This window comes from Haemaphysalis longicornis, unplaced genomic scaffold (assembly GCF_048455015.1).
Source record: "Haemaphysalis longicornis isolate Haplotype H1 unplaced genomic scaffold, Haemaphysalis longicornis Haplotype H1 scaffold_14, whole genome shotgun sequence".
Classification (NCBI taxonomy): domain Eukaryota; kingdom Metazoa; phylum Arthropoda; class Arachnida; order Ixodida; family Ixodidae; genus Haemaphysalis; species Haemaphysalis longicornis.
The window spans coordinates 40,501,796-40,645,974 of record NW_027526245.1 but is presented as its reverse complement, the minus strand read 5'-3'; the positions used below and the strand labels follow the sequence as shown (position 1 = coordinate 40,645,974).

General features: G+C 48.7%; 3 protein-coding genes and 1 pseudogene across 3 annotated transcripts; 1 reads left to right on the top strand and 3 right to left on the bottom strand.

The window, feature by feature from the left end:
* Positions 1-37,501: 37,501 nt before the first annotated feature.
* Positions 37,502-48,580, bottom strand: LOC144165056 (neprilysin-1-like). Its single transcript, XM_077695208.1, has 2 exons — positions 48,121-48,580; positions 37,502-41,199 (listed from the first exon to the last, which is right to left on the bottom strand). The coding sequence occupies exons 1-2, from the start codon at positions 48,345-48,347 to the stop codon at positions 38,895-38,897; spliced, it is 2,532 nt and encodes an 843-aa protein (XP_077551334.1). The 5' UTR covers positions 48,348-48,580; the 3' UTR covers positions 37,502-38,894.
* A 6,806-nt stretch (positions 48,581-55,386) lies between these two features.
* Fs(2)ltopp43 (female sterile (2) ltoPP43) lies at positions 55,387-56,651 on the top strand. The gene has a single exon (XM_077695392.1). The coding sequence runs from the start codon at positions 55,550-55,552 to the stop codon at positions 56,393-56,395; it is 846 nt and encodes a 281-aa protein (XP_077551518.1). The 5' UTR covers positions 55,387-55,549; the 3' UTR covers positions 56,396-56,651.
* An 8,030-nt stretch (positions 56,652-64,681) lies between these two features.
* Positions 64,682-114,662, bottom strand: Osbp (oxysterol binding protein). Its single transcript, XM_077695390.1, has 9 exons — positions 114,022-114,662; positions 113,744-113,949; positions 100,024-100,292; positions 97,069-97,671; positions 93,951-94,196; positions 82,102-82,206; positions 74,871-75,256; positions 68,250-68,391; positions 64,682-65,297 (listed from the first exon to the last, which is right to left on the bottom strand). Exons 1-9 carry the CDS (start codon positions 114,150-114,152, stop codon positions 65,070-65,072), a joined length of 2,316 nt encoding a protein of 771 aa, XP_077551516.1. The 5' UTR covers positions 114,153-114,662; the 3' UTR covers positions 64,682-65,069.
* On the bottom strand, positions 89,096-93,934 carry LOC144165263 (uncharacterized; annotated as a pseudogene).
* Positions 114,663-144,179: the final 29,517 nt, after the last annotated feature.

Genomic DNA, 144,179 nt, shown 5'->3' with positions numbered 1-144,179 from the left:
CAATAATCGTCATACCGCGCTTCTGTCATGATGTCGGCTGTAAAATGCCTAAGATAAGCCTCCCAGGACGGCTTGGAATCGTAGCAATCACTATCCCAGGCGTTCGCAGTGGATTAACGCCCTCATCGTAACCGTTAACGATGAAATTCCAGGCGATTTTCCCCCATCTTTGGAGCTTGCCTGGCTCATGCCTGTATCTTAAAAGGCGTGTTCGCACCAGGGCAAGGGTCTGTTGATTCTGGCCTGTGCCCACTGCCCTAAAGCAGCCGGTGCTCATGGCAAAAGCACGCAACGAGAACTCGCTAGCGCGTCAGTGTCAGCGTGCGCTCGTTCTGTGAACTAGTTCGTTGATCAGTGAACGTTACGGCCCAAAAATAGTTAACTCAGTATAGAAAACAACGTCCGAAAACGAAAAAGTCAACTTACAAAACAAAAGAACGTACCCTCGGGGATTGGAACTTATGACTAGAGACCGGAAGTTTAGGCACTAAAAAAACGGGTTTTAGGCGCCTATTGAAGGCGCTCAAAATTGAAATTTAGGCATATATAGGCACTAAGTACTACCATATAGGCATATATAGGCTCGAATAATATTTACTCAGGCGGCGTATTTCAGTGCAATTTTTCGGTTTAGAGTAAACACAGGCTACAAACATCGGTATTTTGAAAATGCAATTTTATTTTCTTCATAAAACACTCAAGGGTGACGATTTCAAGATATCTAGGGTGACGCAACACTGTGCGAAAGGCTGTGGAAGCAGTGGCAAACAAGCACCATCTCCAGGTTTTCGGGCTTGAAGTTGTGCCTTCTGTCAGTCAATATCGTCTTGTACGCAGAGAAAGAACGCTCCACATCCACTGAGGTTAGCGGAGCGTACTTGTACTTTGGCACGTTGGATGTTTTGATTCCATCTGGAATCGCGGTATGTCCGCCGCTCAAAACCTCAGACAGTTCCGTCAGCGTCGAAAATCCGGGATTTCTGTCCAACACAGACTTAAGCTTCTCTATAGCTCTGTCAGCAACCGGTCCCCTGGGAGCACTAGCGAACCTTTCCTGTGCGTCCAAAATCAGCTGAATATTTTCAGTCAGCGTTGTGCCCGAACTTTCAAGTTTCTGTATTGTTGTTGCCAAGAACGTGAAATGGGCACACAAATAGGCCAAGTCACATGCAAGTGTAACATCATGTAGAACCTTCTGGGCCCTTCTCACGGCGACACTCTCATCTTCAGCAAAGCTGCTTACAACAGCCTTGACACCGTTTAAGTGTTGGTTGTAGTATTCCACTGCCGTCAGCCAAGTTCCCCAGCGGGTAACAACAGGCTCCGGTGGAAGAGGTACACCCGGCAGCTGCTCCCTGAAAGCACGAACGCGGGAAGGAGCCTTGAGGAACACCGCCTTCCCTACAGCTATCAGTTCGTTGACCGAACTGAACGACTTTCGTAGCTCTTCACACACCCGATGAATCCCGTGAGCAAGACAAGTGACGTGCAATAGTTCTGGGTAAAAAACCTTGAGAAGTGCACCAGCCTTAAGCATATAAGCTGCTGCATCTGTGTAGAGCAGCAGTACTCGGTCGTCGTGGGCTCCGGAGGGGTACAGAAGCTTCAATGACGAGTTCACGAAGCGGGCGATGGTCTCTCCGCTAGTTTTTTCTAGCTCTTTTGAGCAAACCAGGAAGGGTGTTGTTTTCTCTTCTGCGTCAAGCTTTCCGACTACAAAGTGACCGAGTACTCGTCCGGTGACATCTGTCGTCTCGTCCACAGAAATCCAAATGTGGAATTCACCGATTTCTCTTCTAATTTCTTGTAGCGTCTTCTCGTACAGTGGTCGCAGGTACTCCTTGCGAAGAGTCGACTCTGATGGTACCTTTTGTTTGCAGTACTTTTGCAAGAAATTCTTGAAAGTCTTGTTTTCGATTTTCGCCCAAGGGATGTTAGCAGCGACTAATGCTTCGCACAGGTCAGCGCTGAATTCACTTTTTTTTCCTTGAGCAATACTTTCAGCCAGGAACGATTGTCTTGATGTCGACGGCTGGTTGCGCAGAGCATTGGCTTGATGCAGTGCTGTTCTTTCATGCTGCTGCAAGTGGAACTTTTTTTCACAGGGTACCTGCGCGAAGAAAACAGTAACGAAAACTAAGATATTGCGTAAGGCACGTGAAACGTTGCTAGTGTACTTTTGCTTTTAGTCATGTAGAGTTGTAAACCTGACAATAGCTCAAGGAATGGCGAAGTTGGCCAGCTGCGCAATAGCAGGTAACCGTTTTTAAAATCATGATGCTTATACAACAATCCGACCAACACTGTGCCGGAAATTTTCAATAAGGAAGCCAGTTCCCGAATTAGGTTGCAAACATTGCACAACAATGAATAGCAGTTACCGTAAAAAGTTCTTAAAACGCACATTATTGGCAAGTTCTGAGCATTCACAATAAATTTAGCGTAAGCACTGTTGGAGGCGTCACGTTTACGGTTGGTCCAGCGTTCACGTCAAGTGCATGATATCGTTAATTAAGATCAAGTGGAAAGTATTGTATTCTCACCTGCTTTCCGCAGGGTTGGCAGAATACTGTTTCTCCGTCGATGGTGTAGCACTGCGATCCACTGGTCCATTGCCGGATAAGGACACTTTTCGGCGTCTTAATCTTCGGCATTCGTCGGCAGGCTTCGGACGGATTACGGAGAGAGCAGAAACGCCAACTACGCTGACGTGCTGGCTGTAGTGATAGGGTCAATAGGTTTTCTCTTAATCTTGCCACAAGCTAGCCTCGCGCTGCCTCTCTAGGGCACGCTCTAGCCTCGCCCGCGTGCAATCTGCGCTGCAATATTCTCGACACCAAACAAATCCGACCTTTTTTTTTTGGGGGGGGGGGGGGGATTCGCGAGCAATTTGTAATTGTTTTGCATTGTTTAGAAAGGCTTTTCGAAATCCCGTCCGAGGTAAATAAGTGGGAAAGGGTTCAGATTTATTTGCAATTTTTTAAGCAGAAGGAAAGGCGTGAAAGTCAATGTTGCGCATCTTGCCGAGAGAGTAGCTGTGCTTTCCCGCAGTACCGTCCTGGCCTTGAGAGGTAGGGCTTCCATTGGCCGGCTCCCTCGCAGGCTGGCGCTTGCGCGCTATCGTTGGGGGCGCTAGCAGACGACGCGCCGACGGAACCCGCAAGAATCTTTTTATGCCGCTAGCATTCAATAAAAACCCTTAAAAATGCTAAATACAACGTTTTCAATTGCTCTCTTGTTTTCTTCCAAACAAGCCAGTGCGAACCCATTTCCAACGCCAGCGCGCCTCGTCATTTTCATTACTTCATACCCCCATTCACAAACATACTGTTTTCTATACTCGCTGCACGCCGACTGGTTGGGGGACAACGCGTACTCTTTATTTTCACCTTGCATGCCTTGCAGACTAAATTCGACGAGACCATTCCTCAAAACACGTGTTCTCCTGTCTGTGACAAAACAATTTATGCCACTGTTAGCACTGTATTATTGCGCGAACAATATATAGGGCATTTCGGGTAATATTTCCGTCGCTACGCGTCACTCTGTCAAACAGCCAGCGACATAAACCCAAAAACGGTAAAGTGAGATAGCGCTTAGAGATCGCCGGCTGCGTGAGTGACGAGAGCGACGGTGCTAAGAATACTTTAACAGGAGTGCGACTGAGCGGCAGCTGCCTCTGCAGACGTGCCCGTCAGTCACGGGGAGTCTCGGCGGGTCTCTGTGACTCCTGCCACTGATTGCCCGCGTTGTATAATTATCGAGCACGCAGCCAGTTTAGGGTGGCAAACGAGGAAGAAATGAAAAATACTGCGGCTAATGGCGATACTGGCAGACTACAAAAGGAAAGACAGGCAGCCAAAGCCGCTGCTAGAGCGAGAAAACGAGACCGCTGAGATTATTAGAACGCTAAGCATGGTTGGCATAGTGTAGGAAGAAGATGATGATATTTTTGTGGTTATACGCTTTACTGAGTGGGGTGAAAGAAACTCTGCGTGGCGGATGTCTGAAGAGAAAGGAATGAGCATCGGGCGAGGCCTCAAGTTAGCAATGGAGAGAGACAAGATGCTCATGCATTCCCATCAGTCCAACAATAGATTTCCTTTTTTTCCATCGAGATATACGACTGATTGAGGCAAAGTCTGTACTCGACAGCACAAAAAAGGCATTTATAGGCGCTTAAAAGCTTGTATAGGCACGAACCTCAAAATAGGCACGTATAGGCACAATCAACTATTGCTTAAAATGTTCCCCTTCCTTTAGATCATGCTTATATGTTAAATAGGCTCGATACGGACTGGAATAAAAAATAGGCATTTTGCCTAAAGTTCCGGTCTCTACTTATGACTTGCAAAATTGCATACCTAGCGCTCCATACCACTCGGCCACAAACCTTTTTTTTTCTTTATTACATGGGAGGATACGCTCAGACGTTGCAGTGCGAGGACTACAAGCAAACAAAAGAATACGCTGAAGTTATTAGAAGCACATATACATCAAAATTCAGGCAAACGCACACAAGGTTCAAAAGCGGGAACCAGTCAGGTGGTTGGTCAAGCGAACTATACACACTATGTACAAATGCCACAGTTTCGCGGATATAGGACTTAGTTGATGTTGGTGGCTCAGCATGCCTATCACATAAGCGGCATATCCACAGACTATACAAACCAATCAACACAAACATGTCATAAGGCGGCTCACGAGGATAGTCGAATGGCCAAAATCGGATAGAGAAAGGCGTAATATCCACGTCTTTTCTGAGCGCTCGCTGTAAAATGTCCCAGAAAAAAACAGCATCTCTGCAGTATACAAAGCAGTGATCAATTGTCTCTGGTCGAGTACAGAGCCGACAGTCTGTCGACCAAGCTATAAACAGACCCCGGTCTTTCATCGAAGTTTTAACTTAAAGGGGCACTGACACAAAATTTTGAAGGCGCGATAACGTCGGAGATAGATTGCTGGGAACACATATACATCATCTGCAAAATATCAGCGGCGAATACAGCCTAGAACATATTTAAAATCAATTTTGAAGTGTGCGAAACGCAACCGAGCAGCCAGCAGAGGACCACGTGCAATTGTAAATAAACAACATCCAAACACGTCACGAGTTTGTGTTTGCCGCTTCCGCACTGCCGGCGTTTTTCGCCGGCTCACCCGGCTCGCCGCTCCAATCGGAGGACCGGAAGGCGGAGCTTCTGCTCTCGAGAACGAACGACCCGATCGTTGGCGGCGGAGGCGCCGTGATTTCGTAAGCTCATCGGGCAGCTGTCCGCGACCAAAGTTCTACAGCGATTCCAGGCACTCTGTTTCTATTACTGTTTATTACCATTGGATGCGAAAACGCGCCGGAGGCACGAAAAGCCCACTGAGCTAGCCGCACGTACGGTCGCTGTGCAGGCGGCGGCTACGGCCGCGAAGTGGCCCAGGCCGGCGCAGGTAGCTCGAGTGATAGCTTGTTACCGCTGCACGAAATTGTCCCCAAGTTCCGACCATAGTGGCTTAAATGAGAAAGGAGTTAATGATGCGATGGCGGGTTGCATTAAAAATTGTCATCTGCACCGCTTACGAGAGCGGCACTCGAATATCCGCCGCAGTGCTGAGCCGAACACATCTGTAGGCGGACCTGTAGGCAGACCGGCCGGCTGCTCCCAGCGCGCGTCTTGCCACCCACCGCCTCGAGCGTCGCGCGTCGTTCTTTAGCCGCGGTAGCATTTGCACTCGCAGCGCCTGCGTCACATCCACGGTCGCTTTTTAATTAAGCGCCTCACGAGATCAGTACGTGGGGGCATTCGCAGAAACTGCCGTCGATGCGGATTCGACAGTGCTACAGCGGCTCTGCTCTGTGATATCCCTCCGACGGTCACGTGGTCAGCTTTGTTCACACAAAATCCACAAAATCCATCGTTTCGCGGCACTCGCTGAAACCGAAACTGCGACTGGCCGCATTTAAAATCCCTTTAATTAAACAACCGTCGCACGCTGAAGCAAATGAGGTTTCTACAGGTTATAAGTAGGTCACTAGCTACTTATCGCAACGAAAAAAACAAGATGCTAAATTTTTGTGTCAGTGCCCCTTTAAAGAAAAATGTTTTAACACCTGCGGAACACACATTTTACACACTCTATTGAGGACATCCTGGTACGGACACTGTAGGTACAGAACACGATATAAAGGTGTGCGAAAAAGCCCAGAAACCAGGGCATCAGAAATAGACTCGCGCGAAGCAGTAAACATGTACACACTCGGTCACAAACCAGCGTTGCCGGAAGCGGAAATATAAGGTATATAATGTATAAAAAGTTCACTAATTTTAGCATTTCACGTAGCTTAGGTGACTATTCCTTGTATAGCGCTCATGTAGTATGCGTCCCCCAAATTTCTATAATATCTCACGTCTAGCAATTACATTTCTTAGACGGAAAAGCGTTCGCAGAGGTGTGGCCACGCTGCTGACCGCCGTGCTTGTTCACCCAGCGCAAAAAAGACCTTCTTGCTCCCTAGTTTTACGCTGTACGGTAAAAGTTTCAGTTGATTTTATTTCCTTAGTACCCATATTGACTTCGCTGACCATTCTCCCGCCTTCAAGTGGCCTTAGGTTTTCCTACTGGCGTACCAGTCAGCGAAACGCCGCATGTGCGCTTGTGCAGCGCTTGTGTGGAGCGACCTGGACTTGGAGCTTGATACAGTGTACAAACTCACAAAGTAAACAAAGGCACATTCTTCCATTCACAAACGGCTCGTGGCAATTAGTTTGAACTGAACGAACGAATTGTGACGACCCGTAGGAGGCGGGCGGTCTAAACGCTGGGCCTACTGACTGTCGGAAGGTCGGCGAGCCTTGCAGTAGCGCAGTCAAGCCAAGTCATTTCCTCCTGACGTCACACGAAAACGCCAAAGAAAATGGGAAAGGATGCAGAAAGGAGGACAGCAATTTCGAATTGATTTTTATACCAAATAAATCCGGGTAAACGCACTCAGAGTGGTCGAAACATGGTCTATGGACTCCGGACTGCAATTTGCGCCAGTAATCCCGCAATATTCACACATCACTGCAGTGTCCCTGTAAGGGGAAGCTATTCGACGTTGCGCGTAAACAGAATACTGAGTCCACCCATACCACACAGAGGGATTGGTTAAGAGCATGATTGCACGACTGAAGAAACCTCCGTGCAAGCAGTTCAGCTCCAAAGCAGACCTAAGTTTCAAAAAAAAAAATTCACAGCATATCCACGGGGTGAATGATGATGAGTGGGCGAAGCTCCTGAGGGGAAATCATCGGTAAAACCGTGACTCTTCAGTGAAAGTTCGCCCACTACATCTGTGTCCGAACGTAACGTCTAGAAAGTCTCGCTTAAACCGCGCGTCGGCACCTTGGGGCTGAGTTCGCCTGATGCGTTTTGCAGACGCCTCACGAGCTCTCACTGCATCGGGGTCTGCCTGCCGATACGCGCGCTTTCTCGCCGCTTCCCGTTCTCTGACGTTTTGGAGATCCTCTTCGCGCCGCAGCCGTGCCGCTTCGCGTACGGCAGGGTCCTCGCGCCGTTGCCGTGACGCTTGGGCCTCTCGTTCTCGAACGCTGGGATCTTGGCGGCGTCGTCGCGCAGCCAGACGACACGCTTCGGCCTCCCGCTCTCGTACGGCAGGATCTTGGCGGCGGCGTCGCGCAGCTTCACCGAGCGCTTCTGCCTCGCGGGCTCGCACATCTGCAGCCTTATCCATCGGGCGACTCCGAGCGCGAGCCAACAGCGAACGGATTTTATTACAACGCTCCCCGCCATCTAGTAAACAATCCAAGAACTAAACTAGAGGTAGCCACGCCATCTAGTAAACAATCCAAGCGCATCTTTTCATCATATACAAGTACCGCCATCTAGTAAACAATCCAAGAACTAAACTAGAGGTAGTCACGCCATCTAGTAAACAATCCAAGAACTAAACTAGAGGTGGCTACATACATACGTCGAGGATGGACAGACCCACGCCTTAAGGAGCTTCGCCCCTAAAAAAAAAGACCTGAGTTTCCATGACTGTGCCTGTCGGAATTCCTTGCAGGCGAGTTTTACTGCCGCTGAAGTTCGAATCGCCCGTTGAACAGCGATTGAGCAGCTTTCGTGTTTCTTCGCAGTGAGAAGAGAGAGACTTTATTCACGGCTGGGTCAGTGCCGGAGTGGGTGGCGGGGGCCCGGAAGAGGCCCGAGAAAATTTCCCTCTCTGCTGCCGCAATTTATTGAGTGCCGCGCAACTATTCACCAACATGGTATCACAGATCGTGTCGTTCGTTGTTGTTGCAATTGTTTTGCTCTAATGTGGACGGCACAGGCTGGGGTTCGTTTTTGTTTGCTTTCGCAACTCGTCGCTTGCAACGCGGAGGCGCCGGGCTAACCTTCCGATTTTCATGAGCAATCCCTCGACCATGAAATTTCTTAAAGGAGTACTGACACGAAATTTCAAAGCTGAGATAACTATGTAAAACGCTTCCTTTTTATCAGGAGATATCTCCCAGCAAGTTTCAACAGCAACCGTTCAGCGAAACATATTTAAAATCCATTTTAATCTTCGCCCGCACGAGAAAGCCCAGAGCGGGCCGACGTGACATCATCTGCTACGTGCCCCAAACTGCCGACGTCGGGGCTCCCGTGACGAAGCCGACGCGCTGGCTGTGGTTGGCGCACGCTGCTTGGGCGTGTGTACACGTCATGGTTTTGGGACTGACGTCATGCTGCTCGTGCCTGTGGGGACGGCGAAGACCTCGGCCGGTCTGGACGCGCGCGTGCGCTCGCTCGCGAGCGCTTCCAGAGCGGCAGCGATACGGCAAGAATGGTGACGTCACGGGATGCCCCCTGTCATGGCGGCCGCTCGGCGTTCGTTTTAGAGTGTACTAGAACTTCTAGTACACTCTAGTTTGTTTTGTCGAAACCGAAACTGACACGAATAAACGATGCGGTAAGTGAATGTTTATGCTGCGCTCGACAGTCTAATGTGTCATTCTATGATTAATTAGTGGGCTGGTAGGCACGCATAGCAGCGAAAAAACGTAACAGCAAAATTTCGTGTCAGTATATTCCATTTAACAAACTTCTTGCGGTATGCGCCATAATACTTTTGTCTATTAGTCGTAGTCTGCCTATTTCTATTCCTTCGGGCTTATTATTTCCATTTATTTTATGTTTTACCGTTTTATTATATTTCTGTTGTACATCGTTTTATGGCTCCTTAAAACTTCATTGTTCTTTTCAGCACTCCCCCTGGTGGGTGCACACCACCTCCCGTACATTCATTTTTACGGCAATTCTACTCACTTGCGTCTCTCTAAAAATACACTCTGATTAAACCACATAGCACCACAAAAAAGGGTCCTTTACTTAATTTACATGACCCGCACTTTTGTAACAACGTAAACATAGACGGGGCTCAAACTGCGCAGTAGAACAGGTTGCAAGTCGAGGAAAACGTGCTTGTTTTATGTTACAAAAATATTCCACCCACGCCCAAAAATTCCACCCAAGATCGACCGCAAAAGAAGCACTTTAAAGAACTGTACAAAGCCCATAACATCGCACGACATGAATGGCCATACCGGTAGTTACGGCCGCTAAAAGCGTGCCTGCGTTCGCATAACTAAGGCCCCTAGGGATACCAGGCATAACGCCGCAATGTGACGCTGCCGCTGACAGCTTGTCCGTGCTGCAGGCAAGCACGAGGCACGTTGCAAGAAGAAGAAGCGAGATTCGTTCGCCACCTCTTGTGTTCGCACATCGTCCATGGCAAGGCGGATTTTCCAAAGCGTCGGCGTATGTGCTGTTCTCGCCTTATGTCAGCCTCAGGGAGTGGCCGGACTGCGCTCGAAATCGGAGCACGACGTTCCAACGAAACAAGATCCTGCTGAGCACACCAGCCTGCTGTCCGCCTGGGCCAGCGCTGCCAGCCGCGCTGCCGACTTCCTGGGCCAGCCGTCGGGAAGGGATGACGACGACGTGGTCGACGCGTTTATCCTGGACCTTACGTCCCGTGACGGCGTCAGAGACGTGCTCGACCTCGTCTACCGACGTCACCCACGGCTCCGTGTCTTCCTCATCGGGCTGCTGCTGTCCAGCGTGGCCGAGCTGGGCCTGGCCGTCCCGTTAGCCCTGGCCGCCTGCTTTACCGGCGGCTACCTGCCGTTCCTCAGATCAGACACGGCACACCGCCACTGCCTGGCGTGCTTCGTTGTCCTCGGGCTGCTCGCCGTGTTGGCGTTCGGTGACCTGACCGCCATGGTGGCGTCGCACCTCGATGTTGCCGACTCTATGCGGCGCCTGCCGCCCATGTTTTTGCTGGCGGCGTCCGAGCTCCGGCGCTATGCAAAGCAAACCGTGAGTGAGCTGCTCGAAGAGTTCATGGACGATGACCCGGCCGTGGCACAAGGTGTACAAACGTTCATCTACGGCGTTGTTCCCAACGAGACACTTGCGCGAATCGCCACAATGAATTGCCTCGTAGCAGTTGCTAATGAGTCGCTCGCGTCTAAGCTCCGTCGCTGCAAGGATGCCTCAGCCGACATGCTCATGCCTGGCGCTATTGTTCCGAACGTAAGCGATATCATCCGCGGTAATTTGCATCTTCAGTTGAACCGCACTCTTGAAAGCCTAGATCAACTGGAGCTTAACGTCGACAATTTCGAGCGTCGAACAAGGCTGTGGTCCAACGCTACAGTCATCAACCTTGTCGCAGCTCCCATCGTCGTGGTTCTTCTCTGCATATCCGTCACATTCCTCACTTTCGGCGTCACCAGCGGTATTCGAAATTACATGAACTTGCCTCCCAGCCAGCTCAACACGTGCAGGTGTACTGGTGTGATCATGCTGACGAGCGCGGCCCTCTTCACGCTCTTTCTAGTGCTGGCCACACCACTGTTGATGACGATGGCCACAACCGGTGTCCTCGGAGAGTGCTACGTGTGCTCCCCTTACCGGCAGCTCAAGTATCCGCGACTGGACGGATTAGTTCAACTGGCTTGGCCTGACTCGGAGCGCGGACTATTGCTTACTCCTCTAACTCTTGGCGCTGTCTTCACAAAATGTCGGGGCGAAGGAGCGTCCATTATCGACCTGAAGTCGTTTAACAGAACCACATACCCATACTTGACGTTGACGACATCAACAGAGGCTACGAAACGATGGATGCTCAAACTCACGACCAATCCGGTACAGAGGAACGCAACTGCTGGAAACTGCAAGCCCGTTTACAACGTCTTGGAAAAAGCGATGAACCTTCTGTGCTACAAGTTCTTAGACAACCATCTTTCAATCACGCTGTCATTCCTGGTTGCTGTGATCCTCTCGATAGTAGTTCTTCCTTTGGCATTTGTGGCTTCACAGCATTTTTTCGCACCAAATGTTAACGTTGGTGCCAGTGACATCGAGAGGGCTTCTTCTGGTGATTACGACTGGCAAGATTCATCACGCCGCGATGTTAATTTTGGAATTGAAAACGTCCGGTTTTCACCTAGCAGACGTGTTGCTGTAGCTGATAACGCATCCAGTGCGCGGCGACCAGTCAGAAGTTGGCTGTCATTGCTGAGCAATCCCTGGAGGGAGCGGCTGGACGAAATTTACAGGCAGGAGGGTGTTGACATTTACGACGCCATCAATCGCACATCGCCAACAATCGAAGATACTTCTACGATGAGTTCAGATGATAGCGCGACGACAGCTTTCACTTCAACCGCTGGAATAACCACCACGACCAAAGACCCGAAACGCGTTCATAAGACATCACGGATTCGTGGCGAGTACAGCGCGCACAACCAACGCCCGGCCATCGGCGCGAGGAGAACCGTGGAAGCTGCGTTTGCCGACGAGGCTTTTCCAAGAAGTACAAATCTGAAGAGCAGGCTACCAGTCATCGGTCGCAAGAGTTCTCTAGCCACAATAACGGAGCAACCGGAGGCATCCTGGCGGAGCGGGGACTCTATGCTTTCGCCGCCATCTCTGTCTAGCAGGGAATGGTGCCTGACTAGGATCTTTTCCAGGCGCGATTCCCGAAACGACACGACGAGCCTTTCTAGTGAACGCCAGTCTTCACATCGCAGGCAGCCGACGAGAGTGACCTTCTGTGACGAGGTGGAAGAATACGACATGACACAGCCGCCGCGTCGAAGGCGCTACACTTATCCAATGACTGCGCCCGCCTACAGACACGATGATGAAGCGCGCCTGTGCGGCGGTGAAGAAGTTGTTTACCACTAGATCGACGTACCAAAAAAGCGTTTATCACTAGACCTACGCACAAAGAAATTAATATAAAATGTAATTTCACTGCATTGCTTGTGTTTTCCTGATCTTCCAACCTCGTGGCCACAACTGCAGTTGTGGCCCGATCCACGATATTTGAGGTAGCGCATCGAAGTTTAGAATTATCGTTTAAGACGTAGTTTTGTGTTCACACTCAGAGAACTTCTTTGAAACGTCTTTCAGATGCTGGCCTCGTTTTGTCTGATAAAAGCTTTCGTGGCAAAACATGATACTCTTGGTAACTAGACGCGTGCCATTGTGCCTATGCTATCATATTTGAGCCAGGTTGCGCAAGTTTTGCGAGAGACCAAGATTTGTTTCATTTTTTCAAGGTGGGGAATAAATTGCACTTTATTGGATTTTTTCTTCCAACAGCATTTTAGCTTACTCCGCTCGCACGCCTATGGAACTTAGGTAGAGCGAAAACCTTTATTAGAAAAGGACGACCACTCGCCCCGATGGACGAAAGGAATGGGGAGGGAGGGTAAAAGAAAGTAAACAAATGGTGGTCGTTATCATTACAGTGAATAACTGGGCCAGTTCTCGGAACCCGCCGTTAATGGGCCAGTTCATGGTAATCGCAATACCGCCAGGAGTTGTACAATTCCGCCAGTTCTTTCGGGGGAGGACCCACTCAGACAACCCGTGCTCAGACAACCGACCCGCGCAACGACAGAACCGTGACAACCGCACCGCGCAACAGAACCGCGGACCCACTTAGGCAACAGAACCGCGGCAATATAGAAACATACTTCGTAAATGTATGTAATTGGACGCTGTATACAATGTTTTATTTTATTTCGTTTCTTCCCGCAATATATGCCTTCCTTGTTTTTTGAGAGACTGGCCTTAATCCTTTGCCCCGTGTTTTTTTTTTTTTGCGTTTATTTTGCCACAGGGCATAGATAGGGGGTATGAGTTGATGATGAGGAAAGTTTGTTAGATGAACATGAGAATGTTCGCTTCGCGCATAAAGTCTAGGAGGGAACGATGATGGAGCCCATATATCCATGTGTTCTATGCGGATGCGCTGTCTACGCGGAGGCCCATCGCCGCAAGATACCGCAGTCTCGTAGTACGCAAAGCGAGGCAATACTGCAGCAAGTGGTGTATGTCGGCTACTGCATCGCTGCGGTAGCAAACTGGGCAACCGGGGTCTGGAAAACAATCTTTGAAGTTAGGCCATTGGCGAGTCACAGCGGGAGTTAAGGCCACCCCCACCCGGATCCTCCTAAGCGTAACCTCCTCGGCACGGGTAAGACCCGGGGGGAGGGTGGCAGCACACGGTGGAATTAGAGCACGTGTGCGGCGCCGGAGGTGTTCCTTTCTAGTCAGCAGGAGAGTCGCATCATCCAGCGCTAACGGGAAAGTCGGAGATGGAATTGAGACTGCTAGCCGGACTGCTGCGTCTGCCTTGCAGTGGGCCGTCAGTAGGTCACGCGGAACCCATTCAATCAATATCTTGAGAGCAATTCGTGCCGCAAGGTGGTGAAAACTCTGGGCCAGCATAGGGCTACGGCTCACTAACCGTAGTTAGCGGACTGCTTGAAGGGCATCGGTGCGAATTGCGATGCCAGCCCCGGGCCGCAAAGTGAGCCCGGTTAGAGCCAGGAGACCTCTCTAATGGCAACAAGTTCCGCTCAGAACAATGCTCTTACGGAGGGCTGGGTGGCTAGTGCAATGAATGGCAGTGCCAATCACAGTGTGTTCAATACTGGCATCTGTATTTAATATGGTGGAGCCGAGTGGAAGGTGGCTATCCATGTCGCTGATGGGTTGTTGAAGAGCAGTTGCCGAATTATTCGACTGTGGGCGACGAAGGTCAGTTGGCTTGTTGCCGCTCAATTGCACGAACTGCCACGGGGAAAGCACTCGCTGTGGTAGCGCTGGCAGCGTATGCGAGATTGCGTAAGCTATTAATGCTCGCACAGAATCACGCAATGAAGCCTTCAGTTCTCGAGCTTTGCGACGTTGATGAACAAATTCATACAACGTGTTCAATTGGGCATGTTCCTGAAGAGAAACTATCGGGGTTCCTGGAGAGAAACTATACAAAGCAGAAATGGTCTGCTCGTGCGTCGCTTTCGGCTGCGCTAATCGCGCGACGAAGGCGTCGGGGATCACCTTTCATCTTTAAGTACTAAGGGTCTCTGTTTGTTTTGGGTCTCGATGGAATTACTAATATTATAACGTTTTAAGTGCACACTTGCCCGCCGTTTTTGCGTGGTGTAAAGGGAAAATTCGCCGTAGCACCTGCCGTCCGGTTACTGAGCATACCGTGCGCGCTTGTTTACGCAGATATGCGAATGTTTTTGCTCGTAGTTGTGGTGGTCAGTCGCTTGACTGCGCGAAATCACCTTTGTAAATATGTGGGGCGCAAATTGTTTTTCCGCACTAATTTAAATGCAGAGTATTGCTCAGACAGTTACCATCAAAAATCAAGGCACTCTAGTTTAATAAAACTCCCACCTCCCCTCGTGGGAACCCCTGTGTAGATGCGACGCATAGGCGACGCGGCGAAGGGACCGCGTTTTATAGCGCGCATAACGTTGAGGGGACTGCGTAAGACGGTCCCAGTCGATGACGACGTTGGCGTACTTGTAAAGCGGCGTGGACTCTAGGTGTTTGAGCCAAGCGTGGATGTTGCTTCGCCGGAGAACGACACACTGGTTATATGCGGAGCGCGCCCGAAGGAGAGGAAAGCGCGGAAGAGAGAGTACTGCACATGCGCCAGCCCCAGCGCGTCTGCCGCGGCTATGACGCAACACAATCCACTTTAATCCAATCCAAATCCAATCCAAGCCAAGCCAAGCCAAGCCAATCCACGCCAATGCCCCTCGCGAGAGAGTGTTCGCTATCGGAGAGGAGAGAGGGTGAGCGGCGGAGAGCGCAGCTGGCGCGGCGAGGAGAATGGAGGAGGGGCGGACAACGCCGACGACGACAACGACGCCGGAGGGACAAGGCGAGTGAATCAGATGCTCTGCATCTAATATTTCATCTGCATCCGGCCCTACGGGAATACTCTGACGTTTCTCGTTAGCGCTGTTTCGTAGACGTCTTTGATGCACCGCAATGCTCTCCCGCGTTCTTCGTCCGCGTGATTTTCTTATTAATAGCACGTGCTCGCGTACGAACGTGCACGGTCAACGAAGTTGTGAATGTGATTGAGCCACCTCCTGCGCGTTGTTTTCTTATCAATAGCACGCTACTATCGTGCGAACGTGCGCGGTTAATGTAGCCGTGCATCCAATTAAGTAACCTTCTGGATTTGAAAAATAAAGAAAATTAATGCGAGTGAGACATGTACGTGTGATGATCATGCTTTCTACAAAGTTAACGGGGGAAAAAAACCTGCTTTTTAATAAGCTTCAGTGTGTGCCTAATCTATTTTGCAAAATACGATTGAAAAGCTGGAAATACACCCGCCGCGGCGGCTTAGTGGCTAAGGCATTGTGCTGCTCATCACTAGAATGCGAGTTCGATTACCGGCCGCAGCGGCCGCTTTTCTGATGAAGGCAAAAAGCGAAAACGCCCGTGTAGAAAAAGATCCCCAGGTGGTCAAAATTAATCCGGAGGCCTCCACTACGGCGTGCCTCATCGCCTGCGTTGCGTCGGCGCGTTAAACCCCACAATAAATAAATAAATAAATAAATAAATAAATAAATAAATAAATAAATAAATAAATAAATAAATAAATAAATAAATAAATAAATCAAAAGCTCGTGCTTAATTTGGTCTTCTTTCGCAAGGGCAAAACTGGGATGTTGTTTAAACCAGAAAACGTGCATGTTTATTACACACAAAGATTGCAATATCCTGATGCATATGATTCCTTGCAGTACTGCCTAAAAATTATTCGAACCGCTAAACTATGTCTACTGATTGCTTGGGTGTGAGAGCTGCTTTATTATGCATTAATCATTAATGAATAAGCGTTCATTAATCCACGCAATGCCGTTAAAAAAAACAAGCGTCAAATAACAGCGCTGTCGCGTGTCCTGCACTTTCAGCGTGATATCACGGCCAATAGTAACCTTATAACGTGGTATCTCTTGCTGTGGCGTGCCACATGAGGTAATTTTAATGTTAAAGGCGCCGGCCTATAGCCCTAGATATACAGAATAAACGTTTATTGAAATAAAAGCAGGGGTGGTGTCTTTAGCCAAGCGCTACGCGTTTTCCCGCGGCGACAGCTCTGTACACCACCATAAGATATACACACGCGAACTCGCTGCTTGAACCATACCTTACGTCAATACCTTCCGTGTAAGGCAAAATTCAGGCTGCCCTCAAATATAGTAATCGATAAACCAGCTTCCCATCCTTTTGTCCCTTGTAAAGCCAGAAAAACACGACGACACTTCAGCGTCCCTGCCGGCTCAGCGCTTTTTCTGCCCACCGCAATATGGCCGCCGACCGGTTCGCCCGGCTCATGGTTTTCTTTCCTCCATGGCCCGGCTTCACCTCCCCGCGTTGCGCGCTATGGGCGGCCTCCACTCCAGAAGTTTTATACAACCTCCTTGCAATAGCCAGACTAAATTAATGCGTCAGGGAGAGCCACCTGCTGGCCGCTGGCTGCTGGTCTTGTGTCTTGTGTGTTGTTGTCTTAGTTCGGTGACTAAATGCAGGTACTGGCTTCAGTTCCGGTGGAAAACACGGCGCGGTGTCTCCGTGGGTAAGGCGTTGCGCTGCCGAGTCCAAGGACGCGGTTCCATTCGCGGTAGCGGGGCAATTTTCCTGATGAACGCAGGGAAACAGAACACCCGCATTGCGATTTCAGCGCACGTTAAAGATACCCGTATGGTCGCCATTTATCCGGACTGGCTTCTGTGTGCGCATGTGCCAGAAATGACATATATTCTTCTGCATTGTTTCAATAAAGTTAGTTGTGAGTCTGCGCTTGTCCTGTCTACTTGTCACGGTCCTGTCCTTTACGCGCAGTTTTTCTACTTTCATGATCCCTACACTGCTTCGCGCCTCATAGCACAGGTGTGGCTTCTCACGTGAAAGACCAAAAATTGAAATCTTTCTTGATCTTCCGGTGGAGAGGCGCTTTGATGTGATGGCGCCAGTTGCGTCGGCCGTTTCTGCCGAAAATGCTACCACCGAAAGTGCGGAGAACGAACTTCACTAAGCAGGCGTGGCGCCCGCTGGAAATGCGTGTAGTTTCTTTCGCCACCGCCGGAATGCCATTGTCCTCCTTTCCACCCGATTCTAGCGATGTGGGAGGGGCGAACCCTCGTAATTTGCGGTGTCTCTCGTAACTTCCGGGTGGCAGCGATGACGTATTTCCGCGGACGCTTGATGGCCACGGCTGAGAACGGGCGGCTTGCAGCCTCGGGGAAATCGAAAAAATTTGCCTAATAGCGCTATCGCGTTAAAAAGTTCTAAGTTTGCATAGTCGACACATACGCACAGCAGAAACCCGTCTCCTCGCGCCAAGTGGCGCCTATACGTCGCATGTCACCATAAATGGCGCCGCGTAGCCTCCGGCGTTCGTCATACTCGCTAATTGCTCCCGCAACGTAATTCTTGAATGGCCTTTTAAGAGCGAAGCTGGTTAAGCTTGAGTTCCGTCCGTGCATGGCGTCGCTCAAAACTCGAAGCAGAAAAGTGGGGAGGAGGAAACTGCCTGGCCAAGAAGCGTGAGGGAAAGTGGCAAGGAGGCAAGAAGTTGACGAGCAGGTGTCGGGAGTTCGCGTGTCAACAAAAATTCTTCCCGCAGTGGGAACCGAGCCAGGGTACCTCGCCTGATGAAACCCGCGTCTACCCGATCGCGCTACCATCGCATTTGGGGCGCTGAGCCTTTCATTTGGGCTCGTAGCGCGGGCGTTGGCTTTGGTCTTTGGCTGAGTTGAAGTGTACTGCGGCTTCGGACTTTGGCACTTTGGATTTTGTACTTTAGGAGGGTTAATTGTGGACTTTCATTTCACACAGTTAGCATCGAGTTAGCACAGTTTGCATTTCACATTGCATTAGCACAGTTAGCATTTCACAGTTAGCACAGTTAGCATCGAGTCCTCCCAGGAAGCGATGCGGAGCGCAGGTGTGCCGGTAGGTCTGGCGGATGGCACTCCCAGTAAAGGTGTCGTACTGATGGGTAGAAAGGGAAGTTGGGTGTTGGGCAAGTGGGACGCATGAGGATGCCATGCATGCCGTGAATACGGAGTGGAGTGACAAGAGAGGAGGTTTGTGCTTTCCGGACCACAGATGCGGGGTCACGGGAGAACGTCAGGTGGGGGACCGGGAAACACTGCCCTTGCGCGTAGCGCGCCGAGATGCTGTCGGCGTGCCTGATGTTCTCAAACCTTTTGACTCCCAGGGTGGTACACATTTGGCCACATCAACGGACCCGGGAAGAGTTTTCGGGTAAGCGCGTGTGCTCGAGCATTGCCGTCTAAGTTGGCGTGGCAGGGGACCCAGTTTAGCGTTATCTTGTGGGGAGGCCAGGCAAGAAGGGCGCAGTTTATTGTGTCAGAGGCAGAGGCAGAGGTATTAGGGTGTGTGGTGTGTCGAGACCTATTTCGTAGCGCCTCCTGTAAGTCACTAAACACAAAAATAAAGTGGCGGGGGGTCGAGAGATGTGTCCGAGGGGAAACTTGTTGAGTATTTATATTGTCACGAAACCAAAGATGATGCAGTTGTCTTGAAGGGGAAAAAAAGTTTATTGGAGCGAATTTGCGCTCCCCTAACAACTAACAAAATACACAGGCGGTGAAGCAGCAGTCAACAAAGGGGCGTGCGCAGACCAGTGTCGGCGAATCGAATGCCGCGGCGTCACCTCTGCCGATATTTATCTTTTGGCGCAAGTGTTTCTCCAACTGCCCAATTACATCGAGAACACTGTAGATCAAAGAAAATATGGCGACACACTGTTTCTATGAAATGAGATAACCCTTGCGGCATAAAAAATAAAGAATGGAAAAAGCGCTTCACTTGGCCCAAAGTTAACAAAGCCCTCGGCGCGGCCAGGCGGCAAAAACAAAACGTAAACAAACAAACCCAATACATGTTCGTGCCAATATGGACCACTCCATCATGAGTCGTTAAACTAATTCTTTCGAGCGATGAATAGCAGCCATAAATCCCAATATACATGAGACATCAGTGACTGAAAAGGCTAAAAAGTAAGCTCGGCTACTCTGGGGTGCTCTGAAAGCACAAATTATTGAAAAAGATACGACGTACACTGACCTACAGCGCTGAAAATAATACGGATAAAACTGCGCCCTGTTTCAGGAATCAAAACTACCCGGAAGTAAACGCTAGAGAGGAAATAAACTGAGTGTATTACTTTTTTATGCGTGTGTGCACGTACCAGTGGACATAAATCTACGGGTGTCCCAAACCGGCCGATCGACGGATTTGTATGGGGGGCACAAAATTTTAGAATTTTGGCCGTAAATACTATTAGCTGTTGAATTTCTTGCTGATCCTCTGGTTTGTTTCTGGTGAAGGTGGGTTCGTGTTTTAACGAGCGCGACCTATGGGAACGGTCTCTACTCTCGCTCATTGGGTCACCAAAGAATATCTGCGCCGGGCTCACCCCAGCCCTGACTTGCACAGTTAAGCAATGGCACTCTGCATATGTTATGTCGCCTTGGGGTGTAGGCGCGCAGAAATGAGAACTATAACGCTATGCAATGCGCGCGAAGCACGGATGAATTTTACTAGAGCTGAAAACGACGAGTTCCGTATACTTACTGGATATAGCATACTACCAATTCAGGAAAAGAATTCCCATTTAGGTGCGAGCCCAAACTCGCGCGAGTTTTTTTTTTTTTTCTTAATACACGGGCGCGTTTTGAGAAAGCAAAATGGCCTAATTCATATGAAGAAGATCTAGACGGCCCGTAAAAGGGCTAAATAGAAGAAATAAAAGCAATACAAGGACACAAGACCGGCACTGACTAGACATCGCCTCACGTACTCGCGATTCCTCTGTGTGTATTCGAGTTCACCGTCACTCATACGCGGCCATCACTCGCCGTCGCATACCTCTGATCCACATGACAAGTAAACCCAGGTTAATGCTACATCACGCTGCACTTTTAAACTGCTGCGGACGATGGAAAACGAGCGAAATCACATAGTGCGCAGTCTTTGCGGCCAGCGCATGCAGTGTCCTGAGATCGGCCCTGCAGTTAGTCCTCAACGCACGAATTGTGCTCAGTGAACTCGCTTTTGTTTCTATTAACAGTAGGTAATTGAAAGGTGTACTTCATAATTTTTGTTAGATTATGGGCAAAGCGGTCCGCTTAAACTGTACTTTTATCATGCGACTATCGGAGCACTTGCCAGTGGGAGGTCTCTGTCACTCACCTGCCGTTTCCTCGAAATTTCAAACCAATTTTGGCGCCCCAGATCATTTTTATTTTGTGGCAAGTTGAGTGCCGGAGAGTAGATTTTCCTCTGCCGCTGGGCTGGAGCCCGTGCCGCAAGAATATCTCAAATGCCGCACTCACGAGCGTTAGTGAGCGATACAAGCGTATTGCTCGCGGAGGCATGTACTACCCGAGGCCTCCTTCCCTGTAACGTCGCCTGGGCAGCGCATGAGCCCTATAAAACATTGGTCCAAATATTTTACGCTTCACGACGCTGTGTCGGTGCCATGCGACCTCAAAAGCGATTGCTGCTGCGGAAAGGGCGCAGCCGCTCGCGTAAACGAGGAAGTAGTCGGTCGTTGGCATGTCGAAGTGTATGACCTCGTTCTTCGTGTGTCCCGAAGATTCTCTGGATGCGTTCAGCCAGAGGATCCCTGACTCCATCATGGCCAGCAGCAGCCGCTGGTGCTGGTACCTGCGCAAAGCGAGCGCGCGAAAATAGCGAGGTAAAAAGTGGTCGCTATGGGCAGACAATCTACGTAATTATATATTACAGCGAAGCTGTATAAGGCTAGCTTAGCATAGATGTCTCTGCGGCCCAAAACTCTCGAGCGCCCTCTATGAGGCGCAAAGCAAACCAGCACGGCTTCTACTGACACCTGAAGTAGCAAGAGGAAACCTATGGAACCTTTCAGACTACATACGTTCCGCGCTCGGTGTGATCAAATTTGGCTGCCGCGCCCAAGCGGCTTTGGAACGATACCAACGTTAACGCTAGGGCGCGTGGCAGTCGCTGGCGGTGATTAGCAGCGAAGATGTTGCCTGGGAGGCTTCCAAGTTCCACAAGCGGCGAGTTCGGCACAGACACGCAAGCACCAGGCCAGTAAATTGAATGGGCACAAGGAGGCGTATGCGAAATTTAAGGAATACTTTCTGGGTATACATTTCCGATCTAGTTGTGCAGTGTGCGAGAGTATGTGGTTCGAGAATAGATTGATGGAGATTGGGTAACGTTCCAGCTGTGGCTAAGCGTGAACACACAGTTCACGTGTTGCTCTGCACATTTAAAGGAACGGTTGACATATGCCAACGTTCAAAGTGTGTTCGATGTGCAAGCATTCCCTACTGCGCACAGTTGTGCCGTCGCTCTGTACCGTAAACGAATACGTGCACCTCCCCCTCCTCAGGCTGTGCATAGATCCACTCGTCATCCACACTAGCAGCGTCACCCGTACAGTCAGCACTCATTGCCTATTGTGTAATAAAACGTTTGCAATGATCACTGTTCACGTTCGCAGCTCCGTTAACTAATCTTTTGGCTATGGGTAGGTGACACCGTAGTTCATCTACCATTTCATTTATGTTTCGGCTTATATAGCATACCCCTTCTGCACCCCACGCCCTCATCTGGTACCCCAGACCATCTCACAGGGAAAGCGGGGATCAGCATTTTATATCACGTTTGGTTTCCTCGTGTACGAGGACCTAAATATATAACACAGGAGTGAACCCTACTTTTCTGAATTTGGGTTCACATTGGGTTGGCGCATACTCTATAGGCATGTGACTCGTAATGCCAAGTAACTCATATTGCCCTCGTCCTGCATAGCCTACCTACAAATATGTCGTTACAGCTGCTTTGCGGTGCTCTAGAAGCTTTGCAAATACTAGAAAACAGCTCTTGCAGAAAAATAATAGATAAAAGAACCTTCAAAACCGTATCCTTTGTGGGCCTTGCCGGTCGCAAATAAACACTAGAACGCTTCTCTAAAAATCGAGCCCAATAGAAATGAATTAATATATCGGGGCCATCTTTAGACATCTTGAAGGTCAGAAATACTATGGTGTGTTCCTGTTTATTCTGTGATACGTGTTTGCGCTTCTTGTGCTGCTGATGTCTGCGAACAGGGAGGAAACAAAGTTGCAGAGAAGTTCTTCCGTGAACTGCCGCATAGGCCAGGCATCAAGCCGTAGATACAACAACGGTCCGCGTGTCTGCCGGCCAGCGTTTTCTCGTCGAAGTAGCCCAACATGAACGGTCGCCTTAAAGAAGAAGTACAGTGGCTCACGTGCTGGACCGAGCGCTGCCAGCTCTGGAAAGGGGAAGCGCGGACGGGGCGGAGACAACAGGGCTGGCTGCGTGACGTCCTCCCATCTCGTCAGTTATTAGATGCGACGCATCTCTTGCTCTGAGGCATGTCCCTCCTGCGTCGGCGTCGGCGTCGGCGGCGTCCGCACGTCACCTGCGCATGCGCGACTCTCCTCCGCTCTTCTCTCCGACAGCTGTGCGCAACACTCTCACTCCGTCTCATTATCATAAACAACAGCTGCGTGCGCGCGCTTCGCTCCGCTCCCGTCGTGCAAGTGCGCGCATGCGCGACTCTCTTCCCCTGTCTCCTCTCCTTCAGGCGCTGTGAATATAAAGCGGGTAGCGCGCTGCGGCGGTTCAGTCAGCGCTCGCTCTCGTTCGACTTCGCGTCACAACACGTTTCACCCGATTTAGAGAATCAACCCAACGGAAACACCAATTGAACCCCCCGATGCGTCGCATCACACCAGGGTTCCCTCGCGGGAAGATGGGCGTAATTTTCCTCCCTCCTTGTCTTAGAAGCGTTTTGTAGAGCCGTGTTTCACCCCTCTGCGTGTATACCGCTGGATGGAAGAGCTCACCCTGTACTAGACAACTATCTTCTCCTCTCATTAATTTTAACCAGTAGAAGGATCGAAAAGAAATGAAGACGTTGTGAGCGTACGCTGTTGCAAAACACGCCATTAGCTTGACGATTTTTAGTCTCTCCAGTACTATTGCTGCTACCTTTAGACCATCGTTGCTGCTAGGCTTACAATTAGGGCGAACATTACGCAATTTTAACACTGAAACGAACGACGTACAAGGCAACGTCAGACTCATTGTAAATTGCGTCAAGCTGTGGCTTCCTGGTGAGGACGTTCGACCTCAGACCTTAGGCCTGAACTATCACCGTCGCGTACCGGCCTTATCCTTAACTCTGCTACCCCAAAAGTGCTGCCGGCGATGTTCCGCCCTTTTCATTTACTTGAAGCCTTAAGTGTCCCGTACTGCGGCAAACAATGGTTCTTGTTATTGTTGATGATGTTACCAGATCAAGAACGTGGAACAGCCGCAAAGAAAAAAAAAACAACGCGTGTGGGATGCGATGGGATTTCAGTACGGGTTCCCACAATGAAAGCACGATGCTATACCAACTGTGTTCTCTTGTTTTTGTTTTTCTTTTCGCCGTGTGGAAAACTTGTAATTATTACGCAATAAAAATGAGCAGTAATCTAAGAATAAGTATGGTCACTGCAGTTAAAATTAGGCATGCCTCAATACTCTGGCAAGTAGATACACGCGTCCAACAGATGCAGCCACTCTAACGGGTCACTTTCTCCGCAGAAATGCTTCCCACCAACGCAGCCTACTCTCCCGAAAAATGGACTTCGTTGGCCGAGGGTGTTCCCAACACCGGTCAGCCATGCGGCAATTCAGCAAGCTATTGGCGGTGAGCGCGGCCACGGGCGGCGCTGCGAAGCGCGCCTCCGTGATTTCGGCATATGGATTCTCGCATTTGTCGCCTGCTTCACTCGGTCTCGCTCTCCCTGCTGTTTCTTTGCGCTCGGTTGACGTCTGATGCTTGTCCGCACCAGATTTGGCATGTGCGTAACTTTTTATCATAATAATAGACATAAAAACGCATACACCAGCTCAAGGCGTGAGTTAAGGTGCAGTTTTGGATACCCCCACAGAAGAAGCATTGCCCGTGCCGCCCCATTCCTTGCGAAGCCGGTCCTGTGTGGAGCGCGAAGACTCAGAGCTGGGGGTCAGCTTCTGTATTAAGCAATCTTTCGAACAAAGGGAACAGGCAGCTGTTAATACCTGATAACAGCGAAATTGCAAGACCAAAACAAATACCAGGCCTTCAGGGCTGTCGGCCTTGGTAGACGGCATTACGATTCCCGGTATATCCTATGTAAGGTAACAGTTTTTGCAACCTTGCCGAACGCTCGAAAGTATTGTATCACTTCACTTTACGTTGTCATGGCATGAAAGTATGCCGACATGCATTATGGGGCTGCAAGAACTGTAGGTTGAGTTCCGAATAATCCACTGTGAGTATATACGCGTGCTGGTTTTATACCACACTTCTAACCAGTATGGAGGTTTATTGAGTAAAACGAGTCACGTCTACGGTAAAGGTACAGTAACAGTATGTTTGTTCAGACCTGGAGAAACATTTGAGTACATTCCCCACAGCCATGTCTTTCTAGTATTCAGATTTGCGCTATAGGAAAACTGCACTCAAGAGAAGGAGGCGGCGAGGATGAGAAGGAGAAAAAGAAAACTCTATTTAGTAGTAAGATCGAGCTGATAAGTGGTCTGGGTCCTTAGTCCAGGACAAATGATTAAGAATAATTTTTTTCCAGTTCATAGATCGCCATCCAGGTTTGTGCTTTACGCCTGGAAGAGTTGAAAGGAGTTGAAGAGAGCTCATCGGAAATTTTCATCGGTTTTGATTCCTTGTAATATATGCACGTATACTATTTATTGTGTTCGTTAGCGAGTACATCAAGCCTTAAACACGTAATTATGTCATAATTGTTCATGTTGATAGCCATTTCGTTATGAAAAACAATGGTTACGATAGAAATTCGGAGCATAAAAGCCGCCTTCGAGTACTCTGGACAACGTTGCCTGGGGCGCGATCGCAATGGCGTAGGAAAAACGTCATGTGAATAAACAACGCACGCTGCGGATATGCACCTTCTTGCACGCAGCCATAACGAAAGCCAGAAAGAAGGGACGGTATGCCATGCATACAGCCTGAGAAAAGTATCCTCGCGATCTTTGTGAGCCTCCCTAACACCCCCAAACCTACTAGTCAGACGTTTGTGATGGTTATTAATTAATAATTATTAAAGTTAATGTTTTGGGCGCAGAAAAAAAAGATTAATCTGATACAAGTCAACAACAACGGAAAAAATAGAAGACACCCGCTTTATTTCCTGCTGTGCGATGCGCGTGCACGTAGCACTAGATTGTTGAGTCGTCATAATAGAATCTCAAAATACTGTAGGGAAGCCAACGCATTTTGAATACTTATCTGTGCGATGAACCTCGCAAATAAGCTAGAAAGGACGGGTTGAACACCAGCTTCTGACCGATGCTCTGAAGAAAGTTCTTCGTTGTCTCGTCGTGTGTTGCAAACTTGTGGGGGATACAGCTTGAAATTATTGAGATGTTTCAGAAGCTGGCAAATATAACTGAATTACTAAAAATACGCTTCTAAAGGTGATCTGAAGCTGCTGATGTGCTAACCAGCCTATATTACGAGGACGGCAATTACAGGAAAATAATCGCCTCACTACAAAATTTATTTGAAGAAAATGCCACACCTACGGTACCTGTATTTTTCACTTGGGTGTTACATTACGGTTCCGTTTTACACGCGATTGAAAAGTACTATTATCAGAAAAGAAATACTCCAGTTAGTTTAGTGCATGAGCATTAAACGACGCAAGACTGTTCCCTTTTTCAGAGAAGGAGAACGTCCCGATTGGATTGAGAGCAGATTTGTAGAGCAATGCATCGCCTCCTAGTCAAAAGACACAAATACATAATCAAAAGACTCACAACCTATTCTTACCTCAGGGGGAACTTCCCGTGTGTTTCCGACGCTGCATGGAACATCAGCACACTGTCTTCTCCGGGCACCAGGCCGTGCTTTTTCCATCTGGCCACCAACCAGTCCATGCACGTTGTAACACTGGCGTGGGTGCCCCTCTTGCATCTCTTGAAACAATCCTTGGCAGGGGCTTCAGTTATGCAATTGCTCTTGCAAGCTTTAATGGACCGGCGCAACGGCTCCAAATGTGTCAAAGTTGAAGCTGTTTGCAAGATATAGTTGGCCATAAAACCGGTTACGCAAGGCAAGATCTTGCCATTATCAAGCCGAGCTTGCAATTGTTCAGTAGTTTTTATTGTTGGCGTATGGGCGGGAACACTGCGAGATGCAGTGATTTCAGTTTGAACAAAGTTCAGAACAAAAAGGATGCCTACCGTCCAAGAGTAGAGCGCGATCTTGCTGGACGCACTGCTCAGTGCCAACCCAGGTGGTAGCGGATGCCCGAAGCATGCACTCAGCAGGGAGAAGGCGGCTGTGCCAACCCGGAAATTTTCATTTCTGTGGACAGAACTGATCGAACGAAGAATTAATAAAATTATGGATGCAAAGGGCAGCAACTCCAGAAATACCGCGAAAAATGACATCCAAGTGTTAGCAAAAGACGGCTTCACGAAAGCACTGCGACGAACGAAAAAGCATACGTTCATAGGGGGGAAAGTTGCATAAGCGTAGTAGAAGCACGGAAAGGGGCAATTCACGTGATGGTGGGTGATGATGAGGTCCACTTTGCGGTCCAAAAGTAACGAATCACTGCCACCTTTATCGTTGCACCGCATGACCACTGAATTATTCAGTGTTTTATACCCCTCGATCCAAGTACGTTCAGCGTTGAGCAGGTCATCATCGCAAGAACGGACTGGTCCGTCAACCATAGCGTAATAAATGTGATTGTTCTTAGGATACGTTCCTCGGGGTGGCAGCTGCTCCTCCATAGCGCTGTCAACAGTTCTAAGCAAGCGGCGGTTGTCGCAAGATTTCTATGGGTTATCTGGAACATTAATTTCTCGCTCGTTTACAGTAAAGACCTGACAAGAGTGGCTTCCCAAGTTTTCCAGTACGGTTTCGTGTCTTTTCACTGAGAATATCCATCGAATGTTCGCGTGGTACCTTTGAAAACGTACAACCTCCGAAAAAAATGCAGTTGGAGGAACGATGTTGAAAGGGAGGAACACAATGCGCGGTCTGCCAAATGGCTGATCTTGAGTCACAAATTGAGCGAAGGAACGGTAACATTCCATACGGCCTAGGCAAGACCACGAAGTAACTGGAACGGGGATATCTTTCAAGAAATGTCCGAGGCGCTGCACTTCACCGGGGAAGAAGAGTAGCGCCACGTGGGATTCAGGCCTGCCCATAAACTTTAACACTTCCAGAGGCAGATTATCAAGGTTCCCCGAGGCTGCAGTAGCATACACAATAAGTAAAAAGCAAGCCCGCTCAGCGACAGGCGTTCCGCTTCGCCTTGCCATTACTCTGGTTCCCTGCACGCCGAACGTCCCGAAAACCGAGAGCAATTGATGTCCTCCCGACCAGGAATGAAGAAGCATTAGCAAAGTTTAAACGAATTCACACCTTTAAGCACTTTGCAACAGTGTCTTTTTAAAGGACATCAAGTTTTGTTTGCTGAAGGATATCATGCTATTGCCGGAATGTTTACCAAGCACGCAGCAGGCGAACAGTTATTGCTTTTAGAGTAGTGCGATTTTTCCTTTTTTGCTGCCTTTCCTGCGGTCTCAGTAGAGTGCATCGCGTAGTAGTGTATTTCGAAAATAAACAGCTGCCGCTGCCAGCTGGTGAGATGCGTGTAAACTTGCCATTAGAGCGAGAAAAACTTCATTTCGCCCTGCGGTGACATGCGAAGGGCAATTTGTTTCTAGGTTACCGGATATATCGTTGGGTATGGCAAATTCGTAAATACATTACCATGTTGGGGATTGTACTTGTGCGTCAAAACTAATTGGTCATTGTTAAATTGTTCATGATGAGACAAAAAACCATTTAAAGCTCGTTCATGGTAATATTGTATAGCGGGCAGGTCCTTCCGACGTATCCTGCGCTTGGGCTTTTGGGCTGCCTGTATCGATTGGGTGGCATTTATGTTGGACTCGTCTCGATTCATTATGCCCCCGTTTTCACCTATAGGTGAAAACGGGGGCGTAACAGGCCGCTTGTCGCTATAGCGACAAGAGGCCTGTTCGCGGCTCGCGCAGGTTTTATACTACACCGACATCCGGAAGAACAGCCGCACCCAAAATGGTGGGGCCCGAAGTGAACTAAAGACGCATTCTTCATCATTCTTATGCGCTGCCCTCCACCTTAGTGTGCTATAGGACTCCTGCGCTGCCCACGGGGCGCTGCGCAACGGACTTCCGGATAGCACAAAGCTGTGGGGTCTCATAGGATCCCGTGTTGACAGCAGCAAAATGAGCTTCGATGCTCCCGATTCTTTCGCGACATGGTCTTCAGCCCATCCGCGACGCGTCTCATCTTTTCCAGCGATCAACTCGGCATTAGTGAAAAAAAGATTTGCAGCGCAAATACGTTCACAGCGCAGTCACCCTCCCAGCACGTAAAGTGCTAGGACAGTGACGCCGCTCTGCCACTCGCAGGTTCACCGATTGATGGTCGTATGAAGTGGAATGTGAAGTGATAGCTTCTTCTTTAAACTAATACACTTGGTGACAGGTACTTTTCAACCGTTTTCAACTTAGTAAGTATACTAGAGAGGAAACTGCACCTGCGAATTCATGTCGTCGTGGGGGGTTATGGGAAGACCCCTGCTTCTGGCTTGCTCTTGGAATCACAATTTGATTCTTCAGCGGTTTTTTTTTTTGGATTTGCTTTCTTCACTATGCATTAGCGCGTGTACGAGCTACGATGTAGCCGAAACCCTTTCTGTTCTGTGGTAGCCGTGGGCCCTAACAACTTCGTGTTCGCTGAAGGAGCGGGCAAGGTGTGATCGTACCAAATGTTGGTCATGCCGGTGTCGAAGGAATGTTGGTCATGCCGGAGTCGAAATACCCGCCCTCGAGACTTCATGGCAGAGGTAAAAAAAAACACACGATCGGGCGGGAGAATAAAAATTTTAACCTAAATTGATTAATTTCACAGTCAATACGGCATCGTTTTCTTCCGGACAAGCGTTAGGGGCACTGGAAAACACAAAATCTCGAATAAAACAAACTTATATTTTGTCTGCATGGCCCCTTCAAGGGCTGCGCTCTAACGCAGGGCTCTACGTAGCCGCCGCTGGGCCGCCCTGTGATCCCCGCATTTCGACGACATTTGACGGGGCGCACATCGTCTCCAAATAATGCATAATCGGCGCAGTCTTCTGGAAGGCAATATCTAGCCTCCTGGCCAGTGGGCAGCGCCCCGGTGCCTCTGATGCCTCCTCCCTCAGTGCATCCCGGCAAGAATCTTCTGGCAATGGGCAGACTCCCTGCAGGCTGCCTATTGTCCCGTCCTACTAAGCAGACGACCTGTCCATTCACAATCATTTTTTGGTACCGCGAGTGTCGCCATGGTGCAGCATTTTGCGTCTCCGCACCCCCTCCCCCTGGGCGTCTCGGGACGGGCCGCCCCGCATCCCCAAATCACGCATCCTCGCCGGAATCTTCTTCCTTGAAAGCAGGCGGGCAGGCAGGCGCGCAGGAAGTTTACTGGCAACTGGGCAGTCTCTTTGGCGGGCAGGAGAGCCTGCACGCCCAGTAACTTATTTAAATCCATTAAATGTCTACACGCACGCGCGCACGAACCCCTATTTTCGCACAATGAGGCAAAACAAAATTTGCATTCTAAATAGATTGGTTGGACTGCTACGCTTTTCACGTACGCCTAGCTTCAACGGGGCTTTAATTTTAACACGAAAGCATTAGCCGTGCTAGAAGTCGAAAACAGTCCGGCGTCGGCGTCTGCCTCCGACTGTCAAGCGTGGCAGGTGGCGTTTAGAACGATTTCCTGCCGGTCATATTCTATCTGCTAAAAGAGCGGTTAGAAAGAAAGAATGGCTATACACAAGAATTTCCACTGTGCACTGGGAGCCGCCATTTTTAACGACCGATGCGCCGTCTGGCGGGCATTTCTTGGGGACTGCGTCGCGAGCAGACGACGCCGCAGTCACGCTGTTGTTCCGTGCCGTGCGTGGATATCAGACGTCCCAGCGGCATCAAAAATCGGTAAGTGCCAATTCTGCGGTATGTCAGCAGCGCAAAGTTTAACAGTGCTTCAAGGAGAACGTTCAAAGCGTCCGAGAGGTGTCAGGTTTGCCCATAAATTCCGTTCTCAACCCATCAAAGGCGGCGTTCCACCCTACGCACGCTTTGTCCTCACGGGGGTTTCCTCTAAGGCTACGTTTCGCCGCACCAGCAGGACGCCCGACTTTTTGTCAACAATTGATGTTTGCTTTCCTAATTCTGGGCAGGTTGCCGTCATTGCCTTTACTTTCGATGTAAAGAATCTACTCGCCCGGGCGTCACTACGCCGCTGTTGGCTGCAACAACAAGCAGCGTAAGCGCAAAGTGCTCATACAAGAAACGTGCGAAGTGCACCACGACAAAAGAAGTGTCTGGATGTGCGGTGTCTATTCGCTGCACATATTTATGCCGCCGCGAATGAGTCGTCACGCTGAATTGGAAAGATTTCGAACCTAGCAAATTTGCGAGGGCAAGTACGGTCGTACGCTGATTTTGGAAGCGCTGTTTATTCACCCTCATGTTCAATCCTTATCGCACATTTCTGTGCTCTGGAGGCATTCTCTGTTTATTTCATTGACGGGAAGCCAACAAAAATCAACCCGACACATGTATGACCGCGCGATCAGAGGCATTCGCTGAATGTACCAAACCACTGACTTGTGAGCGTGCGTAGCAGGCATTCGCAGAGACATATTTGCCGCTGCATAACACTATTTCCTGCTACAACACAGGAGCAACGTATTGGGTACACCAAGATTTCACGGCCGTTTGCTTGCTCAAAAGAAATTTTGCGTTGCAGCGGCGGGTGGGAACCGCCAACAGCAATTTAATTACCGACACGACCGGGCGTGCTCCGCCACCGCGACGCTACTATTTCGCTTTCGCCTCGCCTTTTTCGCGTGCCCGTGCTGCAGAATATCTGTGTCGGGTTGATTTTTGTTGGCTTCCCGTCAATAAAATGAACAGAGAATGCCTCCAGAGCACAGAAATGTGCGATAAGGATTGAGCATGAGGGTGAATAAACAGCGCTTCCAAAATCAGCGTACGACCGTACTTGCCCTCGCAAATTTGCTAGGTTCGAAATCTTTCCGAATCAGCGTGACGACTCATTGGCGGCGTCATTCGCGAATAGATACCGCACATGCAGACATTTCTTTTGTCGTGGTGCATTTCGCACGTTTCTTGTATGAGCACTTTGCGCTTACGCTGATTGTTGTTGCAGCCAACAGCGGCGTAGTGACGCCCGGGCGAGTAGATTCTTTACATCGAAAGTAAAGGCAATGACGGCAACCTGTACAGAATTAAGAAAACAAACATCAATTGTTGACAAAAAGTCGGGTGTCCAGCTGGTGCGGCGAAACGTAGCCTCACAGGAAACCCCCGTGAGGACAAAGCGTGCGTAGGGTGGCACGCCGCATTAGTGGGTTTAGAACGGAATTTATGGGCAAACCTGACAGCTCTCGGACGCTTTGAACGTTCTCCTTGAAGCACCGTTAAACTTTGCGCTGCTGGCATACCGAATAAATGGCACTTACCGATTTTTGATGCCTCTGGGACGTCTGATATCAACGTACGGCGCACGGAACAACAGCGTGTGACTGCGGCGGCGTCTGCTCGCGACGCAGTCCCCAAGAAATGCCCGCCAGATGGCGCGCCAGTTGGCGCAAAATGGCAGACTCGGCAAAATTCTGGTTTATAATGACTCATTGGACGGCATGTATAGGACGGCATTGGATAAGAACCACCGAAGATGGAACTTGCTAATGGCACTTTAGCGACAGGTGACAGTGACCGGGCTCTAGGAAAGATAGTGAAAGATAGCTTGGGCTTAGTGAAGTCGCAAGCAAGTGCAATGATCCCTCGTACAGAGAGAGAAAGTTAACTTTAATTAAATCGGAAAAAAGCTTCAGAGAGGCGTCTTCATTCAAGGGGGCCGAGGCAACAGCCGTTTCCGTCAAGAGCAGGTGATATTCCAGGCCGGAGCGGGCCAAGGCTCTCTCCCGAATCTCTATGGAAACGTGGAGGTTGTGTGGATTTAGGGTAGACTTGTCGCAGCCGCCCGCTATGTGCATGAGGTTCCCAGATTCTCCACAGAAGCGCCGAAATTGAGTAAATTGTGTCCGGTCAAAGAGGTAAGTCCGGTGAGGTGTGTGAAGGTGTTCACACGCAGGGCGCAAATTAACCTTTCCTGGTTAATCGGTAGCGATTTGTGCGGGGAGGAATACGTTCTTCGGGAGATCCTATAGTACTAAGTGATTTCCTGGTATGTGACTACAGGATGCCTGCGCTCGGGCTCGGCTTCATCAGCGCTAGGTAAGCGGGTCAAATCTCGAGTAACGAGGTTGGTGATCTTGTTTGCCGGGTATGCCAGTATGAGCTGGTGCCCGTAAAATCCTGGCGGGTCTTGTTGGTGGTCTCTGATTGATCGTTGGAAGTGTTGTACCATGCAACCGACCGTAGGAAAATTTGCGTCACGCCTGCTAAGAGTCTGTCATAAGAGTTTTGGCGCCGCTTTGGCTACGCGCACATGCTATCGCCGCTTCCTCAGATTGGAGGGGGCTGTGTTCGGGGGTTGAGATGGAAGGCCGCAGAACCGTAGCACAAAGAAAGAGAAGGTATTGAGGAATGCCACCGGGAGTCTTGCGCATCAAACCAGTTATTCGTTCCTCTTTTTTGCAGTTTAGTTGCTTCCTACAGTTTTACCATTATGTAAGAACACTAGAGGATATTTACAATGGGCTCACAGGTACCATCATCCTTTATAAGGAGAGCAGTAAAATACCTATAAGGAAGGGCGTCAGAGAAGAAGACACAATTCTCCACTGTTATTCACAGCATGTTTACAAGAAGTATTCAGAACATAAAATTGGAAAAAGGTGGGAGTAAGGGTTAATGAAGAATACCTCAGTAACCTAAAATTTGCTGACGACGTTGCTTTTCTAGGTAACTCTGGGAACGAATTGCAAAGCATGCTTTCCGCACTGGACAAACAGAGTAGAACCGTCGGCCTGAAAATTAATATGCATAAAACCAAAGTAGTGATCAATAACCTCGGGAGAGCACAGCGGTTTGAGATACGTGGCGAGGCAGTGGAAGTGGTAAGCGAAAATATATACTTAGGCCAAGTTGTGACCCCGGATCCCAACCATGAGGCAGAGATAATTATAAGGATAAGAATTGGGTGGAGTGCATTCGGCAAGCATTTTCGGATAATAAATGGCAGCCTACCATTGTCCCTGAAGAAGAAACTGTATGACAGTTACATCTTACTGGTACTCACCTACGGGGCAGAAACTTGGAGGCTCACTAAGAGAGTTCAACTTGAATTGAGGACGACTCAGTGAGCAACGGAACGGAAGATGATAGCTGTAACATTAAGGGACAAGAAGAGAGTGGAGCGGGTCAGGGAACAAACGCGTGTTAAGGACATATGAGTAGAAGTTAAGAAGAAAAAATGAACGTGGGCAGGGCATGTAATGCGAAGGCAAGATAACCGTTGTTCATTATGGGTAACAGCGTGAATCCCTAAAGAAGGCAAGCGTGGCAGGGGACGGCGGAAAGTTAGATGGACAGATGGGATCAAAAAGTTTGCGGGGATACATTGGTCGCAGTTAGCACAGGACCGGGATAAGGGGCCTTTGCGCTGCAGTGGGCGTAGATAGGCTGATGATGACAGGATTACCTCACATATATACACGTTTTGAAAACAAACCATTTGATGAATATAAAATATGCAATAGGTAATTAGTTGTTAACTTCAGTTCGAGATGTCAATCTTACGCTAGAAGCAACATAGCAGCGCAATACGTGCATAAAGAAGACCTTTCATAACATTCAGGTCGTCATCACATAACATTTGGGCCATTTTGTGCGTAATTATATTTCCTGATTGGTCGAGAAGGAGAACGCTGCAACATTTCCAAATGCCAAGGGCCCCAAAGACATCATGTCTAGTACGACACTCTAATACACCTTAACTGACCCGCTAATTCCTCTAATCCAAATAAATCAGCACACCAGTCCCAGTAATTCACATTAGCTCGTTCACTCATCTCATTATTCCACTCCAGCCGACTACCCACTAATCTGCATTAATTGACTTTATTCCATGCACCTCTTAATTTTAAGGTCGAACAGATTCAAGATAGCATGAAAATGCTATCGCATCTGCTTTAAAAGTGGGAATGGGAAGGCCCCAAATTTTTTTTCAATTCTCACGACCACAAAAATCGCATCCCCCTAGCTACACGACAAAACATTCGCGTTGCTCCAATCCCACGAAATATGCAACCCCCCCCCCCCCCCCCCAATAAAGCACGCCGAGCAGCAAGATCCCGCAACATTTATAGCCAATACCATCACCTCCCATGCACCCGACATACGGACGCATCGCCATACCCCCACAAACCTGCACAAGCCGCCAGCGTGGTCAATGCTAGAGGATCTGAGCTCAGGGCAGTGACTGTTTTCACCAACTCCATCGAAACAGCTGAAGAGGTTGCCATTCCCCTTGCTGCCACAACAGGCCAAGAACTTTTAACCATTCTTACTGACTACCAATCCGCTTGCAGGAACTACCTAAAAGGACGTATATCGCAACCCGCCTTGAACATTCTACAACAAGCGAAACCACTCCCAGAACTCCAAATAATTTGGACTCCAGGCCACAAATCCCTCGGGGTTAACGCAGCGGCACACGCCGCTGCCTGCGCTCATTCCCACCGGGCCGTTTCCCACGAGGGCCACGAACCCCCATCTGAAGCAACAGTTAAGCCCACCCCACTGCAAACATACGCCGAAATACTCGCCCACTACAGGAACGAGCGTCGCAAATACCCATTCTTCCACCCGAACCTCTCTCGCGATGAAGCTACTACCTTCCGGCGACTACAGACCAACTCCTACCCACATAGCACCCTGCTACATGCCATGTATCCCGCCCTATAGCCTGCCCCCAATCAGGCGCCCTGTACCACATTGTATGGGAGTGCCAGCAATCCTCTTCCCTCACCCCTAACCCCAACCCTACCTATGAGCAGTGGGTGGAGCTGCTGACCAGCTCTGACCCACACCAGCAGCGACGATTGGTGGGGAGGGCACGGATGGCCAGCATAGTCCAAGGCATACAGGACTTAGGAAGCCTCCCACCGGGCGGGCGCCCTAACATCAGCACCTTTATTTATTCATCATCATTCATCATCTCATGTTCTCCTAGAGCAGTAACCAAAGCACACAACGGCACTGTACATGAAAAAAATTCCCCGCATTTCCCCGAGGGGAAGAATGTGAAAGTGCGAATGCACGAGTTGAATTTGCGCGGTTCGGTAATGTTCGCGAAAGAGAGATCACACACACACACACACACACACAACTACAAAGAAAGAAAGATGCATTTATTCACAGACACCTATTTGTGTTGTCGTTGTACTTGATTGCTAGACCGGATCTCAGCTTTGAAATTTCGTGTCAGTACTCCTTTAAGCGGGTGCATTAGCCCTTCTCACGCCCGATTCCTGGCCAATCCCCCACGTGGGTATACGTGCCATGTCAGCGGCCAGGCAGCGCGCGCCCATCTCCCCCCGTTGCCAAGGAAGACGAGGAGATTCCTGGCCAATCCCCCACGTGGGTATGTGCCATGTCAGCGGCAAGGCAGCGCGCGCCCATCTCCCCCCGTTGCCAAGGAAGACGAGGAGCGCGCGCACCCGCAGCTGTTGCTATGCGGACGGCGGCGGACGCCTCAGGCTCGCTTAAGAAGTGCATTCGCACTTAAAAAGTGACGGTGACGTAGAGAACTGTGAGTGTTTGTGTCTCAGTGCTGTTTGTATATAACTCCCATTCAAACTAAAATAGGTGGAAGAAATGGATTTATAGTTGATAGTGTCCCTGAAGGTCTTCAAAAGCGGACAGAAATGCATTCGAATTACCAACACATTGAAACCTTTACACGACTTTAAACACCCTGCAGATGGAAACCATAAAGAATATTCCATGATATGCTGCCTATTAATATGCGTTCGAACTTATTCTAAATGTAAAAGATAATTGGGGGAGATGGACAGCACCTCACGCAAACTGATTCCATATCCGGACAACTTTACATTAAATTGAGGGTAATCATAAGAAGAGAACCTGGTAGGCCTTGGTAACTGCAGACTATGCAAAATATTTCGTGGTGCCGTCGGGCGAGTGACAAAAAATTACACCATCTTCCAGAAGCGGAATCGTGAGTGGTATGTGAAGCAGTCATGGGGTCGACTGAATTCCCCATTATTTTTCAGTTCGTCGTTTCCGTTGACGTTCAGCTTCGCGTGCCTTCGTTGTATCAGTAGCTTCTTGACGTAGTTTGAATGAATGAAGGACATAACGCGCGTTCGTAGCACATGCTCCGTCTCGGTTTGTAGCGCAGTGGGAAGAGCGCCACGTACCTCCCGTTGTCCCTCCGGCGTCGTCGTCGTCGGCAATGCCCGCCCCTCCCCCATTCTCCTCGCCGCGCCAGCTGCGCTCTCCGCCGCTCACCCCGTCTCCTCTCCGATAGCGAACACTCTCTCGCGAGGGGCATTGGATTGGATTCGATTGGATTGGCTTGGCTTGACTTGGATTGGCTTGGCTGGGATTAGATTGGCTTAAAGTGGATTGTGTTGCGTCATAGCCGCGGCGCGTAGCCTCATAGCCGCGGCAGACGCGCTGGGGCCGGCGCATGTGCAGTACTCTCTCTTCCGCGGTTTCCTCTCCTTCGGGCGCGCTGCGCATATAACCGGTGTGCCGTTCTCCGGCGAAGCAACATCCAGGCTTGGCTCAAACACCTAGAGTCCACACCGCTTTACAAGTACGCCAACGTCGTCATCGACTGGGACCGGCTTACGCAGTCCCCTCAACGTTACGCGCGCTATTAAACGCGGTCCCTTCGCCGCTCCGCCTATGCGTCGCATCTACACAGGGGTTTTCGCGAGGGGAGGTGGGAGTTTTTTGTTATCCTCGACGCCTAATATTTCTGCTTTAACAAAAATCACCTCTATCTCTCTCTCCCTCTCTTTCTCAGCAAGTGAGTGAGTGAGTGAGAAACATTTTATTGAGCCGGTGAAGTGGGAGTGGTTCCTTATTCCAGGAAGCCATGCGATGAGCCGGCAGCCTTCGCTCTAGAGGCCAAACGTGTCTGGACGTCCAGATCACTGCTGGTCACCAGGTTCTCCCACAGCTCAGAGGTGGGAAGGGGGGATGGAAGAGGGGGGAGGTTGGGGTTGTGCTTGCACTCTAATATGATGTGGGGAAGAGTACCGGGTTGTAAGCAGAACTTGCATGTGGCCGGGAATTGCGTGGGAAACATGCGATGGAGGCGTACTGGGTGAGGGAAGGTATTGCTCTGCAGTCGTTCTCAGCAAAAAATAGAAATGTTCAGACCGGCTTACACGTCCGAGAATAATCACTAGAAGCACTAGCACTGACGCTGCCACCTGCTCGTTCAAACTTACCGACACCCCGCAGCCGCACATCTTAAGCAACGGAAGAGCAGATGCCCTTTGTCTCTCCTGGCACACGGCGATTCAAAACCCCTGCTGGTAATCCCCCTCTACGCTGACCCTAAGTGCTCCATCGCCATCGAGAGCCATAAGCATGCTGATGCGAACCATCTTTTGTGAACCGAGGCCAATCTCCCTTAATTGACAGGCATCATCATGTCTCGTGCTTCACGAGCGCACGCATTGCTTTTCTCTTCACTTGCTTCCCACTCGACGTTCCATTAAACGCAGACCCCGATGGAGAGTGACATTGTAACATAAGAGGGGATGCCAAGGCCCGCGGCGTCCCGGTGATACGGTGGCATTCCATGCAAGGAGGACGAAGCAGCTCGAGCTAGAGCTGCTCAGGCAAATACAATCACCGATGAGTGTGATACCTTTGGTGGAGCGATGGCGATGATCCACCACGCTTCAACATAGAGGATAGCCCTATGAGCGCTTTTATTGTTTCTAAGCTTACGACGTCCAAAACTACGTGAAAACAGCGAAACAATTTCCGCTCGAAATAAAAATTCCAAGGCTGCAAAGGCTAGTGACAAAAACGTGCTCATTCAAGATTCGTATTACTTGTATACGCACAACTGCGTTAGCCACTATTCCCTCTGTCTTTGTTAAAAAGGGCAAGCCTTCCGATAGGTCACAAAAAGTTTCAGCGTATATTCGGTGTATTTTTGTAAAAATCATAAAACACTTCTCGGCGCCTCGTTTCTTCACGAACAAAAAGATAACCGAAGGTACGGCTCCTCGTGAATGCGTAGCAAACGCGCACACCTTTGTGCTCTAAAGCGTTCTGATCTCTAATTAGCTGGTATTCAATCTCTAATCTAATCTCTAAAGCGTTCAATTATTTCGGACCGAGCACAATGTCGCCTGTGCTCAGGCCGTCCAGTAGGAGCACCTCCTGGGCGGCGCCATCCGACTGCGAATCTTGCACGTGAACGTTTCCTGGAAGCCCGGGTCGTTCGCCAGGGCGCTGTTGACGCGGATCCGTGCTGGAATGGCGTGCCTGAACCTTATCTGCACGCCCTCAGTGCGCGGATGCTCACACTGGCCCATGGCGTACACGTAGTAGAACACCTGGTCCGCATTCAAGCGATCGCCGTATGGTGCAAACCCTTGCGGAAAGCGCTGGGAAGCACGCTGCCTGTAAAGGTCCAACAGGGGCCTGATCGCCGCGCTTTCCGCAATGAAGAGGTTGAGAAACGCGCTGAAGTTGGCGCGTGCTGAAACGCGCCGGATCTCGCTGTCCAGCTGGTTGCGGAAGCACGCCGACCGGTTCTGGTACTTCAGCCGGTCGACCAGCTGCCACCAGTTTCTGTAGTCGCCGTCGTCCGTCGCCACATCTGAGCCCCGGATGTCGACGGCCGCCATGACAGCCTTCAACATCTTCGCTCCCAGGATTGGAACGAAGATCGGGTGCAGTGTCTCCGAGAACAACGCGGGCATCGTCACCAGGGCGTGGGGAACGTAGAGGGTGTTCGTGTCCGCGTTGTATTCTACCGACGTGGAAAAAATGGACGCCCTGAAGAGAGAGTCGTAGTTTATCGTCTTGTTAAAGTCTCTCCGCACTACGTCCCAAACCAGGTCGCCGAAGTGGTCCAAGCTTGTAAACTCTGGCGTGGACGTAGCGTACGACGTCGGGTGGACCACACTGGCTCCCAGGTAGGCGAGCTTCATGGAGCGCAGCTTTCGCACCGCAATGTCCACCGAACTGCTGCTGAACCAGGAACGGGCGTAGCGCTGAAGAGTTCGCCGAACGTCGGTGAAGAGCGCCTCGACCTCTTGCCGCAGAGGTATTCGCCAGGCCCTAATGTCGCCGCCGAGTGCCTCAGTGCCCATTATGCGCATGCCGTGCTTGTAGAAGTTCTCCACCAGGTGGAGACAGCCCTGCACCCGCAAGGGAACGGCGCTCACGTGGGTGTCGTAGCTGAGCGGAATCAGCGGCGTGATGTTTAGAAAGGACGAGTACTCCACCAGCGCCCGGAACTGGAAATAGTCTGCCAGGTCGGCAGGAGTGCACACCTGCTTCAAAATGTCGACGATGCGGGAAACGTAGTCCTGGTCCACGATTCTAAGGTTCGATCGACGCCCGTACGAGCTGGGGAACAGGTGCGACAACCACTTCATCGTGGCGTTCCCCAAGCTTCGCATTCCCTCCGCCGTGACTAACCGCGCATTAGCAGCTCCAGAAATGATATTCATAAGCCGCTTCTCTATGTAAACAATCTTCCCGGCGACCTCCGACAGGTTGAGAACGCCCTTCAAAGACTTCTCAATGAGGCTCTTGTAGTCCCTTTCGGATTGTTCTGGGTACAGTAGGAAGAATCGCTTGAGGAGCAGTTCGGGGCAGCGTACGTGCGGAACGTACCGTCTGGCTGCACCTTTGCCGTTCCCTCCCGACGGAGCGAGGTAGACCCTCGCCAGGGGGTGCACGTTCACGTGTTCGAGGTACTCGCTCTGCAGCTGCGGCATCATCTCCTGCAGCCCGAGGTGGAAAATGACCACGGGGGCTTCCGTTTGAGGTGGCGTAGTAGAAGAATTCCTGCGGTGCAGCCTCGCGAAGAGCTTGTCTCTCACCGCCCTGGAGCCATTAGACTTGAGGCAGGACTGGTAGAGGAACACAGCGTTGCGGACCCAGCGCAAAGGGCTGCGCTTCTGGACACGCACGTTCAGGTCGAGGCAGCTCATGAGCTTCTCGATGCTTTCTGCTTCGAACGTGGGCTTGGCGTTGGGCTTGAACCAGCGGGGTCCGCACACGTGGCCGTAGAAGTCGTCGCAAGGATCCACACTCCTGTCCAGCTTGGTGTTCATGTGGTGCCGGTACCAGAGGCACTCCGGCTGCGAACATCGCGCGCTGCTCTCTTCCAAGCGGATGCGTCGGACATCCTGGAAAGACTGCAGAGATTTGCGTCTCGAGATTTGTTTCCTCGGGCTCCTTAACGGCAAATTCGATGTGACTTTTGGAAGCTGCTCGGAAGAAGTGCTTCTCGTTCCACGTTCATCTTTTCTGTCGTGTCTTTCTCCTTCCTCCGCTGTGCCCAACTGTCCTGCAGTGCTCCGCTGGAGCCCTCCTTCGAATGCCTCGACCAGCTCGTTGTCCGGGTCCAAGTGTCCCGAATCGCTGTCCGCAAACTGGTCCGGTTCATGTGGTGTCGTTACGCCAGGGCTGCCCCAATTCCACCTGCGTTATCAATAGCGAAAGCGTCAGAGAAAACTTCTGCAGTGCAGAAATTTGATACTTGGGAACCTAAAATTCGGCTAGGTACCCTGCGCAAGAGACAGCGCAGAAAACCGGGAACCGATGCACAGCTTCATACTTGTCCGTTTACTTAGCATTCATCTTGTCCTAATTTCCGCATTGTTTTGTAATCACAGTGCTGGAAATTGCATGACTTTCTTTAGGTTCAAAAAAAAAGGTGAAAATTGACGCGAACACAAATGTAGTATGAGAGAGTGCAGCCATAAAATAAGACTATCTCACTATTATTTCAAAAACAGCTGATTAAGGCAAGGCAATTTTGAACAAAAAAGCGCTACTAAAAGACAACCAGCTTCAAAATCTGAAATTTTCATCCGAAGATACTTCCTGTGCATATTTCGAATAAAAATAAGGTTTACACGCAGTGAGGGTAGAACTGCGGTGTTGTGGAGGCGTAAATGTTCATCACCTCATAATGATGTCACTGCTGATTCGATCGTATGACTGCGGCGGTACTTCACAAAAACGGGCTACACGCTGTAAAGTAGTATCAGTACAAATATCAATGCCTTGTTTTGCGTTGATGTTGCTGCAAGTGAAAGCAAGCCTTCTCCATTCGTCCGAACGGTAGAAACGGTCCGTTGTCAGACATGCCCTGAAAGTCGTGTTAAGACTCTTTTAATTTGTTGCCATGATCACTGCAGAGGGACGTTTTGCAGTGCAATACAAGCAACCAGCTAACCCACTTTGCATTGAAAGCCATCTCCCCCCCCCCCCCCCCTTGGTCCGCAAACTAGGCTGTGTACTCTACACAGAGAAGCTGACATTGATGTTTTATGGAAAGAAAAAGGCTGCAAAAGGCACTCCAATTTCAATGCAATGCATTCCAGAAGCCCCATGTTAAAAACATGAAAGGCTACAACTATAGCGACTTTTAGTGAACGAAATGTGTTTTTTAACTTCGGAATCCGTTTTCTCAAGACAGTTTTTTTTTGCCACCTACGTCTCTTGTTTTCATGATTTCTTCGTGAAACATAGGTCTATTTTTTATTCCGTTTTTTGCGTTACATTCCTTGATGAACAGTTCTGGCTGTGACATTCTTGGTTTTTTCAGTTTTACTTTTTGTGAATGTGTTATTGAAATGGTAATTCATTGTCTAAATGCCTGTTGTACATTCACCTCTAAAAAACTGAAAACTAAAGAAACTGTGTTCTAATAAAAAATCTAAGACTGTCACGACCTCGTCCATTCATTTGGAAATGCAAAGTACTTTGAACAAGTATTCTATCGTGTTTTATAGGCCGCTCAAGCTTGGTACAAGGTGGAAAGAAAGAAAATTTTAGATATAAGAAGTTTTGAAAATATTACTGAAATTTTTATGGTGTTATCACAAAAGCAGTTCCAGTTGCTGTGCTAAATTACATAAAAATTCACAAAGAAATCAAAGGGTTGATTTCGAAAGCCACATCCCCCCCTTAATTATTCGATATTCGATTCGATATTCGAAGCGAGATATTCGTATTCCATTCGTATTTGAAAAATTTGATATTCGCGCACCCCTAGTTAAGAATTACAGTTTGAAGATGCCTAAGCTCTTCTTCTGGGCTGGGAATGCGAAATCATGGACATCCAGTTGAAAGCCTGAGGCGCCCACAGATTACGCCTCGCATTGTCCAAGGGCCTTGCTATCTTGCATGCCGTGGTGGGACATTGTGTTTTGCGATCCGCCTTGACGCTTCCGAATTGCTTCGATCTGCTTCCTAAGTTGCGAAGCTTCTTGCTCCTGCAGCCGTGTAACTCGCTAATGCCAATGTCAGCGAAAGTGCAGTACTCGCAGTTATGCATCCCTACTTGATCTGCTTACGTGCATACATGCGGTATGGAACGCCACGTGGTATGGAACGCTTCAGTAGGAGACTTTTTTTGTTACGAACGCCGGACTGCGGATTTTTTGCTGAATGGCGCGTTTAAGGCTTTGGCCTTAAAAGGCTTTGGCCTTAAAGGGACCCTGCAACACTGTTTTTAACTTATTCAAAATCCTAAATGCTTGCAGAACGTAGCCAACTGACACATCTACTTAGAATGACTTGTCGCAAAGTACCTCAGCTAAAGCCTCTAGCTGACGTACTTGCGATAAGCACATAGTCGCAATGATTACGATTCTCTGCCCATCAGATAACTTAGAAACTTGCTCAAAATATTTTTCTCCCTTTCCCGGTCTTGAAGCTTTTCGACAGCCGGAATTACGTCATTGCAGCACTGTAGCGGCTATTGGCCGGCTTTCCTTCAATTGCTGCAATGAATGCATTCTGTTGCCACTTAAAAAAAAAAAAAGTCCCGACTACAAAGCAGAAACGGAATGTGCATCTGCTGCGACGAGCAAATCATGCACTGTTTTTCCGTGCTGGCGATAACTACAGCTTCCGCGGGGCTTCCACACGCGAAGCAAAGAGTGGAAGCGTTTATCGGAAGCGTTGCAGAGCTGCTACATTCTTGCACGTCAGTAGACGATTGCGCAACACTGTGCATCGCAGTGTTTCTGTTTCCCGTGCCCTTCCATAGAGGGACAAAGCCTCGGCACTGCTTGCAGATATATCGGCGGCCGCAGGGACCCTTGCGTGAGCACTGCGTCAACCTGCACTACCCTCAGCGTCTTGTGTTTGCTCTAAGGGCTGGCTGCATCGGTGCTCCGCGTGACTTGTGAATGGCTTTGGGCACGGAAATGTGCGGTTTCGAGATTCCGCTGGGTTAATTTCCAGCTTTGATGTACGACTCGTCTCCTCAGCGCCCTGTCAGTGGTGAGACCGCTCTACACCCTACGTTTGGTGGGTTCATTCACCCGCTGCGTTTTTGCCTGCTAACAAGGCAGGTGTACACATATCTAGTCCCGTTTCATGGCATTTGCAACCGTTTTTAAATGCAGAGCATTTCAGTAACTCACGATGTCACCCGCGTTGACGTCCGTAGTCGTAGTCCGCACCCCTCCCCCTACACTATATAAAAAAAAATACTATCCGGCGCCTGGTTTCGATCCCTCGACCCTGCGGGCGGAACGCAATGTACATGGTGCTCTACCCACTGCGCCACAAAGCCGACACAGAATGGGAGGCTACGAACGCGCCTTATATCCTTGGCTCATTCAAATTACTGCTGACGAGCGCTCTCTCGTCAGCAGTTTCCACAAGTGCAACAACATTAACGTAACGCAAACTACTTAACGTCGTGCGCCCCCGGAAATGCTCTGCATTTGATCGTGCCCCTCGCGAGGGGGATGTTTTTTTAAAGAAAGAAAGAAAGAATTTATGTGTCCAGAGTCTTTACAGGGACGGGAGCAGAGGCTATAGGCTTTTTTTGTATATGTTTACACCCTCTTGAAGCAGGACAAAAGCGATGTTTTCCTACCCCGCAAAGCTCCCGTGTCGAGAAATTAGGACCACACGACCCCCAATGCAGCATGCAATTGCAAAATTCCTATAAAACGTACGATTACAACGGATGTGGTTGACCGCCAGAATTCAGTAATAGTTGAGGCCTATTCCATTAGCGATGGTTTATGTTGTCTCTCGTCTAGTTCTACGAGGACTAAAACAAACCTGGAAGTTCTTCAACATGTCGCCCTATCGTCAAAACTCCCGCACATGAAGGCGCGGGTACGTGTTAATTTCAGAATATTGGACGTTTGGGTTAGTTGATAAAGGCTTAATATCTTCAGAGGTTGCGTATAGTCGAATACAGGAGAAAAGAAAGACAGCACTCCACTGAACTCAACTAATTTTATTGAAAACGTAAAATTATTTTATTCTGTGGGCACGTGGGTTTCGTCTCAGTATTTGTGAATGTATTACGCTTTCAATAAAATTAGTTGTGGTTTTAGCGTCGTCCAGCCTACTTCCTTTTCTCGTGTATTCGAATACTACGCCGCCCTTCAAGACACAACTGTTAACGTCGTTGGATCTCAAAGCGTAATGTTATGTCTAACGTCCCTCGACTTGCGAAGCGGCGTCACACTTATTACACGCTCAGTAGCGGGCACCCGTACTGTCGTCAGACCGCAGACCGTAACGTTTTACCTGCCGCGGTGGCTCTGTGGCTAAGGCGTTGTGCTGCTGAACCCGGAGATGTGAGTTTCATTCCTGGCACCAGCGGCCGCTTTTCAGGTGGAGACGAAAAGCGAAAACGCTCCTTTGTCGAGATGTCGGCGCATGTGAAGTCAAAATTTACCTGGAGTTAAATTACGAAGCAGACGCCGACCACGGGAGAAAATAAAACAATGACGTTTCGGCACCCCGATCGGGAGCGGTGCCGAAACGTCATTGTTTTATTTTCTCCTGTGGTCGGCGTCGTCTTTATTATGTATTTTAATGTCATTCCCGACCAGACGGGCGTCCGTCGAAGCCTCGATTTCATTGATCTGGAGTCCTCTTATAACCAGCTTCGGAGAGTGAAACCACATAATTTCATAAACCGTAACATTGTGCCTAACATCACAGCGTTGGCCAGAAAACCACAGCGCGTATCCGATGCTCTGTGGGAAAGTAAACCTGAAGGAGTGTTATCTCGCGCATGCGTGGTCGTCAGGAAAAATACCGGAAAACGAGGAGCTGAAATCAACGTTTTAAACCTTTATAGTGAAGGTGCAGATTGCGTTTATTGTTAGGTACTCGCCTTAGGTATTCCGACTGTGCGATAAGAAATATGCATTCATAATAATGGGATTCATTAAATTATATTGACAATGGTGGCATACTTAAAATATTTCCGTGTATGTAAGAGGAGTGGTGTATTCGCTGAAAGGGTTGTGAAATTCTAAAAATTCTACAAAATTCTACAAAAATCCCATCCCCTCCTCCTAACGACAACGATGGTTGACACGCAAATCTTACTTGCATGCGAAAATCAAATGGCGAAGTGCCAGAATCGAAGCCGTTGCAATCATAGTCAAAGTTTCAACGATCCAAGTTCAAACTGCCTGCTAGTCAAAGTCCAAACTCAGACGACCGCGAGCGAATCGCCCAGGAGAGCTAAACTCCCTCCCCCCTCCACCCACCCATCCTCGACCTTGTCGGAATGTCGCATTCGGACAGACGTCGGCTTTTGCAGGTTCGGTTCCAACCACGAAAAGCGCCTTCATCTTGTGACATCACCATCACCATGCGAACTTCCAATCTGTAAAGGTGGCTTTCCTGCGGCGCCTTTTGGTTACGACACCGTCATAAGTTAAACAAAGAAAGCTTCACTTTACAAAAATATTTGTAAGAACTGCCTTGCAGTGTGAATTAGACGACCAAAAACAAAAAAACAAGGTGAACAGATCGTCGGGACGCTTCAGTCTCCAGTCTCACACCCATCACTCCGCAATGTCCACGTCTATGCACAATACTTTATTGCCTAGTAAATAATTTTGGATGTGTCTACTGTGCCGTCCGAAGGTACTGTGCGTGCATGATGAAACGAAGCGAGGAAAAAAAACAACCGCAAATCAAGAGGAACAAACACAACAGAACGGACAAAAAAACGACAAATCGGGAGGAACAAATGGAGCAGGACAGCGCCCTGTCATGTTGTATTTTGTTCCTCCCAGTTTGTCGTTTTTTTTTTTGCGCTTCCTTTCACCATGCACCCTTACCAACTCGCCCAGCTTTCTTTATTGGTGCGGTATTATACGTACTCCACTAAAGCGACGTCCACCAGCGTTTCGCAAAAACAAATAACGGGTCTGTTAAGACGTGTCTGTTGAAACTCAACATAACCTAACGAACAGAAAGCAACTGTTTAAAACACTAAAAACACCCAAAGCGATGAAAAGTATAATTGAATATTTTTAACTGAAGGAGGCGAGAGCTGGGCTCTAACCACCGCCAAAGGCGTCAGGAAGGTTCAGCCCTCCGCCAGCCTAGTTTCAAGAATGCCAATGTCGTCGGGCGGCACTGTATCTATGGCTGCAGCGCTGGGATGGAGCTCCGTCGGACTGCACTCGAGGCACTGCGCGTTTTTGCTTTTTAAATGCAGAGCATTTCAGTAACTCACGATATCACCCGCGTTGACGTCCGTAGTCGTAGTTTGCACCCCTCCCCCTACACTATATAAAAAAATACTATCCGGCGCCTGGTTTTGATCCCTCGACCCTGCGGGCGGAACGCAATGTACATGGTGCTCTACCCACTGCGCCACAAAGCCGACACAGAATGAGAGGCTACGAACGCGCCTTATATCCTTGACTCATTCAAATTACTGCTGACGAGCAAAAAGGAGGGGAACAGCGCAAATTTTGACAGACACAAGAAGAAGGAGACGACACGCACAGCGCTGAGGCTTGGGCATGTTGGTTCATGACTAAAAGGAGGGGAAGCGCTGTGCGTGTCGTCTCCTTCTTGTGTCTGTCAAAATTTGCGTTGTTCCCCTCATTTTAGTCATGAACCAACACAGCGCTGTGCGTGTCGTCTCCTTCTTGTGTCTGTCAAAATTTGCGCTGTTCCCCTCCTTTTATAGTCATGAACCAATATGCCCAAGCCTCAGTCCTTGCATGCTGACGAGCGCTCTCTCGTCATCAGTTGCCACAAGTGCAACAACATTAACGTAACGCAAACTACTTAACGCCGTGCGCCCCCGGAAATGCTCTGCATTTGATCGTGCCCCTCGCGAGGGGGATGTTTGACGCTACCTCTTGCAAGACCGAGTGCAACCGCCGAGAACAAGGTCCCACGAGCGGCGCGCGCGCCGTGGACTGGTGGCGCCATCTGTCAGCTGCGACGCGAACTACCATAGTCAGAAAACCGAACGCGCGAAATACATTTTTTTTTTTTTTTTTTTTTGCGCAGCGTAGCTCCTCGGCCATAAGTGTGCTCCATTTCGACGTGCACTTCTGCCTGTAGGAGAGCAGCATTTGCAACGGGGCTCCGTACCTGAAGAGGCGCAGGGCTGCCTCGGCCCCAGTGGCGGAACCGGCGAAGTAGGAGGTGAGCAGGGCTCCGTTGATCATGGCCAGCGCCACGACGGCCGCTCCCAGCGCGGCCTGGGTGGCACGCCGGCACAGGCGGGCGGCCTCGGACTCCGAGCGTCGGCCTCTCACCACGGCGGTGGGCTGCGGGTCTCGAAGGCGGGCCTCGGAGGCTGCCGTCCTGCTGGCCATGGTGACCGGTGGTGGCGGTGGTCCCACACGAATTGCTCTTACGAAAACAAAATGGCCGTCGGCCACGAACGTGCGGCTATTGCTCGCGAGCGCCACTTCTTCATCTTCAATGAGGAAAGGTAGCGCAGACGGACAACAGGAAGACTGCCGTGTTTTCTGCGCTCGTGTGAGTCGAGTCTTCCTTTTGTCCCTGTTCAAGCTGCGCTGGCTTTCCTTTCTGATAACGTCTGACAAACACGCCCAGACAGCCACTTTAGTGCCACTTATTTCGTTCTCATCTCTCTGGGAGAAAAGACGAAGAAGAAGTAGGCCTTCGGAATAAGGGCTAGCCCTCTGGCGGGCTTGTTCGTCTCTGCGGTACAGGGCATAATTTTGCTGGAAGAAAAAAAAAAGGATACCTGTCGCAATGCTGCATTTTTATTCCCAGCAAACTTCAATGTTCCGCGGGAGACTTCTGCGTGTGCCGTTACTTAATGTGTACGCAGTTAAAAACCCTCAGCCCGTGTGGTTGCCTAGACCAGCGACCATTGCTAGCGGTGAAGACAACGCCATCGCCCATCGCGTTACTGCCATGGAAGGTCTATTCCGGTATAACTTGCAAATTACTGGCTTTTTTGCCAACACCCGGGACAGCTAGCAGTTTACTCAGAATGTAAATTGGCCTTTTCATCGCTCACTTTGCAGCGGATAGGGCTTGTCACCGTGTACGTATATTCCTCGGCCGCTGCCAATGTTAACACACGGTCCGATAGAAAAGTTTAACGGAAGGACGAGCTGCGTCGCGCCACACGTGCCCCCGGCCATCCCACCGTGTGGAAAGGACCTCCCCGGTAGACTTGCTCGCAGGGAAGAGGTTTTGCTGCGCAGACTTCACGTCGGAGTGGCGCTCTCACATGCTGTGACCCGGGCGTGGCATCCACGCTACCATGCCCCGTTCGATGACACCTGCCCCTTCTGCACAGCTCCTGCCGAACAAGCTGATGCGGACTATCTAATATGGGCGTGCCCCTCACTGGACTCAGCCAGAAAGCGACACTTGAAAGGCACAGGCCTTTATCCCATGGAAGACCCCCCGACCTCCAGCGGTGTCTCTGGGGGCCCCACCACCGCTCCCTTCTTGACTTCCTTCGAGAGATGGGTGCCCATCTATACTTGTAAACATGTTATTTTTATGCCAACAGGCATTATATCGCAAATAAAAAAAGTATCCCACGGTGATCCGCAGCAAGGCAACGCGCCATCACATAGTTGATTCGAGGAACTCGCGACATACTGGGACTCCAAGCCCATGCTGTCAATATTGTTGCTCAAATGGTCATTCAACAACAGGACGACGAGTGTCTGTGGCAAATCCCTGACGAGGCCAATCGCCGAACTGGGTATGTGTCGGGCCGGACGAGAAGACAGCAAAAAGTCATATGGGGATTAATTAAGACGATTGAAATACTCTAAAAATAGTGATTAAAGATAAATTTAAGCATACCGTTATTGAAAAACAAGGGTGAACTCTTGTTTCTAATAACGATGGAGTTGTTTAGAGCCACAGGACCACAGTGACACCCTTGGTAGTCTGACGAGACAAGGAAACTGAAAATTTCGAGCACACTCCAGCACTCATTCCGATGCAGCCGACGATCCAGAGCACTATAGTTCCGTTCACAATACCGGCATATTAATCAGGCAATTGAACGCTCGTTCTTCAGCTTTCACTGCGTGGTAAAGAGTGCCCAGGTGACGTCGTAATTTCTTAAGCTCAAGTTCACTCTAATAACGTAACGTTTAATAAAATTTAATAATATGTGTAATGATGTTTCAGTTCACTTTCAGTTTCACTTTATCAGCCAAATAGAATAAATAACATTACATTAGCATACGGACAGGCGCTTGTAGCCCGAATGTCCAACGAGACGAAAGATCCACCGACACGGAAGGTCCAATCGGTGAATTGATCAGCGAGACAAAAGATCCACCGAGACGTCCAATCGAGCCTGAATGTGTATACCCAGATGAAAGATCAACCGAGGCGGAGGGTCCAGTCGAGCCTGAACGTCCACCGAGACGAAAGATCCACCGCGACGGAAGGTCCAATCGAGCCTGAATGTCCATCGAGATGAAAGATCTATCGAGACGAAAGGTCCAACAATAAGACAGGTTTAGGGTGCTCGTTCGGATAAAGCGGACAGCAATGGATTTGAAGCAGTTGTGTAAAATTTTTCCCCATAAAACTTCACTGACCGTTCTGACAATTTTGTTAGGCTTATGCATGCAGGAACCTATTTTTGCGTCTGTGTATGGTGTATCTGTGTATGGCCGTCGAGGTGGCGGTTCGTAATGCTGGGGAGGCCGACGGCAAAAGCGGGAAATGTGGCCGCGGATACCACAGTTGAAGCAGGTGCGCTGTTCACGGAATGCGACCGGTTGACCTATAAGGAACGGCGTGGTCGGGAGTAGCCGACAGGTGCGTAACGGATTGGCTCCTCGAAGTAATTTCCAAACTCCCGAGGTGGAGGACTGAAATCTGTACGCCTGGTATGGTCTTCATTGTAAGCGGTACGCTCATTCCTATTCCCTGCTCGAACCCAAGGCACCTGAGAGTGACTCTGGACGGCTTGCACTGTGCATTGGCGAAATACTGGGTCAGGAAGAGCGCACTGGTGAAGCTTTTGTCACGACACAAACCTTGCTGTGCGAGTTCTTCTCTAATGATGCGACGCACCACCGAAGCTATGTCCTCGGAAGGGGACGAGCCGACGTCCACGCTGGCAACAGTAGTCACGTTTGCCAGGCGTCCAAACTTGGGGGTGATACGTCGCATTTTCAGGGTTTCGAACGCGCGGCAATGGCGAATTACATCCAGAGCTGACGCCAGGTTTTCCTTAGTTATGAGGTAGTTATAAACATCCTCAGCGAATTTAAGCAGGTGACCTACTTTGTCCTCGTCTGGCATCGAAGGATTAACGAGGCTGCACAGTTTGAGGACTTCTTCAATATATGTGGTACAAGTTTCGCCCGGAACTTGAGCTCTCTGCGCAAGAGTCTGCTCTGCCTTCTTCTTTCTGGCAGCCGTGTCGCCGAAGCTCGCCCGGAATTCATTGACGAAACTGTCCCATGTATCAAATCTGTGCTCATGATTGTCATACCACATTAATGCAGTCAGGTCCAAGGAGAAGACCACGTTCTCGAGCTGTTCGCGAGCGTACCACCTGTTATACTTGCTGACTCGCTGGTAGTGCTTGAGCCAGTCCTCGGCGTCTTCCTCGATAGTTCCGTTAAACTTGCGTGGTTCTCTCTGATGAGGCCAGACACCGACCCTTCCAGAGGAGGTGGCACCCGTCGGCCCCGTTGGCATTGTCGCTTCTTCCGGAGGTAGCCCGGCAGCACGCCTGCTGCGTAGAAAATAGGGTGGTTCCGCCTCTTCCAGGACGACGAATTACCCAGCACCTCCACCAGATGCTACGGACGTAACAAATGGATGAAGGGTTTATTTACAAGTCGTGCGGAGCCACAGGCAAGACGTGCTACCACAGATGGTGGTGGTGGTGGTGCCAAAAGAGATGGCTCATACCCACTCAGGGGGATTGGCCAGGAAAGGGGCGCTCACAGAGACAGATGCCGGTCAGCAGCGAGCCGGGGAAAAACTCTTCTTCGCCCTCCTTTTCTACGTGTCAGCATACCCCCTGGATCCCGCTCCACTGGAACATACCCTACACAGGCAATTGACTGCCGACTAACGTAACAGGCAACCTAGTGATTGTCCTGTACCTAACACTGTAACAATATTTTCAGCCTTGTCACTTGTGTACCGAGAACATCCGCAGGGGCCGGAATCTCCACCTTCTTTGGGTAAATGGTCCTCCCAGGGGTCCAGGTAGCCTATGAAAAATAAAGCATCATGAGAAACCGCGATGTCAAGTGATTTTGTGAACGTTTCACAACTGCCAATCAAACCATTTCCATCTATTTAGGTGCTTACCAGAGTTCTCGATTCCACTTTTTGGTCCTTCCACCCGCAGTCTTCTAGGTTGCAAGCCTCGTGTACCACTTTCTGCAACGTAGACGTTCCCTCACAGATACTAAAAAAAACAGAAGAAAAAGCGATTTATTATAGATTGGTTCACCTCGTAACATAATATCACATGTGACTGCCTGCTGCACTTCAATTGTTGACGGCGCCGCACCGCTCATGCATTAATTACGCCGTGTTTATTAAAATACACGCCGACGTCTGAAACGCACTAAGACCTTCGACAGCTACTCTCTCACTGTACACAGGCCACCGGAATATACCCAGTCGAACTTTAGCGAGGCCCAATGCAGTGTTTTTACGAGAGCGCCACACACGGTGCTAGGTCGCTGTAATGATCAAGACTGCGTTAGGGCTATAAGCGCGTGCACGCATTTTGATTCCGCTTTCCACGCTTAAGAAATCTACAAGCTCATAGATTTGAGCAAATCAATACGAATGTGCACTTACCTATATTTGGTAGTATCAGTGTAGAGCGGTACGCAGTCCATTGTTGCACCACATCGTTTTCTGGGCATATCACTTTGTTATCGACAAGCGACGCGAATAACGCGAGAGCGATCCTGACAACGTCTTCCACGAACAGCACAAGCTCGCACAAAACCGCTGTAGAGAAAAGAATTGAATACACTGTCAAAAGTTTAGCCCAAAAGAGGACGTAAAACACGCGGCAGCCACGTGCGGACCTCTGCACGTACGCCAACATGGAGCGGTCGAACACGTTTTAGGTGTGTGAAATGGCGCCGGGCACAGGCGCGTGAAAATGTAGTCCGTGCACAATTAAAACAATTTTGAAGAGATTGTTGCTTTTTAGTTTGGAATCGCTTATTGTTGAAGTGTTTTACTTACGTATTAAACCGATTAGCAGAGTTTTTTTATGTTGTTATGCATTGTAAAAGCTAAAAGTGCAACAACGTTCATTTCCAGGAGCCATAGAGTTTCTTAGTAGGTATACTGTAAGAAACTCTATGCCAGGAGCACCTCCGGCTGGGGCTGGAAATATCTTTTCCAGCCAGAATTAGGAATTCCGCCTCCAGCTGAAAACCTTTCCGGCCGGGTCACAAATTTCCCGAGAGAAAAAAATTGTGTTCTGGCTGGAAATCAATATTTCTCGCTGGGAAGGTTACGTTTCCAGCGGGAAGTTGATATTCACAGCTGGCACTGGAAAATTATGCTAGAAATGTGGCTGGAAATCCTCATTTCCAGCAAGAATATGCAGTCCATTTTCATCTGGGAACTTTATTTAAGGCGGCCCATGTCCGGGCTGGGCTGCCGGAAATGGGGTTCTGGTGGGCCTAGAATGCGTTCAGGCGGAAATTCCGCAGGTGTCAGGGCCCCGCACGTGGGCAATGTGCCGGGCGGAGCGAGGCGAGGCCAAAGGATGGGGCGAAGATCAGGTGGAGGAGCGGCCCAGCTTTCCCACAAGTATGGAATGTGGGATGGTAAACTGTGTAGATGAAGAAAGTGAGGTGATCGTCTGGCACGAGGACAAGTCCAGCAAGTGTGTTTAACGTCTGGATAGGCACCACACAGATGAAACGTTCTATAGCGTGAGGCGTCGGGAAACGAATGTGCCAGTGTTATAGTACCGTGACTGCAGGAGACAACGACAGCTTGAGCCTAAAAGGTGTTTCTCCCCCAAAACAGAAGAGGCCATAGCTCACACACATGAGGGAAACCAGAAACACCCACATGGAAAGACATAGTCGTTTAATTTTACTGACTGCCATTTTAAAAAAAATTCAGTTCAAGTTGTTGCTGCGTACTTTTCGAACTTGTTTGTGCGCAGACTAGGTAAAGCTTGACCAAAGCGACCGAGGAAAATCACAGTCCGGTTTGATGAAGAAGCCGCAAAATGAAAGTTCTGTATCATTAAAGCCCCAATTGCCCAAAAATTAGTATGTAGCCTTCAGCAACGCAAGCGACCTGACGCAGAAAGAAAAGCTTGAATATATATACCTTTTACACCATTTGCGGAGCGCGCAGGACTCACTCTTGTTTTTGATCTTGTGTTTGCTTGTGTGCCTCTTGTTACGTGTTTTCGTGCTGCCTTTCCGTCCGTGTTCTTTCCCCTTCCCTCACCTTCCACCTTTCTAGCCAATCGGAATGCCTCACTTGCTCAAACTGTTTGAAACACCCCTCACCCGCGACCTCTCCTGCAGGGATGAGGGAAGTAACCCTCCCTCACCGAAGTTTTTGTATAAAGACGCAATGTGAGAAATTAAAATACAGCCCTGAAGAAGGAGTTTCTAACTCCGAAACTGTTGGCAACAAAAACGGGAAACGTGTCAGTCGACTTCTTTCACTATATATATATATATATATATATATATATATATATATATATATATATATATATAGACTGAAAAGATAAAAACTCACACAGAGCGCGAAAAAAATAAGGTTAGTAGAGACAGAGACAAACGAGAAAGACTTAGAAAATAAAAATAAGTTTACTGACGTTTCAGGGAGAGGGAGTCCTCTCCCTGAAACGTCAGTAAACTTATTTTTATTTTCTAAGTCTTTCTCGTTTGTCTCTGTCTCTACTAACCTTATATATATATATATATATATATATATATATATATATATATATATATATATATATATATATATATATATATATATATATATATATATATATATATATATTTATATATTTATATTTATATTTATATTTATATAAAGGCAGAATAAGGTCCTTTAAAAGCAGTTGTCTAGCGGGGACGGGAAGCGTTGACGTTGGTTCTTGCGGGCGCCAACACTGCCTACACCTCTTGCCCAACGTTTATAGCGCTTGCCTACATACTTTCATCACTGTGGCTGGCCGCGCCTTCATTGTATTTACGAAGATGTTTAAGCGTCAAATTTGAACCCTTACGCCAGTTCAAAATAAAAAGCAATAACAGTTATAAGTTTATATTAATAAGAATACAGTGATGGTATACATATTACATAAATTTTATGTTCATCATCATCGTAATCAAATTGTGAACCAAAGTCGTAACTAGTCAAGCCATAGCCACCATAGCCAAGTCAGTCAGTCATTACGAAACGCACGAAGGCTGCCAAACGCGCCGGACCCAGCGTTACAGCAAGATCCTCGCCGTTCTGTGGCTAAACGACCGGAGCTGTGCGTACGTCACACTCCCTCGTACCTCTGCCAAGACCTTCGGCAATGACAACTGCTGTGCGGATAAAGCGCAAGGCCGACCAGAGTCCGGCCGACTCCATCGTACTCGCGCCCAAGATTCCCAGATGCGGCGACGACGATGAAGGAACGAACTACACATTTCACTACGCCGGCACGTTCAAAGAGCCCGACTCGAAAGAGGCCAACGAGACCATTCAGCGCGTGAAACGGTCCAAGTGGCTGTTAAGAGAGGACCCCAAGCAGTACAGCACAGACCTCCGGTCCAAGGCGCGGAACCTGCAGCGCTCCGCCAGCCGACAGAACAGGCTCGAACTCGTGCTGCAGCACAGGGCCGTGCTCCAGCAGATCGCCTCCGAAGACATCACCGACGAAAGCTTGGACGCGCCGCGCCAGTCAACGCACAACTTGTTCCGGCTCTACGACGTCGTCGCTGAGGAGGCGGAAAAGGACCGGACCGCGGAAGAAAGCGCGGCGGGGTCTGCAGAGGAGGCGTCGACGATTACGTGCAACGACGTGCCCATGGTGCGAGAACGGGTGAAGGAGCCCGAACCGGACAAGGAGTACGTCTACGACGTCTACTTCAACAACCTGCAGTGCGACTTGGCCGCCGACAAGGACTTTTTCCTGTTCCAGTACGAGACTCCTTTCGGACCCGAGCCCACGTACGACTCCGACCCCGAGTTGGAAGAGGCGGACGGGGATGACAGCGACAGCAACGCCGAGGATAACTGGCGGAACGATTACCCCGACGAGGACCCCGACTTCGAGCGGCCGGCGGATTACTACGGCATTTGCACCGACGACTTCGTGAGTGAGCCCTTGCAAGACTTGTGCTTGGACCTCGAGGACCGTCTCAGTGACGACGATTAGCGAGTGCAGGCCTCTTTTAAGACCCTTGTACATATGAAAACAAAAAGTTTATCTCTGTCCCGATGGTACTGCTTGTGACGGTTCCCACCTGACGCCGAAGGTCGGTATTTATAAGGACTTCGAACATTTGTGAATATCCGTAACGTGATTAGTGAAAAATAGTATGTGCCGGGCTCCCGGATTGTCATAATTAGCTTTACCGAAGCCAACGGACAAAACAAATTAAATTAAAGATTCATTGGTGCACCTTCAAGAATGTGTGAGGATCGATCGACCTGTTGCATGTGCCATTCTCTGGCTTTGAAAGAGCTCGCAACACGGTGGTTCTTTCGTGTGTCTCACACACAGTGCAAACCACGCTTGGCACTCTAACCGTCTCGGGGGTCACATTTGGTAGCATTAGCAGCGGCATTGGCGCCTCTTGCTCCTTTGGTTGTCCACCATCCACCACTGTTGGCATTTTGTCACTGCCATTCCCTCGCTGTCCTGTTTTGCCGCCTACTGAGCCCTGCACTCACGTCACACTCCATTTTACAATGTGTGCAAGCAGTGACATGTGACAGCATGCTGTGTGATGGACGTGTCCACCACCACTTTGACTTTACCGTATTTTCGCGCATATAACCCGCCCCTGAACATAATCCACACCCCCACTTTCAGCCTTCCGGAAAAGAAAAAAAAAATCCTCGCATACTGCCCGCACATTTGATACAGGAAAGGCTGTACCAAAGCTACTGCTCAAGCAACGCGGGACATACTATGTAGACAGAAAAAGAGTATATTTAGCAAGTAGAATACACTGACTGCAAGGCGAAAGTCACAATTCACTAATAAAATTCAGTTGTTAGAGTGCACTTGTCCTTGTTTTTTATTTCTTGGCCTTGCATGTTTTGTGCAATGGCTGCCATGGAAGGCCTGGTCCGTGTTACTGCGTAGGAGCTTCATGCCACAACGCGCAAGGCCGAAACGCTGCACTAAAGGAAAAACCCCGCGTGTTATCTCCACGCCTGCTTTACCACTGAAATTTTCTCATTTTTGGGGCGGATTATACTTGCGAAAATATGGTATGTCTCCGGGCAACAGAGTTGGCCATGTGTACGTGGCTGGCTCGGCTGACATCACTCCTCCGGCCATGTGCTGTGTTGTTCTCTATTCCTCTGTTGCTCTGTTTGCAGATGAAATAAACCGCTTACGACAAGGCAAACGTGGCATCAGCAGACTCGTTCATTGACGCCGTATTTCGCCAGAACTAACATTTTCAAATACTCGTACTTTCCTCGAACCATAAACGACGGGAATTGCCTGCCTCAGTCGTGAAGCGGCTCTGTGGAATCTCTTGATCATATTGAACCATGACCCATGTCTTGTACTTATGTATTTTTCATTGTTCTTGCTGATGTACAGCTGTATGTAGTGTTGCATTCTTGCCCCTCCTTCTGGTGCCCTTAAATGGGCCTGCAGTATTCTGTAAATAAAATAAATAAATATAAAGCAATGCTAACTAAACATGCTGAAAGCACAGTCTGCAGCATAGCTGAAGACGTGCTAGAACTGGTAGGGGAACATGGACACAGGTTGTCAGGGCTGATCTCGACCACGTGTAGGAAATTCAGCGCAGGATAGGAATGGGCTCCGGTGCATTTGGGGGGCACTTTCCAAATAAAGGGTAGGCTACCTCTATCACTGAAACGAACGGTTTGCAACCAGTGTCTACCGCTAGCGATGACATACGAGGTGGAAACTTGGCTCCTTACTACGAGCCTTGAAGGAAAACTCGTGTGGCCAGTGTTTGCCGTTGCCACATTGACACCGCTCCGCCCACCGTTGCCATGCTGTGCTTCTCACAGTGGGCGCAGTGTTGCCGAGCTCTTGCTGTTGCTCTCGCTGAGAGAGAAACTCTCTTTCGCTCCCTCTGCCACTCCGTTCCCACTCACCAGTGCTGGTAGGCACGAGAATGTCGCGACGTGCTTCGAACAGCACTATCAGCTAAATTTATTTGAACAAAACATTTACACAGACATACATCTGGTCGTGCACAATGACTGCATGCATCGATAAAAAGGTTGCAAGTTTTTGTCGCCCTTACCCACTCACAACTGTGACGTCAGCAAACTAACTTCCTTATCTGATGTACACAGTCATTGTGCATGACCAGATGTGTGTGTGTGTAAATGTTGTTTTTATTAAACAAAATTAGTTGATAGTCAGCGCCTGTTTTGACCTTTCTTTGTCCTCGTCAAGTTAGCGCTGTTTGAAGTATGCAACCATACCAACTAACTCGGCTTTCTTTACTACTCCAATTTAGCTATGTCACTTCTAACTCCTCTCAAACCTGGTTTTGCCGTGCACAGAAACAAACCAGGTTGGAGGAGTTTTCGTGTTCATAGGACTGCCAGATTTTTCTTTTTCCCACCATACAAAGCCTTGTTTCGAAATTTCGGGTCAGTTTAATGCTCGGGAGGACGGTTTCAAATGAAAGGGCGGGTGCATGTGGCTGTAGCGTAACATTTGGCATTTTGGTGGTGTAAAAAACTGGGCGAGAAATCTACGAGCTTGTAATATCACACCCTTCCAGGTCGCTTTCACTGCATTGCATTTGTTGTACTCACATTTGTTGGTTCAGGAACACAGCCATTGTTCAGGAACAAACTAAAAAATGATTGGGGCTGTCGTGACAGAACTCTGGACAAAGCAGTACTGGGAGATAGAGGCTGGCCATCACTTGATGTGAGAGAATGGAAAAGTAAAATGCGCTTTGAGGAGAGGTTCAGAAGTGCGCATTGGTGGATCCAGTTGGGGGGTCCGGATGTCCTGACCCCCCTCGTAATTTTTGAATTCATACCCCTAAGAAGATGAACCTCAGGTCAAGTCTAGTTGATGATGATGTTCTATTTCTTGCACTTCTTTTCAGTGAATAAAAACGGCTACTATCCTCCTCCACCGCCTCATCCTCATCACCTTCATCATCATCACTGATAAAAGCTGACTCCTCAGAAAAAACCTGGATCCACCCCTGGTGTGAATCACTATTGTAGGAAAGCTGAAGTGTGCATGAAAGTGAAGTATGCCCCTACATGAGAAGCATTGGAGGGCAGCGGTGAAGGAAGACTGAAACGATGGCTGGAATATATGAACAGGGATGGTGCAAGGGCAGCAGCAATGATCAAAAGTTAAGTAAAACAGGAGCAAATACCTCAACTGGATAAAAAAAGAATGTGAAATGTCATTAGAGATATAATATTGAGTTGCGAAGGGCAATATCAGAAAGGAAAAGGTCTGTGTTAATGCCATAAAAGTCTTAAAGCGTGGGTACCAAGCGCAAGGAGACGCACACTGTTTCAAAATGTGTAGTCCGCAAATATGCGAAGAAAAAGAAAAAACTCCACGAACGCCTAAGAACTTTACTTGTGAATATGAAAGCATTAATGCACAACTGCCAGACGAATATGTCGCTCTTGTGGGTGCAGTTGCACAGTGCCCCCCCCTTCCTACCCCTGGCTTGCTGGTGACTGCTGCAGTACTGGGTGAGGTAGCAGATGTTGGTTCAAATTGTGGGGCGTACCCACACTGCTTTATGTCCAACTGAATGTCTCACTTGTTTTTAAACCAGCGGTGAGTGTCGACTATTACGCCTCTGCAGTACACATCAGCATTGTGCGAGTATGGGGATGTGTTCGACAAGCCTGGCCACCCAGACGCACCCTCACTAGCGCCATGTTCACATTCCCTTTGGAAAACTCCCTCTGTTCTCTAAGCCGCCGTTAAACAGGCTTTGTTGTTTGGCCTCAGTGGCCTAGGGTTTTACACCCACAGCCTGGGTTTGAGCCGCATTTTTTTTAAGTATATACATAAAATCCAGTTATTACTTTTTTACTGCAGCATGTTCTCTTTGGTATGCAGTCTCGTACGCATTCTCATTGAAAAAAAGGATACTTTGGTACCTCTCAGGCCGGTTTAGCCTACCAGCCCATTTATTAGTTATGCAATTCTCCAAACGAATACGTGAAAAAGAGGAGCATGTGGCGTGCATCTAGGCGGCCAGGTTTGCCAAGTACGCTAAGGGAACTTGCACGAAACAGATGATGTCGGGGGTGAGCGTTAGCACATACGCATCTCTGGGTATGTGCTCCATTTCACGGCTAACGGGAGGTTTAGAAACAGCATTCCCCTGACAGAGGTAGCAGACACTGGTTTTGTCACTCAATATGCTGTTTAAAGCTTCCCTGTTGAAAATGGCTAGACACATTTTGTGAGAGTGCGCAAGCATCCACACAAATTCATGCGAGTGGAATCTCTGCCTTCCTGCAGCTTTGGCGTGATAAGCAGTAAGTACGGTGGAAAGCTGTGCACATGGCTAAGAAGAGATTAGGATAAGGATGGATGGAAAGCAGAGTAGATGATGATACTACAATGCCACTGCATCTAGTGAGCACAACTAGCTTGCTTAAATTGCTAAAAGGACCAAATCTTAAGGTAGCTGCATTAAATCCTCCCCATGATGTGGGACATGGAACCACACAGAGGGGCAGCCAGTGATCAGTCGTCGTGAAACGGGAAGTATTGCCCTCGGGACAAAGTTCGCAAGGAAGGGCACTATGCTAGTCCACAGCAGTGCAGAGACAGCAGCACTTCAGGTGGCGACCCATCGCGATGGCAGCAGCCGATGCAGCAGTGGGCAGTATGAGCATCGATTCCCGACCATGGTGGATTCATTTCAATCTACTTCAGCGGCTGCCCCACTGAGCCAGGCCTAGTATGGCACTTCTGCATGCAGAATTCCTATGCCACGCCATGTAGTGGCGTAGTTAAGGGCTTTTGTTGCCCTTGCTATAGGCAACGAAAGCCACTGGAATTGGGAATGGTTTTAAGGGGCCATGCAGACAAAGTACAAGTTTGTTTTATTCGAAAGATTTCGTGTTTTATAGTGCCCCCAACGCTTGTCCGGCCGCAAACCGGGCCGAATTCATTGAGAAATTAATCAATTTCGGTTAAAATTCTCATGCTCCCGCCAAATTGTGCGTTTTCATGACGTCTGCCATGAAGTCAAAAGAGCGGGTATTCAAACGAACTTCCAGTGCGTCATTGTGCTCTGCAGCCTTTCTCTTTCTCTGCAGCCTCAGTTCTCTCAGATGGCGCTACCATACTCAGCTGCGGACTGTTGTACGCTGTTGCTTTGTTTTGGACCGTATTTGCACCTGGCTTGATTTCGTAAAGGTAGAAAGTAATCGTTTCGTGAAACATGGGGTATGCTTGACAAACAGGGTCACGTAGGACAACGTCGCTTACGCCAATCGGCCAGTGTCATGTAAGACAACTCCAAAGCAGTGGGCTGCTGTGTAGTTAATAAAACAAGCATAGTGCGCCCAGTACCAACATCAGCGCACATCGGTACTTCTGTTTACGTGTATTTTCATAACTTTCACTGTTTGCCTATCCCACCATTCTTACTCCTGTAAAATGAATATGCATTGCATTCAAGCGCGAATAGCTTGTTTGGCAACCATATAAGACCTGCCGAATTTGCATTTGCTTTTGCCGTCCCCAGCCAATCGCACAACTGGCCAAATATGACATCAAAGGTTCTGCTGCGGGACATCAGCTAGTGGGTCGCATGGCCATTCCCTTTTTTCCTAACTATATAGCTTATTCGAGCGAAGTGTGCGTTAAAAAGTGGTGTCAGTATGATTCTAGCGAGGCAATCTTTCTAATGAACCAAACTTGCGTTCTCTCTTCATGGCTCCTTTAAGCTCACCTTAACCCCGATGCCTTCTGAAATGGGCATGATCTGTTTGCAATACTTTTGGTAATGGTAATGGTGGCAACATGCATACTTCCATTGTGTGCAAAAACACCGTGCTAGACTTCGCAAAAAGTTATCAGAACTCGGAAAATCTAGTAAGATGGCTCTAAGGGGACAGGAAGGGTGAAGGAAATGGTGGAAGCTGGACGTTTCAAGGAAGTTCTCTAGAGCAGTAAGCCGGTGCCAGTTGCAGCTTGGATTCAGTGGACTTGTATAAAGGCAATTCGTTGATAGGCTGACAATTTGCGTTTTTTTGTTTTAAGGTACTAAGCAAAGGAGGAGGAATAAACTTTCATTGTGCACACCACGATGTGCTCAGCCTCCCAAGCCCAGGAGGCCGCGAGTCCGAGCTGCGTCCAGAGTGCGTTGCACCAGGGCTTGCCGTCGCTCTGGCGCTGAGCTGGTCAGCTCGGGCTCCCACTGCTCAGGGTTGGGGCATGTGGTGGGGTTGGGGTGGTGAGGACAGGAGAAAACAAGGTGGCAAGTGGTGAGAGGTATGTGACAGTGCGGCAGTTGTAGGGGAAAAGGGAAGGCGAGATGTGGTGTAGGATGGGGCGCCTAAAGAAGGCTTCAGTTTGCAGGCGGTGGTGAAGGGCAGCGTGATGTGTTGGGAGGGAGGGGTGGGGTGGGGGGTATATTCTTCGTGTGTGTCTGTAGTGGGAAAGTATGGAACAGAAGGTGGAATCAAGGGGAGGGAGCATGTCTTCAGTGGTGGGAGGGTAGCACCCGGTGTCGGTCCTTGAGGTTGGGAGTGCCCGGTAGTGCACATCGCGGGCTGCCGCATGAGCCGCTTCATTCCCAACCAGGCCGGCATGGCCAGGAGTCCAGACAACAGTCACTTCTAGGTCCGGAGGCAGACAGCGTAGCATGGGTAAGGCTTGCTGTGGGGAGAGACGGACCTGGTAAAGGCGACAGGCTTCCTTCGAATCAGTAATGGTGGTGAGATAAGACCAATTTCGATGTGTAGTAATGGCATGGGTGATGGCCAGGGCTTCAACTTCGGGTGTAGGCGGTAAGTGGCCGCAGTAAGAGTGCCACCAGAAGTGTCCAGGGTGACTAGCGTAGCTGGAGAATTGGGGGAGGGATGTGCAATATCCGTGCAGCGGGTCATTGCCGCAACGCTTCTCAAGGTGGCGCACTCGAGCTTCTCTTCGCGCCCGGTTGTAAATGGGGTGCATGTGCCTAGGCATGGGTGCTGTTCCGAGTTGTTGCCGAATGGAAGGGGGGATGCGCTGTAAATTGTGACGAGCAGGGGCCGGGGTTCGGCCTATATTATGAAGAACCTGCCGGCCTGTGGAGGTGAGGGCAAGTCTTTGCAGCTTAGACACGCGCTGGGCTTCGCTAAGTTCATTCGGGGTGTTGTGGACGACTAAGCAAAGCAATTCTTTTGGGCTGAAAAGCAGCCGCGTTTCTGCCAGAGCCAGTCACGAAGTAGTGCAGCATCTCAGTCACTTCAAAAGCCACTCATCGCCTTCACACCTGATTCATTAAAACACCCTCCATCATTGCACAGTAGCCATCTGCTGATCACCTCATCGTCACAAAATATCCTTATTTGAAAACGAGGATTTGAACCTACAAAAGCATTCCAACATTGGGTTGATTAGGTCGGCATCTGCCGCACGTTGCACGAGTTCAACTTTTAGCTCCATAAGTTGAGTGTGAGAAAGTAGCCGATAGCGACTGCCCTTCCAATTTTCCTCATTACATGATTTACTTCATTGGAGTTCATGATAAAATTCGCACAAGTGTTTTCCCAACAACTCTTCTAGATACAGCTTATGGCATTTTTCGATGTGCACTTTCGTACTGTGCTCTCGCCTATCTTTGAGATGTGTGCTTTTTGAAGACCAAGGGCTAACAATGCAGGTCCACCGAAGCTATAGATTGCATGACAAGCTTCTCTGGCCACAATGCTCAATGTGTACACCCACTTTTGGCACTGGATTAACTTTCATGACAGCTTGAAGAGACCAATGCAGGCATTGCCACTGAAAAACTGTGTGCCCGCAAACATTCTATTCCTATTACTGTTCTGTAGCAAGAAGAAAAAAAGAAAAACCACCCAGGTAGTGGTGTAACACAGTGGACACAGCACAAGTAATCTCTCATTAACTTGAATCCTAAAATCCGTAGTAAACTTCGAAACGAGCGGACTTTCAAGCTAAAGGGGGGCAAATACACGGTGCCTATGGGAGGCACGGTGAAAAAAAAGTTCCGACTTAACTGATATTTTGAGAGATCCGAGTTCGAGTTAACGAAGGGTTACTGTTTCTTGCGTTATTATAAAGCTTTTTCCAGCCTTGCTTGCAGTAATAGAGTATCTAAATTAGGACAGTGCTTTGAGTGATACGCTACATTCGGATAACCAACTGCATGTTTCAGAGCATTGCTTCCCACTTCTTCAAACCACTAAAGACCAGAAAACACAACATACATTCCAACGCTTGGAGTGCGACGAACGACACACACCAGAGGACGCCATGCAAACGTGATAAAAGCAAAAATTTTAATTCCCTAAAAAACAGAACATTTTTATTTCATAGCGCGCGCACGTGTCGCAGCAGTTTGTGTGTGTGTGTGTATAGTATTTATATATTTATATATATAATCGTAGGCCTTTCTTCTTGGCTCTCAACAACAACTCTCCCCTTCAAAGGCATGGAAGAAGCACGTGTGTCAACCGGGAGGGGGGCGTCTCTTATAGCAGCGGTGGTGGCGGGTCCTCATCACCACTCGATCCGACCCGCCCCAGCCACACACTGGGGCCACACTGGGGCCGCACTGGGCTCCACCCCCGCCCTCTCTCACCCAACACGGTATATGTAGTGGTAATAGCATTATCCTTTAGGTGGATCCAGTGCCCTCCCCCCCTCAGGAGAGGTAGATGGTGGGGCAGCGGTCCCAGCTGCCGCGCTCCTTGCAGGGCCAGTACTCGTTCTGGTAGACGTGGATGGGGTTGCCCGTGATGGGGTCCGTCTCCTTGCGGAACCACACGGGCTCGTAGCCCACGTAGGGCCGCCCCTGGGCCGCCGCCGCCTCTGCCTCCGCCTCCCGCTGACGCCGCACCGCGCGCTGCTTCTCCTCCAGCTGCAGCTTCACCTGCACACAACATGTTTTGTTGAGGGTGCACACTGGTCTTGAACCAGAAATGTCTATTTTCGCAGTTATTATGATCGAAGCCAGAGGAAATACCGTACTTACTCAAATCTAACGCGCCCTCGATTGTAACGCACACCCAATTTTTGCGATTAAAAAAAAAAAAAAAACTCTGTCCTTGATTGTAACGCGCGCTAACCTTTGATTATTTAACACAAAAATTCAACTTTTTCTCACTTGGAAGAAGACGGGTTATTCCAAAGGGGGCACGAAATGAAATGTGCCGGTTATCACTGGCAAGACAGTCAGCACGACGACAGTCCAGGGCAGCGCCGCTGGGTGGCACCGGCGGCATGTTATCACTCGTCGTCACTGTCGGACGACTCCTTCTCACTCTCGACGGCCCAATGCATGTCGTCTTCGGTGCCGCGCATAGCATTGGAAATTCCGCACTCCTTAAATGCCTTGCTCACCATGGTCAGCGGGATCGTGCACCATGCATCCTTCGCCCATCCGGCGATGTCTTGCAGAGAAGCGTGCCTGATTCGGTTGCCTGGCGTCAGTTCATGGCCGTCACAACAAGCCACTCAGTGTAGAGCGCCCAAATACGGTCTTTGGCCGGTTTGTTTAGCGAAACATCCAGTGGCTGCAGTCATGCCACCGGGAACCACAGCAAGACCAGTGTTGCAAGCGGCGAGCTTGTCCTTGATGCGCTCGTCGAGGTGACACCTGAATGCCTCCAGAACGAGCATTGCGCACAGGCCCAAGCTTGCACCGGGTCTCTTCCACCACACGTGGCCGATCCAATCGGCCACCAAGTCTGTCGTCGTCCACCCCTCCTCGTTTGCGCGCACAATCATGCCACTGGGGAGCACGATTCCTGTTGGGAGCCTCTTCCGTTTAAATATGAAGTAGGGGGGAAGTTTGTGCCCCTCAGCAGTGCAGCAAAGCATTGCTCATCACTCTGGTTTTTTCGTGACCAGAGTTTCTTGGCGCCCTTCTTCTCCATCGTTGTAGTGGCGGGCATGCTGAAGTACAGCGGCCGCCCGAGCACATAGTTGTTCTTGCAATGCAAATTCAAGACGTACCGCTGAAATGCATCCAGTTTTTCCTCCACCTCCGTCCGGACTTCTGGCATATGCCTGTCCGCCGCCAAAGTGAGAGGCCTTTTATCTTCATGAAATTTGTTATCCAGCCCCTGCTGGCCTTGAACTCCCTCTGCGTTAGTCCTTCCTGCAAGAAAAACTGCACCGTTTGAATATTCAGCAGCTCTGCCGTTACGGGCCTTTGAGCCATTCGCTGCTGCTGCACATACTCGGCCAGCGGGTCTTGTATTTGGGGATATGGTCCCCGCTTTGGTCCGCTGAACCCTTTGCGTGTCGCCTTGCTTGCCAAAATTTTCTCTTTCTGCTTGTGCCAGTCCCGCACGCAAGTCTCCAGAACACTGAACGCACGTGACGCGGCCCGATTTCCATCGCTTCCCGCACACAAGATGACTTTCTTCTTGAACACAGAATCGTTGTTAACCTGCCGTGTCTTCGCAATGGGAAACACCATGGCAGAAAGAACAGAGGAACGCAAAGAAACTCTGCACAGACAACAAAGGCAAACATGCACCGACTGCGAAGCGCTGGCTACACATTCAGTAGTCAAGCGGCCATCTTGAAACGTCGATGGCGATACGGCGCCGCAGTTTTCAGCCGTACTCGATTGTAACGTGCATGCGATTTTGGGACCTATTTTTCTGGAAAAAAAGTGGCCATTAGATTTGCAACTTGCAAAAGAAAAGCGAACACTGACCAAGAATAAAAATATATTGACGTTTCGGAACCACATACGGGTTCCTTGTTTACTACCTACGGTATGTGGAACTACGGTATGTAACTACGGTATATAGATACGGTATGTAGATACGGTATGTGGAAGTGGGAGCACTGAGGAGGAGCAGGTGACAGGGGTTGCTTGTATCCCTCTCTTGCACCAGCAATCCTCTCAGTGCATGTCTTCCCCAATGTTAACCCTTTCACTGTCACTGACATGCCAGTACGTTCTCCACTGTGCGTTCAAAAATTTGCGCCGTAGCGCAAAGCTGGCATGCCTGGACTGTCGGCACCATCTGTTGAATTTTTCTAGCAGCTCGTATCTTCACTTGCAAGCTCTCAACAACAATATATGGAAGAGTGTGGAGCGACCGTGCCCACCCTTCGTTGCTGGGGGTTTGGTCGCTCCACGCGCTGTACTCTGTCGGGATAAGCGACCACGCGGCACCTGTGCTATTACGGATACAAGGTTTTTTGTGCCATCCGCAATGGGTTTCTAGGTTTCTTTTTATTCTGTTCCTGCGTCTGCTACGGTATGCCAGGTTAGCCCAGCGTGCCGTTGCCTATTCAATATACCGAAAATGACTCGACAGTGGCTTTCGCTCGCTCGCCGCTGTCAGCAGCAAACCAGGTTGCCGTATCAATGTTCTATACCCTTTTTATCTCTATCTGCCAGCATGATTTCGTAGCGCATCATTTATGCGCATTGTGCGGGCTGCGGAAAGTGCTCCCTCCACGCGCGCGGTTACTTTCAGACAGCTGACCGCGCGGGGCCTTTGAATGCGGACAGGAGCGATGGTTCTTCGATTCCCATCCCAATAAGACCGAGCTCGGATTCGCATTCTGAGGGTTTCTCATCCAAGGAAGGGGTGCGAGTTCCACAGCATCATGTTTTGATGTTGAAGCGGTGGGGTCGCTGTCTTGGAAGCGTGCATGGCAAACTGAAAGTATCTGGAAGAAAGGCTATTCCTCACCCACGCTCTTTCCTTTCAACGCGTTACGTTCTGGACGCCATCATAAATAAATCACCATGCTCCTTCCCCAATATTCCGGAAACCAAGCCGACACTGGGGGTGCGTCCCAGCCAGAAACACCCGACAGCGAAGGGTTAACAGCAGCAGCGGGAGGAGCGTACCTGGTTGGCCTCGTCCCAGCTGCCCTGCTCCATGAGCCGCTGGTCGGGCCGCAGGCGGCTGTCCGTGGGCGCCACGCCCTCCTCGGGCTCATTCAGCTGGCACGCAAGCACCGTGAAGTTGTACATGCGCTCGTACTCCTCCCTGCACGGCCACGTGGATGGGCGTTGCCGTCATCAACCACACACGCAGAAAACACAGTTTCTTACAATATACACTAGGGAAGAATCTGGCGCTAGCGTCTATGCGGCTCACATCAAGGCCGTCTGTGTCGTCATGGACCGTCATTATACATTGCGCTCGGCTTTGTTTCATCATTGGCTTGGATTGAAACGTTTTAGTGACCGCAAATTTAAACAAAGTGCCACAAAAACGCGAAGAATAGTGTGCAATTATGTAGGTGGAAAATAAAAACAGGCTGTTTTAAAACTAAGAAAAAGGGAAGTAAACCGTATTTTTTGCCGGAACGGTTGTGCCTGCTATTCCGCAGGCCAAGATTGTAGTTACCAAAAAGGTTAATATTTGGGGGAAAAACTGATTAGACTTTGATTTTATTTTACTATTATTGCAAATAGTAAGTTGCTTGAAGAGTACGGAAAGTTTTTTGAGCGTGCCTATTAGAAGGTGGCCTTCATGGCGAACCGGAGCACCGACCGCCAACTAGTGTAATAAGCAAAAAAGAAAACGTGGCGTTAAACAGTCGTGCACGATGACAAGATAGGACGCATACAAGCGCCCGTAACTGTCCTATCCCCGTAGTGGTATCTTCGCATACAAGCGCCCGTAACTGTCCTATCCCCGTAGTGGTATCTTGTCTTCGTCAAAGTACGTTTTGTTTCTTCTTTTCGTCGTCTACAAATGTCACGGCGGCATATTATCCGCTCAGTCATGCGTTCTTCGACTGCGGCATGAGCAATGTCAGGTGCGATCACGCACTGCCTGCTGTTTCGCCAAACACGGCTACCACGGAACAGGGAGGATTTAGGCTGCCTTGTAGCTCGAAAACTTGTTAATGCATAGTGAAAAAAGCAAATCCCCAAACCTCTTAAGAATCCAATTGTCATGCCAAGCTCAAGCCAAAAAGGGGGTCTTCCCATGAACCCCTATGACGACATGGCTTACAAGGCGCAGTTTCCTCTCTAGTATACTTACTAAGAAACTCCATGGCAGAAAATGACTCTAGTGCTGACTTGTATCGTAGGTTTGTATCGTAGGTTCACTGAGCAGGTGTGCATGGTAGGACTCCTCCTGTTGTGGCAAGCTGTCTCGTCGAACTAAAATCAAAGTTGCTAGCAAGACCAAATTACGGTCGTGTTCAAAACACAATTGAGCCTCTACGTCTAGAAAAAAATGTTCAGAGTCACAGTTTCCATTCAAACAGAGAGCATCTTGCCACCAAAGAAAACGAGACATGTCATTTCTCAAAGAGTACCAAACAGGCTCTCCTTCTACACCACCACTTAGTACCATCCACTGGTTCACCCTGAGCACAATCGACATTATCCAGAGCAACTGCTAGGAGAGGCGACGCCACTTTGCGGTGTGTGGACACAGTGCCTGGTTCCACCAGTAGTGACTTTGGTTCGGGCCCACGGAATTTAAAAACATGTTTGTTTAATCAAGTGATGTTTCTTGATGTGATCCCCATCAAGAAGCATGCACTTGATGGGGATTACGAAGTTCTGCACATTTCTTTTGCAAATGAAAGTGGTCAGGCGCCTTCTAGTATATCACTTTGGGTGCAGGATGAATCCCATCGGCACATTTGATAGACTTTCTGCACTGCACAGAAGTATCAGTTGTGTACCATTGCCTAGTTGAACGTTCACAACGCACGTTTACCACAGGACATCACAGTTTGAGCAATCATTGTAAGCTTTGTCAGGATGCTGAGGATGCTGTTAACACTGTGTCTTCCTTCGCACGCATTAATTACAACTACATGTGGTGTTCAATCGTAACCAGTTCCGCAGAAAAGCAGTGTTTCAACACGTCGCGGCGACGAAGTGTGTGCTTCAGCTTTCGATGTTGATAGATTGATTGTAGGGCTTAACGCGCCGACGCAACGCAGGCGATGAGGCGTAGTGGAGGGCTCCGGGTTAATTTTGACCACCTGGGGAATCTTTAACGTGCGCCGAAATCTTGTACACATGAGCGTTTTTGCTTTTCACAGTTTTTTATGTGTTAATCCTTCAATCTATACGTCTATTGCTCCATTCTCTATAGGTGCTATTCATTGAAAAGTTTAGCTGTCAATTTCTTCACTTGGCAACACTGGAACCGGGCATGGACATGGCGACTGCGCCACGGAAATGACGCAGCTTGTGCCACTACGCCCACCCGCCGAAGGAACAAAAAACAGTGGCGCGCGTTGTCTGCTTCGTTTCAACCCGATTCTCAACGGTGGTGTCAACAGAGATGTTCTTAATCGCTCTACATTGAACTCGAGGCATTACTTTGCGTTCGGGGGGTAGGGTCTGGAAACATCCAATACAAATCGTGCTTAGCATGGACGAGTACCGCCATCCCGCGGAGCCCGACGTAACCAGTGACAGCGTACTCGCGTTGTTGCCTGCATGTGTGCCTCACCAGTGAATACAAGCAATTCTCTCAATGCCACAGTTGAACAGAGCAATAACTCAGCGTATCATAACAGACCAAAAGTTCACTTCGTAAACCTCGATTACAAGCAAACCCACTAGGATAGGCACTCCAGGGATAGACCGCAGTTAAGTGGCATGCACCATGTTGCCTTCAGTGAACTCCACGCCACTTCCTGGCTCATGATATCAGGCACTCCTTCCGCAATTTCAGTGTTCAGTACTGCATCAGATAACCGCTTAACGGAAACCCAGCCACAGCTAAACCGCAGAGGAGCCCAGTAAGACGCACTAAGCACATTATCTACACAGTAGCACACCGCAGCCATGCCACTTGATCACTGAAGGAAAGACCATTCCAACGAGCCTGGCCAGACGGCCAACTGTGCTTGAGATTCTATCGACTGCCTTGTTTTGTCAAGAGCCTTTCTTTCTGTCAAGTTCCTGACTCTGGGATTTGATTGATTGATTGTAGGGTTAAACGCGCTGACGCAACGCGGCGATGAGGCGCGCCGTAGTGGAGGGCTTCGGATTAATTTTGACCACCTGGGGATCTTTAACGAGCGCCGAAATCTCGTACACACGGGCGGTTTTGCTTTTCGCCTCCATCAGAAAAGCGGCCACCGCGGCCGGGAATCGAACCCGCAACCTTATGCTCCCCCGACTCTGGGAGCGAGTGACGATATGAGAGGCAGCTGGAAAACAGAAGATGATGGCACAGTCATCATCTTGAGTTTTTTTTTTTTAGTTTTTCTTTGATTGTAAAAAAAATTGAGTTTTTTTTTTTTTTGTAAACTTGCACAAAAATTTGGCCATGTCAGCCAACATGAGTAGTTTTCTATGCCACTTTCCGACGATTTTTAACACAGAGAAGCGTTGGAAATGCACAGAGTATAAAACGTACAAATCTGAAAATGCGACTTTTAAACCAACTCTGCAATGCTTCCAATAAACACTTTCACTCTTTCCTTTAGGTCTGGAAGCACTGTGAAAGCTTTAGTTACCACCAGCACAAAGTGGCGCTATGTAATTTGCTCGTCCCATCAGACCCGTCTTCCGTTTCTGCTTTGCTTTGGTTTCTTTTTTTTTAAAGTAGCTATCGAGGGTGTGCATTGCTTCAAATGATGAAGAAAAGCCGGCCAAAAACTGCTACATTGCTGTAATGACGCAATTCAAGCGCTCAAAGAATTCCAATACCGGAAAAAAGAAAAAAATCTTTCTGAGCTAGTTTCTATGTTATCGGATCGGCACAGATCTGTCATTATCGGCAGAGGTACTCCGTGAGTACCCATCTTCAGTACTGGATGTGTTTGTTGACTGCAGCCTGAAAGCATTTAGAGAAAAGTTGGAGTCCCCTTTAAAAAACTACCTGTGAAATTCAAGTACCTCACTTTAGGTAATGAAAACTGTCAGCAGCTTGTTTATCGTGTTGTTTAGTGGGTAAGCTGTGTTATGTTCCTTTGTTTCCATGTCGGCTGAACTGGCGCACTGTACAAGGGGCACAATGTGCAGCCGCGGGAGCCTTTCCCACTCTTCTTAGTGCTTTCTCCAGCAAGCACGCTTGGAGGGTGCTGAGAGGCGTTGTCACCGCAACAATGGCCACCAGAAATTATTCTCACTTTTGACAGATGTTCCCCCCCTCTTCTTTGCGACATCAGGGCTGCATGCTCCGTTCTATTCAACGAGAAATTAGCGTGCGATGCGCAGATGCGTTTTGGTTGGCTGGAAGACTGGTGCTGTTGGGTCACTCAAGAGGTCAGTTGCCAAAAGAAAATCTGACCTACGAATGGGCAGACCTTGCCGTCCGGTCTACAAGCTTAGCCTGCCAATACTAGGGGCTGCATTTCAATTTGTCACGTGTCTACGGCTGTTGCCACGACGGCGGGAATATGCTGACAAGGGAGCGACGCAGTTATGGAACAACAAAGAAGGGTAATCGTCTGCGTGGAGTACGATTATCAGCATTAGAATTATGGACGACACATAAGATGGATCAACTCTGTTGTTGAGTGCTCAGAGTTTGTTGGCTGTTTTCTGTTGCTTCAGTTCGCTCATTAACGGGACAACAAAGGCTGAATGAAATTTTGTTTTAACTGAAAGAACATTCACTTCATAGCTCTCTCAGCTTTTTGTTGGACGAGCAACAATGCGTTATTTGCTGAGAAATATGTAAATAAAGCTGGCATTTACCTCTTCCACTTCCCTTTCATTTTTTCGTGATGTAGCCCTCACATCACAAAATGGAAGCGAGGCACTGGTGCAGTCTACAGCGTGGACAGTTGGCACTAGGTACTCTCACACTGGCAATGGTAGCTTTTACTTCTCCAAGCCATGGCCGGCGCCGACAACGTGTCTCTGGCAGATTTTGAGTGCTGCCAGAAAACTTCTTTTTTATCTTGAGCTACTGGACACATTTAGCACTGCTATGCATGAAATTGTAGCTTATAGATTTCTCTTTCAAACACATAACAGCAGTTTTGCGAAAGGTGTAATTATTAAGAGTTCACTGATCAACGGAACAAAAAAAAATGCAAAAAAAGTATATACAAAACGCAAAACGGCGATTTTTCTGAGCCTAGGAATTCTAAGATATACAAAATGTTTCCACGTTCCTAAGCTATGATTCAACATATACATCAATGCTGTACACGAAGTTCTGGATTTTTGCAGGCCCACCAGAATAACGGCCCTGACAGCTGTGCCACTCTGTGAAGCCACTCGAGAGTCAGTCGGTCTCTCTGAAATATGCGCCCAAGCATGCTTGTTGGTGTTCTCACACAAAATCCTTATCACTGCAGCAGTAAAAAACAAGAAAAAAAATTAGCGTTCTTGAGAAGCAGTGCATGTCTCTCCGCAGCGCTAATATTATATGAGTACCAGTCTATCTTGAAGGTGATAACACGATAAGGCGAGGTGCATTTGACAGAATATCCCCACCGCACATTGTTCAGACCCTACACATGAAAGTAACACCGCAGTAGTCAGATACTCGGTATGCTTTGTTCATAAATACCGCACAAAGTCAAAAACGAACCCTCCCTGCCAGCACCTGCTGAATTCTGAGGCTGTTGAATGGGAGAGTTTTCATCAGAACTAAAACCTGAAGAATCCACATCGTTGCTAGAGTCACTACTGCTGCTGGGGTGAAAAACAGCAGCAGCAGCAGCAGTGGCCGAAGTCCCTGAAACCGCTGTCCACCTTTGCAGAGCGCACAGTGAAACAGGATGCCCTCTTCACCCAACTCGCCGCTACCTTGGGTTCAAATTTCACACACAGCGCTGTCTACCCACGCAAAATGTAGACAAACAGAAATGAAACTGAAAGAGGGGTTTCCAATGAACGTGCCAGATGGCGTCAGTTGTCCGAATAGCGCCGTTCTTAGTTCTTGCGGGAGGTTTAAACATCCTCGTTCACCTGTGAACTATTGCCTACGGCAGGGGTTCTCAAGCATGTTGGTCCCAGGGAACCCTGCTAAGTTCCGTTAAGTGCCAAGGAACCCCCCCCCCCCCCCCCCCCCCCCGCCAGTTTTCACTCCGTTCATGCTACATTAACGTGCAATAAATTCAAAAGCAAGCAAGGGTACCATTTTTTTTCCTGTCGACTTTATGCGAATGCGTATGCTAGCGGCACCTATCCTCAAACAGAAGAAATGTGCATGGGGGTAATATAAGACCGAGATTCAAGTGCAATAGTTTAACCACGTGGCCCGTTTTCAGAGTCTGGCTGGCTACAAGCTGCTGGCGAGATTTATTACGCAGCTCGCGCGTTTCTGTTATGCGCCGAGATGTGCTTACTGACACTCGGGCGTGAGTAATGGAGGTTCCTTAGATCGATCGCACCTCAAGTTCACCACCATATAAGACTTTGCGACTGCGGAACCAGGGAAAATTTATCAGTGGCTCGCGGAACCCTGAGGAGGGGCCTGCGGAACCCCTAGGTTCCGCGGAACCCACTTTGAGAAACCATGGCCTATGGCACGGTCGCGAAAGAGTCGAAGTGGCCGGCCAGTTGCGTCCCACTCACCCGGGCAGCACGCGCTTCCAGACGACCTCGGGGCTGGCGGACTCGATGACGGGCCGGCCTCCGCCCGAGGCGGCGGCAGCCGAGGTGTGCAGCACGCGGGCGTACTCGAGCTGGCTGTCCCAGGTGCCCTGGAGCAGCCACAGGTGCTCGCCCTGGGGGTCCGAGACGAGCCCCATGACGCGGCGGGGGGGCTCGCGCGAGAAGTACGAGTAGGGCTGGAACTTGAGGCGGGCCGCGTGTCCCGTCGTGTGGTTGCGCACCTCCATGTCCCCCTGGTGGTCCACCCAGAGCTTGCCCACAATGATGTTGTGCACCACGGTGGTCACCTTGCGCCACGTCAGGTGGCTGCCCCCCAGCTCCAGGTGCACCACCCCCAGGGGCACCACCTGCATGACAGAAAGACTCCCAATGCACGGCGTGCACTCACACTCCAACGATTACAGCACATAGGTACTCCCAGTGCGAATGCACTTATTGCTTCCCTCAATGCATATTTTGACAAAAATTAGGCACCCTACAAACAACATCAGGTGTTCCCCCCCCCCCCCCCTAAAAATGACCTAACTCGAGTTTGGGAAAACGGAAGTTTGTTCCCAGACCTAAATGCAGCACTGCCGAAACTATTAGATGATATATTTTGCATGTCAGCTAAGGGAAGTTTACGGGAAGAAGTCAGCAAAAATTGTGCGGTGAATTTGAGCAATGCTGCGATGACAACTTTGAATTTGGCTCGTGCTGAATTGAAACACTCAAGTTGGTGCGGCATTCTTATGAAAACTTCATTTAAATTGACTCCCAAGAATGGTGATAGTACAGAATTTTGGTGGAAAACGCATTAAAGATGTGCAACAGGGCCTCAAGAACAGAAGAACTACCAATGAGAGCAGGTGAATCCTTTTGGCACCATTAGCAACTCTTTTCGAATTCTTCCATAGGATAATTTTCTTTTCAGCACGCCTGAAGGCACTCACGAAGTGAGCAAGCTCTCCATTGCGTTGCCATGAATTTTCAAATGCTCCACGAGAAGGCTGCTCATATATTTTTCTTCACTTAAATAAAGTGTTCATACCCTCAGAAGAGAAGGGGGGGGGGGGAAGAAAGATTTGTTAGGGTTTGTAAGCGGCGGCTATTTAGTTAAGTACTAAAAAGGTAAATATGACAGTAAAAACATCAGTATAACCAGAGTTACTCCGTAGGGACAGTGGAGATGAGATGAAATAACTGTTTCACATCTGTTTCATTTCGTTCACTTCTTCTTCCATTCACTTTGTCATCGACGTCTGGCACTGAAAACCAAAAAAAAAAAAAAAAAAAGAAAAGAAAAAAACCTCCTGAAAACACCTACGAAACAGCCCAACCGTCAAACCAAAAGCAAACTCCCACTGGGCAAATAAATTTGGCTCATTTTGATCCGTAAAACAGCAGGACCTGGCCTATTATTGATACAAACTAGATCTGCGTACACATTTTGCAGGGCGTTTTCTCACCTGTTTTCTTGCCACCTCTTTCTTTTAGGGGAAAGTTGGCGCGTTTTTCTTGTCACTGCAGTTTTATCTGACTTAGTTTCAGTATGTGGATCAGGCTCATTTCAAAAAATAAAAAATAAAAAAACAGAACGCCTCATACACTCCTGGAATGCATACACAACCCAGGCCTACCACCCCTCTCCATCACCATTCCTTTTGTTGACCGCCTGTTGACTGGAGGACCATACTCAAATGGTGATACAGGCAAAGACGGCCAGGGCAACACGTGGATTTTCAGGGTAAGGTGCTACTGTTGCCTTCAAGCTCTTAAAAATGTTTTCTTCCTTTCTCTCTCTTTCTCCAAATGCACTGTCGACGTTCGTGCGCGCTACAGTTGAGCAGGCTTATAACGGAACGATTGCCACGCTGAACTCGCTCGTTGAACCCAGAGTTCGTCATGAATATAACCCACATTTTCCTCCATTCAGATGGCACTAGTTAGTTGCAGGGTGAGGCAACACACGCAGCTTCAGCTTCTGCCCTTCAGCACTCACTGCAATAACACTCACGGTACAAACAAAGTTGCACATACAGGAAATTGTCCCTTAATTCAGATTATGGGGTTTGTCGAGCTGAGGATGCACCTAGGCTACGAGGCAGACCGTAGTGGAGGGCTCTGGATTAATATCGACCCCCTGGGGATCCTTAACGGGTACCCGAATCTCGACACGTGTTTCTGCGTTTTGCTTCTACCTGAAAACTGGCGGCCACCTTGGTTGGGATCAAACTCGCATCCCTGGGCTCTGAGCCACCGCAGCGGGTAGACTCCGAATGTGTTGTCGAAAGTTGTGTTTACCACAGTCAAGCCCACTCATAATAATGAACTCAATTGCCACAGTTCGTAGCGACTGTAACCCACACCTCCTGCACTCACGAAATAGAGTGTAGCTGCAGACATGACCCATTGCTGCTCGCTAGAATAAAACTCGTGGCACAAGCCCGTGCAGGATAACTTCTGCTGGGAACCTTCACCCGCGCGCCCACACTAATTTGAAACGGGCATCAAATATCAACCCCAAATGCAAGTTGAAACCTCTAAAAAACGCAGTAAGGCTTGGCTGCTCTGTGCACTTTGAAACTGCCGCCATTGCCATATCCCTCCTTAAGCCTACACACCATTAATATTAAGGTAAATCCACACGACAAACCAAATTGAGTACTCAATTGGACCATGGTTTGTGCAGCACGCTAAAGCACGTCACCAGTCCACATGGACTGCGTTGGTCCTTGCAAAACCGCTGCCCTTGTGGTCCAACTGTTTGCAGCGGCTTTTCTTGCTCTGGCTGTGGCAACGGACCACAACATCAGCAGCCCCATCTAACAATGTTTGCATCACATCAGCAAGGCCTGATCACTTTTGCCAAGCCAAAAGAAACATAAGCGTAGCTACCACAGCAGTTTGAAGGCACTCGAAGCAACCACAGTCTACGCTCGTTACAGCGGATCCGGCAACAACGGACTTTCGGTTACAACAGACCATTTCTGTTGGTTTGTCTGGTCCCCATGCATTTTAAATGGAGTCCGCTCCGCTCACAACGGACCCGGCTAGAGCAGAATATCTGCTACAACAGACTAAATTTTTAGCGAAAATTGTTTCGACTGAAAGTTTATAGTGGACTTCCGCGATGCCGGCACCCAATGTGCTTTTTCTTTGTTTATTTTTGCAAGAAAACTGTTATGTCTGGCAACATTGCTGGCAGCCGGATCATTGGCGCAGCCAAGCCAAGCCAGTGCCAGTGGCTTTTTTTTTTGTGCGACTAGCGGCATACTAGCGGCATGAGCGGCAGGGTAGCTGATTTCACTGTCGGATAAACTAAGCGTAATTAACGCTGTTGAACATGGGGAAAAACAGGCCGACATTGCCAGAAGTACAGGCCTGTCTAAGCAGACAGTCCGCTCTACCGTGCTGCCGATAAACGCGACTCCGGTGAGAATGAAACAAGCTATCGAATACTCGAAGTGGTGACTCGGAGGAGAGTCTGCCCCCGTCAGTTTTTTTATGTAATAAAAAACTCGGGTGCAGTGAAGTTTGGCTTTTATGATTCCCACGCATGCATCGTTCCCATTCCGTTCGGTGAAAAAGGTAAGAAATGCCTCAAGTAGGGGGGTTGTGTGTGCAATCTGCCGGTAACCGTGCGCAGTCCAACTGGTCTAAATTTCGATTTTAGAGCTGACCGTCATCAGATTATTTCATTACAGCTGTTTCAATGACCAGACTAAAATCTCTAAAAATGTGGAAGCTGCCTTGAGGGAACGTCAGGCAGCAATCCAACTTGTTTGACGAACGGTTTCGGGAAAACCTGCCTCGTCGTGAGGGGATTTAAAAGAGCCTAGCTTATGTCGATGGCCACGACTGATGTTTTATAGCTGGTTAATAATTGCGCCTAGTTATGTTCTTGCTTTATTTGCTCAGCTTATCATGCGTCTTTACACACTTGACCGCATGCGCTAGGCCTTCTCCAAGTGCCGGGGCTAAGCTTTGGAAACGGTGTTTACGCGATTCTTTGCCCTCGCACGAACACTGTGCAGAGGTGTTGCAGGCGTGTAGAAAGACCAAAGTGTATGTACTATGTATATGGAATATCGGTCAAAGTACCCACTTTAGGGCTCATACCACCTTACCCCCCCCACCCCCGTCGGATACTGCATACTTCGGCTACAGCGGACATTTGCAGTCATCCCCATAGGGGAAGGCTTAAACTATGCAGTGCAGGACATGCTTAGGCTAATACTTATTTAGGCTAACGCAGACTTAGGATAATGAATGGCAGCCTACCATTGTCCCTGAAGAAAAAAGTATGACAGCTGCACCTTACCGGTACTCGCCTACAAGGCAGAAACTTGGAGCCCCACTAAGAGGGTTCAACTTAAATTGAGGACGACTCAGTGAACAGCGGAACGGAAGATGATGGGCGCAACATTAAGGGACAAGAAGAGAGCAGAGTGGGTCAGGGAACAAATGCGTGTTAAGGACATTGTAGAAATTCAGTAGATGAAATGAACGTGGATGTCGCCTACCGTTTGCCGCCAGCTCCACCACCGTGGAACTGCAAGCCTTTATCTTGCGGCGGACCTTGCAACAGAGCTACAGCCGCAAAAAGTCCCGTCTACCGTGACAGCAAGGCCACCCTACAGCGCCTTTGCTGCCCGCATAAACACGCTCCTACTGTCGCCACACTCCACTCCAAGTTGAGCAGGCTGGCCTCGTGGGGGTGTATAACCAGCCTGCAATGGGTCCCGAAACATGTGGGTGTTGCTGGAAACGAAGCTGCGGACGCCCTGGTGAAAGCGGCTCACTCCGGCGCCACTAACATCACCACCGAGGTCACAAAACTGGATGAGGCCCACGACCTTGTGGTGCGAGAGGCCCTGCAGCATCACCCAGATACGCGGGTCGCCACTCGAAATGCACCCGCCTGCATCCCCCGCAAATTGGCGCGTCAAGAGGCCAGCCTGCCGAGTAGGCTACGCACGGGCTGCGTGGTGATGCAGTCAAGACTGCACCTGTACAAAAAAGTAGACAGCCCCGCGTGCCGACACTGCGGTGCATTCGAATCGTCAGACCACTGCCTCACCGCATGCACTGCCTACAACTTGGAGCGTGGGCAGGTGCGACGAGCCTGCCAGCACCTGGGGATTCTGTGCAGCACCAAGGAGGACCTGCTCTTCCCCCGCTGTAGCCGCATCCTCCTCTCCGAGGCGTTTGGCCATCTCCTCGCCTCCTTAGACGCGACTGGCCTGGCTCCCCCCTCCCCCTTCCCTCTGCGGTCTCCCCGAGCTGCTCAGACTGCTTTTATTTTTCTTTTTACTTTAAACCGCACATCCCGCTAAGCTCAATGCCTCCGGCCGCACGCGCGCCGCCTTGACCACCGGAGCGGAGGTACTCGTACAAGCACTCTTTCCGCATTCTCTCTGTAATTGACCTGCTTCTCTAGCCGCCGTTGCTCCTTCCTTCGCCTTTACGACACCCCTTCCGCTCGGCGTACTCTCTGCACGCAATCGCTTAGCAGTTTCCGCCCTTCCCAAATTTGAACACTCTACCCTCTATCTTAATTAAATTTTTCTCCTAGTACTTCCTGCTACCCCCTCCTTTATATCCCCCTCCCCTCCCCCCACGGGCCTGATAAGGTGTCGGCACCCCACGCCAGACAGTTTCGGGCCCTTTTCCCTCCCTCCCTCCCTCCCTCCCTCCCTCCCTCCCTCCCTCCCTCCCTCTCCTCTCCTCTCCTCTCCCCCCCCCCACCCCCTTCCCTAAAAACCTAATCGCATTGCATCGCAGAGCATGTACCGTATTTTCCGGTGTATACGTCGCGTTTTTTTTCTGAAATTTTCGTTGGTGCATCTTATCCACCGGTGCGACTTATGTATGGAATAAATCTGATTCCCGGCGGCCGCGCGTGGCCAGCGCACGTTGAGACACAGCTCTACGGTGTAAATCAATCCCAAGTCCACCGGTACGGCATTTCTCATAGCCCCTATGTCGCTTCGGGACATTGCACCAAAGAATTTTCTGCTTTTTCTAGCCCAAACGAATGATAATGGCCTGCGACAACCACGCGCCACTTTAGGCCATGCGCAGTAACTACAGTTCAGAATAAATTCGAAGTAACATCAAACTGGGTTGCAAAAACAAAATGCAGCTCATGAATTATTACAGACAGTTACTCTGAAGGAGGTAAACGTGCTGCTAATTTTTAAAATGACAGCTTGGAGATAAGTTTTGATTTTCGTGCCGCTTCCCGTCGCGTCACTTCCGTCCGCCATGACACCTTTATTGCGCCGATTTACGACAGCACACAAGAGACGCGCAATGTTTGGAGAGGTGGCCAAATGGGTCTCTTGGGACTCCATTTCTACAAAAACAGTTGTAGCTGGGTTGATAAAGGCCGGAGTAATCCGGTCCACGAGTGGTAACGATGTTGGCGAAGAAGACATCAGAGAGTCGAAGGAGGACAGTGATGAACCGGTGGAACTCCCACTGAAGATACTGAATTATTTGTTAGCGAGTCTGAGGAAAAAGATTTCGATGGTTTTGCCTAAACGCCGTCCGTAAGTACATGTCATCTGTGTGTATCCATAAACCACTTTTGAGAAGTAGTTATGTCCAGACTTTGGATGTTATATGCCCATGTCTAGCCCTGCTTACAGGGGGATGCATTACTAGGCGGCGGCCGCCACAACCATGTACTTTCACCGCACTTTCTAACGATCTGATTCACTACGAGTTTACCTAATTAACAAGCGCGTCTTATATACCGGTGCGTCTTATACAACGGTGCAACGTATATATGGTTTTTTTTGGAAAAACTGCCATTTTGAGGGGGGTGCGAATATACAAAGGTGCGACTTATAGACCGGAAAATACGGTACTGCAAAGGCAAGTTATCTGTTGGTCATTAGGGGTAACAGAGTGGATCCCTAGAGAAGGCAAGTGTGGCAGGGGGCGGCAGACAGTTAGATGGGCAGACGAGACCAAGAAGTTTGCGGGGATACATTGGTCGCAGTTAGCGCAGGACCGGGATAAATGGAGATCTATGGGAGAGGCCTTTGCCTTGCAGTGGGCGTAGACAGGCTGGTGATGATGATGACATACTTAGGCAGGCCAAAGACAAAACCTTGGTGAAGATCTCCCGAAAACACTTCTTGACAGGCTCGTAGATTCAAAGCTGCCTGCACCACCACCCCTTGGCATCGCACCCTCTCACCTGCAGGTATTTGCCCCGGAACTTGCTGGACATGGAGAACTCCTGCCAGCAGCGCCAGCCCCGGCCCTCGCAGTGCTGAGCCAGCATGGGCGGGTGGTGGCTCACCTGCAGGGCAACGACGAGAGGAGAGGGGGAGAGGTCAGCAACCTCTCTCTCTGACCTGGCCGAAAACGGCAACAGGACTGGTGGCTTCGAGAAGGCAGAATGTACACCTGCAAGTCCAAACTTTTTACAAACGACATGCCATTTTTGGATGAAGGGGATGCCACTGAACTGGGCAGTTGGTACTGCGTGCATTACATTATGAAAAAAAAAAAAAAAAAAAGATGAAGGAAGCTGACACTAATGTGCAAGACTTGAAGGTACCGTAAAATACCGAGCAAGCGCCCCCCCAAAACTTGTAGATAATTGGCTTAGAGATAGAGAGGGGGCCCTTGTTCGGATCGGGCTCCAAATTCAAGATGGTGGCACAAAATGGCGGCGATCACGAGAAAGGCACTGTAGCCTTCATTATGAACAATGTTGTTTTATGAGTCATGACACTTCTAGGCAATGCTAAAAACGTAAATTTTCACATTCACTTCAATCACTGTTAAATCCGCAAAGCGATTCTTCAGAATTCGATCCCAAAATAAGGTTCAGGCTCTCGGTCTGCAGCTCGTCAGTGTCCTCGGGGGCAACAAAGTTTTGTTGCAGCAAAACTTCGTAGTTCTTATCCCACTCACGTATCCTTTTACCGTCCTATTTGAACACGCGAGAAGTGAGGTGCACGTTTCTGCCATTTTTCCGATGTCAGTCCACTACTTCGAGCTTCCTTTTTACCATATAAGAATGCATAGTGAACAAAGACAACCGCTCCTGAAAAAATGGCGGCAATGACTGGTAACGCGTTCTCGTAGCAGCAACGACTTGGATTGTATTGGATTCGGCATTGGCTTTGAACACTGTGGCATCCAAAAGCGTATGAAAAAAAAAAAAAACGCTTTCGGAATGACGGGAAGTGGGAGGGGGCGCTTGCTTGGTCGTGTACAGAAATTCTAAATTCCGGGAAAATGCTTGGGGGGCGCTTGCATGGGTGGGGGCGCTTGATCGGTATTTTACGGTAGCGAAGCTGTGTGCAACCTTAACTTTACTCCTTTATTGTTGCCATAAGTGTGGGCTTCTTTCAGTTTTTTGGAAGTGGTAATCATTGCACATCACCAGCGGAGGAAGCCACGGTCACGGCTTCCCAAGACGGCGCCCTGGACTAAGGGTGCTCAGGAAAATAAAGTTTACTTCCTTCCTTCCTTGGAGAGGTGTACGCTATGACGTGTCTTTCTCGTTCCGAGCACGTGTTGCACGATTGCGGCGAACGCTGGAGTGTTTCTCGTTCCGAACAAGTGTTGCCATGATTACGGCAAATGCTGGACTTGTTCTTTCGGCCAATCTCGGCCAATCTCCTTCAGTGGGTACACCCGTCAGTCTTGGCCGATCCCCCAAGGGGGTATGCAGTGTATTTTCTTGATATTTTTAACTGCGCACACAAAAAATAATGCCTCGCTAAACAGCTTCGGTGTTAAAGAGCCAAGGCAGAGTGGCTGAATGTGGGTGCAGTTCTGCTCTACACTCGGCGGAAGCTTCAGACACCTCAGTCAAGTCCACAAGGAGGACTGTGCAAACCACGTGTGGTGTTCCCAGAGTGGACACAAATTTAAACAATAGCACATAACCTCATTAATGCTACATGAATGCTTAGTGAAATTGCAACATTCGCTCCAATTCCACACCATGTGTGTGGAATTGGAGCGAATTGGAGCGTCAAGGAACACTTACTTTACCAGCAAGGAAGAGTGAAATCGAATGGTTTGAGTCATACTTGGCCGACGGATGGCTGTGAGCTTTGCAATGGCCGACCTACTCCCATCATGGAAACAGATAAGTGTAAAAAACACCTTCCGTTGGTGTATTGTGCAATTCTGATTTTGCAACTTGATAGCCAGCCAAGGAGTATGTTGTGGACATACAGAAGTAGGCCACATTACTCTTAAGCATAACAGTAGCAGGCCACATACTATTGCCCTTCAAACAAGAGCACACACAAAAAAAAATCAAGTGGAACGATTCTTTTTCTTCACTTTGAAAGAGCGAAATGAATAGCCTATTTCTTCACTGTAGCTTTCCTATGTACATTACCAACTTTCATTTCCTGTGCTTTTTTTCCCCCTCAATGCCAAAAAGAGAAAAGGAAAATCAAATCAAATCTTTCGCATAATGATTTGGCACCACCTGGCCGTGCACCATAACACACCGTCATTATAAAAGCAGCTTGTTCCGAGACGGTTTTTGCCAACACAATGTTCTTTCTAACTTGTTTGCAGAAGAAAAACTTTTTTGTGCAAATGACACTTCAACTACACTATTCAGCACATCTGCCACTCACTGGCTCTCCGCTTGACACCCTGATTGGTCATTCTTTACTAATTCAAAATACCCACAAAGACCCTTATTAACTGGGAGGCTGTCACACCAAGGGTAGGTGTAACAAGAACAAAAAAACAAGAAAACAATGCAGAACAAAGAGACAAAAAAAAAGTGAACACAAGTTTGCGCAGCTCAAAAATAACAAATAAGCACACAGCAAATACACCTGAAAGCTTAGAACCACTCGCACACAGCTCAAAAGGAAACACATTTTAGCCAAGTTAAAATGCGATGTCAGTGTATATTATTGGTTCTTGGAATTTGGTAGGATCAGCGACAGCCCCAATACACAGGGCAATTCCAATGAACAACTGTGCAAAGCTGTGAATAGCTCCACGTGGGGCACTTTATACCATACTTGCGCACATACAACCCGCCCCTGCATGTAATCTGCACCCCCCGTTTCAGCCCGCCAGAAAAGGAAAAAACTCCTCGCGTATTGCCCGCACATTTGATACAGGAAAGGCTGCACCAAAGCTACTGCTCAATCAACATACCACATACTCTGCAGACGGGAAAAACGTACACTTAGCAAGTAGAATACACTGACTGCAAGGTGAAAGTCACAATCACTAGTCAAATTCAGCGGCTAGAGTGCTCTCATCCTTGTTCTTTCTTCCTTGTCCTTGTACGCTTTGCGCAAATGGAAGGCTTAGTCAGTGCTACTGCGTAGGCGATTCATGCCACAACGTGCATTGCCGTGAAGCTGCCCTAAAGGAAAAACGCCCCCGTATTATCCGCACCCCTACTTCGCCACTGAAATTTTTGCATTTTTTGGCACAGGTTATACGTGCGAAAATATGGTATGAGTTACCTTCAAGGCACGGTCAAGTCAAGGAAAATTGGCGGGTGATGATTAAATCAGCATGAAGTGAAGAGCAATGACACAGTTTATGAAACAAAGATAAATGTGAGAGTTTACATCGAAGCAATAAGGTTGGTAAACATGCACAAAGTTTGACAGCCACGACACTGGTATGACATGAATAATCTAAAAAGATTAAGGGGGCATTTGGGTCTTTGGGACCGAAAATTCCCCACAAAAGTATTTATTTTTAAGATAACCTTTTTCTCTCGGTTTTCAGAGTTTTTCTTCAGAAAGTTGGCACTTGAACAGAGCCAAGTACTTGTAAAAGCTGTACGGGCAAAATTTTGACGAGATTCTGGGGCCAAAATAATTTTTCCATAATTCCCCACCTCTGCGCCATGAGCGGTATTGCAACGATAGGAAATTCTCGAGAGGTACATCACAGCAAGCAGTGTAGCTAGAAAGATCGTTTCTTTTGCAGCGTAAAGCTGAATGGGTAAACCATCCAGTAAGGGAAACAGATTTTTCATTTCATGTTTCCACAATTGTTTATTTAGTGTTATTCATAATTGGTAAGCAGGAGTACTTTAAAAACCTACAAGTTAGAATTATTGAAAATTTACATGCGATTGCCAGACAAAAAAAAAAAAAAAGAAAACTGTCCAACATTGCATTCTCTACAACTTGTAGTATCTATTCATGCCTTGTTAATTTTTTGTTGAGCAGATTTTTTCTGTTGTTCTCAAGAACGATTAAAAGAACATTTTTAATTAACTTCAAAAACTAATTACAGTGTAGACTATTTATAATGTAACCGCTCATAGTGCCAGACCAGATACCGTATTTACTCACATAATCCTCGCACTTTTTTTTCGGAAAAGCCAATGCGAAGTTAGGGGTGCGAGAATTATGCGGGGAAAAAAATACGGTGCACAGTGTTGCCAATTTGCCTTCTGCCAATCCCGCTAAATGTAGCGGTCGTTTTTTGTATATGTAAGCTCAGTGTTGCCAACAGCAGCTATTTCTTTTTATTTTATAATTTACAACGTAAACAGTCTCCCGTCGATCAGCGATCATGAAATTACCGCCTTTGCTTTCTGGCGCGCGCCCTATCTCGTCGTCGTCATGTGCGTGCCCTACTCCAGTAACGCCAGTAACGCACGTTCAAGTCGGTGACGCCGAAGTGCCTGCCTGCGGCGTGGTTGCCGTGTTCGATCGCGTACTCTATCGCTTTCAATTTGAAAGCGGCTGTTCTCTATGACGGGACCACGACGGTGACACGACAGCGGATTTATGACAGTGCGGTGATATGGCTTTGGGATATGTTTTCCCGCGGATATCTCGGATATCTCGGATATCTCGGGCTGCGCGAACGCCGTCTAGTTGCGCGCACGCGAAACCGGCTCAAGGACAGTGTGAGTATCGTGTTAGCATAGAGTTAATGCCGTTAATACTCTGTTAGGGAGTAGCCATGCAGGCTGTTAGGGCGCCTGGATGGCCTTGGATACACAGCGCTCTCCGCCGAACGGAGAGGCGGCGGGGGAGGGCGCGCGTTGGAGAGCGCGCGCACCATGCGGGTTTCGCGAGCAGGCAACTTTCGCCGCTGCAAAGTTGGGGGTGCGAGGATTATGCGAGGAACCAAAAAATCCAATTTTTGGTGGCTCACATTAGGGGTGCGAGGATTACGCGAGTGCGAGGATTACGCGAGTAAATACGGTATAACGCAGGTTTTCCTGGCCACCGGTAGGCCTCCCACAGAACTTTTTTTTTGGCAGGTCTGAGAATGGACCAGCGCAGCTGGGGCATCGTGTTAGGGTCGCAAGAAAGAATAAAAAAGATGGAATCTGCCATCTAACGCAGCGCGCACTTCTCGTTTAACTTCGACGCACAAAACGAAACGGATAGGCACCCTTTAGTTTTAGTTAGCCTGGTTTGCACTCATGTGATAACCACAACTGCCCTTGATTGACACATTTCGGAAGATAGCGAGCCCCCTCCTCCATGTGCCAAGCTGCTTATAGAATGTTGTGCAGATAAGCAACCACCCTATCCCTTTTAACCACCCTATCCCTTTTTGAGCATGTGGAAATAGCAAGACCTTGGACGCCGGAGGTTTCCACTACCTGTTTGTTGTGTTGATAAGCAACCGCCTTCGGCATTGCAAACTCAAGGTGGCGAGAAAAAGAAAAAAAAAATCCTGCTTGCGTTCTCATCGCGTTGTCCCACAACATCTGTTCATAGATGCTAGGAAATGCAAAACACACAAAGGCAGCAGCCGCTGACGTGGAAAAGAAAAAAATGAAATAAAGATTGCACCTGTTTTATAAAGAAGCTTTTGTTTGAGTGATGACAAAGATTGAAAGGTAAGCTGCGATGTAATTTCATTCGTGCATGGTTCGTATATAGCGCAGTACCACTCTTAGCGTGGATTTTTGTGGCTTCCGCAACATACGTTAAAGCAGTCTACTTGTACCTTACACCCGCCGCGGTGGCTCAGTGGCTAAGGCGTTGCGCTGCTGAGCACGAGGTCGCGGGTTCGATTCCCGGCCGCGGCGGCCGCTTTTCTGATGGAGGCGAAAAGCAAAAACGCCCGTGTGTACGAGATTTCGGCGCACGTTAAAGATCCCCAGGTGGTCGAAATTAATCCGGAGCCCTCCACTACGGCGCGCCTTATCGCCTGCGTTGCGTCGGCACGTTAAACCCTACAATCAATCAAATCATCTTGTACCTTACATCAAAGCTAATTTTATATATGGAATCAGCTAAAAGACTGAACAAGCCCATGGAGTTTCATAAAAACTGGTTAAAAAACACAATTAGCGGTTACCAAACACAAGAATGATGTTGATATGGGGATGCTATGTCAGGTCAGAGTGCAGGTTAAGGCCCAGGTACTTGTGTTTTCAAGCTCAACAGTTGTGTTAGTTACTGAGTAAAAAGCTTGAATGCGAGATGTAAGCTTTGTGAACGACATACTAAGCTTAGTTTTAGAATTGTTAGGCAATATAAACAAAGTAGAGTACGAAATAGATATTGAGTCACGGTCAGTTTAGAGGGCCAGTTGGTCGGTGACGCAGGATATTTTACCAGCAAAGCTGTTCAGCAAATTGTAATTTTTCGTGTCCGCAGCTAAAAATACCACGAAATTGCCAAGCGCAAACCTGTGAGTGCAGGCCTCTTAGGGACCGCCCGGCAGTTAAAAAAACCAAGAAAATGCCTAATGGTCATGCGTACGTGCCTCATGACGACCACCCAGTGTCCCCTGTGCACGTTTATTGAGCCAAACATACCCACTCAGGGCGATTGGTGAAGATTGAGGCGGCCACCAGGCAGGAAAAAAATACCTAGAAAATGCCGAGTGCTTGTGTATGTGTGCCTCTTGGCGCTCACCCAGCATCCCCAGCACACGTTTGTCGATTCAAGAACAATCCACTTAGTGAGATTGGCCAAAATTGGCCAAAAAAACAAAAAAAAAAAACTCCAGTTCACCATAACCATTGCAACACTTGCTCGGAACTAGAAAGACTCCAGCATTCACCGTATATGTGGGAACACTTGTACAAAACGAGAAAGACAGTCCATAGCGTATGACCATGATAATACCTTAAAAAAAATGAAAGAAGCTCGCACTTACAGCTACTATGATGGAGTAAAGATCGTGGCGGTAGTGACGAAGAGGCAAATCAACTGCAATCATGGACTTAAACCTTTGTGACGGTCGTGAAGGTTGCGCACAGCTTTGCTACCTTTGTCTCACGCATTTGTGCGAGCTTACTTCATCTTTTGTGCTGAATAATACAATCATCGGCAAAAAGCCTGATTCTTGATGAAATGCAGTTTGGTAAGTCAGCGACAAAAATTTCAAAAAATAAAGGCCCACAAACACCACAGTGTACCTGAACGAGAGAAGATTTGATCGAAGATTTGAACAAGTGACATCGGCGTAGATTTAGAATTTTTTTTAGTAACATCTAACCAAGATCACGAAATAAATATTGAGCCATGGTCAGTTCGGAGGGCCAGTTGGTCAGTGATGCAACTTATTTTTCGATAAATAACGCAATCATTGGCGAAAAGCCTCATTTTTGATGAAACAGTTTAGTAAGTCACTGAAAAAAATAAGAAAAAGTAAAGGGCCCAGGACACTGCCTTGGGGAACACCAGAGTGTACTTGACTGAGAGAAGAATTAACGGGTTTGCAAAAAACATAAGCTTAGATTTTAAAATTTTTTGGCGACACTGATCGAGAAGAACACCAAACAGATATTGAGTCATAGCAGGGTTCATAGCGATCATGAAGAAAAAAATTGAAGGGTATTTAAGGACTTTCAAGGCCCCAACTACGGATTTTCAAGGACTTAAGATAACATTTTTTGAGATCGTAGAAAAGCGCAACACCATCTTTCACAGCATGGAAGCACATATTTTACTGCACGGAAGAAAATGAAAGCACAATTTTCATTTAATGCTGGTTTCATTGCACTGTTTTCGGCCGATTTCAACATCCCTTTTGCTGATTCACCTCGCAATCTAGACGTATTGCACACACACACACGCACAAAAGGGGACTAGGTTCAAACAGTAGAGCTTAGGTTCCCGAAGCTTCCCTTCAGGCTTTAAGTTCCAGAAGCTTCCCCTTCAGGCTCTCATCCATCTCTGCAAGCTCCAGGGACTTTTCGTTTGCAGTTTTTCTTAAACTGTTGGACTTCACAATCAAAGTGATGTCGCTTGTGGCTTCCGCCCGCAGAGCGTAGTTGTCGGCACAGGCTGTTAAATCAGCGATTGTTGCTTCCAGCCTCTTCTTCTTTGTCTTGATGCTCTGTATCTCTTCTTCAATGTGACTTCTCTTTGATGCCTTTGTCTGCTCCATCACTTGTTTTTTTTGTATCCTCCAAGTAGGCCCGATAGCGGTTGTGTGCCGCTGCGACAGACTTCCGAAACTCCTTCGTTATTCCAATGTCCAGGACGCCACCAGCCTTGCTTACAGCATCACAAATGATTCGCTGTGACACATACGAGATATCCTTAAGGTTTTCGACAGAGACCTGACGGTTGACGCTGAAGCCTCTTTCAACAGTTGCCTGCCCGTGGCTCAAGACGAGAAGAAGCCGGATAACCTTCCACAAGTGCATGTAGGATGAGTCATCCTTCAACAGCTCAAGGTAGAACTCGTCTAGGCCAAGAGAGTGTTTGTCAAACTGTCGCAGGTTGTGTTTCTTCTCTTGCAGAAGTTCTGTGTATTCCCCAAGGACAGAATCGCGCTCATGCTCACCCAATCGACCAACTGCAATAAGTGCGTCTAGGACCTTCCTGAAGCCTGCAAGGCAGTCATCTGGCTTTGAGGCCATTTGACGGGGATCAAGTGACGACAGGTTCCTAACTAGATGGTATGTCAGCGGGCTCTTCTCCAGAATCTTCTTGGTTGTGCCTACAAGGAACTGTTTGCATTCCATCCTAAAGGCAAATATACCTTTGGCGCTCACCTTCGCGGCTTTGAGTACTTGTTCAGCAGCGTGCCCAATATCAACTTTCTCTGATGATACATGGTTATTTGGGTCTGCGACGTCCATCTTCAGCATCCCGACAACTCCTGTGGAAGCGGACAGCACCGAGCACTTCACAAATCTCGCATGAAGCTTCCTCACGAGGCATCCGAGATCTCTTTTCAAAAAGAACACCAGTGGTTTGTCCAGCTGATATTCCGTGAGGAATGGTTTTAGAATCATCGCGATGCCCAGAGCAAACTTCAGTTTGGCCAACAGCAGTGGGTCCTGGCAAAAGTCACTGAGCTGGGTGAACGATGCACATTTCGGCAAGTTCACCTCTTTCTTTTTTGCACATGCGACATACTTTTGCACGTCGCCCCACAGGGTAATGGCACGTTCGATGACGGGAACATTTTCTACCCAGCGATGAGCAGCGAAGTTGAGAGGAAATGTCACTTGGCCTGTCACGGTAGAGAAGTCTTCCCTTCGCGCTGGCGCATCATGAAAAATGGCACTGAGGCTTGAAAGGAGATTCTCTACGCCCCACTTGCTGGCAACAATGCCCGCCCTGTACGCGTTATGTATGGTATGAAGTCCGCAAGTGCCGAGGTCCAAACACTGAACTTGATGGTTCTGCTGCAGGTACTCCTGCAATCCTCTAAAACACTTCAGGTTTACGTTGGGGCCATCCATTGACAGCTGGACAGCTCTCGCCAGCGGCAAATCTTCCAGGGCACCCAGAAGCTTCTCTTGAAGGTCTTCGGCAGTTGAATGTCCCATGAACACCGACGTGTAAAACCTCGTGGTTACCCGCTCGGGCATTGTGCTCCAGTACCGCACATGAATGTCCATTTGTTTCCTCTACAGGTAGTCGTTCAAAGACTCGTCGAACAGAATGGTGTAACCATCAGACTGCTCCAATTCGCGTTGTAGGCGCGAGAGAAAAAACGGTCTGAGACCATGGCACACCACGTACGCAGATTTCCTTTCACTGCAGGAAAATGCCTTAGCGATTTCACTATCAGGGAACATTTTCTTGAAAAGGTCCCCTGTATGTGCTGACGATTTGTAGTAGTAGTGCGCCGTGACCATTTTCAGGGTCCACAGTATCTCCGCGTCAATCACACTCTCGTGAGCTTTGCACAGGCTGCTCACATCCGACGACGTTGAACTTGAAGAACTTGAAGGAGTTGGCTCGATGCGTTCCTTATCAAAAGCTGTGAAGTGGCTCCGCACAGTACTATGCGCTGCGGTTGCTGTAATGTTCTCCACGCGCTTTGCGCTTTTCATGTGACTTTTGAGGGCAGACTCCCCCATTGACGACACGTCGAATGTTTTGGCACATACCTTGCACTTAGCTCGATGCGAGTTCGATGTGTCCGGAGAAATCCACTCTTTATAAGCAGCACTGCTTAACCACGCGTGCTGGAAGTTGCATTTTCCCGGCATATTGCAGCTGCAGAAGACAAGTTGGACTATCCACACACCATTTTTCCCACAACACCGGTAGGGTAGGCTTAGCTTTGATCGTTGCTGCCGCTGCAACCACGCTAGCCACAGGAGTGGATTGGATTGGATGCCTTGTTGGCTCCAGTACCGTATTTACCCGATTCTAACACGCCCCCGATTCTAACGCGCACCCGATTTTCCTGGCAAAAAAAAAAGAGAAAAACTTGCACCTCCGATTGTAACGCGCACGGGACTTTGTGACCCAGACAAACGAATGCGAGAGAAATGGGCGATTTATTTCCCGAAGTAATCTCACTTATCCCACTCCTCGTTGCTCTACGCTGACCACAACATCTCGGCCTCGGTGCCTTAAAGCGCGTTCGCGATGCCACACTTCTGAACGAACGTTCAACCATGGTCGATGGGATCGTGGCCCACGCCTCGCACGCCCATCCCGAGAGCTTCTCCAGAGGTGCACGCTTCAGCCGACCGCTCGTTCTGAACGCGTGAGAGCCGCTGCTGCCATTGCTGTTATCAAGGGCGCAAGTGAAACGATTTTACGATTTGTGTGAACGCCGATAGAAAAGCCTGGGCGCCTAGGCTTGCTGCGTCCGAAAAATCGTTGCTAAAAGCTTTGGCGCCATCTTGAGATGGCGATGGCGATAGGTGGGACGAAATTTCCGCTGTTTCGGCAGTTTCGGTTTTGTATCCAATTCTAACGCGCATGCGATTTTTCGGTCTATTTTTTCGGAAAAAAAGTGCGCGTTAGAATCGGGTAAATACGGTACATAGTTGCCAGGCGTTCAAGAGGCATCCGCTAAAAACTAGCTGAACAGAAGCCAATTGACGAAATTCAAGGAAATTTAAGGACCTAGAAAAATTCAAGGGTTTTCAAGGCCTTGAAAATGCTATTTTCAAATTCCAGGGTTTTCAAGGGTTTCAAGGACCGCTACGAACCCTGCATAGTAAGTTTGGAGGTCTAGTTGGTCAGTGACGCTGAATCTTTTTTGCTAATTTGCGCAATCACCGGTGATAAGCTTGATTTTTCATGAAATGCAGTTTGGGAAATCATTGACAAGGGCCCCAGGACACAACCTTTGGGAACACCTGAGTGTACTTGAACAAGAAAAGAACTGAAATCATTAGCTGGTGTGAGTTGAACCCTTGGTGACAGGAAGTCTTTTACAAGAGTGTGGATATTAAGTTGTGTAAGCTTGACTAGCAATCTGACCAATGATGCTACTGCAGAGGAGGCCCCTTCCAACCATGACAGCTACATTATGCTCGGTTCCCGGCCGCGGCGGCCGCTTTTCTGATGGAGGCGAAAAGCAAAAACGCCCGTGTGTTCGAGATTTCGGCGCACGTTAAAGATCCCCAGGTGGTCGAAATTAATCCGGAGCCCTCCACTACGGCGCGCCTCATCGCCTGCGTTGCGTCGGCGCGTTAAACCCTACAATCAATCAAATCAAATACATTATGCTCGGCCTTTTTCTTTAGCCTTGCTCCTTCCTGGAGCACTGCTTGCCTGTTAATAGGTGCCAATGCCTGCTTTTCAACTACCCAGATATAGCTGGCTCATTTTTGTTACTTCAAAATCTGGGGACACCTTTCCGGGCCGAAACTGTGAGTGGCCTCCCCGACAGTACCTGCTCGGAGATGGCGCGCCATCCGAGGTCGTCGCGGCGGTCGCACTCGTAGGTCTCGCCCAGCAGCGGGTTGAAGGGCTTGCCCGTGCGGTTGGCCGTGGTGGCGTATGAGGAGACGGCAAAGGCCGCCACGTACACCAGCTGCAGGCCCGGGTCCTCGCACTGGGCCGCTCGGTCTAGCAGCTCGGCGTACTCGTAGTCCTCCGTCAGGCGCTGAAGCGTCGACAGGGGCTCGTTGAAGTTCACCTGCACAGCACAAGGGCGTTCAAAACTGTGTTTTACGGGGCAAATGGGGGTTGCAGTTCCTCGAGAGTTGACCAAGGCTTAATGGGCATTCGCTAACAACTAAGCCATGCAACACAAGGCTAAAGACGGCCTCAAACTCAACCGAACGCCTACCCTGCCCCATTCATTGCTCCGATATGCCTGCACTCTGTGGGAATCCTGGAAAACCGCAGCCCGCGATCCCGAGCCGGCGCGCACTTCGGGGAGAGACGTGTTGTGCTGAAACCAGTCCGGCGCTCTGCTGGTTTGTCGGCGCCCTCGAGAGATGGCACCACCGGTCCGTGCGGGGCATGGACGCATGGGCGGCGCAAACAGGTGCTCGCGGAAGATGGAGAGAGTCTCGCCGGTGGTCCGGTCGGGGCAGGATCGGCGGAACAGTGCAGCGGTGACAGCAGACATGCATCTCAAGTGGGAACTGTTTGTCGCTCGCCGCGAGTGCCTGCCTCCCGTTCGCGATCACGAATTGGACGGCGTGATTGGTGAACACCGTCAAGCCTTGTGCTCGCATGCTTTGGGAGTTCCCAAATAAACGGCTGTGCTTCGGCACTACCGTCTACTGTGTTCTTGTATCAGCGAACCTCGCTGGGCTGCCGTAGGCTCGGGAGCCCTCATGGTTGACACGCCAGGAGCTAGCGTGGTGGCCTACGCCGGAGTACTGGTTAGGTCGCCCCCAAGAACCCCACGATATCCCACAACTCAGGGACAACTTTCTCTGGCAATACAAAGAAAGCTATGGGGCAACGGGGTGGGGGGTGCTAACAGTAGTTCCTGATAAACTGGTTTCAGTGTTAGCTTCGGCATTACAGATACGAATTTGCTACAGTTCATTTCTTCGTGTTAGCTCCGTGGTTGAATGCACTGAACCATGATCACCGAGCGTGCAAGCATATTGGTGTCTCCATCACTACGTTTCATTTGTTTCTAAACACAAGCCGACGCTCTGACTAAACAAGTTATATTGCAGACGAGCTGGCTAACCGAATGAAATGTGGAAACAATGGAGAGTCCTGGTTGCGCCAGTCTTACTTGGGCCTACATGTTGCAGACAAATTGCGTCATTTGCTTTCACAGTTTCCGTTCTCAAGCTTCTCGAAAATTCTATGTGAGAAGTTGCGAGCTACTGGTAAACGAAGTGGCAAACTAAGCTGCCGTCGATGAGGACACCATGTTTTTTCCCAAAGAGAACCTACGCGACGCCAGGGACAAGCGCTGCAACCAACTAAACCCAAAAAATCTAACAAGAAATGCTCTCTGTTTCACATACTCTCTAATAATTTAGTGGCATGATCAATCCAAGGTTGAAAATTAAGAAATAGATATTTTTGAATATTTTAGTTTACACCCAGCAAATTATTTTTGTTGCACTGCTACTAGCTGTGCACACAACGGCAGGGTTTGGCTCTGTAGCCTTGACTGCATTGAGACAGAAAATTGGCCCCGATCATACAGGTGAGAACATCGGCATTTACCCCCCATGCTATTTTGTAACCATAGCTTTGAAGGGACTTGAAATACACAAAAAGCCCCTTCACACTACGAATTCAGCAGGAACTGGAGCCAAGGCTGCTGCTATTAAAGAACACAAGTGATGTATAGTTCATCCATCATGACAGATTCCTCTCCTCCAGACAACGCAGCTCTCGGCCAGGAACTTTGGCTTAAAGGGACCCTGCAACACTTTCGATAAGCACTTTCACTCTTTCCTTCACGTCTGGAACCACTGCGAAAGCTACAGTTATCGCCAGCACGGAGCGGCACTGCGTGATTTGCTCGTCGCACAAGATACGCCTTCCATTTCTGCTTTGTTCTAGTGGTTTTTTTTTAAAGTTGCTATCGAAAAGCATTCATTGCTGCAACTGAAGAAAAATCGGCCAACAGCCGCTACATGGCCTTGGTGACGTAATTCAAGCTGTCGAAGAACGTCAAGACCGGGAAAGAGAGAATAATCTTTTGAGCGAGTTTCCAAGTTATCGGATAGATAGAGCAGTATCGGATAGAGCAGTAATTTTTGGCTGAGAAACTTTGCGACCCCAACATAAGTACTGGGTGTGTTGGGTGACTATGTTCTGCAAGCATTTAGGATTTCAAAAAAAGTTGAGAAAAGTCTTGCAGGGTCCCTTCAAAAATGTCATGACCTACTACCAACTGAATGAACCAAACTGCTCAGGGCTTGAATGACAACAGTTTCTGCATATGAGAGGGCGGGCCGGAAATGACCAGGCCAGCCTTGTCAGTTTGGCATGCACGCAGATATTGCAGTCACGTCAGCCCACAAACCATGAATGAACATGGACAGGCATGGCCTTGCACTTGTGTAGCTCCTGTTGAAGATGATTAAAAGAAGCACAGCACAGGGGCATGGGCCTCACTCGCACCTTGGCCTTTGTTAGCTGGTTCTGATCAGCGCCACGGCTCTCTCTGTGTGCTGCTTCTGCAACAGCTTTCACGATGGTTGCGAGCAGTCATGGATACAGAACCGCGTGCAGCCTAGTGCAGCCCTCTGGAAACTGGCACGCCCAGTCTGGCACGCCAGTGGAATGGCGATTAAACACACCTTTTAGGGCGGCGGGGCAGTGCAGACAGTTAACAATGGCCTTCCTGGGTGACACAGCGATGCCGCTCTGGTAGCCTGGCCACTGCTTCAATACACTGTAGACTTCTGAATGGATTGGTCATTTTTACGTAAATTCAACCAACCGAGGTCTAGAAGAAAATGAACTTGCTGCGAAGAGCCTTAGCTGCCTACCATGGAGTGGGGGTCGAAAACCTGAGCGTGGATACAAAAGGCAGACGGGGAGCTCGTGGAAAGCAGGAGGACCCGAGAGAGACTCACGGGCATGGGTATCTTGGTGAGCTCCTTGCCGATGCAGTTCTTCATGATGGACCAGAGGGAGAGGCTGCACGAGGGCTTGTCCGGGATGCGCGTGCGGCGCTGCCGCCGGCCCTGCGCGGGGGGCGCGTCCCCCGCGGTGGGCGGGGGGGGCGCCACGGGCGGCGGCCGAAGGGGCCCCGCGGCCACCGCGCGCGGCGGCGGGGACGACAGGGGCTCGGGCTCCGAGTCCGTGTCCGAGTTGCGCGAGTCCGAGAGGCCGCTGGCCGACCGGCGGTGCTTGCCTGTGGGCGGGGTCTCGGAGGAGGGAAGCGCCACCAGGAAGTGCCGCGGGCCCTCGGTCTTGCCCCCCGCGACGCCGGAGGCGGGGGGCCCCAGGGGGGAGTGCTCGGGGGCGTCGAAGAACTCCTCGTCGTCCGAGTGGCCGCCCCCCCCGGCGCCCGTGGGCCCGCTGGCCTCCTGGGCAGCCCGCTCCAGGGAGGAGTGCTGCTTGGCCAGCTGCTCCACCATCTCCTGCAGGCGCAGGCACTGCTCGTGCTCGTGCTGCAGCATGCGCACCCACTTGCGGCCCTGGCTCTGGGCCAGCTGCACGTACTCGCTGCACGCCTGCGCGGGGGGCAGAGCAGAGGGGGGCAAGGGTGTGAGGCACTTGTCATCACACACACACTTCCAGCACACTCCACCCAACCAGCAACAAACAATAATCAAACTTGGCAAGCCTCAGCACACAATTCAGAACTGAAAATGGCACTTGCACTATGGCGTGGCGCGATGCACATCTACACAAGCTTGGTTGAGGCCTTTGGCAAGGTGGTACGCCCCAACGGAACTTTTCAAGCTAAACCTCCACACACCACTCCTCCCGCAAAGGGCGATGAGGCCTGCACACTCATGGCGGACAACAAAGTTACTCAAGCAGGTCTGGCCAGAAGCGCACATGTGAAGCACCGAGCAGGCCAGAAAAGAACCCCACCACCACGCACCTGGCTGATGGACACAAAGACAGCCACACTCAGGCATTGTTGCACATACCCTGCAACCACTCAAAGCCATGAAGACTAACGGCCTAGGTCCCTCCTCCACTCATTTTCTCGCTCCACTGAGCAGAGTGGAGGATTCCGTAACGCTTATGGATGGGGAAACCGATTTCAAGGAGCTCCTTTACTGGCGGCTCGAGTGGAGGAAGGATTCAGAATACTACCAGGGTAAGACTGGAGAGTAGCACAGTGTTTCCTTCTACTACAAACATTGGTGCAGTTCTGGGTGCACACAGATAAAGAATGCTCTAAGGCCCTGGCTACGAAAGCCTCGAAGTCATGCGAGACCTTCTAAGCAGCCCTGATATGCCAATTAAGCAGGTGGTTCTCATTGAAAGTATCACACCATGATGTTCTAGGCAATATGGGTTCTCAGAAGACTTTCAAGGGTTCTCAGAAGAGAATGCAGCACAATTTCCAAGGCACAAGGTAATTTTTACAGAAAACTTTCTTCAACAAACTCCCTACACAGAAGAATGTGAACAAAAAAAGCGATAACTGCTTTGTGAGCATGTTTTACACTTGAACAGCCATCAGGTAAATTGTTCAAATGGACACTGCAGAGATGTCTGGAAGCCCACAATCAGTTGTAAACACATATTTACAAGCAATTCTACACTGCAGAAATGCTCACAAATCACAGATGCCTCCGCCTGCCAAAATATGTTAATGCTTTGCAGCCGAGGCAAATGGAAATGGCAGAGAAACCAAAAGTACAGTGCAAACATGCTGCAAAAAAAAAATACTACGTTTCTCTTTGTTCATTTTGTCATTCACAGTAAATAAAACATGCCTAAAACAGCTATCAACACGACCACAGTATTTTTTTCAAGCAAACAACCCTTAAAATTAAATGATCTCTTCATTTCTTGTGGTACGATGGAAGCAGCAGCGCTACAGCTAGAATTCTGCGTGCACGCTCTCACTGCATCTACCCAAAGCGACAAACCGCACATGTTCAGCATGTATTGGAATAATAGTGGGAGGCTGTCCAGCTGCATAGACAGAAGGCCACCTATTCATCAGCTGCCATCTTACAGCCCACTCCCACAAGCACACCTTATGTCACCACAGGAACACATGACTACTGCCACACTTGCGAAGCTAGCTAACAAGCATGCCAGGTGGTGTGCCGCAGGGCTCCGCCCTATGCCCAACACACATTCATTATGAGTGAAAAGAACTACTGGCACTTTTGAGAAGCTAGCTAACAAAATCTGCAGAAATTTAAAGCGTCTACTAATGTGTAGCATTCCCATGCCACTTGTCTGGAGTGCGAGTTCTTTACAGCCAGACTTGGCAATGAGTAGCCAAAACTGTTCTGTTAGTCCATTGCTTTTTTGTTTGTTTTCTTTTGTTTCTTTACACCAATTATGTAAATTTATCACACTATAGTGATTAAGTGCCATTGCTTTGCTGGTCATGTGTTTTTCCACAGATGAAAGGCATAATGCAGGGCTGATCCACTTTTGCTACTTTTTCATTCGTAGCCAAAATTCTCTTCTGCACTTTTTTGAGTTCTGCCTTTGTTTTTCAGTAGACATGTGTAAGATGTGTATTTTTTATTTCATAAATTCATTTTTGCAAAACGTCTATTTTTTCCATTTTTATTATTTGGGGTTTTTCGAATTTCTGTTTGACCAGTGATCTCCATTTACACTAGTATACTGATTAAAGTGCTAGTTCCGCCACTTCTGCATTTTTGTGCTAATTGCAGGGCGTTACACGGTCCTGACTGTGGGGGTACTCTGCAAGGAAAGCTACACGACAAAAGCACGTTGTACAATGGTGTGCCCCAAGGCCCCGCCCTATGCCCAATCACGTTCATCATGTGTGCACATGACTACTGCCCTGTTTGAAAAGCTGGCTAGCAAGCATTGTCGGGTGGTGTGCCACAAGGCCCCGCCATGTGCCCACTCACATTCATCATGGCTGTAGAGGTGATGCGGAAGAGGGTGGCCCGCTCGTTGACGGCGCGCACCCTGGCGGCCAGCTCCTGCGGGGGTGGGGCTCCCCCGGCCGCGTCCAGCTGCTCCAAGTCGGAGAGGGAGCGCTGCAGGGCGGCCCCGTGCTTGCCAATTAACTCGCTGCACATGGACAGGTCCTCCAGCTTCACGTGCAGCAGTCGCAGCACCGTCAGCAGCTCACACTTGTCCAGCTGCGAGGGCATGTCCAGCTCGTCGTCCTCCTCTGCGATCGCAATGACAAAGAAGGAAGAGGAGAGGGGCGTTTGAACAGTATTCATGAGCGGCATGTGCACACTTTATTCTTACTGAAGCGCCAAGACCCACTAATTGTTGAAACCGAGTTAGGCATGCCAGTGCCCCTGCCAAATAACTCAACACAACCTACAAACGGACCCCCTTCACGTAGGAGAAAGCCTCTGCGTCACATCCTCAGCTTTGGTTCTCTCTTTTTGAAACGATTGGCGTAATACTGAATTGACGTTCCTTTAGTTCTTTTGCCCAGTGGATCTAGTTGATCAGACTATGATGACACAGAGCTGTGGCTTTCTTTTTATCTAGGAGGCGTTGCAAGGGCACTCCCTGCTGCTTTTATCTTCTGGGCCAGCTGGCAGCAGCAGATAAGAGAGGAAGTGGTCGGGTTGGCTGCAGGGGTGGCCCCGCAGAAAGCAGCTCTCATTAACCTTTTCCGAGGGCTGGTAATGTTGAAGATGCAGTAAAAATAATGAGATGTGTCTTCTTGTATGTTCAAAAATGTGCGTTACCACACACGTAATGCACACGTGTCGTCTCTTACAGGTTTGAAGACTGGAAGGTAAGCTGGCCGACCCTGTCCGGCTCAGTTGCTATAACCAGTGATGAGGAAAGCAAAATGATGACTGTAACAAACAGTTTGTTTTACTGCATAACACACAGCAACACCGATGGTGCTGCAACTGCTGATTGTTATACTTTACACATTGTTGCAGCTGGTATAGTTGCAAGTGGGCTAGATTGTAGTTACTCCAAACAGCTGGCACTCCACAGCTGAACAGACTGCGTCCCTCGATGTCCAATTCATTTATCTAAGTGCTACATCCTCAAATATACACATTCCTGACAAAACAAATGCAGACATTTAAGGTGGGGCACAAAAAAAAAAAAGCAATAGGCGACACGACAGCACAGCTGCTGTGAATTTCAGCATCAGTAATTTTGAATCATGTCCTGCTGAATGTGACAGCAAATGAGCAGGTTGATTGATTGTAGGATTTAACGTGCCGACGCAACGCAGGCGATGAGGCGCGCCGTAGTGGAGGGCTCCGGATTAATTTTGACCACCTGGGGATCTTTAACGTGCGCCGAAATCTCGTACACACGGCCGTTTTTGCTTTTCTCCTCCATCTGAAAAGCGGCCACCGCGGCCGGGAATCGAACCCGCGACCTCGTGCAGCAAATGAGCAGGTGAAGCAGCTGGAGGCCTAGGCGAAGGAGTCAGACATTAACCCCTAAATTACTGACTGTCTCAGCGCATACTTCTATAGGTTCTCTTCACGTCATTTTCACCCCACAAGTGCACAACTAAGGCACGACGATGTGGCTGCCAGCATGCTTCTGTTGAGAATGTCGGGAGAAATTTTTTTTGCACTTCAAACAAGTTGCCGAACTATGACATGGCTGGTATTTTAATTGCCAGATCTATTTTTCTTCTACCAGTAAAAGGCACTCAACATGAAAGATACACACTCAATACTCGCAACATGTTTGGTGCCGACGTAATGGGACCAAGAGCTATCTCCGTAAAAATTTCCAAAAACTTATTTACCCTCGCATGAAATCTCAAAAAGCTGTTTACTTCAGCAGTGTTACCACTGTTGAAAGCGCACACTTTTCTTTCTTGAACAAACAAGTTCAGAGCAGAAAGATAAGTTAGTGTCTAGGGGGAAAAAAAAAAATGCACCGAAGGAGCTCTGAAGTATGCAGTACTCCGAATAAGTTCCAACTTGATGTCGCACTCTATCGTTTTTCTTTCTTGCATGCTAGTGTTAAGTTTTTGTTGTGCTTCTTGAAATACTCACTGTTTCGGTGGTCTGCAAATAGACCTCCTCCACTTGCTTCCTGGGAAACCTAGCGTGCTTTTATTGCTCTTAGGAGCCCTTCGCAAGGAGTGAAAGCTTTGTGGCAGAGGAGGAGCTGCCATCTGATTTGCCTCTACAAAATATTGCTTTCCCCTTTCATGACAGAAAAACCCCTCGACCAAGATCTCCCCCTAGTTAACACCCTAGCAGAATGACACAAATGTAGAGACGGCTCAGTAAGGCTTCGTCCCGTGTTCGGCAAAACGCACAAGCATCAAGCCACCACGAAAGTGGGTACGAAAAGATGCTAAAAAGGTCACAAGAAAACGACGCCCATTCACCCCAACTGGACTACTGTTATTCCCACTGGTAGCGTACGGGCAAGGTGGAAGGCTGGCAACTGAATACTGCTGGCATTAACAACACAGCCCAAAAAAATGTTTTCTACACATACATAAAAATCCTGAAAACAGGCGCGGAAAGACGTTGACAAAGAAAAGAAATACACAGGACAACACGCAACGTCTTTCTGCGCCTGTTTTAAGGTGAATTAACACCACCTCGCCCAACTTTCCATTCTGTAATAAGCAAAAAATGTTCCACGTATTGTCCTCAATTGAAAACTGCTGGCAATAACAACACAGCCCCAAGGGCCTTTTGCGACACATAGATAAAAATGTTTTGTATGCTGTCCTCGCAATGGTCAAACGCAATACAAATGCACACATGCATGTCTACCGATAGGTACAGTTGGTCTTTCTCGTAGCTCTGCTTCTCCTAAAAAGATTTTTCTGGTGCAGCCAGTGTACCAACCCGTCTACTCACTCATCCCATGCTTTTCTTATCCCTCTTGTGTGGAAAGCATGCGCGAAGAGTGCAAACAGCGATACTTGGGGGAATAACGATGACTGTGGTGGTTTAACGAGCCAAAGCTACCTCTGGGCTACCATGAGGCGAGCCGTAGTGGATGACTCTGGATTAATTTCCACAACACGGGATGCAGGAAGTTTTGCATTTCTGAGTACTGAGTGCTGAAATTTTGACACATGGGTGTTTTTGCTGTTTTGCCTCTATGTGAAGAGCAGCCACCACCGCCTGGGTCGAACCTGTGTCCTTGAGCACAGCAGCCCAATGCCTACTCAGGAAATAGTTCCAAACAGTTTCATCAGTCCTGGCAAGCTCCTGCCAACGCCCTGCAAACATGCATCGCAAGCTAACTAAGGCTGCAGCATAGCTGAAAGCCGTAATGCGAGGCGCACCATACTGGTGGAGCAAAAAAACAGCGCACAGAGAACAGAGCCAGCTTTGTGATCCACTCAAAAGAAGATGGCAGAAACATCTGGCATCCCAGACAACCCACAAGCTTTTTCAAAGGAATGCTGCCATGCACAATTAGCCCACAATACCAGCTGCTGCGTCGACCTACACAGAGGAGTTACAGCGTGACTTACTTCCATGCCCCTATGTGAGGAAGTTTGTAACAAAGCCTCCACTCATCGTGAATTTCATGCACTCCTTATCCCCTCTGTTTTTTTTTTTTTGGTCAGCAAAATGGGAACTAAAATTATTTCCGTGATGACAGGACAAAAAGCCAATTTGAATAAAAGCATATCTTTCTAAATGCTAGATTAAAAAATCTCTGCTTTAGCTTACAGGCCATTTCTTATAGTTACACACCTACATAAGGACATAAAGTCACTGTTTCACTGTTTTTTTTGCTTTTTATCCGACAGTGTTGACTGTTTCCGCATTTCATTTCCTCAGCCACCTGCAAGCTGTGCAAATCATTGTTCAAAAAAAAAAGGAGCGTGAATAACGAAAACAAAGTGAAAGAAACTCACAGCACGACCACTGACAGTCAACTTGTGTTTACAATACCTGACAGCAATACAATACCTAACAGGCCAGAAAAAACGGGAAAAGGCTGAACAATGGTCTGTGGAGGGAGGGGGGTGCAAACAACACAGCAGCCAGCCAAAAAATGGCAAGCCTGTATATCAGTGTGCACGGGCCGAAAGTTACAGCACTTACTGTCAAAGATAAGCCTAAAAATACGTGGGAACGTGTTTAAAGAGCTGCAAGTAATAAAACTTTCTGAGCCGACAACAAGGTTCCACGCATGCAAGCAGTTCCCCCTCTGCGGGAAAAGTGCACAATTAGCAGTGATAAGAGGGCACCACAATATGAGAGATTTTTGAGGCCTTTGCTACCCACACAAAGGTTCCACCTTGCGCCAGCAGCCCATCTGTAGCTTTTTTGATGCAAAGGTTCGATACATAAATGCCCAGAACCTTCTTGTCGACTTTTAGGCATGTATTTTTTCTTTCTTTGACACAACACATTCCCTTTTGGTGCATGCACGCTGATACAAGCGTGTTATCTTCCCCCATACCCACATTGTCCCACACCCCACTCCCCAGCCTGCATTGTTCATTTGCCTCCAGTCCTATTCTCACTATTTATCGCTGCTGTTGGGTAGGTATGCCACTGCAATAAACACCTTTAGTCGAAAGTCAGTGCTCGCATTCCGTGCTTTTTTCACTTTGGACCCCCTGCTCTCCCCCAGTTTTCTTTTTCCAAGGGCTCAAAGCAACTAGCACAAACATGTACGTTCCCAAAACTTATATTCCTTCAAAACTAAGCTAAGCCTGTCAAAGGTGCCAAGGTAAGACAGGTAGGGATTCTTTAACGGAAACAAAACTGCACTATAGGACCGCACGAAGAGAACATGCTGTCCTTTTAGTGCAATTTTATTTCCATCATATCAGACCAACTAGCCCGTCAGACTGCTTTGACATTTCTTGAAGCATACATTTTGTACCAATAAGCCAGTGATAAATATAGTTCGAGCTAATGAAGATAGAACCCTTCTCCCCCCCCCCCCCCCCCAAGAAAAAGAAGAGAGAATTTTGGAATATGTGACAGGGAACAGTGATTACTGAAATTTTTTTGTGGTGCAGAAAGGTTGCAAATACAGCCTTGTGGTGTAAAGCAAATGAAAAGCCCCATGGTTTTTTTTTTTTTTTTTCATACTCCAGTTCTCCACCCATCATTGCCTCACACCTTGGCTAACAGTGACGCCTCTGTGCAAAAGCGGCCAAGCTTTTTCACTGTTACTGGAAGAACCGCGCCATGTTTTTTTGCACTCACAGATTTTAATAACACTGTCACTGTTTCCCGAACTCGAAATACTCTAGACTGATAGTTCATAGGGAGAAAAAAACACGTAAATGGTACGCAAAACAAATGGTAAATGGTAAATGGTACGCAAAACAAAAATGGAGCTGCTACTGGATAGAAGCAAGAGGCAACTGCTCAAGGAAGAGTGAAATGAGACAGAGAAGCTACTCCATTGATTTGATTGATTGTAGGGTTTCACACACCGACACAATGCAGACGATAAAGCGCACCGTAGTGGAGGGCTCCGGATTAATTTTGACCCCCTGGGGATCTTGAATGTGCGCCAAAATCTCGAACAAATGGGCGTTTTTGCTTTTTGCCTCCATCAGAAAAGTGGCCGCCACGGATGGGAATAGAACCCGTGACCTCGTGCTCAGCCGCCTTAGCCACTGAGCCACCGCGGCGGGTAGAGAAGCTACTCCAATGCTTTCCTCTTCATGAAAGGCGTGATGCTGCTGCTTGTTTAGGTCATCAGTCAAGTGTTCACCTTCAAACTGATGTGACTATACGACAAAAGAAGTCCATAGTTAGAGTAGGCTACAAATTTCTGCAGCGCTTGGACGATGTCAGGATACTAGGTCACAACAAAAGTCAGGAGAGTGTATATATAAGCAGACACTGTCTGAACCTCATATCAGAATTGCGCAAACGAACGCGTGGACAAGGCATCCTAGCCACTCAAACTGTGCTGATAATGTTTCCGAGACCAAGCTTCCGAACAGGCATATCTTCCTTGGCCACATTGTCGAAATTTCTGAGGTTCACTGAACAAAAAATTTGTTGCATCTAGCACAGAGAAAATTCAACTCTAATACATAAGGGAGAAAAATCGTGTTTGGCCTCCAGTTTTCCTTTCCTTCAATAAATATTGACTGATTGCTGAGAGCTGTGATCAGATTTCAGAATTAAAACCACCTTATGAACGAAGAGAGCTGCCCTTCATTTCATCATAGTAATTTCAAGCAAGCAAAACCAATTTCCTATTTAGGAACGTTGTAAGCTGAAGCAGCATTTCGCAATTTTGGTTTTCGTAGCCAAAAAGCTCGGTCCAAAGCCCCAGCCAAAAACCCCAGCAAAGAAACGACCATACAAACGTAACGGGCTTCTAAGCTCTGGAGTCCTATCTGGGTATGTATAAGCTAGTTTTTTTTTTTTTCTACTCTTCATAAACCAGAAATTTACGCAGCCAGTCCAAGCAGCAAGCAAAACCGTGACCTCATCTGCAGGAGCGCAAGATAAGTCTGCCCACTCCAAAGGCCCTAATCTGGGGAACACTAAGATAACTGGGCTGCTGACCTGCCTCATAAGATAGAAGATTGACGTTTGTTGTACTTTTATTCATTTTTTTCCCTTTACATTGATGACTAAATTGGAAATTTTCCTTGCCCGAGTGCGTAGATTTATATAAAGAACGTATGGGGTTCCATTTGCGCCAGTTCACATTCAACGCAGTGCATAGGAAAGCACACATTTAGTTCATGAACGTTGCAATGGCGCCCTTTCGAATGAGGGTGCTGGAATTTATCTGAAAAATGCGGGTGATACACAGCCCTACAGGAGCAATTGTTCTTGCTTGCATCGACAAAATTAACTGTGCTCAACAAAAATGTAGCCACGGAACGAAATAACGCTACGAATCAGGCCGGTAATTTGATTTAGATTAAGCAGTGGAAAACGCAAGGCTCCAGTTGTGTGATTCCTGCACTGTTGGAGTTTGAATGCTCATGTTACACTGCCATTTCCAAACTGGCTACAATCACACTGGACCAAGATTTTCAAGCTTGTAAACATGAACCAGGAACAGGTGAAAAGATTCTTCAGTCTACAGCATCCAGCATTCACATCTGCTGTCCACTGCCAAGCGGAGAAACCCTCCCCTTTGTTTGGATGTACTGGGTAATGTTTCCTTTTGCTCTGACTTCCGATACAAATATTTATTCTTGCCTAGATTACATGCATGTAAGACTGGCTGCCATGAAAAAGCACAATGCAAAGACAAGGTTACTCTCGCACTGAAATGTTAAAAACACTTGCAGGCATTTCCTAGTATGCCTGTAAACACAGCTGCAAAACATTCCGGACCCCAGACATTATTCGATGCTTTCAACTCCTCCCTGCTGAACACCAAGCAATGGCACCAGGCACATGGTTATTTCCAACCAAAGCAGGTGAAACTCTCCACAACAACTGCCTGTCAAGAGCTGGCCAATGGCAGCACACCAACTTTGTCCCAGACGTTACAACAAAAAAAAGTTCTGCTTTTCAAGGAGATCCCACTCAAATCCCACAGGAAGGTCACTTTTCATGGTCCATTTTTTCTAAAGTAATACAGGCAACAGCAGTACCCCAATTTTTCAGCATCCAATCAAAAACCCATTTTCGTCTATGGGCGCAGGCTACCCTTCTTGGTTTTTTTACACCCGTCAGCACAGGGGAAAAATTATTTCGACAAGCCTTGTTGCCACAAGCAAAAACAATTTTTAATCAATTGCTAAACAAATTAGGAGTTTGGACAAAGCAGTTGCCTGTACTATAGACAAAATATAACGCGATTTCGGTGGGAAATTTCAGCTCGGTTTCTTTAAGAAAATTGTCTCAAGGGACTCCTTTCTTGTATTGACACTCCTTATATCGTTCCCCAATGTCCCAACAACAGCTCTGGCAAGTGCGTGTACGCAAGCCAACCACCTGACTAGCCAAGCCTATCCACTTTTTGTATCGCACAGATATCCTTCATCTGATCAGAGGTGTTGACTTCTTGTCCACATGCACAGGGTGAATTTATTTTCCCCGCATTTGACTCGTTTGACAGAATTGGCTCAATTAAGCGCCAACTTTTAGGAGGGTCCTAGGAACACCGTTCTCAAGAATAAAAAATTTGTCTAAACACCGATTAGCTGTGTTCCTTTAATGTTTCCCCTCTACTAGTCCCAAGAAAATGCACCTGCAAAATATTATAATTGTATCTTATGTAGTTGTGAAGCTTCCCCACATTGAAGCTTTTCAAATGAACATTTTGACCTACATTTTCAACCGCCTTGCCTTGTTTTATCCGGACCAAATTTTTTTTTTCTCTGTAGGGTGAGCCGTCGCCCACAATATCTTGGCATGAACTGGCAAGTTTTGCCCAATTTCTGCAGCGTTTGAAAGCTTATGAAATGAATAGTGCAACACACGCACAAAAATATAACAGTTGTTCCTGCCAGAATAAAATTTTGCGGTTAAGTTTAGAACCCTGACCGCATATCTGGTGTAGAGCTTTTGCAGAAGCAAAGCTAGAATTACTGCCGTGGTACAGTTGCACAAGCGAGAATTGACTGGGTATTTGTGCATAGGGGGGTAAAAAACACTGACCAAAAAAATTTCAATGAGAGCACATAGATTTAAATGTAACAAACAATGTGGAGACCAGTTAAATGCCTTTAACCTGCTTTGACTAGTTAACCAGACCACTCGAGGACCAGAAAAAAACTTGGCTGTAATTGTGAATTTTTCAAAATGCTTTGAGAAACTTTTAGCCTTGCGTGGCTTCGTGAACACCAGTCAAGCATTAAATTCCATTCCTCAGTCCAGGCATCATTAGTGAAATGTGCGATTGTAATAAAGCAAATAGTGAACTGACTTCTTTATTTGGAAAGTAATTTATACTAGTAACAAACAGTCACATAACAAACACCTAACCATTTTTCAATGTTACCTTCTGCAATTATCCCTCCTCGTTACCTCTATTAGCAAATGCAAACACAAATCCAAGTTTCGAAAGGCACAACACCTATGAAGGTCTCTCTTTTCTAAAAGCCACACATGACCTTCCCAAACTTTGCAAAGATCGTGTTTGCCAACCCTTAAGAATTCACACACAATCCTGCACATTACCTCGCCACGGTTCTAACGAAACCCCACACGCCTAAGAGCATTAGTCAATAGGTATTAGCTCTCTATTCACCTGAGGTGAAAAGACACTGAATTCGGAAATACCACAGCTGTGGTACAGAGCAAAAACAAGACAGACAAGCTCCCGGGTTGTGAGAGTGGGAATGGAATTCAAAAGTGTTGCAACATGGGCTAGTTGGAAGAGACATATTGGTGGATGGAAGCAGCGCAAACTTAAACGAAGATAGAGAAAGTGAACACTGCTCTTGCATTCAACACTGCTTCCATCCACCAATGTGGAATTCATGTAGTGATCACCACTGGGCAACTTGGCACTGCACTGCAACGTACGGCTGTTAGCAAGAGTGGTCATTTTAAAGGGCGGCCATGAAGAAGAGACACAAACAACTTTTTTTCAGCTTGAAACAACTGGCCTTTGGCAACTCACTCAGCCCCATTCCAGCCAAAAAAGACAATTTTTAACTGAAAAAATGAAGTAGTGAAAACTTTCGAATTTCGCGCTCCGGTGACATGGTATGGGCATGGGTGACGTAATATGGGCCGGTACCAAAAGCACAATTATGAGTTTGTTAGCAGCACGTTAGCATTGAAGAGATTCAAATGGAACTTGAGGCCCCACTTCAAGTGCCCACTCGTTTCTTGGTGGTGGACTGAGTCAGTGGTCGCCCTTCGCACCAGCAACAAGCAAGGTTCCGTGATGTCCTTGCCGGAAAGTGGCTCAGGAGTCGCCACTGCTTCTCATGTTTTCCTTAAAGGAGCCATGAAGGAAATATACAACTTCGTCTAATTAGAAAGAACTAGGATGCAGTATCTCACTCAGCTCCATTACAGCCACAAAAGATGTTTTTTTAATGAAAAAAAAAAATCAAGAAGTATTTAAAAACTTTCAAATTTTGCGCCACAGTGACGTCATACGGGCCAAAAATAAAGCATAATTTTCAGTGCGTTAACTGCACGTTAGCATTCAAGTGATGCGGTCAAATGGAACTAGAGGCCCCATTACAGACGCCCAGTCATGTGTCGTCGCGACAGGTGAGTTAGGCGGCCGCCAATAGCACAAACAAGGTTCCGTGACGTCGTGGAAAAGTTGCGGGAAATTGCCTAGGGGGTCGCGACTGCTTCACACATTTTCTTTAATATCTCCGTTATTTGTTCGAATATTGCGATGATATTCATATCATTGTTATCGGGACAAGCAGTCTTTCTGATAAACCCAACTTGTATTTTGTCTTCATGGCTCCCTTAATACCTCAATTATTTGTTCGAAGTTTGCTATAAAATCAGAATCACCATTATCGGGGCGCCAGAGTACTTCTAATAAAGCAAACTCGTCCATTGTCTTCATGGCTGAAGCACCACAAGCCTAAACGCATTTGTCAATAGGCACGAGCTCTCTATCTAGCCAGAGTAAAAAAAACAATGAATGCACACCACAGCTACAGTACAAAACACAAAAACAAAACAGGTGAGCTCCTGAGTTGTGACAGTGAGGCTGAAATTCGATTAGTGCAGATTGCCGGGATAATTAGTTGGTATTGCCCAGTGATCAAGGACTGCGTACAAGAGAAGCTATTTAAAAAAAAAAAGCTTTATCCCGACACACCAGTTGCAAGCCCACCAAGTGCCCAGTAGCTGCTTGTGGTCACGTGCTTTCATCACTGCCTTAATGTTTTCTTGGGAGCACAGACAGATGGTCACCAATAACGCAGCATATGCCAAAGCAGATTTGGAAATGATGCAGGAGCCCACCACCAAAGAAAAGTAGTGCACCCCAGTAAAGCTTCCAGAAATCACGAACAATTCCCAGTCAACCACGGCTGATGTGAAAACACAGCATTCCTTTGAAGATCCACAGATGGCTGCCTGTCACCATTGCCATGTGGTAGTAATGGTTTTATCAGCAGGTTCCTTTGCGCTGCCCTTAATCAGCACCTCCGTTCCCCAGCTGGCTTACCACCTTTACGCCCCCAAAATCTGCAACAGGTGAAGAACTGCTCCCCCTCCTGACATGCCTGCCTGCTCAAAAATCTAAACTTGTTTCCATAAGGTGAGTGCGAGTGGTGGCAGTCACTCAAGGAGGGGAGACACTGCTTGGCTACGCACGGCATGCATTCAATGGCCCCGCCCCTACTGCCACACCCCTATGTTCCTGAGGATTGCCAAGCAATGCCTTCTCTTGCTTATGCAGCCTTCTTCCACTCTGCGACCTTGATTGACAGGCTTCACACCACGACAGAACAACGCTGCCTTTGCTTGAATACAACTTAAAAACAAGGGAAGTTGCCCATGTGCCTCACCATTGCAGGTGGCTTTTTCTTAGCATGGTGCAAAGAGTGCGTTACTGCGAGTATTTTGAATGTGGCACGAGTTGTTTCTGAAATTTTTTTTCAAAACAAACTACATGAGAAAAAGCAGACAAAGTCACGTGTTAAGCGCGGTCTCCTTTGAAAACACGCGTGTGTATTGCCATCACAAGTCTGTCGCTTCAGCGGAGTGATACATCGCGTGCGCTATTGCCCTTTTTAACTTGCTCCTAAATATAGCAAGGTTATTCTCAGACACACGGCATTCTCTTGCCCTATGACCTTGAATGGGAGGCTTCACACGTGACAGACACTGTTTTACAAGCACGTCACTCTCTTACAGTGACTGGCCGACTCTCGCACTCCTTGGCAATGTATATGGCAGGTGAAAAAGACGATGCAATTCTGGCTGTGGACATAATACTTTGCATGTAGACCATGCATGAAGTGTTAGCAAAAACAGGGAAACTAACGCCAGTCTCTCCCGCACACCAACATGCTTAATGAGGCTACTGCAGTGACCACCAATACGCTCCTAAAAAACTTTTCATCTTGCGGCTTCGTGAACTGAGGACGCCACCCACCTTCTTTTTTTGCTCAATAAAACGTTTTGCCTCCTCCTCTTGGGGAATTAGTGCCGCTGAATTCGGTACATGTCAAGCCATGCTAATGTGACAATGTTCACAGCTTGAATCACGAAACAGTGCTAACGCACATGTACGGAAGAACAGAAAGGGACACAAGCGCCAACTATTAACTGCTGTTTTTAATCAAGAAACACACATACATAATGTTGAAACCAAGTGACATACTGTGTACCATGACAATTACACGGCTACGTTTCCTTCAGAGACATAGTCCCTCTTTCCAACAAGCCAATGGAAGCCTGGCTCACACATTTGCTCCCGTTCTTGCTGATGCAGTATACTTCCACAATTTTGTGAATCATGCGGTCACTGTGTCTAAAAACAATGTCCCATCACCACGGGATGGCACTGATGCTCGTGCTCACAGCAGTGCACCACCAAGTGAGCCCGCCCATTGCAAAAGACTGGCCTCGTGTGAACACGCTGACCCGTCTGGCCGATGTACGAGGCAACACATGACGAAGAAATCTGGTGTGTTACGTTTGTGGTGTGCTGAACAAAGACTTTTTCGCATCCCCTTTTCCCACAGAGAACACTTTTTTCAGAACGTTTTTAGACCACCTGACAAATGTTGCCAATCTTTACAAGTGCTGAAAATGTCACCTTAGCACTGAAACACACAGCGACCTTCTTAAGACCATGCGACATTTTGTGCAGATACGTTATGACAGCAAGGGTTTCCTTTTTCTCTAGCCAGGCTACTACTGCTTTTTTCTTGTGTTTTTCCCCATTTTAACAGTACGTTAGAGGGGAAGTAAATGTGTGAGCCAGGCTTCGATCAACTTGTTCAAAAAGAGAGATTACGTTCCTGAACGAAATGTCATGATATTGCTTCGTTCACTTGTTCATGGCACACGGTATGCCACGTGGGTTCAGTACCACGTACATCTGTTTCTTGATTAAAAACAGCCGTTAATAATCAGTGCTTATGTATCTTTCCTTTGTTCAGTCCATGTGCATTTGTGCTGTTCTGTGATATGAACTTAGACTAACTCTTTACTACGTTACTCTTGTTTTTACGGTGGCACCCACCTGAAGAGCCCATCGTACTCTGCTTTGTCCCTAGCACGCAATAATGCTTGATGCACAGTGTCCCCACGACAAGAGCAAGCACATGGCAGGGCTAGGTCGCGAGGATCGACCGGTACACGCTCAGGACGTGTTGTCCATGCCTGCACATGTCCAGCCATTGCTCGGCACAGCTGAAATGCAGAAGCCGAAGTAAGATATGATCGTACACAGAGGCGTGGAATGCTACACATACTTCTTCCTTTTTCTTTTTTGACAGCTGCCCTGAGCACTGCTGACAGCCCAGACGGGGGTTGCGTAACAGCATATGCCAGACGGATCTGCCCGCCCTGGATAGTCCCCGGCAAAACGAGGACGTCCCTCATCGCGAAAAGTGTGAGATGGCGACGTACGGGAGTAACTGAACCCCAGAATGCACCCCCAGCGCAAGGGTTCGAACTCTGCGTCCAGCTGCACGAGCGGCTGCGTGGCGTGACAGTGGGCCGATCGTGGGGGACTTCCACCAGGGGGTGCCCGTGGCGGGGACGGATCTCGGGGCGATCCACCAGCTGATCGCATGGCGCTCACCTGACTCCATCATGCGCACGGCGCGGGCCTTGGCCAGCTCGAGCGCCGTGACCCACTTCTGGCGCTCGATCTCGTTGACGGCCTTCAGGTGGAAGGTCTGCGTGCCCCCGTTGGAGATGACGAAGTTGCACGAGTCCTCCGTGTGGATCACCGCGCTCACCAGGCTGATGGTGCCGCGACACGTGTGGGCCATCTCCGCCTGGTTCCTGCGACCGCGGACAAGCTAGTCAGCGCCGACCGAGGTCCGAAGGTCGCCGCCGGCCGCCGCGCCGCCTCACCTGTAGTAGGAGAGCAGTCCGTTGGAGAGGACGAACCACCGCTTCTGGTAGCCCTTGAGGTAGTTCGTCCACTTGGCGAGCCAGCCCTTCATCTCCGGCTCGCCCTGCTGCTGGTTCGCCTCGCTACTCATGCTGGCGGCCGCACAGCCGCCGCGAGGGCCGCCGCCGCTGCGCAACGCGACGACCACCGCCGCCGACGAGCTCGCCGCTCAAGCACTGGGCCGCCGCCGCACAAGCACGCACCGCGGCGGCACGCTTCTGGGCACACGCCGGTCGCCGCTGACGCCGTCAGATCCCGACGGGGCGGCCGGTCACTCGGTGCAGGAAAAACATCAGCACGTAACGTCGGCCATGTTCGGCGCAGGCTGCGCCTCTTTCGTCGACGACAACTCTACCTGTACGCGGCGGCGGCAGGCAGCTCCACGCCCCCGCGCGGCTCCCGGACCACGTAATCACCGACTCGCAGTCGCACGCCGGCCGCCACTTGGGCAACGCTCGCAGCAGTTTCACACGGGACTCCGACCGAGTGTGGACGTGTTCGTAGCCTCAAAAGCGGCACTCCGGAGGATGCGGTTGGTTTCGGTATTTTCGCTACCGACCCATCGACATCGACGCGTCAATGTTGGCGTTCATTGGCCCTGGCTAGGCAGCATGGCCTTGACGCGTGCAGCGCGTTCTTCAAAGCTACCTCAGTGCTCTGAGCCGACTATTTTCGCGTTACGTAGATATTTTACATTTTATCTATTACCTTTGAGCCGCTTCTAGCGTATTTTCATGCGCTGACGGGCACGGGGCGAACCTTTAGCGCCCACGCACTGGAATTAGGAGTCAGCGTTTTATACATTTAACCTTCAGATGTCGGAACGAATTAAAGCGAAATCGCTGCAAGGGGGAGGGGGATACAGAGACGGAAAGCACGCAAAAAGTATTCCTTTTCGACCCCCATCAATCGGAGTGGTGTAATACATCGAACAGAAGCTCGGCGCCTTATGTGGCGTAGCAAATTCGTAATTTTACGCCTGAAAAGCGATTCATTTGCAACATACACTAGCGGATAGCGCGGAGTTTGTTTCTCGGAATTCTAGAGGAGTTGCAGTAGTTGTTCCAAAGTCTGCCTGATGCGGGAAGGGGTCGCACTGAACTTATTCGCACAATCAACGTTTATCGCATTCTCCTTGTTTGTGTGCGACGGTATATCTTCCGTCCTTGATAAAATATCTTTTGACGGTAATACAGAGCCAGTGTGGCGTACAGAACAAAAGAAATAACGCCAGAAAAACAAGGCGGAGAACTTTATCAGCTTGCCGCTGTCTGTTTGTTATTTTTCCCACACAACCTTAATAACATGCGTATATGATACCCACGCGTAAAGAAAAAAATATTTGGGAACGAACCCCATGGTAATTAGGGGTACAAGCACGGATGCAAACGGAAATAAATGCGCTCAATGACGTCATCTCGCTGTAAACGTGAGACTCGAAAGCGATGGACGCAGTCTTCCTCAATTCGCAACGTCGAACAACGAATCATCGCAATAAATGTGTCTTCATGAGGAAGCTGTTGCTTCATGCGTGTTTCTTTTTTTTTTTTTTTTTTCGTACCAGCTACGATCTCGATGATGCGAAGTTGGGTCATCATGCAGAGTAGTAGAGGATAAATGCAATTAGTAATTCCGGAGCTCGATCGTAGCGCTTCTCTTGTCTCCTTTCTTGTGTACCGTCTTCGGTTTTTGCGCTAGACATTTTTAAGAATCACGAACCAACTAGCCCCCCAACAAGTTTTGGTTAAATTACACGTCTACCCTTGATGAAATTCCAAGAAAAGAACATGTGTGCACGTAATCGTGGCCGCTAAGATGGCGGGCAACTATATGGATGTCACTGTCATACAGTGTACGGGGAGGTATGGAAGAGACCTTGCGCAACATTTTAAGCTGCAGTCCAGCAAACTAAATTCCAGCAAACTAAAGCCAAGTAAGGTGAGCGTTGGGGTGACTCATTTATCATCGCCCGCCCAAGCCGTGGGGCTAAAGGGTTGAAGTCGTAAGGGTACGCATTGCTTTGCGTGCACGCGTTACTCCGACAGGGATTTCTTAAAATTCTACCACTGAATACCCCCCAAAATATTTTAAGGTGTTTTCACGGCTCCACGCGAGCTTTTATGTCCGTATAGGTTCAGAATTCACCGCGGGTTTAAAGCGCCGAACGTACACCTGCGCTATGAGGCACGCCGTAATAAAGGGCTCCGGACTAATTTTGGACACGCGGCCTTTTAGGGGCGAGGGCCCTTAAAGGCTCGGGCTGTCGGCGTCTCATGTCGTCGTATACTATCATGTAGTCGCGGCACTAAAACACCGGGACACTCGTCTTGCAACGCCTCGCGCTAGCACGTTTCATCCCACTGGGCAAAAACGCGTGCTCAAAGAATACACCGCGACGCTCGTTTTCCGATGCCTCGCGTCACTGCTTCAAAGACCCGAGACTTTTACATCAAAGCTGTATACCTCTGCCTCCTAACGGTTTCATCTCCGTGGGCAAAAACACCAAGGCGCTAAGAATACACTCATGCATTGCATGCTTCACCCCTCCCCTGCAGGTTCACGTTAGTGGAGATGGCCCGGGATTTTTCTTCCCACTGCAATATACGGGCTGCCGCATAGCACAGGCATCGCATCGGGCCGTCACACGCGCAGTATATGTATTTTATCGCCTCAATTAGAAAAACAGCCTCCTCGGCCGGCATTGAGCCATGTCCTTGGACTCGGCAGTTCAGTGCCTTAGCCCCCGAGCTGCCGCGGGGGGAAAAAAATAGGGGGCGGGGTTGTCCCTGAAGTAATCGTGTTTGTTTGATGTCTGAGCCCAAAAAGAAGTTCGAGGATTTTCGGAAATAATATCTGCGTCAAACGTTCTCTGACAAATTAAAGAAATATCGGCCATGCACGTGAATTCGTCGGATGGGGTTTTGCGCGCCTATTACTAGTCCAAAAGGGGTTAGTGACATTTCGCTTCGTGAAGGGGGGTCTAATCTTTTACCGATTCCTCAATTAGACGGTATAGCTGCGCCAAGCGCGAGGAACTATATATCAAGCAAAAGCAGCATGTATTACTTCTCAAAATGCGCTGTCCGATACCCACTGGCTGGCATGTTCTTCCCCGCGCGTGAGAAGCACTAATTCAGAGAACGTGCACAGGAGTACTGCTGTCACAGATTTCCTGTGGTCGACCTATCCACTGCCCGTTACCTTCGGAGGGCCGTAGAACGCCCCAATTTCCTAGGACGCATAACCCTTTCCTGCCCAACGAATTTTTTTTACAAAAAATGGCAACAAGTAATTAGGTTTTGTGCATTTACCCCTTCCTAATGATGCTTCGACAAGTGAAAATGGAAAGCTCAGAGTATTTCACACAGAAAACAAACCCACACATATGTGTGGGCTGGGCTTCTATTCGTATGATCTGTGCATAGTAAGAATACCTTAAAAACGGAATCAGGCGCAGAAAAACTCCATTTTTATGTATTACTTTAGAAGTTTTATATTGTTTTCAGGAGTACCTATATTATAAATAGGATTTTGTGAAAATAAAAATGAAGTTTTAATTAATATAATTAATAATTATAAATCATATTATTATCACAAGTAATTACTGAACTAGTTCAAGGTTAAGGCGCAAGAAAAGATTACCAATGAGCCAGCACAAAACCGCGAATAAATGAGGCACCAAGAAAGCAAGAAAAAAAATTCCCGCGCCTTCCCGCGAGGGGAACACGAGTAAATGCAGAGCATTGGGGCTTCCATCGCTTCTTCCGTGATGCTGGAGTAGCAGACACGAGTAAACGTGGGCACGAGCGTCAACCAAGGAAGGAAGGAGCAACGCAGTGACTGAAACACGAGCGACCGCTAGCCGCTATATTTGCAGCGCGCGCAGTAGAGGGAGAGCAGTACAAGGGGGGGGGGGGAGAGCGCGCATGCGCAAGCAGCGCGCGCCCTTCCACGCCCCACCGCGCTGCTATCACGCACCTGTTACTCCGAGGTACTTTTCCCCACCCTATCCGTATGCATTTACTCTTCCCTACACAGTACTCTGATAAGTGTAAATTCTGCCACGAACCAGGAACTCTGGCACACATATTATTCGACTGCACAAAAAACTCGGACCTTCCGCCTCTGAACCCGTCCCCTTCCCCTGAGCAGTGGGAGATACTGCTGTCCAGCTGTCGACCTGAGGACCAGCTACTGCTTGTGACCAGGGCTACGGCAGCCTGGACAGCACATGGGCTCCTGGACTGAGGAACCACTCTCGCATTATTGCGTAATAAAGTTGTCTCTCTCTCTCTCTCCGAGACCGCGACGGAGCGAACGGGCTGACTACGACGCATGCGCGCGCCAGCTGCTGTTGAGAGAGAGGAGGGAAGGAGAGGCGCACCTGCTGCGGGCGCGGAACTGTTGACACCGTCCGACGCAGGAACAGGCGAGGCTAAGAAATGCTCTGCATTTAAAAATTATGTATCTCTAGCGCTGCAGTGCACGAGCCCGCCAGCCTATACCGCCCAGCAAAATTTTCGTAACGACGAAAGCCCAGCCCACACATATGTGTGGGTGCATTTTGCAAGCGTAATGACGGAACGCACACGAAGGAAACGGGTGTATTTTTTACCCGATCGTGTTTTTCCAAGTCCTGCAAGTCATGTCTTAAGCTTGTTATTCAGAAAATACGAGAATAGAAAGAGGAAATATCAGTTTTAATCTTGAAGGCGGCTATCGTGATCGCGCCTGCTGGGGCGCCGTTTTCAATGTGCGATTTCTCGACCCCTGGTGGCAAAATGAGTGAACTACCGAAACCAGTGAAGTCTCGGAAGCGTTCGCAGCGGCTACTAGAGTGAACTAGAATACTTTGGTAGTGGAAAAAGCGGCCGCCGCCGAGTGAGGCACTTCGTGTCAACCCCGAGCGGTGGCGCTCGCGTGCCCCGCCCGAGCGCTTTCTCGCCTCGGGTTGCGGCGGGTAGGCGTGCGTTGGGGCAGTCTCCGAGGGGCTACAGTTATTTTTTCGTGTAAAAACCGTTGGTAATGCTATTAATGTACCAGGGTTTTTATGGGAAAGGTAGCTGCGTCCTGTATTTACCGTTTGCTCATTTCTTCATTTGGCCAACCGAGCAGACCGCGCCGTGCTTTAGCGATCGAGCTCGCTATCATGCCGATATTTTTTTCTTCGTTGTTTGATGATTTTGCTATCGTATTGTGTCAACTGAGTAAAGAGTGGCGTGCTTTAGGCTGGCCAGCATACGTCACTTCTGCTTTTTTTTCTTTATTGTCTTGCTGATTTTTCGATCAAGATCTGCATACCGAGCAAACTGCGTCGTGCGTGCGCAAATGTTTCCCGTTTTCTTTTTTCAAATTTGACCCATGCAGCACACCTGACAGATGTCTTAAAACTTTAGTCAAGTCAACGAAAAGCGCGCAAATACAGGATTCGCAACTGCAATTTTCAGAAAAGCACCAAGTCACACGGCATAATTTTATTGCGCGATCATTTTAAAACTGCGCACTTTTCAGCGCAGTGAACACCTACAAACATAACATAATACATTATTTACATTTAATTATTTACATCTACATTACAAACAAAAATAACGAAGAGTATTTAAAGAAATGTGGTGCCTAGGCTCCTCCTGCAGTTTTACAAAGCAAGCTCATGTAGCGGCTTAACTCCGTAGCGTGCACCCGCCCTCTTTTTAGCTCTTGAGCGGTTGATCGACTTTACAAAAAAGTGCAAACGGGTGGTTACATAAAAGGCTGTCACCTAGGCTGCATTTGGAGTGCTGATCACACCCAACAGCACACCGCTGTTTTTGTTTGATGATCGCCAACACATCTATGACACTATCGTGGTGCAGCTCGTGAGTGCTGAAGCAGCTTGTGAAAATATTCTCCAACTGCTCGATGAATCTGTAAAGGCGACCAGGGGGGTAAAGCAAACCTCCATTATCCCGAAGCCTTGTGTACTCAGCTGCACCTAGCCTCAAAACGGTGTCTTTTCCTGTGAGTAACAGTGCGCATGTAGCATTCCTCACACTCTGTCTTGAGGACAGTTTTCTTGGCAACGTACCCGCAGTCATAGAAGATTATACCTCTTGTCGCTTTTTGCAATGATGCATGCAGCGTGGTCTGAACTTATATCGGACTGCTGCTGAATGTGAAGTTCCGCCACAGACAAGTGCGTGTGCGTGCGTGCGTACGTGTGCGCGCGCGTTGTGTGCGTCCGTGCGCGTGTGTGTATGTGCGCGCGCGCGCGCGTGTGTGTGTGTGTTCGCACGTACGTGCGTGCGTGCGCGTACGTGCGTGCCTGCGTGTGTGTGTGTGTATGTGTGCAAGTATGCCTGCGCGCACACACACACGCACGCACGCACGCACACACACACACACACACACACACATTTAAATAAGCCTGAGCCCGCCAGACTGTTTCTAAATATCAGCCCGCGTCCGACATATGAGCCCGAAAAAAATCGGCCTTTTCAATCTAGAGCGAATATATATATATATATATATATATATATATATATATATATATATATATATATATATATATATATATATATATATGGTAAAGGCAGCTTTCCAGACGTGAAATCCCCTTTCAAGGGTCCGCACTCAACCAGGGACGCCTGTACCCATTAAAGAAACCGGTGGGTGTCCGGCGGTACCAGGATTCGAACCCTGGACCTCCCGCATACGAGGCGAGTGCTGTACCTTTGAGCCATCGCTGCGCTATGTTAGGATATATTTATATCCTAACATAGAAAATATTTTGTGAGTATAGTATCAGCGAGAGATATTTTTAACGGCGCCGCAGTGACCTCGCACTTTGATCTTTTTTGTTTTTCATTTAAGCTAAATGATCAATGCGGAAACATTTTAGCATCAACCATCACGAAGACACTGCATGCATGCGCTCGGGCAAGCACGTCCCAAAATATTTTTTGTTGAAGCCGGAGCCTGGCCTGGGCCCGAGCAAATGCGTGCTACCTGGCCCGGGCCCTTGCAGTGCACTAATTCACGCAACACACACGATACGTTTTAAAAACTTCACTCAAGTCAGCCAAAAGCATCAACATTCGCAACCGTCCGTAGTTCTAGGAAAAGCGCCACATGGCACACTTTATCGCGCGATCATTTTAAAAGTGCACAGTTCATTGGAACGCTGGTTACCATTAACATAAAATAATTACCGCTTTAGAAATGCACGAGTTCATGAAATGTGCTGCCCACGTCTTGCAGACGTAAGATAATTATCAACAGTTAGGAACTCAACAAATAAAAGCAGGGTAAAACAAATCGCAAATATAAAATAGTTCTAGCAATCACAAATTTATTCGGGGTGCAGTCCCACCCCACAATACCGCACAATCCTTTCAAACTGCATGAGCCATGGCCCTTCTGCAATTAGAGACCGTCGCAGGTCCCTGTCCGTATTACCAATAAAAGACAAAATCAAGAACACTCAAGGATCAGTGCAGTGTCTGCAAGGCTCCTCTTGTAATTACACACAAAAAAGACCATGTGCAGCGGTTAAAAAACGTCAAAACACAGCGTGAATCACCGAACAGCAGCATAGCGGCACGCCGATCAACGCGCGCGCCGCTTCGGGATCTCCTCGGGCGGTGCACACCAGCGCCACGCGCGGCGGTTAACACGTTTGGCTTCAAGCGCGCCGTGGGGAGCAGCCGCCGCTTTTTCCACTACCCAAATATTCTAGTTCACTCTAGCGGCTACCCAGGGCTGTGAAACCGAAACCGAAACAGGCGCCACTGAGTAAACGAATTTGTTGACCCACACGTTTGTGTGGGCTGGGCCGCAAAAGGGATAATAGAACGATCAATCAATCAATCAATCAATCAATCAATCAATCAATCAATCAATCAATCAATCAATCAATCAATCAATCAATCAATCAATCAATCAATCAATCAATCAATCAATAAGATCGATCCGATGAATAAATAAATAAATCAGATTGATTGATTGATTGATTGATTGATTGATTGATTGATTGATTGATTGATTGATTGATTGATTGATTGATTGATTGATTGATTGATTGATTGATGCCAGCGCGCGCAGCAGCAGGATACGCACCCGCCTACAAAGCTTCGCCTTATCCACAAATCTGTGAATATGTACCACTTTTCTCTGGCAAATAGCAGCAACCAAACGCATGAAACGTGGAGACGAGGGTGCAGTGGGGCCCTAAGCAGACGTGGGCAAGTAACCTCACGCCAATTTCACCAACGAGGCAAGATATAAGCTCCTCCAGTACACATCTTATGAACCTATTAACATCTTCCCATCTTGCATGCCCAAGCCAATTTTTGACCTCACCTTAATTTGGACCAATTGGACCGGTTTTCACAGGGAATTCGTTCGAAACTTTGTGTAAAACTTGCATGCACATTAAATATGCACGAGGAATCTTACTATACGTGCCATTTCGGAACTGATTTGCTCTTAAATTACACGCTTTGCAACTTTCCGCTTAATTCAGTTTGTCTGGCCACCATCCAGCTAACACATATATGGAAGCAATTTTCTTGCCAGTCCCAGATGGAGCTGTATCGCAGGTCCGTGCTGATTTATTTGCTTTTCGTTTACATGCTAAGCCAACTGTTCTCTATGCAGTAGGGTATACAGTGGGGACATTTCCAATGAACGATCAGCAGCCAACCCACGAAGCCTCATAGCAAAGAAAAAAGGCCTCCTTCCGTCTTGCCCAGTGTTCTAGCTAGGGGTATGCAGCTAGGCTATGCGAGTTTCGCACGCTCGTGCCGCATAGCGCTGACTGTTGAAATACAACAGGGAACCCAGTTTGGCTACTGGGTTCCAAGGTGAGGTGATTTCTTGCGTTGGCGAAAGGAAAAGAGGGGGGTCTTGTATTTTTTTTTCTTTATTGCAAAAGCTGCATGTGCCTGACGACGGCAAAAATAGCATGCCCAGAACGTAGAAGTAAAATAATACACCTTCAACGGGAATCCCAAAGCATAATTCATATTGTCACGAGGTGTTGGAATATGTGCCAAACCAGGCAGGTTCGGTGCGAGGATGTGCTGGACTGGTGTGGGTGTGTATCCGACCTAACTGGCTATGCGCCATGAGGGACAAAAGGAGCATGTCACTCCAAGGGACTGGGACCTCCCGTAAACTGTAAACCGAGAGGCTATGCGGGTTATCACAGGCCTGCCTCGCATGACCGCTACTCCAACCCTTTCCAAGCGGAGGCGCAGTTGAACACGCTGGACGAGATTGTCGAACAGCGGGGGAGTGTGAGTCTCCTCAGCATTGTAGTGAGTCGCCACTACATCGATTCTAGGTTGGCTGTATTAATAAAGCACTGCACGGGCCTGATTTTAAGGCCCGAGCCCGACCCGAGCCCGCTTTGTGAAGCCCGAGCCCGACCCGGGCCCGTAATACCGAGCCCGGGCCCAGCTCGGGCCCGGACATTTATAAGTGAGCCTAGCCCGGGCCCGGCCCGGGCCCGTCGTCTCAAGCCCAAGCCCGACCCGGGCACGGTCATTTATTTTTGAGCCTAGGTAGGGCCCGAGTGTGTGTGACCAGGCCCGGTTTTAGACGCTGAAGAAAATTTGTTTATTATATTTGGTCCAGTGTCTTCGTAGCGGGAAATCAGACGGAGCATCTAGTCTGTACAAGCAATCAGACGGAGCATCTAGTCTATACAAGCACGTCATGGATTGAAACGCAAAAAAATAAGGATTTAAAAGTCCACGTAGTTAAGCTTTCACCGTTTTCAGTTCACGCCACATCGGCGTAATAATAGCTCGTATTTTTACACGAGAGACACCAACACCTTTGATGACCAGTCTCTTGGTAACTTCACGTTGTTCTCTCGGTCACAAGTTGGGATTGCTGACATTTCTTGCTCCCCATTTGAATCCACGAGTATGTGCCTGCGTTGAAATATTTTCCTTGCAGTGGTTAAGCAGCCGCTTCTCTAGCACGCGAGTTTGATTTCCAGTCACGGAAGCCCATTTAGATTGCTTCGACATCTAAAACACACGTACATAGACATATGTGCACGGCTCCAGGGTGCCATAATTAATTCCTTCCCCGCTAGGGCATTCGTCGTAACAGTATCTCTGATATGTTATACACCAAAATATAAAATCTTGATACAGTACATGAAACTTCATTAAAATTACAGTATTGTGACAATCACACCTAGCAAAACACGTTTTTAACATAATGTGTACAACTAACATCAAGAGGCGCGTAAAAGTAAACTCAGAAATATACATTTTTATGCTCTTTTCTATTCTTCACGTCGGAATTATTAACGGCCGGGCCTATGAATTCAAGCCCGAGCCCGGCCCGGGCCCGCCGATAATCGCCTTCTGGCGGCCCGGCCCGGCCCGGGCCCGTGCAGTACTCTAGGCTGTAATACCGCAAAAATCACCTGACCTGCCCCCTTGGAATCGAAGCCAATCCGCATAAAACCGGCCGCTTACCCGGATCCGCCGCTTCCATTACTGCAGCTAAACTCCCTTCCTTCGGAGTCAGGTGGCACAACCGCTGCAAGTGTACGCCGACGCACGAATGGCTCAAAACCTCCTATACACCAGCCAGGTGCGCCCCTATCATCCGGAAGTGCAGCAAGCAGGCTCATACGTCACCGACGCACCTCTTCCTTCAACTATGGGAGAACTTGTGGGCGTCCGGGGTGGGTTATCCGCGAAGCCCACCGCCTCGCCTTCACCGTCACACAGACCCCAATAAGGCAATTCGGGAACTCCGAAGCGTCGCTAAGTCTCTCGGCTTGACTTGTGATGTGCATTGCATTATGAACTCATTCCCTCGTCCCGTGAGAGTTCTGTGCAATCGACGTTCGACACCTGCCCTCACCGACGCTGATGCGGCCTGCCATCCCCAGATGGTGACTATAGGCCGCTACCCCTGCTACAGTTATCGAAGAGCGACACACTTTTCATTTACAAGGAGTCTGTCCTAGGCTCCACGCGTGCTCTTCTTCCTCTTCTTCCTTTCTGGCGGTTTAACCCACCGCGAGGAGGTGGCGGTTCGGAGAAGACGCGTGCGCACAGCTTTGACCCCGGTGATTAGGCCTCTTCAACAACGAAAGCTCTTTGGGGAACATGTCCTTTTAAAGCGAAGCTTTACTAATCTAGCCGAGTTTCTCCGTCGCCAGCACTTTCACCTTCATTTGACCGCAGCGGCACTGCAGCCTTGGCAACACATCACGTGACTCGACGCGCCGAGCTCCGCCGTCACCGCGCGCGCTAGCCGCCGCCTTAGCGCATGCGCTCTCCGCAGCTAGGTCGCCGCCTGACAACCAGACTCTCCGCGTGCTTGGTTAAATAGACACTGAAATGATTTGTAAATACTGCGGGATTACTACCGCAAATTGTAGTCTGGAGTCTCTAGGACATGTTTCAACCATTCTCAATGTGTTTACGCGCCTTTATTCAGTAGAGAGAGAGAGAGAGAGAGAGAGAGAGAGAGAGAGAGAGAGAGAGAGAGAGAGAGAGAGACAAAACTTTTTATTGAACTAAGGTGGGGTGGTTCCTCATTTCAGGTATTCATGTGCCGTCCCTGCTCGACTGGCCCTCTCGACCAGCAGAAGTTAATCTTGAGGGAGGGAGATGGACAGCAGTATCTCCCACTGCTCCGGGGTAGGGGAAGGAAAAGGGGCTGGCAGGTCTGGGTTCTTGACGTACTCCCATATTATGTGCCGTAGAGTGCCTGGTCTAGTACAGAATTTACATCGTGCGTCGAATTGTGTAGTAGATAACAGATGCATCCTGACTGTATGTGGAAACGTATTTGTCTGTATTAGTCTGAGTGTGGTTTGTTGGTTCCTTGAGAGCTCTGGGTGTGGTGCCGGGAATGTTCTTCTACTGAGCCTGTAGTGTTGGGGAATGTTCTTCTACTGAGCCTGTAGTGTTGGGTAATTTCGTGGAAGGTTCTGAGTGGCGTGGGTTCCGGTGTCTCCTCCGCGGCCTGGTGGGCGAGATCTCGGGCCATGAGATGGGCGTGTCGTTACCTCTCATGAAGGAGTGGGCCGGTGTCCACACAATTGCCACCTTCCTGTCCGGCGTCTTGCTTTTCAGGATGCGTAGCGTCACGGGTGACACCCATCCCGACATGAAGCCGCGGCATGCCTCTTGTGAGTCTGTGACAACGGTCGTGGTGTTGGTTTGCGTGAGGGCGAGAGCGATGGCAAGTTCTTCAGTTTCTTTGGCTGTGGCTCTTGGAATGGATGCACTGGTGAAATGCTTACACCCGTCCGTCACCACGGCCACCATGGCTCTTTTATCGTTGTAGTGGGCTGCGTCGGTGTAGGTCGTCGTCGGGACTCGGGAGTAAATCTGATTCAGCGTTTTTGCGCGTGCTTCTCTGCAACCTTGATGGTAGTTCGGGTGCATGTTTCTAGGTATCGGGTGGACTATTATAGATTTACGCCACGATTCCGGGATCACCTGCGACTTGGACTGGTCTCGTGGAGCCCACTGAAGTTTGGTCAATACACTGCGGCCTGTTTGTGTACGAGCGAGCCGGGCCCTTTGATTTGACAAGTGGCCCTCAATGAGTTCCGATACAGTATTGTGCAGCCTCATACGTAGTAACGTGTCTGTGGATGCGCTCACGGGTAATCCAAGGGCTTGCTTAAGTGACTTGCGTGTGAGCACGTCGATCTTATCCTGTTCCGTTATACTCAGGATGACGTATGGAGTCACGTAGGTTATTCGTGAGAGGACGAACGCTTAGATTAGCCTAAGCGTGTCGCCCTCTTTCATGCCTCTGTGTCGGTTGGTGACCCTGCGTACCATATGCGTGACCTGCTCGATGGTCTTGGTGAGTTGCTCTACCAATGCATTGTTCTTGCCGTCCGCCTGGATAAGCAGACCCAGAATCCTGATTGATTTGCTTGGCTTGATGTCGTGCCCATCGAGGGTGAATTGGATGTTGTCGACATCTTTATTTGTTCGGCGTCTCCTCACCACGAGAACCTCAGACTTCTGTGGCGAGCACGACAGCCCACATCTATTTGCGTACTCATTTACAGCGTCGGCGGCGAGCTGGATCCAGTGTGTCCTGCAACCCTCCTAGGGAATCGGGGCCCGTCCCCAGGGTCACGTCGTCCGCGTACAGGGCATGGCTTAAGTTTGGTATTCTTCTCGGCTGCTCTGGGAGATCCAGGAGTGCGATGTTGAAGAGTAATGGGGAGATGACTGAGCCTTGTGTAATCGCTTTACTCCCGAGAGTGATGGGATTAGAGGTGGCGCCCCCGATCCTGAGTATGGCTCTGCGGTTGGAAAGAAAATCAACAATGTAGTTGTAGGTCCTCTCCCCGCATCCTGTTTTGGCCAAGTTTCGAAGGATCGCCTCGTGTGCCACGTTATCGAGGGCTCCTTTCAAGTCCAGAGCAAGGATAGGCCTCGCAGAGTTACGCGCGGCAGGAACGAGGACCTCCTCCTTCAGTTAGATGAGCACGTCTTGTGTCCCGAGATGTTTCCTGAAGCCAAACATTGTGTCCGGCATTTGTTGCGTTGCATCAAGGTGGTTTTGCAGCCTTTTCAGTATAATTCTTTCCATAATTTTGCCATTACAGGATGTTAGCGATATCGGTCGCAGGTTCTCAATGTGTGGCGATTTGCCCGGCTTCGGGATGAAGCGAACTTCAGCCATCTTCCATTGATCCGGGAGTCTTCCTTTCATCCAGAAGGAGTTAAAATGTCTAAGCAGGATTTCCGTGGTGGGGTCATCTAGGTTGGCAATAAGCTTGTTTGTAATTTGGTCTGGGCCCGGGGCAGTGTTCCGCTTGCTGTCTGCTATTGCCTCTCGTAGCTCGTACAGTTGAATCTCCTTGTCTAGCTCGGGGTTAGGATTTCCTTTGTAGGGAGGGGAAGAAAAGCCTCCATGTGTCTGGAGGTACTTCTTCTCCAGCTCCTTCAGAAGATCGGCGCTGGTTCCAGAATAGGCGTTGAGTGTGCGCATTAGGTCCCTGTTAGACGCTCCTTTACTTTTCAGGGGGTCGATTAAGTGCCTAATTAGTTGCCATGTTTTCTTTGTGGTCAATGTGCCTTGTAGGCCATCGCAGACTTGTAACCAATTATCTTTGCATAGTGCTGCCGCATATTCTTCAGCCTGTTTGTTTATGAGGGATATACGCTTCCAGAGCTTTTTAATGTGTCTTCGCCGCTTCCACCTTCTTGTGAGGCTGTGTCGCGCTTCCCATATGTGGAGGAGTTTTGCGTCCACATAAGGTATCCTGTAAGAGGTATCAACAGTTTGAGTGTGTGCTTGGGCATCTCTAAGAGCCGCCTGCGTCAGTTCTTCATAGGATAGTTCAGAATCGAGGTCCTGTGAGACCCTGGCCTGGCGGAAACCATCCCAGTTCTTGATGCGGGCTGAAAAATCAGTTCGAAAATGCTGCCCTCCTCTATGCATCCTCATTGACTATTTGCTATGACGTTTCGTATGACGTGAAAACAAAATGGCTTGGCTTGACTGCGCTACTGCACGGCTCACCGAATCTCTGACAGAAGCAGTCGGCCCAGCGTTTTGTGGGCCGGCTGCCGGCGGGTCATCGCATTCGTTCGCTCAGTTGAAACTAAGCCACGGCACGTTCGAATGTGCCTTTAGTTTGTTAGATTGTAGACTCTATCAAGCTCAAAGTCCAAGTCGCTTTACACAAGCCCACAGGCGACACTTCACTGACTGGTACGCTAGTAGAAAAATCTAAGGCCAATGGAAGAGTCAGCGATATAGCTACTAAGGAATTGAAATCAACCAAGAATTTTATCTTGCAGCGCAAAACCAAGGTGCGGGAGGCACTTTTTGCGCCGGGGGAACTAGCACAGCGGTCAGTAGCACGACCACATATGTGCGAACGCTTTTCCGTCTCAGGAATGCAGTCGCTAGGCATGAGATATCGTCGGAATTTGGGGACGCTTACTGCACGAACGTTATACAAGAAATAGTCATCTAAGCTGCTTGAAATGCTAAAACTAAATAGAAATGTTTTGCATACTTCATATTTCAGCCTTGGCATCGCTGGGTCACGTCCGAGTGGTCTGAGAGCACGAGGTATGTTGTTTTGCAATTCGCGAGTTGGAATCCGCAATAGTACATTTTTTAAAGTTGATTTATTTGTTTTTGGGAAATGTTTTCTATAAGGATTTTCCCGAGTTTTGCGCTGTAACGTTCATTGCTCCGCGAGCGAGTTCCAGAACGCGTGCAAACCGACACTGACGTGCTGGCGAGTTCTCGTTGGCGTGGTGTTGCCATAATCACCGACTGCTTGCGGGCACAGTGCCGAATAGCCGACCCTTGGCCTGGAGCGAACACGCCTATTACTATACAGGCACGAGCCAGGCAAGCTCTAAAGACGGGGGAACAGCGCATCGCATTTGAGCGTCTCCGATGACGCGGAGGGCGTTCATCCACTGCGTACGCGTCGGCTAGTGCTCGTTACGATTCCAAGCCGCGCTGGCAGGCGCATTTTAGAACCGAAAACATGGCAGAAGCGCCGTGTATCGATTACTCAGATATCAAGAATGCCAATCCAACGATAACGTCGGATGCCAAGCGTGTTGTTTCACAGACCCGAAACCGAAACTGGTTTGGATTCTATCCTTAGACATCGTCCAATCACGAAGCACCTTGTAGTGACGTCACTGATGTTAGTCAGTGCGGCCGCCTCCGCAAACCGCGCATGGTAGTTTTTCTTCTTCCAGGCTTTATGAAATAAATGCCGCCTTATCGCTCGGATAAACTCTGAAAAGTGTGCTTGCTTGAGCCAGTCCACGCAGTGCAAGCAAAAACAGGAGCTTGACAAATTCACTTCACTGTCCCTTTAAGAGGAGCGCCGCGCTCGCCTAGTCAGTGCGAGCTTGGCCATGGATGGGAGCGAGGCCTGGCCGTCTTAGCGGGAGGGGGAGGCTTTGAACCGTCGTCGGCAAGCGGCGTCTGACGTCCCCGCGGATAACGCCCTGCGAGCTGCTTCACTGTAGAGGATCCGGAATGCCAAGCGCGGAACTGAGGAAGTGTGTGTCTGCTCAAGCGTAATTACAGTAGCCACCGACATGGGCACATCCGTCATACCTGGCTCAACGAGGACGGCATACCTAAGATACTAATTACAGCTAAATGAAAGGTTAACCAAGCGAAACCAACACCTAAGCAAGCTAAGCCAAGCTCTCACTTTGCATATCCTGCAGGGTTAGCCGAGCTAAGCCGCAGCCATTTTTTTGCACGGTCCCTGCCACTGAGGTGACTCTGGACCATGCCTTGGGGACATGTCCAGGCGAGTGTTAAATCTGTTGTTTGCTGCACATCGGAGCATATAATGTCAAAAAGACAACTCTTTGCCTTTAGTTACTGCCTTGTATTGATTCCCCTACGAAAATTGTATGTCATTCTAATTCATTCCTCCCTTGCTTTTCCCACTGCATAGCCCTGTCTTTGAATGTAGTATAGTTTGTATAATACATGATAGTTTGTATAGTTTGTTTAATACTGACGTATGTGTAGCAGCCATTACGTTTTCGGTGTATTTAGTGCATAGGTAGTTACTTTAGTTCATTTTCTTTTCTTCTGCTCTTTAAAAGGTACAAGGCGTATTTTATGTTGGTGTCCAGTGTTTGGTGCTTGCAGCCCTGTCAAGCTGTCGATTTCTGACAGCTTTTACTGCTCGCCCCCAGTGATGTACTCCATGCAAGATGAGAATAAAACCAACCAATCAAACAAAGTAACAAACAAACACAGGTCTTCAGTCAGCACGAGTTCGCCACAAGAGGGACCTCGGCTATTATCCAGGACGACCGTCGGGCATTCACCGCCGGGAGCCCGGCTCCCACTATCAGCTCCTCCTGAACGTCATTGTGGTGGTTGTGGTGAAACGCAATTTACTGGCCTTGGAAGCGGCAGGGGATGCGGAGAGGAGGCCCGGACTCCGGCTCAGGATAATCCGAGTGCCATGGACGAGGCCTGTGCGCTGCCTACCAACCGGAGCTGGTCCTCGAAGGAGGGACTGTCGAAGATGAACTGTAGCAGGGTGGCGGTTGGGGAAGATAAGCCTCCAAGGCCTAGGAGCGAGACGGGAGTGAAAGGGGATGTCGCTCGTTGCGGTGGCTAGTTTGGGTGCCGGCTGTTAGGGCTGTCCGGAAAGCAAGAGATGATGGCATGCGAGCTGGGGAACCGGGAGGCCAGGGGTACGACTACAGAGCCAGACCATGTGCTCCATGGTTCCGTCGTCGCCCTAGAACTTGCCCCTCTGGTATCACGAGCTTGGTCGGGTACAATTGGTGTAGCCTAGCTAATTGGACACATGAGCGTCTTTGTTTGGCGCCTCCTTAGTGTTGCCTGCTGTGGCTTGGTGAGATTGGGATGAGGATCTGGTAGTCGTCCCCTCCTGGCTCTAAAATGCTCATGATTTTGGCGAAAGACACCCGGCTATCTAGTATGCCTTCCTCCGCTTCGTCTTGTTTCCGGGACAAGGCGGTGGAGGGTGAATTTGAGGGGCTCGACGCCTGTGGGAAAGGCAGTTTAGAGCGCTGGCCGCCGCGTGAGCTCGCTCATTGCCTCCGTTGCCAGAGTGGCCGGGGTCCAAAGCAAAATGAAAATGGTACTTGTGTGGCGATGCCTTGATGAAGGGCGAGCAGAACAGTGGAGCAGAATAACCTGAGCTTTGTGAAGATTGTGCCACTTCTTGAGCGTCTAAGACGGGGACCTTTGCTAGGATTGTCACTGCGGAGACGGTGTTGTCATCCCCATCGAGCACTACAGCAACCATAGGTCTTTGATTAGGGCTTGCACCCGGTACGGGCAGGGCTGTGGCGTCCGTTCAGAGAACCACTTGTGGCGTAACGGACAAAAGGTGAGCTTCGATGTTAACAGCTGTTTTCTGCCGGCGATCACTATGTTGACCCGGATGCATGATTCGGGGGATCGGGTCGACATGTATTCTAGTCGGCCAAGATGTCGATAATGATTGTTTCACTCGGCTCTCTGGAGGCGCATGCGTGGAGAGGCCCAGGCATTGGAGTATGTGTACTCCCGCCTCCGTTTTTTTTCCAGCCTTCTGTATTGGCACGTCAGATGGGGTGTGATTTGTTTGTCCAAGGTGTTATGGAGGCCTAGTTCTTCAAGCGCTTCAGTAACGGCCCACTGTGGTAGGCCCAGCGCCTATTCAAAGCATTTCCGTATAATGATGCTAATCTCGTCAGTTTCACGAGGCGAAAGGCGGAGATACGTGGTGTGCTGTAAGTGATTCACGAAATTACGAAGGCCTAAACAATGCTCCTTATCTCCACCTCTTTAATACCGCGACTTCTGCTTGCGATTATCTTGATTAATTGAATTACTTGTCGGTATGTGGACTTGAGTTTCTGAATCGTTTTGGTGTTAGTTATTGATTTTTGAAGGTGCAGCCCGAGGACACGAATTTTGGCAACTTCAGCTGGGATCAGATGACCGCCGACTTGGATGTTTGGTCTACTAGAACTGCGTACCCTTCCGAGGCGCTTGTGGTCTAGGCAACCTAGGCAAGCTAGGCAACCTAACCTAAACATAACATAAGCTAACCTAACGCACACAAAGAAATCATTTAAAACACCAAAACTAACCTAAGGCACAAAAATTACACTTCAAATACATAATAAAAAAACCGAGGCAAGAGCCGGTGTCGAACCACCGACTCGGGGATCAATAAGCTAAGACGGATCCTGTACACTACAACGACTTTTTTTTTTTTAATGCATGGAAATTTTAGAAAACTTCGAAATACAAGACACTTAACAGACAATATAAACACTAACAGACAGCAAAGAGCAAGGACATCAGTCGAACAAAGATCAAAACTCAGGCAAGCAAACGCACGCATCCAAAAGAGGCAGCCACTCTGGTGGATCACTGCGCAGCATAAACGCTCCGCACCAACGCCGCCTGTTCTCGAAAAATGCACTTGGTCGGCCTAGGGGGTTCCGCATGCCGATCAGTCATATGCGGCACTTCCAAAAGCTAAACAATCCTAGGAGAACGAAAACGTCATATGGCACCCGATTAACATCTTCAAATGGCAGGAAGCGAGTGGTGTACGGGGTGATGTCAATGTCCTTTTTTAGTGTCCGCTGCAAAACATCCCAGAAAACACAGCGTCCCGGCACAACACAAAACAATGATCAATTGTCTCTGGTTGATTATAGAGGCGGCAATTGTCCGACCAAGGAACAGACATTCCTTCTTCGCGCAGCCATGTCTTAACTGGGAGTGTGGAAGAATGAAGCTTGAAGAAAGAGTTTTCGCATCTGGCGGGATACACATGCTCATTACGCGTTTTAAAACATTGCTTTTCTGGTGGCCTAAGTGAGGCTGGCGATAAACAGGCACCGGGAATAGACTTTCAATAAGAGTGTTCGTCATAGTTTTTCTTGACATGCTGAACAGATATTCCAAGGAAAACCGCGCGGTAAGAAAGTTAAATGACTCCACGACCTCTTTGAGAAATCACCATGGAGGCTTCGTATTGACATTGCCCGTATATACAAGCAAAAAAGGCAAATGGAAACTTATGCGCTGCTGAAGTACAGTTAGTAAAAGTGGGTGATCAAGCAACTTTTAGAAGAAAAAACGAGGCACAAGTTGGTGCACAAACAAATGCATGAGCCCAACACCCCCTGCCTTTAAAGGAAGAAACAAGTTGTCCCTGTGCATAGATTCCCATTGAGAGCCCCACACAAATGTTGCAAAAACTCTATGTAGGGCCTGAACTTTTGCTCGCGCACAGTGAAGCACTTGAAGCACATAAAGGAGCTTTGTGGTAAGGAAGACGTTACACACTCTTGCACGTGCAAACACAGAGAGGTCTCGCCCATTCCATGCCACCGATGCGCGCTTAACTTGCGTGAGCGCTGATGACCAATGAGGCCGTGTGTTCCGTATTTCTTGTAACGGCACGCCGAGGTACTTAAGTGGGGCGCTATCCCAAATAATACCAGCGAATCTGGATGGTTTTGTTCCCCATTGTCCGATCCAAAATCCTTTAGATTTTCCCATATTAACATCCGCTCCAGACACATCGCAGAACTGCTTAGTCACTGTAAGGGCTTCCTGGACACTCCTTTTGTCAGCGCAAAAATACGCTATATCATCTGCATAAGCAAGCACCTTAACTTCGCACGATTGTAAGCAAAAACCTTTCACTCTTTGACTCTGATGAATGCTGAGACAAAGAGGCTCAAGGTACAATGCAAACAGCAACGGTGACAGGGGGCAGCCTTGTCTGACAGTCGACTTGATCGCAATCGGCTCAGACAGAATACGATTGATCGGTGCTAGCTTGGGCGGTGCTAGCCTAGTGTTAAATATTCGAATGTCGTCGGACGGTACTCTAGCCATGCCTGCAACGATCAGCTAGAGTGCCATCGGACGGCACTCTAGACACTGCGTTTAGGAAAACGTTGCTCGCAGGCAACTTGACCAGCCCAAAAGCCCGGTAGACACACAGGGCAGGAAGACAGTGGGACGAGAGAAAAAAAATACGCCCACCTCCCCTCGCGGGAACCCTGGTGTGATGCGACACTGAAGGGGGTTCCACTGGCGTCGCATCAAGCACTCGTCGGGTACGGCAAGAGAGCAAGCACAAGCGCAAGCGCGGACGACCGTCGACTGAGAGACCGGCCGGAGCGCGGCACTCCGCTTCTATGCGCAGCGCGCATGAAGGAGATGAGACCGCGGAGAGAGAGAGAGTACTGCACATGCGCACAGTGCGCAGCCGCGTGCAGCGCGACCAAAGATGTTGGGAGAGAGTGTTCGCTATCGGAGACAGGAGAGGAGGCGAGCGGAGGAGAGACGCAGCTGTGCGAACGCGGACGACGGACGCACGCAGGACAGGGCCGCCGGCAAGAGATGCTCCTCAGCGTCGCATCTAAAAGAAAAAGAAAAAAAGAACAATACAAACAAGAATCCCCAGTACAATGCAATAAAATCAAATTGACATCTTTGTCACCAGACAGCACCAGGAAAAAAGTGTGAGAAATAAGATAACAAGAAATACACAGGAAAAAAATTCCCCCGCATTTCCCCGAGGGGGAGAATGTGAAAGTGCGAATGCACGGTTGTCGGCCCGCTTGCGGCGCTTGCGCTCGGCCCCCGCAGCCCACCGCCTCGCCGCCTTCTCTTCCATCTCTTCCATCGGGTTTGTAGTATCACGTGTACACCACGCAGTTATCAAGCCGCTATAACGCCGCTGAGTCGCCAACGCACGCCGCTGACGACGTAGTATGAATGCGTTAAAGATATAAAGCGCGTTACTAACACTGATATCAGCGTCGCGTCCGTGGCTTAGTCGGTAAAGCGTCGCGCTGCGGCCGCAAAGACCTCGGATCGAAACCTGGCGCCGGATGCTGTTTTTTTTATATATAGAGAGGAGGACTGCGGACGCCGCCGCCGCCGCCGGCGGTGGATGGTTTGGGGTCGCTTATAAAGTGCACTTAAAACACTATCACAGGCGCAGTGTACATACATCATTTCTGAAGGTGAAATGCCAGTAGGTTTCATTGGGATCCAGGATTTACGTTTTGACCGATAAGATAATTCAACAAGGTTGGCAATCTGTGGCCTAGCATTTGTACTCCATTGTAGGTTCTTTAAAAGGGTATTTGCCAGAAAGCAGGAGATCGTGTGTTGTAGCAGATATTATGACGCTGCAGAGAAGCTATATTACAAATTGTGATGGACTCGTTTGACCTTGTGGGTGTACGACGAGTAAAAACGGTACTCGAGCGGGTAAGAGAAAGAAAGTATATTCACAGCGCCACCAGAAAACGAGACAACGGAAAAGCGGTACAATTGCGAAGCACAACAGCAACAAGACACTAGTCCGATACCCCTAACCAGCGTTCAATAGCGAAAAAAAAAACGTTCTCACAGCCGCCTCGACGGTGGATGTTCGGCGACGTCGATGGCGGGTCGTCGCCGGTTCGAGACACGGTCGAGCGCTGGCCGTCTGTCGCCAGCTCTGCCCGAGCGAGACGGAAGAAGATGCACCACGTCCTACGTGGCGGGTGCAGCGCTGGTTCCGCCCTGGGCCGTGGTCCCGAGCCTCGGCCAGTCGCACGATCGCGCCCCGGGCGTCTGCGGGTCCCACACGGGTCGGCGGGCCCCGACTCACACGCCTCGTACTACTCGAACGGGATCACAGGAACTGCGGGTTCGCCCCCGGTCCTTGCCCGCTCGTCAGCTCCGAGTCTCCGCTGCTGGTTGGTTGGTTGGTTGGTTGCCTCCCACCATGGCACATACCCACGCGGGGGATTGGCCAAGAAGTTTTGTGCCTAATGAGGATGTGACCTATATTATTTTAGATCCCAAAATTTAGAAAAGAAAATCCCCAACAGAATTTTTTAAATATGTATAATATGAAAGTAGATTCAGGAAGAAAAATGAGGTATGTGTGAATGTTTAGCTGGCTAGCAGGAAAACCTGCCTGTCGCCACAACATAAGAATGGAGGGCAGACACAACATCCCTGTGGCAGACTCTGCTGCCGGCACCGAGTTCCACCTCCAGCCCTTTTCTTCCTCCTTCACGTCTTCGTGCGCCAGCGCGTGGTCCACTTTTTCCAACAATGATGGCCAATCCTCACGCAAATATAGTTTAGATTATTCTTTTTTTATTTATGGTACAGTCATTCCAAACTATAAAAAATAAATGTAGAAGATTTAATATCACGAGCTCACTGAAAAGTTGTTCTGTGGGAAATCAAACGGCTTTTAAAAAATTATTCAAATTACTTTTTTATGAATTAGGAAGAGACAATTTAAGTTTGTTGCTGGTGTTGTATACATACAAGGTTGCAGTAACTTATTCAACTGAAAAACAAGTCATTTCAAACGAGTAATTTGATTTTGTGAGGGAGGCACCTACGGCGACAAAATGTGCCCACGATTTGGGAAAGTTTGTTGGCAAGACAGTGTACGTGAGCTGGAGTCATGAAAACAGAAGGCGTTTGGTTTGGTGGACATATATTTTCATCAAACCAGTCGCCTAGTGCTTTCAATGAACTCACGGTTTCAATTTTATTGTGCGGTTTGTTCATACAGTCGAGTCCACTTATAACGATACCGTTTATAACAATATATCGGATATAACGATTAACAGCTATGTCACGGTCAACTTCTGTATGCTTTCCATGGGAAAATAAACCATCTTCTTGTGCCGCGATATCGGATATAACGATTGAATTCGGTTACAGCAAGCACCGAAAATGCGAGCTGCCGCCGCCTCTCCACGCCAAGCACGCCGACACCATTCGCCGCGATGCGCCTCGCATCCCCTCCACCCCTCAGAAAACGAGTCAACTGCGCCGCTTACGAGGAAGCGAGAGGACTAGGGGAACAGTTAACCTTCCAAACACCTTTCCGATACCGCCGCTTTGGCCCCGTCCCCGTGCCTGCTGCTTTGAATTTGACTGGGTGCCTCTTCAGTTACCTCCGTTTTTCCGCGGATCAGTCGCCAGGGCCGATGTTTTGGAAACGTCTGAGTGCCTCACTGAAGAGGTGATCGTTGCGCGGATACGCGCTGCGGACAGCGGTGGCTGTGCCAACTCTGACGACGCCGTTGCAGAGCCTATTCGGGCAGCATCTTCGCAGGAGGTCCAACGCATGATAGTCTCTCACGAAATTCGTTTCCACCAAGGACCCTTCGCTCAGCTAGGTGATGCACCTATAGATGCTCTTGAAAAAGATGTGTGCCAGCTTCATGTGTAGCAAACAAAGCTGTCCGCGTAGGGCTTTTCCACAAATACGTAACAGTACAACCTTGCTTGCCTGCTAATAAAATGTTTTGAGCACTTCTCCGTCTTTTAGTTTAGCAACCCGCATATAACAATGATTGGTTATAACGATGGGATTTCCTTGGCTCTTAGATATTGTTATAAGTGGACTACACTGTATTAGGAATGTTTGTTTGTTTAGCTTAGAATTCCATGCTTCCTTCCATTCAGCTGGAATTATCGTCGTTCGCCAATATTGGTTGAATCCGACCAGAAGAATTTCCAGAGACCAGTCGCCCAAATTAAATAGCATAGGTGATCTAATCGCCCCCGTGACCACTTCCGTTCCGACTCTCATTAAGTGAGGCCCTCAGCTCGTGCGTCCGCGTCCAACTTGGTGTTCCGGCGTCCGACTTGGTGTTCGCTTGGCCAGTATAAGGACGGTGAACAGTTCACCAGGCCGTTTTTAAATGGAGCGATGTTAGCTCTTCGAAGAGGTCTTGCTGCCGGCCGTTATACACACTAAACTTTTTTACACCCTTTTTCCCGAATCTGGACACCTTTTTCATAGCTCTACACCCTTTTCGTGCGGAAAAAAAGGGTGCTGATTAACTTCAACACCCATGGTTTTTCTTAGGGTGTTGAAAGGGTGTGGAAAAGGTCTTCAGCTGTTCATTGAATAAGGCCATGCTTGGATGCATAATAACACAGTACAAAACAAGACATCCCCTCATATACCTCTCTACCCGCAAGAAATTTTCAAACGCAAAAAAAAATAATTGCTCGTATGCAATGAACGCTCGTTTCCATATGCGGTGCACCTCATGCCCCTAGTGTGGCTTTGGCACGTGAAACACCAATTTGAACAAAAAAAAAAGACTATAGTCGTGTGGCGAAAAGGGTGTTTACCGACTGCAACACGCTTGGCTTTCTGTAGGGTGTTGAAACGGTATGAAATAGGTGTTCAGTTGCAAAAAAAGAACAGAGGAGCTGGGGGTCGACCTAGTTTCTTCCGGTGTTGCTGCTAAGTTTTGTTATGTTTGCTAAGCTTTGCAATGTTCTTGCTAAGCTAGGATGACCGCTGAGGGGGGAGGCCAAGTTTAACCGGATTTTACAAGGCTGTTACAGTGTATCCACCCCCCTCCCTCACCCCCCGCCAGGGGATACAAGGGGGAAACAAGCTAGGTGGGCCGTCAGCTATGCTCTTTCTCCAGCCTTGCACCTCTATTGCAAGCTGCACCAATTTTTTGGCCTCTTAGAATCCAAAAAAGACTAGTACATTTTGTTACGACTCAGCCCGCCGCTGGGCTTTGTTTCAACATTCCTCGGCTGTGCGGCGAAGCCTCCAGTGCGTGCGCCTTTCAAGCAGACCCTCCCCCCCCCTTCCCCCCCCGTTTCGGTGACTCATGCTTTCACGTCTCGAAAAGCCTGAGTCAGACGCCTCGCTTTCGGCGCGTTTCAAACTTCGGCGGTTGCCGACGAGGCATTCAACCCGCCCCAAGGACACGGAAGCCCCGCGTCCGCAGCGGAGTCCTCCTCTCTCCCCTCTCTCGGACTCAGCGTGCGCTGCTACTACCGACTGCTCACGAACTCTGGAAAAAGTGTTGTGTGTGTCTGTGACGTCCGTGGCGTGTGCACAATCTAGCGGGAACAATGTTTTGACAGTTAGCGCTTTGGGTATAAATAGACCCCGCCCAAGCGCTGTATTTTCATTCCTGTTTGAGCAGTGAATCAATGCTGTCGCTCTGCTCGAGTCCTGTACTGTGACCTCGCCCGTTGGGGCATTGTTCTTTGGCTTCGGCTCACCTCTAGCTATGAAGTAAACAGTTACGTTAGCCTACAGCTTCTGGACGGCTGCAACAGCGGCTGGCCGCTCGCTTTACACCACGCTACCACACGTATGTCGGAGGCGACGGAGCTCGGCTAGGGTCGGCCTTCCCGTACACAACACTTTGAAATGGTATAGTAAGAGGTGCGCATGCGCATACGCCCCTTGAGCTCACACTCTAACAAGCTCGAAAGCCGACTTTAATGTTATAATACACTATTTGCGGTGGTGCACCCTTTACAGGTGCCGCAGTTCTTTTTCTTTGTATTTTTTGCTAAAACCACCGAAACTAGGCGGTCTTTTCTTAGACCCTTTTCCTTACACCATTTTTCTTTACGCCCTTTTTCTTAGTTTCGAACACCCTAATTTGTAGCTTTACACCCTTCTGGGAAAAAGGGTGTTGAAATAATGAACATACTTTTTTGAAGGATGTTGAGGTGGCGGGGAAGATTTATTTGGTATTTAATCAAATTCTATAAGTTACGGAACACAAAAACTACCTCGTGATTAAATTTTTTTTTGCAAATCCGCGTGTTGATTTGTATATTCTCATAGTAAAATCTATACTTTCAAAATTAGCGCTAAAATATGTTTTTTGCGAGAAGCCCACCGACTCGATCAGGGGCCTTCCTCTGCTGCATATAAAAGCAAGAAGAGCACATGTATTACTAAGTAAGTATGCACTCCCTTTACCGCTAGCATCCCGTTGGTTTTCTTGCTCAATTCATTTGTGTTCGAACTGTATCTTGTGCGTATTGAATGCTGCGCGCTCCGCCGATTCACATTGCCATTGCGCATGCTATCACGTTTAAAATTCTGGCCATATTCCGATCTATGACCGCCCGGCTTGAGTTGGGATCAATGAGGTACTTCAGGAGGTTCCATGTCTTGCGGAGACTAAGGCTTCGCTTCATTTCTTCGCAGATATTTTGCCGTAGGTCACGTTGTAGTTTGTTCGCGAGGTCCTCTGCTAGCCTCATAATGTTAGGTATCCTTATTCTAAGTCAGGCGTTCTTCTTGTGTTTTTCCATCTTTTGATTAAGTGTCTATTTATTTATTTATTTATTCACGTTACCTTACAGGTTCCCGTAGGAACATTGAGTAAGGAGGGCGAGAAAAGCAAAAACACAAAATATAACAGAAGCAACAGAGTAAAAAACATTACATTGTGGTAATATAACATAACTTAAAGAGGAAGGGCATGGAAAAACATAATGTAGTTACAATGATGGTGTCTAATACAAAGGTGGAGAATACGACAGGTACTCAAACAAACAAATGCCGCCAAAAACATGAGCACTAGGTACAAAGTTAGTACACATATACAGATATGTACAGATATACAGAGCTACATTTTTATGGTAAGTAATGCCGGTATACTTGGTTGCGGAATAATGTATTGTCAGTGATTGAAACTATTGTGTTAGGAAGATCGTTCCATAATGTTACGGCTCTGGGCAGTGCTGATAAGTTAAATGCTCGGGTGTGGCCGTAAATGCGTTTGAAACTTCGCTGGTTGTTTAGTCTATTAGACATGCGCACGGGAGCTTCTAGGGGAAGGGGGGGCAGATAAGAACAGTTTACATATTTGTGAAGTAAGCAAACGATGGCAACAGCGCGACGTGTTTCCAAGGGTTCGAGATAGTTATCAATCTTTATTTGAGTTGCACTAAAATAACGGCTATATTTGTGAGAGATGAAATGTGCAGCACGGTTTTGAATTGCTTCGATCATAAAGATTAAGTATTTTTGATAAGGGGACCAAACAGATAAAGCGAACTCAAGTTGAGGATGGACGTACGTTAAATAGGCCAGTTTACGGACATTCGTAGGGCAGTGTTTTAAATTACGACGTAAGTATCCCAAGGTTCTGGAGGCTTTGGCACAAACAGTAGTTATATGCAGGGACCAGGAAAGAATGTGAGTTAGATTCACGCCCAGATACTTGTATGAGGAAGCTTGGGAGACAGGTAAGTTGTTTAGGACATATTTAAAGGTGGAAGGTTACGCTTGTGACTGAATGATACAAACTTGCATTTGGACAGGTTAAGGGACATAAGCCAGATTTCACACCAATGGGAAATAGCGTTAAGGTCGTTTTGAAGAGCTATGTGGTCAGCGGCGTTAGTGATGGCGCGGTATACAATACAGTCATCTGCAAATAAACGCATTCTGGATGATATATTACGTGGTGAGTCATTATTATAAATCAAAAATAAAAGGGGTCCGAGAACACTACCCTGAGGAACACCGGAAGTTACATGGCAACGGGAGGAGGAAAAAGTATTAACTACTGTAAATTGTTGACGGAGAGACAGGAAGTTACGTATCCAAGTTAAAGATAGTGAGTCTAGTTTAAGGGTTGATAATTTTGATATTAGTCGACAATGGGCTACGCGATCGAAGGCTTTTGAGAAGTCCAGGAAAATGCAGTCGGTTTGCTGATTTGCGTCCATGTTAAAGTGTAAGTCGGTAGTAAATTCTAGTAATTGCATGTCACAAGAAAAGTATTTCCGGAATTCATGCTGGTTGGGGAAGAAAAAGTTATTACTTTCTAGATGACTGAAAACATGCGACGCAACGATGTGTTCAAGCATCTTACAACAAATGCATGTGAGGGTTATTGGACGATAATTATCTGGTGAGTGCTTGTTTCCGCTTTTAAAAACGGGGATGACTTTAGCAACCTTCCAATCGGCCCTGACTCTAAGGATTGATTAAATAAATAGCATAATATCTGACTAGAAATTGATGAAGTGTTTTGCAGTATTTCTGAATTGATGTTATCAATACCGGCCAGTTCTGGTACAAATGGTACATTGCAGTAGTCTTCACGCGTAAACACAGAAGAAAAAAAGTTATTAAACAGAGCTGCACACTCGCCAGCAGACACTGGTGCTTGGTTATAATCGTGTAATGTAATGTGATGATAATCCTGCTCAGGTGCAATAGTCCGCCAAAACTTTTTAGGATTGTGCTGAAGAAGTGAGGGCAAGTCGCTAGAGTAGTACTTTTTTTTTGCGTCACGTACTGCACTGGCGTAAGTTTTTAGTAATTCTTTGTATTTTATGAAAGCCGAAGGATTGAAGCCACGTTTTGTTGCCCTATACAAGCGCTTTTTTGTGTTTCGAAGTCTATGTAGTGATCGATTAAACCAGGGATTAATGGAACATAAACATCGATAAAAGTAGCCATATAATTCCTGTACAGTGCCCAATTTGCTTCGATTGTGCGGTCAGTGAAATTGGGCAGAAGTTTCTCATGAAAAAATGTTCTAGATTCGAGTTCATTTCAACGTAATTGGCCCTGCTGAAGTCGCGAATTTTTTTCGTAACGGTGCCGGCGTGAGCTAGTGGGATGCGAAGTGATAGCTGGAGTAATTTGTGGTCAGAGAAGCCATCCAGGCAAGATATCGTATCAACCGTTTCGGGTGCAGTGGTTAAGATGAGGTCGAGTGTATTAGATTCCCGAGTTGGTTCATTAACTACTTGGAACAAATTGAAATCTAACGAAAAGTTAAGCAAATTAGTTGAGTTTTGACATGATGAAGACAACGTAAGCCAGTCTATTTGAGGAAAGTTAAAGTCACCGGGAAGGTATACATAATCTGAATGAAAACTGTGGGTTGCCATTTCAAGGCTCTGACGAAGGTTGTCAGCAAATTTTGGATCGGCCGCTGGTGGGCGGTAAATGCGTCCTATGCGTGGTCTATGCGTCCTCGATAGGTGAATTAGCCGTAAGTCGGCTTCCGGTCTCCTCGAATTGAGAGAGATAGTTCCCGTACACCCCTGGACGTCGTCGAGAACCAAGTAGTGCGACTGGCACTCACTGCTAAGACGAGGGAGATGGCCACAGTCCAAGTAGTAGAAGCAGGAAAAAAATTACCCCATCTTCCTGTAGGGGAACCCTGAGCAGTATGCGAAGCAGGCATGGGGTCGAGTCAAGTGCCCATTAGTTTTCAGTTCGTCGTTTCCGTGAGGTTGAGGTACGTAGCTACCGTTATATTTACCCTTTGGTTTCCATGGTAACTGCCACACTTTTCACTTACCGGAACTACGAAATGGGAAATTGCGTTGACCCCATGGCTGCTTCGCATACTACTCAAGGTTCCCCTACGGGAAAATGGTGTAATTTTATTGGAGGGGGGGGGGGTGTGTTATAGTGGACAGGCATTAAAGAGAGAGAGAGAGAGAGAGAGAGAGAGAGAGAGAGAGAGAGAGAGAGAGACGTTGTACGTGGTATGAGCGTGTCTTTATTTAAGCATTATCATCATCATGTTCAACGTAGGTGACGTCGAGCTGTGGTTGGCGTTCCGCATTGATTATGACCGCCTTATGGTCTGTGAAATGTAAGGTCAAGGGCTGGTGTAGTGGATGAACCCTAAAGTTGCTGAAGATGAGGTCGATGCACGTTCCCCGTATGGTTCTGGGCTGCTTGTAATCACGGCCCGCCGAGAGAGAGAGAGAGAGAGAGAGAGAGAGAGAGAGAGAGAGAGAGAGAGAGAGAGAGAGAGAGAGAGAGAGAGAGAGAGAGAGA

What these genes read in the sequence shown, in the direction of transcription:
- LOC144165056 (XM_077695208.1), bottom strand. Translation starts at nt 48,347, where the DNA reads ATGGCCAGCAGGACGGCAGCCTCCGAGGCCCGCCTTCGAGACCCGCAG. An exon ending in GCAGCCCTGCGCCTCTTCAG is followed by an intron (nt 41,200 to 48,120) that starts GTACGGAGCCCC and finishes TTGATAACGCAG; the next exon opens with GTGGAATTGGGGCAGCCCTG.
- Osbp (XM_077695390.1), bottom strand. Translation starts at nt 114,152, where the DNA reads ATGAGTAGCGAGGCGAACCAGCAGCAGGGCGAGCCGGAGATGAAGGGC. An exon ending in CCTCTACAGCCATGATGAAT is followed by an intron (nt 97,672 to 100,023) that starts GTGAGTGGGCAC and finishes CCCCCCGCGCAG; the next exon opens with GCGTGCAGCGAGTACGTGCA. An exon ending in GCTGGGACGAGGCCAACCAG is followed by an intron (nt 65,298 to 68,249) that starts GTACGCTCCTCC and finishes TGTTGTGTGCAG; the next exon opens with GTGAAGCTGCAGCTGGAGGA.